We start from the raw sequence: 120230 nt of genomic DNA, 5'->3' as shown, positions 1-120230 counted from the left end.
ACTGAGCGAATGAGGAACCATAAAAAGAACGGCAGTTCTAAACACGATTGCATGCAATTGAGAGCTGAGGCAGAATAGATCTCATGATCAGGTATACTGCATCATCATTATCATCCATCGTCACACCCCCGGCGGCCATTTAGCCATCAGAGAGAGCTCGAGGCTTAGTTAGTTAAAGTTAGTTAGTTAGGGTCTGGAGAAGTTCCGAAAACATTTCCCCAGAATTTACTTACGTACTCGCTCTCACTTGGCAGTTTTCTTTTGGAGTGTCAACCACGAGTTCCGAAGCGCACGATATTCCTCTCCTACACAGTAAGCTAAGCCGGCCAAGCCGGAGCGAACACGAAAAAAACAAGCTTCGATCGCTGCGCACAGGACATAATGCTCTACACGTTATAATATCTATGCATATATAGAGCTCTTTAACAAAAAATACTAAGCCAAAATGTATGTATGAGCTCACCATTCTGGAATCTAATACCGAAGTAGACGCGAAAAAAAAAAAATAGACATGAAAAAAAATTAATTTGAAGAACGTGATCACTTACCTATGAGTATTCAATTGATCAAATGTATCCTCTCAAACTGGTATCGTCAACCCCCGCATTGAAGACCTCCATCAACAGCCCAGTCACCGTCCCCGGCAGACATGCAGGTAAAATCATACCACCAACTCTTACTTCCCGAAGCACCATGTGTAAGCCTCATTGTTCTTTTCGTTTTTCATCGCTCATACTAATATCAATCGATGCGGGGTACTTCGCGACCAAACACCACCCCAAAATCGATATTAAAATCTTCGGCATATGCCCAGATAATATTTATATATATGAGGCCGCCGGGTAACGTAATCGGGTAGTTGCCAGTGTGTATCCCGGCGTAGAACTCGAAAAACAAACTCAAGGTAGAGAAGAAAAAAATCTGTATCATACGATTCCAATTCCGAAATGCAGGTGCAGGTGAAAACGATTAAAAAGCCGTTGTGTACGAACCCGGAAACCTGCCAAAAAAAAAAAAGAGCCCCCCTTCACAGGAAAAATTTTTTAATTAATTAATTTATCTCGGTTCAAATAACGTTCAATCGGTAACTAACCTATCGGCTCGTTCAAACCTAAATTAATTTAATTAATAAAATAAAAATATACAAAATATAAAAAAACATTTAAGCTTAAATTTTTTTTTTTGAAAAAAATTACGTTTAAACGAACGACCACAACAGGGTAGTCCCGAATCGCGAATCGCGAATCCCGACTGCGAAAAAAAACCAAGCGTAACAGCGGGAGGATGCTACCTTGCGATATATTTAGCCCTATCTCCCCGATTCCGATTCCGATATCCGAATAATTATACTCAAATCAAATCAAATCAAATCAACAAGGGCACTTTCGATCGATCTCTGCCCCACCCTACTTGCAACAAGTTACGGGTGATCATCGTCGCCTATGACAGATAACATATCCAGATCCGGTTTTTTCTCCCCCCCCAAAAAAAAAAGTAAGGATCACCGAATCAATAAGTACAGTATCGATATCTTCGATATTGAGCATCACGTGGGCCCATGGGCGAATTAATACACCTACCCGCTGCATTTTTGTTAACGCTTACTATGCTTAAAGCTATAAGAAAGAAAGAACTTCAATTCTTATCTGAAATTTCTCAATTCTTTGTTATTATTCATTTCATTCCATGTAGTTAGTTAAGTTAATATGCCTATATATGACGGGAAGGATATCGAAAAACAAAGCAGAAGTAACAAAAAAATAAAACTGCTTATAAGCAAAGGCTAATAGGTAGATAGGTCAACTTATTTCAATATTGAAAAAAAAATAAAAATAAAAAGAAAGGGTATATATCGATATCAATCGCCAAATATGCCCGGTCAGACAAAGGAAATATTTGAACAGTAGGAAAAGGAAGGAATGTATTCCAGCAAAAAAGGCCCCAAGATTAAATAGAAATGTTAAAAAAGGAAGAAGAAGAAGATTAGAAAAAAGGTATTTCTTGATGCATGTTCCTGAGCATGATTGTTTCTTTCTCTTTGTTTCTGCTCGAATGAAGAAATAAAAAGTTAAGGTAGTTAAAGGAAAGTTTAACACTATAATAAATAAAAAAAGAACAGAAGACGAATCGATGATTCTACCCGATATCAACTCCTAGAATATTTCCTTCCCGTTACATATAACAAGACTTTGGGGGAAGGAAAAAGAGAAAAGAAAAGAAAAGAAAAGAAAAAGGTATTCCCGATTGACCAAAATAAAGAAATAAAAAACGTCCGGAAACAATGGAGCTTTTGAAGAAACCTCGCCCCATACTTGAAGAAACAGAAGAAGAAACAAAGGAAAATCTTTTGAAAAAGGACAAGCCCGTATGTTTTCCCCCTTCCAGTAATCGAAACAGAAAAAGAGAAAGAAATGGCCAGAAGATATGTATGAAATAATTACAATTTGAAAAAATTGTGAAAGAGAAAAGAAGAAGAAGAAAAAGAAGAAAAAGGAAAGGTTTGGTATCAATAGCGGGAAAAGAAAAAGCGAAAATCAAAAAAAAGGCCATACGGTTGCCAGCATATACTTTGTTAAAAGAAGAAAAAAAGGGGTCTGCTAAAGAAATATATCATAAAATCGTTAGAATCTGGGAAAAGTTCCAAACTTTTCTGTACTTGTACCTTCTGACTCCTTTTTGGTTATATCATTTTTTTGGTCTTTTTCTCTGATTTTTTTAATGTTATTTATTCGTACTGGCTATGCCAACCCCATGCCTGCGCCTGCATGGGATTCCCAACAACCTGCCCCTGCGGGTGTGGGTGCGCTGTTTGGAAAAACCCACCACCATACCTGGCGTTCGTGCCTACGACGGTAAAGACCGGCTGGTTTGGATCATGTAGCTCCATATCTTGATGTGAGTACATGAATGGGTCATAGAACGGTTGATCGGGATTGTAGTATATCGAAGAGATAACTTCTTCGGGCGCTTGGGATGCAAAATCGGACATCTGAATGCCTGATGGCTGGGTATCTGGTAAGATAGCATAATGGTCTTGTGGGGATACCATAGCTGCGGGTGTGGCTTCAGTAAGGACGGGTTGGTCAACGTCCATGTTTGCTGTGGGCGGCGTTGGCTCGGCATATTCTTCCACTGTTGGTTGGTGGGAGAGCTTCTTGCGGGGCGGCGAGGAAGGGCTAGACCTTGTCTTAATCTCCTTTTCTTCTTCGGCCGCTGCGGCTTCTGCAGTCGATAAAGCAAGGGCCTCTTCGGCCATTTGTTCGTCCGCCTCCTGGCTTGCCATGAGTACACCACCATACTCAAAGATCGTTAGACCAGTGCCTCCTTCGATCGGAACCCGTGGGTTTGGATCTGGCCCTGCAGGGCGCTCGGCCTCTCTCATCGCGGCGTTAGAATCGCCGTGCGGCCCCTTGCCTTTGGCTTTGCCTCTACCCCTACGCTTCTTTGTGGCGGGTACAATTGGTGGTGGCTTGCTACCTAGAACCTCGTAGACAACTCTTGCCATTTCTCCACGGACTTGTAGGCCTTCCTTTCGAACGATTTCGCGGGTGGCCCTGCGGATTATGATGAAAAATCTGACGGTTCTGTCTGGTGGTGGGTCGGTTTGGATTGGCAGTAATGTAATAAGATCCTTGACTGGAAGGAGTTTGATGAGGAGGAATTCGTTCTTTGAAGGTTCTTGAGGTAATCTTCTTGCCCAGAAGTTGATCATGGTCTATAACAAATTTGTGTTGTTAGTGTTATATTCTTGAAGGTTGTTCATATGTTATTAGCTTACCTGTCGTTCTCTCTTTGGAAAGCCACAGGTGTCCATGAAGAGGTCAAGGAATGCCGAAAGCTTCTCATAAGCTACTGCAAAGGACCTCTTCTCGTTTTGTTCACCCTTAAAGCTCCAGTCCAGCATGATACCTGGGTTTCTCCTCTTCCCGTCTTCACCATGTCCACCAAGTTCTCCAACCTCAGCACTTCCCCAACCACCTTCAAGTTGTGTTTCCATTCTGCTGATGTACCATTTCCCACCCGCACCTTTAGCTTGACTCTTCTTTAGAAGCGTGATCTTTTCCGGGGTTTTCGTGTTCTCGGGCTCACTGATCACTCTTGTAATCTTTCCGTTCCCTTCAATCGACATGGTAAGGTTGACATGGTCACCGATAGCAGTGGCAAACATGCGATCGTGTTCAAGAGGATCGGTCGGAGGGATGACGGTCACAGTTGGTGTCAGACGGATCTTTAAGTCTATAGGCTTCACGCAATGGAAGGTGATGTGAGGACATAAGAGGACACTGCTTGACTGTGGAGTGTCGATGCGATCCCATTGAGCGTCGAGTGGGGATTGAGAGCGGATGGAAGAAGTTCCATCTTCGGCGTCGAGTTTGGGGGATGGGATACCACCGACGATAGCTTGGGCTGATACTTGTTGGATTATGTTCGAGACTGGGAAGCCTGGAGCTAGTTGCATGTTCTCTGTTGAGTAGCTTGGGAGAACAGGGGCGGGGTAGGTCTGATGTTGTAACTCAGAAGTTGGAGGGTCTGGAAGCATAATCATTATGAAAGAATGTTAGAATGGGTCTAAATGAAACTTATAGGAAGGATGTGGTGTTATGAAAGAACATATGCATGTATGAATGTATGTAAGGAAAGGGAAAAAAAGGCTGAACTGACCAATATCTTCAGGCATAGGAGACTCAGGAGAAGGGAATAGTATTCCTAGCCTCTGTTGCTCCTTCTTAGCATCGATAGCTGTCCAAGGATCCCCCGAAGGATACCAGACGTTTGGAGATCGAAGAAAGCTCCAACCAGAGCCCGTTTCTGGATAATATTCCACTTCAGTCGCAGGAGTTAGACTGTGTGACATGTGTCGATAGCTCTCTTCTGGAAGATAGGACATTGTAGAATGTGAGACCGAGGACTGTGAAGAGAGGGAGGCACGCCGACCGGGATGCACACCACTCCCAGACAACGGACTTAAGCCAGTAGACATTGGAGTGGCCATGGAGGACGAGAAGGTCCGCTTTTCGCTCATAGCTCTCGAATCTGTTTAAATCCAATATGGTTTGTTTCTTAGCCCACTGCCTTGGAAAGGGAAAGTAAAAAAATTATATAAAAAAAAAGTAGCGTGGTTTTTTGCTTTGTGCAGCAGGGGAGGAACACCTTAGAGGGTTTTTGAAAGAGAAGAAAAAAAGGGAAAAAAGAGAGGACGGCGAAAGGAAGAAGGGGTAAAAAAGGCGTTTTCTGTCTTTTCCCTTCCCCATGTCGTTTCGAAAAAGACAGGACAAGACCGAGAGGGGAAAGGAAAAAACTTAAGAGTAGGTAAGGTATTTTACATGAACCAATTAGGAGCCGTACCCATTGAATATTGTGTAAACCGCTGAACATCCTCCCGAGCTTTGACATGCGCTGCCAGTCTCTGCTCTTCTAATCTCCGTTCTTGCGCCTCAGCTCTTTCGAGTTCGTTTCTGAATGCCCGGGACGGGCTGTAAGGAGAGAATGTCTGGACAGAGGCTGTTCCGCCAGTTGGATCTTTCTTCATAAAGGCAATGCTGTATGATGAATTCATAGACATCATTCTTGGTGAAAGGTGCTCGCTCATGCGCCTCAAGGAATTCTTAGACGCTTGAAACCCAACGGGGAAACTGAGCAGCAGGTGCGTATTTGGCTTCATGAACTGTAGGTAGTTTTTCGGATTTACAACATCGCCTTCAAATGTAATTATAGCTGGCGGTGACGAGAATGAAAATGTATATAGATGGTGGATAGATGTAACCAGATCCTTTTATTAGAAATATCCATTGGAGTGTCAGTCAGTATGCATGTACGATTTCGAGATCTACACCGCAGCAAGCCAGGTTTCGATCGTAGGCGCCCGGGGAGCTTCCGGTAGGACCAAAATCAGGCTAAAACAGTCGGAGTATTGGGGGTTTGCTTTTGGATGGGGGGGTTAGAGCTTATAGTACATACCTCCCAGCAATTTATTTTCGATAGAGGGATGTAGAACACCTGTGGTTCACCTTTCTTCTGGATCATAAGGGCGGGTACTGCGGCCCTTTCGGTGGACTGCTGTAGAGACATGGAGATAAAAGTGTTAGACCAAGTTTTACACAGAGAATGATAGAGCTAAGCAATGAGACATGATTTTAGGGCTGGGGAAGGGGAAGAAAAAAAAAAAAAAAAGAGTGCACCAGTGAACCGGTATCAAGGTGAGGGGTCAAGCAGTCCTTTTTTTTTTTTTGTATTTTCTCCGTTCTTGGAGTTTTTTCCCTTTTTGTGACAAAATGCAAAAAAAAAATGTCGAAGAAACAAAAAAAGGGGAGGAATCGGGCGTGTATACCATATCCATAGGTGGTGTGTCCGGCATATACGACTCCATGTTATGTAAGTATGTATGTATGTGTGGATGTATGTGAATGTATGTTATGTTATGTATGTGTAGTATGATCAAACCAAACGCTCGTGTGTGTCTTCCTCAGCTGAGTATGGCACAGAGGACGAGAGAATGGAATGAGGAAGGAGGTAGCGGACTTCGGATCGCACTGGAGTGTATGTATCCGTCTAACCGTGATCATTCGAAGGTGTGCTGGGTTAGCACTGGTGATACAGACCAGCAGGAGGTGATTGAGGTGTAATTTTATATTCGTCGAGTTCTCCGGTGTGCGTTGACAAGAAAGGGCAGGCTATATTAGAGGACGCTATAGTCTGAAGTTGGAACTAGCGCTGCAACAATCTTGAAGCAGGAAAAATGTGGTACCAATGTCAGATCCTGGAGTCGACGTGGTCTGAGTGATGCAAGCAAGGTTCGAGGAAGTAAGTACTTAGTTTAGTGGAGGTGTAGAAGATGTGTATGTGGTAAGGGTGCATGCATCCGCGCGATGCAGTCCTGAGTGCCCCACCTATGTCACGATCTTAAGGCCTCGTAACCTCAGCTCGCGGCATGCCCGTCTGAAAATGATGTGAAGGTCCAATGATAAAATTCCAATCGTCCAAAGGGATGCGATATATTTCTTATTCTATCCCTCATAGCGCATCCGGGTGTGGGTAGTTTGGTTTTTTTAGTCTTTTATTCTTTTTTTTTCTTCTCTCGGGGGATGTTAGTTGTTCCTGCAATGCTGCAATGTCAACATGTTGGAGTATCCAAAAACAAAGGCTGGCATGGTCTTGGGACGTACGGGTGTGAAAGGGCTCATCCTAGTCATGCCGGTTCAAACTCGGGTCGACTTGTATGTAGGCAATGCACCCGCGGGGAGGCTTTGCACCTTTTTTTTTGTTTTTTCATTTTTATTTTTTTCCCTCTTGTCTTTCCTCTTCCTTCCTTTTCCTTTTTTTCCGTTTTTTTCCCTGTTCTCGTTACTACTAAGGAACTTCCCAGGGGGGTATAGACCAGGTGATTATTGGACGCCGCCGCTTTCGCTCTAGTCCCAAATGCTCCCGAGGATGTGGTTACGTTCTTGAGCAATTGAGAACCTGCATATCGAGGACCTATTTTTGCTCAAGCCTAATCGTCGCTAAAGGGCCGGCAGCACATATGTAGCCATTATCGAGCGGGGCGTTATGGCTAGGCCTGCAGCATATGCATCGGTCAAGTCAGTAACTAACTCTTTAGGTTTCATTCGTGTCTGTAAGTCTGTAGGTATGTACGTTAACGTTTGAGGAAATAAATATAGATAGGGTAACAAAGTGTAGTATTACCTCGTACTAACCAGTCCCAGCATCTTCGGAACATCACGGGCGAAATGTCTAAAATGGGAGCGTTTAGTCGGGGTGGAATAATATTTTTGGCCAATTGGTCGGGGAGGGTCCTGTCCTCCGCGTTAATTTCCTCCCATTTGTAAGGAAAACCCGTGAAGCTGGTGATATTGATCGTCATAAACCTTGCATTAACTCGCTTCTGCTAAGAGGTTTTGGAGCTTAGGCAGCGGTGCGTGCCCTGACCTTTCTTCCTTTTTTCCTCGTACGCCTCATCTGCATTCGCATTAGCACCACCGGCTCTATTACTAACGAACGATACGATCGAGATCTAATTTACACCCCCAAACTTTGGAGGGTCAGATAAACGAGGCTGTAGTCTGATACCAAATCGGAAAAACTACGTAAGGGGGAAGGGGTACGGGGGTATGGGAGGGTATGTCACGGCTAAGCTAGTCAAACGTTCGTGTGCATCATATCATGCTCGAGAATGCAAAAATGCACGGTCGATTTGCTAACTAACGACCATCGGGGAATGTAATGTACATACATACATACATGATATTGTACATGTCATAGTACCTCATACGCAATCGCCACAGCCCTCAGCCGTAAGGGTAATCTGCAAGAATGGCATGAGTGGCACACCGACCTCTCAAAGCAAAGCCAAGGGTGGCCGGTGATCAGATGTAATTAGTGTGAGTGAGTGGACCCACAGAATTTCCGGGCACAGCCACCACAACCACCACAACCACATACCAGCCTCAAAGTGTACTAGCCTCAATTGACGAGCAGTAGAGGCGCACATAACTGTCTGTGGCTTGCAGGCAGCATTTTTGCTGTTCAAATAACCCCAGCCTATGATGACATTCGGACAGGGATTGTCTTTCCGACGGCAGGGACCGTTTGGTGTGACCCTCTCAACAGATTGCTCTAGACTCCCGCACCCTTCTTCCTTCCACAATCGATCTTGTTTCTTTGTTTGTTCCTTGGAAGGGACCCTTGCTTTTCTTGCTTTTCGGTCTTGCATTGGGGCTATTCCGAGCGAGTTTAGTCGAGTCGCAATCATCAACTTCTAGCATCCCATAGGCTCGGAGAATTTATTCCTCGAGAACCTACACAGCCTTTCCGTTGAACATGCATTCCCCAGAGTTGAGACATCTCGAAAGTCATGTTAATGTTGGTATTCCTGTACATATCGAGTGGAGTACACACAGGAACAACCACGAGGACACGCTCTTCTTACGTACGTACGTATGTACCTAGGTACTTTGCTAACTACGTGTAACTATTTCCAAATACATAGCTTGAAGAGCTTAAATTTCTTTAGCTTACCAGCAGCTTCTATCACAAGGAAATCACGATATAGTTGAAAGCTTGCTTATCTCCGGATCTTCAAGAAACCAAACAGCCGCCGCGGATCCCTACTGGAACTCCTCTTTGTCCCTCGAAGCCAAGGAAGAAGGGAGGAGGCTTGACAAAAAAACGAGTTTATAAGGTTTACAAAGCAAAAGGTTGACAAATCACCTGGCCTTGCAAGTCAATTCCGATTTCAAGCAAGTCGATTCTATCGGACATGGGGGCTACTATGCAGATTTACACCCGCTTCGTTTTGGATTGATAAACCACGTCTGCAAAACGTGGACAAGATATCCGGGAACGCCCCACAATCCACAATTTCATGTAAAGAATGTTGAAGCCAGGTATAGTTAGCAAGAATTAACATTAACGAGTGAAGAGGGAAAAAAAGAAATACTTCATTTTAAAAAAACAACAATGGAATCTTGAATTCAAGCAAGCCCCTTCGGAAAACGAGCCTGCAGACCCGAAGGAGCGTATGAAACACAGATTTGCTGTATAGCTAAAATATCGGAAAACCCAGCTTGGGAAATCTCGATTAACTACCAATGATAATCTTCAGGATCGTGCCACAAATCCACAATCTACCATCCACAAAAATGCGAGACAAAATGCGAGACACGACATCTCCGGCCGGTCCCTGACCAAGTCTCCATTTCGCTAAGAAGCAAGTTTGACTGGCCTGAGAGCCGCAAATGCATTGCATTACTGGGGACCGGGTTAATTAGAGAAGGGAGAGAAAAACGAACGAACGAATCAAAAAAACCTCGTGGCAGTGGGCCGTGACGAAAACAAGGTCCGCAATCTGGGAGGGAAAAAGGGAACAAAAAATTTTTTCCCGGTAACGAAATGTATAATATCCATCTATTAAGACTATAATAAGAACATTCGGCATCGCCGTAAACCGATTCGGTAACCGGGATCCGACGAACATCGTTCCGATCTAACCCCAACCACCCCAAAATGCTTCCCCAAGAATACACTTAGATTTCCTGCTTTGGCAATAGCTCCTTCGAGCTAGTTTGCAGGTAAGTACTACCCGAAATTGATCAACTTTGGTTTTGACTGGAGACGTATAATATTATGAGAAAAATGAGGAGAAAAAAGGTACAGTACAGATGTCCATACAGTAGTCGGGCTCCACTTTAGTGCGTCACGCCGCTATTTTGCAGGACATTATCCCTCGTGTTCTTCGGCTATTCATACATGCCGCAAGGTCTCAGTCGCAATCGCAATCGAAAAGAGACACCTTCCTCTCCTTACCCTTTGCGGCCGTTGTTTTTCCGAAGGGTGCTCGAGCCCTCGTTTTTTTTGTTCTTTCTCGTTTACCCTTGCCCGGTTGTGATGTAATTAGATGCAAGCCTCAAGACACTTATTCGTTCGATAACTTTCACATTTTAAACGGTCACACACACCCCATGTAATATACCAGCCTTTGAATCGATTAGTTTTGCGCCATATGGAAGAAACAAGATGTTCATCTAGATCAGGAACGCGGACCCTGAATACTAGAAGAGGCATGACCCTTGTGGGTCCGCCGGTTAAGGAACCGTTATTAGCCATCTGACGACTAATTATTTCATGCCTAAAATCACTAGCCACGCCCAAGATCTCTTTTTAATTTTTTGGCTTAGTCTGGGGTGGTTTTTGCTACGTCAATTCTTGCTGCATATGGCTTAACGTTCGGAAATGGAAAGATGTAACTTTGTTACGGTACCTGAATTTATCGGAGCGGACAGGCATCCGCATACCCGGATACCCCCTCCCTCCCTTCCTTCCTTTCTACACAGTAACCCCCCCTCTTCGTACGGGGGGTGGTCGCATGTACATACATACATACATTTAGGCAGGGTCCTCAGATCAGGTTTCTATCGTGCATCTTGTCAAAACCCCTGGCTGAAGCTAGTAAGGGCTCCGATTGGACTATCACATTTATTAAAAACCCGAAAAGTAGTGGTTAAGTCTGGTGATATTGAGCTTTAAACGAAAACGAATCGTAAACGAAACCCTTTTTTCCCTAAGCTTAGAATTTTAGGAGCTCTGTGATGAAATTTTCCCTCACTATTTTAATTTTTTTCTCTTTAGTCTTCCCTTTGGAATGAGACTAATTAGCTGCCCAGTACTTACCTCGCTTATAGTTAGAAGATCGCATGATTAATTTGAACGCCGCAAACGGTGAGCTAGTACCGGTCCTTCTAGCTCCTCACCTCATAACCCCCTCCCCCAAGACCGAGACCAAGGAAGAGGAAAAAAAAGGTGGGACCCCAGACGGCGAAACGCCTCTTTCGCTCGTAACTACCCATTGCATACATCATACATGGTACACAGACCATGCACATGCACTCGAGCGTGCATGATTCGCGTTTTTTTAGTCGAGGTACTCGAGCCTAAGCTGTCGAGCGAGATGGCGTTTTCGGGCTTGCATTTGGAACCCAAACTAAAACCTGTCGACCAGTGTGCAGCAAGCTCTCGTGCAGCTGGCCAGTAAGGTAGCTACCTACCGTATACCACCCATCTTTTACCCAGTCTGTCAGCAAATATGTATGTATAGACAAAAGTATAGCAAGTAAGTACATACCTGTAGAGGAAGTCCAAAGATGCACCATGTCCACGCCACGTCCCCTGGTCCTACGACCCACAGGTACCCAGACCATGGGACCTGGCCCTGCAGGCCTGTCGAAGTTGGAGAACCGTTTGTGGCTTGTACTTGCATTTCGAGCTGACCAAGAAATCGACCAAGAAAGTCCGTGTGGTCGCATCGTATTGGCTAATAAGTATTATAAATTGTGGCGAGAGAGCTGTGTCACTGTGGCTGGTGGCTGGTGTTCCTCAAAGAGTGCGGCTGGAGTGCGTCAAACCTTCCTTCCAGACTTTCCAATTGCAACCGCGCGCCGGGTCCCCCCAAAACTCAAATTCAATTCATCAACCACGAAACGACAAAAGTACCACCCCCCATCGAGCTCGCGATCACGACGCCATTTCCTTTCTTTTCTTTCTTCACAGCCAGCTTGCCGCCGCCTGCATTGCCAGCTGCTGCTGAATTATCATAGCACTCTATCGCTATACCTACTCTACTCGGCCGTATACTTACACTACATACACGGGGTTGGGCAGAAAGGTGTCGAAGTCCAGCTGCTCGCTGCTCCATCTGCACACGCAATCCCTAATCCCAATCCATCAACTGCAACCGCATAACCCATCATCATCCCCCATACACGCATCGTTTCAACCCACCTCCGCTATCACCTCCAAAGGAAAATGTCTCTAACTAACGCCTCCCACGATTCGCTGCCCTGTAAGCGATCCCAAATAGTCATAGACTACACCCCCCTTCAGCTGAACAAAGAGCCGTTTACAATCTTTCAAGCCTCCTCCCCCTCCATAAATCCTATAGCCTTCTACTATAGTGGACAAAAAACAAAAACTAACATTGTGAATTTTAACACAATTGATCAATCAAATCAATAGACATCGATAGACCCCTTACCCCCTCTGCAACCTCCAAAGCCACAGCTCTAATCGCCGCCGAGCTCAAACAAAGCGATACGTCTGCTTTACACCCATCATTACCCACTTTCCCGTCCCCGAATTTCACACCATTCGTTGAACAGGAATTGGAAAGGATCTCGAAAAATATACCGTTCACAGATGGTGTAGACGCCAGTCGTTACGAACCCCAATCCCTTCCACCTTCTTCCTCGGAAGAAGAATATAAAAAACTCTTACAAACATCATACGCAACAACAACTCATCTACAGAACCGATTGACAAACTTAACCCTTCTGTCGAATTTCGGGCAAAACGCCTGGTTGATATCAAATTCACAAACGGAAGGTGTACTAGCAAGTTTAGAACATGAATTGGTATCATTGAAAGAAGAAACTGAAATCTTGAATAGAGAACGGAAAAGGAAACAAGTGGAAGTTCAGCCGGAAATGGAGTATTTGGAAAAGAAGTGGAAGGATGGGGTTGGTAGGGTTTTGGAGATTGAAGTGGCAAGTGAAATGGTGTTTCGGGAGACTTTGGAGAAGAGACGGAGCGGTCAGGTTTAGTTTGAAAACAAATCATGTCATCTTTTTCTTCTTCACCCTATTGGATATTCACTTTGACTAGTAAGTGAAGCATAGCAGCTGAGGCTATAAGATGTGATGATATTATAGCTCTTTGTAAGAAGGATATGGGGGGGGGGGGCTATACAAGCTGTTAGATGTTGATTTAGATATGATCCATTTAGCGAACATCATTGGCTTTTGACATTAAAAAGAAAAAGGAACAGCGGAGATAGGTGTGGCGATTCTTCAGCGGAGTGGGGGGTATATAGATCTGATCTTAAGATTTCTTCATTTCGGATTCAAACATTTGTACGATAGACAGAGCATGAACAAACAAAATAACTAAACTAAACTAAGATTGAAACAGCCAATAAGCTTTTCTCCTTTTCTTAAACAAAGACACTCTATATTTCGCTAGCTAGCTAGCCTTGTATCATAATATTGTCCCTATCGAGTTTCAGATGTTGCACACACCTATCGCACATAGGAGATCCGTACCGAGTGGAACCAATACGTACATTCACCATTCCTAATCTTTCTGATCTTCCAACTTCAGCTCTCAATATGCATACCTGATCGGACCTGATCGGACCTGATCTGATCTGATCTGATCTGATATGTCAATCTTAATATATACCCAAGTAAGTAGGTAAGAGGTAGGTAGTTAACTAGACCCTCCGTATATCACCGTACATTATATAACACACCCAATGAAACGCCAATGTCTCTCGCTTCAGACCTCATACATACATATCTTTTCAGCTGAAAAAAACCTCCGATCTCAAGATATCGAAGCGAGATAAAATAAGATAGAAACTAACATCGAAATAAAAGTTAAATTCCAAATATTCCTGTAACTGCATTTCACCTCGCTCGCTTAAATTTCGCATAAAGATAGCGATGTATCGAAAAGTTTAAGTTTAAGTTTAAGTTTAACCATGCGACACATGCACTATACTTACCAGTCTAGTATAACATATGAAGTTTTCAAAGCAAGCCATTCGTTAGACTACAAAATATCTGCATGTAAACCGAGACAATAGACGTTTAGTAACAGAACGCCCTTCTTCCCGGGCCCGCGTATGTATGTACATGTGCACCGCGGGACACGTGGTACCGGTACCGGTACCGGCCGCGGGGACTAGCCAGCTGCGCCAGTAGCTAGTTAAGATATGTCTTGAAGGGGTTACGGAAGGGATGACTTAAACTCGGAAACCTGTATCGTCACTCCTAGTTAGTTTCTCCTACTATAAAAAAAGAAAAGAGGGGATGATACTAGCATGAATTGAAATACTAATATGTATATCATGGAATTCATACTAACTAGTATAGTAAATACTGGACTAAATAAAACAACAGAGAAGGAAAAAGGAAATCCGGAAAATTAAAACAGGATACATGTAGTATGGCATCGACGAAACCAAAAAACATGACATGTTAACATTCCTGAGAATCCCTTTTTGGTCTTAGTTAACCCAAATGGCTATGCTTAATCTGCTACTTTTCATGGACTACATCATGTCATACCGAGTTGTAAATCATGCGGATACCATAACTTAACCCTTTTGACCACATCTACTCCTCTTCAGGAGTTTCGGTTCCAAAACCTATACCTTCTTAGCTATGACCCAAAGCCACAGCCAAAACAACCGCACATATATAACAGCCCATAACTTTAATCCCCTACTAACCAGCAGGAGGTGTCTCTAGCAAATCCCCACTAGCTATAGCATAGTAATATAACTACACCCGCTTCATGCGCAGCTACCTGAGTGAGTATGTAGTTACCTAACTTACCAGCCAGCTGCAGCCACAGTTTAAACTTACTGACTTAGTAAGTACTTTACATAACGCCTCCTCAGCTCCATCTTCAGCCCTCCCCCCAAAAAAGACCGGTGCCTGATCAGCTGAATGACCAGCTAAGCTAAGAAACAATAACCCGCATACTATGCATAAATATGCATCTATCATACCATCTTTACATTTTCAAACCCCGATCTAATCAGTCAACTATCCGATTTTTTTTTTTAAAAAAATAAAAAAATAGGTAATCCACTTTATAAACTTTTGTTCATAACTTTCTCCACACCATGCATGCGCATTCACACGTGTATGTAACATCTACTTTTCCAAGATTTTTTTCATGTAAACTCCCCGGGTAGGATTGTCTCAAGGCTAAGCTTAAGGTTTCCATGCAAGGGACCTAGAAATGTTAACTAGTTAGTTAGCTTCAAGATCGTGATCATATCATGCAGGAACCTGTTTTTTTAATCCATGGATACCATTTACTTAGTAGGCAGGTAAATAAATATCCATCTACAAATGCAAGATTATACATACAATCTTCAAAGATAGTATACATACAAGCCCCCCACACACGCACGCCCCGACACGCCGTCAATAATGCTGTATGCCTAGTTAAACCCCATGCAATACCCCCTCGTGGCTTTCTTTCGAGGCGATTAAGAAAACCCCCCCAAAAGAAAACCAACCCTCGTGAATGCCTAATCCCCCTCCCGCCCCCCAAAAAAAGCTTAAACTATCGCCCAGCACGGACGTGCATAGTTCAAGTACCCAAAATAACACACACCACATTCAGACCTTCTTTCCTCCTCCACCACAAAAAAAAGACCTAAAAAAAAACCTTAAATACTTACATAACACATTTATATATACCTTAATAACCCAGAATATAACGGAATATAAACCCACCACCACTGCACGCTAATTATATAATTGAATTAAATCAAACTTAGTCTAGTCCAAGATCTGCAAAGAACCAAAGGAAGCTTAAAGGCGGGGAACTAACGAGTTAACTAGATCTAAAAAGTAACCTTGGGGCTAAAAGCTATCCCGTATTTCGACATAAGGGATATCTATATCGAGAACTAATTTTTTTATAAATAGATTATATATAACTGTAAATAGGATGGTTGTGCACCTCAATTTAGTTTAACTTTCTAGGGTTTATGCTATTATTACCAACTTTGGAATTATATATATACTAGTCAAAAGTATTTCCTTTTTTGGAAACTAAATTAAAATTCCATGCGATCTGCATTATAATGCCTTTGGCTGTCCATGAAGGCTGCTTTAAGGCGCATTTTCCGTCCCAAAGAACTCACGATTGATATTTCCCGTGCGGCACTTCAGTACTCAAGTAAGTATACTTCCTTAAGTGTCATTGAATGGGGCCATTGCGTGTCGTAGTTTCACTTCGTAATCACCATGGTTAATTAGGTATTTTGCTTACCCCGCTTATCGATGTAAAATAGACGCAATAGAAGTAAAAAAAAGGCAGGCATAGCATAAGTAGTCAATGGATAAGTCAGTAGGCAGTGGTAGAAGAAAAAGTTATATAAACCGTCTTGAGGACTTAAAAGCATTCCCAAAACCCCATTAAAACCCCGTACGGTATATATGGGGAAAGAAAAGAAGGGAAAGAAGGGGGAGGCTAGAGAACAAGAATGAAAAGAGAAAGAGGAGAAGAATGAAAAGGAAGAAAAGGAGGAGGAAAAGGAGGACGAGAAGGATGAAAAGAATGAAAAGAATAAGGAAGATAAAGAAGCATAAGAAACGAAGAAGTGATAATGATGATGATTAAGTCTTTTCAATCTTAAGCTTGAGCATTTCATAGAGCTTATCAGAGACCAGCACTGTGGTCCCTGTGCTCCGCCCCCCGGGTGCATAGATGCATAGAACTTATACTATATCACGTAATCTTAGATTAATTCTATTTCTACTATTGAGGCATGAGTACTTCAATAAAAAGGGCCGACCTACCTCCACCTCTAGAGCCTCACTCGCTCCGCTCAACCACCCCCCTCATCCCCCACCAGTCCCAAACCAACAATAGCAGCCCGATGACTGCAGCCTCTGCACCCAGTACGCGGGGTGACCAAGGTCCACCTGGCCTGGTCCGCACTCACCGCCACTATGCGGTCAAATATATTCTGCGGGGCGATATTCGTGCACCATTCTAAGTGCGAATAGTACATAGTATACTGTTTTTGTTGGTGTTACCGTCTCCGTCTGAAAAACTGTGACAGCTTTCATCGGCACGCTCGTCGTGGCAGTGCTGACGGTGGCCGTAGCGATAGTCGTGGTAATCGCACTCCCGTTCAACCCCCAGAAGGGTGAGGTACGTGCACCACCTCGCCATCGTTGGGAGAAGCGAAAAAGTTGTCCCCAGCATGGTAAGAATCACGCCAACCCTCTGCAAGGCCCGTCCGCGATTTCCCATTTTTCCTCATTGAATTCTATACAACGAAGCTGCATGGCCTATTCTAGGCAGAGCACACTAAAACCAACGGACATCTTCAGCAATACCTCCTACATTCAAGATTAGTAAACCACTTCACCAAATACATTACTTTAAACCGCCCTGGAAAACGGTATCACACAGAAATTCAAAAACCCTTACAGATGAGATGTCCAATTAGTTACCAGTATGATACCACGGGACTATTCGCGAACGAAACCCTTTATATACATATATCGATCTAAATCGACTCCTTCAATCCTCGTTCAGCACGGCACGCGTGTTGATAGGTACGCGTACGGCATCGGGTTTATAAAGCTTAATATATATAGCCGGGATGGCATATACACCGCACGATATCGATATCGATACGGGAGTTTTGTGAGGTGTGTGTGTGGTGGCTTGAATTCTTCGCGTAGCTGTCATGTTGGGAGTGTGTAGGTGAAAACTTTGAAGAATGTTGCCAATTGCCAACTAGTTGACCTTTTAACTTGGAGTGTACATACATAATAGTCAGTTATTTATATGAAACATACATGGCAGCGATCAGACGCTACTCACCACGTAGACCTTAACTCTCTTTGATCGAAAGTAGGCAGATCCTTAAATCCAACGACTATCCACCCACCTATTAATAGTTTAAATTTAACGTGGACACGGAGTATATACCATACATGCATCCCTCGAAGCGAGCGAAAGCTGTATCTAGACTAGTAGTAGATTTAAATCCTTAGGATTCATCGCAAGCTTAATATCAATATCAATGGTACTAGTTAAATTAAACGTCCTCTATAGCTATAGCTATAGCCATCAAGATGACTTCCAATTGTAATAGAATTTGTTTAGAGTTTTTAATTTCTTTGTCTATTATTTATACTTACTTAAGTACTTACTTACCTCTTGAGTAGGTATTATACCGAAATAGAATATATATATGACGGCAGTAGAAGGATGTAAGTTACTATAGGATTCTAGCTTCTTCGGGATCATGGGTATTCCAAACTAGCTTAATTATAAGGTATCACCAACTTCTCTTCTTCTTCCTTGATCTGGTGTACGATACTATCGGATTCTTGAAACCCTTTTTTTTTTTTCGTTTCCATTTCGTTTCGATTCAACAGACTCCATCTTGTTAAAAAAAAAAGAAAGAAAGAAAGAAAGAAAGAAAGAAAGGAGAAAAAATACATAGAAAAAAAAAGAGACGACGACGAACGACGACGACCTTACTTTCAATCAATCAATCAATCAATCAATCCTAGCCAATACACTTCACTCACAAAACGCATTTGTTAAAAAAAAAGAATAGAAAAAACCGCTGAGGCGATATCAAATACCCTCCCCAAAGGGATAAAAAAAAACTTCAAAAAACTGGAAAAAAGAGAGAGAGAGAACAAGAGAAGGTAACGTTAGCCATTCTCCACAGGAAAATTCCCCTCCTTTCTAAACATATCCGCTGGGAGCCTTTCAGAAACAGAAACAGAAAGAGAAAAAAAACTACCTAAGTAACATAACCACCTTCCCTCCTTCACCCCCCCGTCTTTTCCATCCTCCCTAACATTTTATACTTCTCGAAGGATGGAAAAAGAAAGAAAAGGGGGAAAAAAAGAAAAAAGTTCACATCTAACTCATACTATAATTCTCCGAAAGAACCCCAACACCTCCCATATCCGTATCATCCGACGGCCCATCAACCTGCGGTACCGACGAACTCTGCTGCGAAGGATCATTCCTCCTCATAATATCAGCAACAGGTCCCAACAACCTCTGAAACCCTTCTTTCCCAAGCGTAGCAAGCTTAACTTTATCCTTAGCAACCACACTAGCCGCGCGGGGGGCATCATTCAACAATGCCAATTCTCCAAAATAATCGCCTTTGGTATAAGTCTTCAACACCTTGGAACCCTCAGATCGCTTCTTAACTTCCGCGTGACCCGTTTCGATAATGTAGAAATTATCACCTGGGTCGCCTTCTTGGATTATCACCGCCTCCGCGGGGTACGAACGTGTTTCCAGCGCATCTGCAATCTTAGATCGTTCGTAGGGCATAAGTCCCGACAACAATGGGACGGTCTCAAGGAATGCTTCGTACATACGTCGCTTCTTGAATGTGTTCTCCATTAAGATTTTACGGAAGGTAACTCGGTCTAGTGACCATAGGATCGAGTCCGGGGATGTACTCATCACGGTGGCGGCACGGGGGGCGTTATACATCAACGCTAGTTCTCCGAAACTGCCGCCCGCGCCGATGCTAGTAACTTTCTTACCTAGTCCCTCCAGTCCTGAGGTCATTTGTCCGGATGGGTTGACGTAGACGTCGAAGATTCCTCTTTCGACGACGTAGAAGAAGTCGCCGACGTCGCCTTGGGTGATGACTCGGGTGTCCTTGTGACGGATGGCTTTTTCTGTAAGAGCGCCCAGGACCTGTTTGGTTTGGTCCTCGTCTAGGTTTCGGAATAGAAGGTTGTCTGCGATGGCGGAGTTGAGACGGTTGATTTGCTCGGCGGTCTTTTGGGTGAATGGTGGGGTCCAGTCTTCGCTGGCAGAGGACGGAACCATGGACTCGGCTGAGACGGATGTTCGTCGGTTCATGTTGTAATTTGATGGGAAATCATTGGATGGGGACGGAGAGCGGAAGGCGGAGGATGGGGCAGCTGGTGGGGAGAGGGTGCTTTGGGCTTGGCGACCGCGGGGTGCAAATGTTGTACCTGCAGGCGGTGGCGGGGAAGCAGAAATACGGGCGACTTGCTCGGAAAGCGACGCGGCCCCTTCCTTAGGCCCCAGATTGTACTTCTGGAAAGTAGATGCCGTGGGGCTCTGGCCCATATCCGGCTCTTCCTCCTCGATTATCGGTTCATTAGGGCCGACTTCGTTCGCGGGTGGAGAAGCAGCGGAGTTGAAGGTGGATGTGTTAAATCCAGGGAACGAGCTTTCTACGGGGACGAGAGCGGGACTAGCACGACCTCCTGTAGCTGTGATACCGCCGAAAGTAGACGCCGATGATCCGGTGGCGTTAGCGCCGGATAGCAAGAACTCGGCACGTTGAGATTCGAGTCTCTTGTTGAAGTGGTTTGCACAGAATTGGAGGATGTCCGCCGGTTGGTTCTTCTGGATCTCGCGTTCGAGCACCGTTCTCTCGTGTACATAGGCCGGTGGCAGACTCATCCTTGCCGATTTTTTTTTTGATTTTTTAAAAAGGTCTCTTCTTTTGGTGGGGAGAGTAGACGGGGAGGAGGACGGGAGTCGAGGAGGCTCAATTTAATAACGCTAGAAATCGGAGGAACCCTTTTTGGCCCTTCAAACTACCGACGGCCGGTCGAAGTAGTCCGACAAGAATACACCGACCGATATAATTCCTTTATTGGGGGATGGTTTCGTTCGGAGTGGGTATGTGTATGTGATATTGAGGATGTCTAGGGGAAAAGAGAGAGAGATGTTAGCTGTTGTTTCTTCCCCCCTCCAATGTGAACCAAACATAAAAGCAATCAAGCTTAATCATGCCCAAAAAAACAAACGCCACAGTACCAATTGACCAAGTAAAATAAATCTGTTCGAATCGAACCGGTAGGTTCTGTCGACTGTTGCTGGTTCCTGCAGCTTTCAACCTTGGGGTGAGTGTTTGCGAGCTGGTTTCGATGTGGGAGAGGAAGGGAGAAGCTGGAGAGACAGACGATCTATGTGGCAGACACAAAGACGTGTCAATCTAGGCTCGCAGACGGCGGCAGCAGCAGCGGCAGCGACGAAGCTCCGTTTCGAGGAACCGAAAGGGTTTTAATGGCTCGACTTGCTGGAAGCAGCTAACGAGGGTTGTTCGGGGGTCTCGGGTAAGTGGAGTGGAGAGAAAGTGAAGTAGAAGAGAAAGAACTGAGGGGCAGAACAGGACAGGGCAGGACAGGACAGAACAGGGCCAGAAATATCAAAGACGAAATATAGATAATTCCCCCAACCACAATTAACAATTCACAACTGGCGACCCGGCTTGGAATAAATGTATTTAATGTGCAGCAGTATCGGTCACATAAGCTAGAACCTGCGCGATATGATGTCGAATCGTATCACATCCGATCATGAAACAGGATCTGGATGCGGTGGAAATTGGGAAGGGTAGGGCAGAGAAAGCGAGAGTCGCTTCGGGCACAGGCGATTCTTGTCTTCGTGGTCTCTTCCAGGCTCCACGAATAAAATGGGTCGAGGTGGGGCCGACAGACCTGAGCAGGGAAGCAAGCAAGCAGCAGCAGCAGTAGCAAAAGAGAGGGAAAGTAGAGGTGGAGGAGGAGGAGGAGAGGAGGAGAAAGAAGAAAAGAGTTACACGGCAGAAAATCGACCAGATGATAGATAGAGGTTTTTGGGAGAATATGATGCCTGACAATGGACATGCGCGAAATCACCGAAGGATCCACTGAGCCACTTACCCTTTGATGAAGTCTAGATGATAGATGATAGATGATAGATAGATCGATAGATGGGATGATGGTGAAGTAAAGTAAAGCAAAGCAAAGAGGAAAGAGAAAGAGAGAAACGAAATGAACTCAAATGGGGACAGTTCAAGCAGGACTGTTTAGTATAGTACTAGTACTAACTAGTGCGGGCGGCGGGTCTGCAGCTTGTAATAATATGTAGACGGAGTGCTGCAGCTGCTGTGTATCAAAAGCTTCTGGAATGCTGTACGGAAGAAGATGATCCCAAAAAGAAGGCCTAACTTAAGGGTTCGATGAATCAATTCATGGGAGGAATGTGGAAGGGAAAAAAAGGTTCTGACGGACCAGAGCCAGTTTTAACTGTAATTGACGGGAATTTTCTTATTTTCTCTTCACGTCTCGCTGGAGGGAAGACCGGACGATGACGATTTCAGCAGTGCCTGAGCTGTTTGCGGGAGAAATTCACCCAAAAGCAAGCAACAGGCAAGCACACTAACACTTCCTTCCCCAGCCCCTCTGCATTGTCATTCATCTTCGTATTGATATGTAGATTCACGTTCATGATTTCACTCGTAGGAGGCTCCTTTGGGGGGTTCAGGGTGGTTCTTTGGGATGCACCCAGATGGTGTGGAAGTCTGCCGACACACGTACATGCATACATCTACACCGATAAGATATATTGAACGATATAAATATATCTCGTCTTGGATGGTGTATATGTGTGTATGTAGGTTATGTATGCATGGATGTGTATAATGTCTCATGAGTTATTCCGACTCCCACGGGCGTCCCTTCTGGATAAATATCCGTTTCCCTCGCTCGCTTGGATGTTTAATTTTGGCTACACCAGACCATTCCCTTTTCCCTCTTCTCCTCCACCCCCAAAGGTGTGGTCGCTCGGTTGGCCTGTACTCGTCTGTGCATCGAAGACCAGATAGATAGTTAGCAGGCAAGCAAGCATTTAGAGCACACGCACAGACGGTCAAGCAAGCAAGCAAGCAAGCATATCACACCCCGCTTTTTTTTTTTTCCTTCTGATTTTCTCAAAGCAGCCAACCAACAAACAGCACAACCTTGTCTTTCCGGGAAAAAAATTATTAATAAGGGAAGAGATGGTGTGCTGGAAGCTCTGGAATGCGGTATGGAAATCTGGGAATAACTGGTATCATTGGCTCGCTTACCCTCCCTTGGAAGCATGGCTCCAGCCTGTTATTATTGTTTTTATTTTTTTTGGGAGGACCCGAACGAAACCTGCCTTTCGGCTGAGCAGCTTCCATGCTGTCTTCTAGAAGCTTGAGCCGTCGCAGCCGTTCAAAAGCGCAGAAGCCTTCTGTGGGTATCCGTTGATGAACGGTGATGCCAAGGGGGCCACTTTTAAGTGTCTCCACTTTTTTTTCCATTATTCTTTTTGATCATCATCCACAATTGAGTTTCTTTCTCTCGTACATATTGTGGACTTCGTACGGGGTGGGCTTCTTAAAGCATTGAGCTGGGGGCGTGTGATAGAGCATATTTTGGGGATATGCAATGAGAATTGAAATATCTTTCATGCGATAAATATGTTGGTGCCATTTTGCAGTTGATGCCTCTTTTGGCTGGGTATATTCCTGCATCACCGTCAGCCCGTGACCAGGTACATTTCTTCATCTACTACTTCCTTCACATCCCGGCTGGTGTATCGCTTCAAAGAGAAAAAAAAAAGACAAGATGGAAACGAACAAAAAAGAGGATTGGGAAAATGAAAATGAAAAAAAAAGAAGAAGCTCTCGAACGGGGAGTCGAACCCCGGTCTCCCGCGTGACAGGCGGGTATCTTAAACCGTTGGACGATTCGAGATGTTTTGATTGTTGTTTGGATGAAGGTCCAGAGCTGCGGATTGAATATTATATTGTAGATATCAAACCTTTTTTGTGAAGAGCTCCTCGTGATTTAGCCGATTTCCCCTCGTGATTGTCTCTACCTAGTACATACACAATAGTAAGTAAGTGTCTGAGGGAAACCGAGGCATTTCGCAATTGTGAGAAGAGTTCCTCAGGGAAAGTTTTGGTAGGTAGTTTGGTAGTAACCTTGATAGAGCTTAGTCGTGATGAAATTTTCAGCGGTTGAACCTGGTGAACCCGGTGAACCCTTGTTTGTTGAGAGTTTTGGTGTTGACTGTTTGCTCCTACCAAATGTGTTGTCGCACAAACATTGTAAAATTTTTTTCCCTCGTCCGGCGGGAAGTGTCGTCTATAAAAGGCCCTCTGCTCCCAAACCTTTTGGACTTTTCTTCTTCTTTTTTCTTTAGACCACACTTCGTATGTCAACCCCCCCTCAAAAGATACACATCAATACAATACAATACAGTACAATATACTAACAACCTCACAGATAGGATCTTTTCTATAGTGTACAACCTCTTTTGAATTCTTTAAAAGAGCCACTTTTCCAATCCTGGCTGATGACTGGATGGTCTATCCTTATTACCTCGCTGCCACAGAGTGAAGCCGATTTTTGTTACCCGTTCTTTTTATCGAGGATGAGGTGGTGATGATCTCGACCCACTTGCTTGACCCTGTTCTTTTCCTTCGGGGAACCAGATGATCGCATTTTGGGTTGGCAGTGATGGTGGTCTGACAGGTTCTTCCCAAAATCATTCTTTTTTCTTATCCAGATGAGACGAGATGAAGATGGGAGGTTAAATTGGAAGAGTGGTGATTTTGAAAGTTTTCTTCTGAAGGGCGCGTCGTTTCTTTGTTAGTACATAAGTACTTATTTAGAGTAGCTGTATCAATTGAATCCTATTCTATTACATCTCTACATATTATTCATTGTAATCATCATATCGCATATCTCCGTAGTAGCAGTAGCCTTGTGAAGAAGAAATCTTTAAATCGCCGTTATAACATCAGATGAGATAAACTCGCGCAAATTCTTTCTCTGGATCAAAAAAGAATAAAAATTTTTTGTGGATGAATTAAATCGGCTTTTGTCGCGTGCGCACAATTTATTTAAGCCGGACAGGCAACAGGCAACAGACCCTGCATCAACACATGTTCTCTGCTCCCCGTCGCCAATCTCAGACACGGCCTGCACGACGTAACGAATACCCCAACCAGCACCTGTACATGTCCCGATGATCAGGATGTAAGGACAGTAGAATCATCGGCGTTTTATTCGCCGGCGAGCTCTTCTCGAAATCTGCTTCAGAGGGGTGTGTGTGGTAGTTACATAGTTACTTTCCCTTAACGGGATGGAGAGTGTGGGGGTGATGGTTTTGTGGAGAGGAAGAGAGGGGGGATTTGGGAGGAATTCCCCATTTTTACAAAAGAAGAAGAAGACGAAAAAGAAGAAGATGATGATGATGAGGCTTGGACATATTGTTTTGATTAAAGTTAGGAATGGTCTGGGGAATTGGTCACCATATGCATACTTACATACATACAATGGTACCAATCGGAGATACATGTTGAAGCTGGTGATCGTGAGGGTACTTGTGACGATGGAATGCAGCCCGGTATTTTAGACTTTAATATGCAGAACACTACGCATAACATAACATTAACGTGACATTTAACATTTAACATTTAACACTGACCATTAACATGCTATACTATACTATGTATGTAAGTACGTACCGAAGTACCTGTCCTGTTGGCTGACTGGATCCAAAGCTGGGCATTCCGGCCGGTCCCTGACCCAAGATTGTGGTTTTGTTGGCTGCAAGGGTCATCTGATCTTTTCAACCTCTCAGACCAAAAAAAAAGCTCGAGCACCAAAAGACAGCTTCATTGGGGGGCGCTGTTTCAATGTAATGCTGCAATGGCCATCGGACGAGGCGTTCAGATGTAGTAATGTGATATATGTGATGGGTTATTGACCGGCCAAATCTCCGGTTGTTCGCTCAGTGTCCGCTCTCTCTTCTCTCTCTTTAAGCTTCCCCATAATTACGATACCACTCTCCTCCCCGGAGATGAAGCCCGTCTATGGGGTTATCCTCTGAAGTGAATAGGTGATCACATGGGTGACACACCGAACGTTAGAGCTTCGTGTGATCTTTTCTGTGAGACGCTTAAGCTCAAATATAAAATAAATATAAATATCTGTCGATGTTGCATGTTGCATGCTGGAACAGAAGTCTTTCTTTCTTCCCAGCTATTCTAAAACATTTTATACGTCACTGAAGACTAACGGTTTTAACTGACAGCAAAGATCACCAGAACTCCCGAGCTTTTTTTGGTGTCGATAGACAACCACATGCTCTAGCTTCCTCTTCTTCTTTTTTTTCGCTCTTCTAGAGCTGGGATAGAACCATCGAACGTTCTTTTTTTTCTTTTCTTATTTTTATTTTTATTTTATTTTTTATTTTATTTTTTTTCTCGAGGGAAGAGGTGGGAATGCATGAATGTGGTGGTGGTGGTGTGGACGTAGACCGTTTCGCCGTTTCGGAGCACGTCCGAAGCCAGCCAGTACACAGAGCTTGCATTCCCCCTCCCCTTTTTTTTTTTGAAGAGAAGAAGAAGAAGCTTTGGATGACCCCGGTAGCGATGAGCTCTGGAAGCCAATTGTTTGTTGCTATTACTACTACTCTTTTCCCCTCTCTCGGGGAATTAATATAGGAAAAAAGCGTGGGGGAATTAATGTTTAACTGACGAATTGGGTGGAGGGTATGTATGGAATTTGGGTAAATTCTTGTGATAGCTTAAGCTGTTAAGGTTGAGTAAATGTCGATGTTGTTGATGGAATTCTACTATTCTTTCCTCTTATTTTTTTTCTATTCGGATCTATTGTATCATCATGATCGATATCATGAACGACTTATAGAGTCAGAGAGTAAGAGAGTAAAAGAGTGAGGGGAGACAGATGGGGGATTTTAGGTTGATTGGAGACGAACAAGGGCCCCTGTCATGGTTTCTCGAGCTGTGAAGTCATCACGCTTCAAATCGGAATCCCCCTTAGCTTAGCCTCTCCATTATTTTATTATTACTATTGTCAAGTATCAATCAATCAATCAATCAATCAATCAGACATTTTCAATTGAAAGAAAAAAAGGATTTTACTTTTGGATCTAGTGCTTCTTTAAAATCAAGTTCCTTCCAGCCCTTCTCTTTTTCTTCTTTCTTTCTCTCTTTCTTTCTTTCTTCCTTCCTCTCTTCCTCTCCCCTCTTCTTCTTTTTTGGAAAGAAAGAATTCGGAATTCCTGGGATTATACGTACATACGTACATACATACATACATATACCTCGCCATTGCAGACGCATATCTGAGCTCTGCGTGCATCGAACTGCGTGGAAATAATTGTTATATAGGACGGTGACGGTCAGCAGCGGGGAATAGAACCTATACCTGTCGACTGAGCTGTATTGCATCGCATGGCATAGCTAAGCTACTTATTATTTACTAACAATATTACCCTGCATTTTAAAACCGACCGACCGACGATTCCTTTTTTTTTTTTTTTTTTTATAAAAAAAAACTAAAAATTTCTCTATTTATTCCCGGCCTCGGAATTCTAAATATCAAAATTCAGTTCAATTCAATTCAATTCAATTCGATCTGATCAGTTGTGGTCTGTGTCAGGAAACTATCTCGCCCGAGAAAGAAACAGCACAAGCACAAGCTCGCTCTGAAGTCTGTCAGTCAACTCAGACCAAACTCTCTCGCTCACCTTCACTATTACGTACATCCTCCACCAGAGCTATCACAACGCCAATTACCCTCCTCATCAGACCTATCACCAGCTTCAATCCCCCACATCCCCTCACGTCCATTAATATCGCCTAGTCCAGCCGGCGTATAGCTAGTTTACCCAGCTCTACCGAGACAAGGACCGGGTCAAATCTACCCCTCCTACGTAAACGAAAGCTAAACCCAGCTCCCAAAAAGAAAACCCCCTCCAGAACCAAAAAAGAACCATGGAAAGCGGACCTCACGCCCCGGAACCGGGTAGCCTTCGTCCATCAACAACCATTGTCCATCCTCAAAGGATCGAACAGATCGTTCCAGCAGTTGCAAAGGCCTCTCTTGAAGCTGACGGCATCACCGTCCATTCCAATATTGCCGGTACCAACGATGCTCCTCGTACTGTAGGCGTTCTTCGATATAACACATCACACGACTCCTTGCATGAATTTGCTCCTGCCCATATCTACTATGGAGATGATCATGATATTGGGTCTACCAAAAAAGGAGCTGTTCGTAGCAAGGTTAGGACGTATTCAACTTCGGTAAGTTTTTTTTTACCCTTTATCTTTCCCTCAAAGTTTTATTTTTTAAAAAATGAAGTAAAAAGAAAAACAAATTGGAAAAAAAAACGATATTAACGGCGTCTTTTATTATTATATAGGCTGCTATACCCCTAGGATCCGGTCCCGGTATTGATGGCCAGCCAAGGAGTGGCGGACGCAGACGTGCATCTTATGGTAGGGCTGCCACGCACGGTTCTCTCGAAAAAAAAACATATTGCTAATTTAGGTCTCATGCAGATGAACCGTCCTCTCTCCCTCGCAAGTTCTTCATCAATGTCGTCACCACCCTTCAATCTCTTCTCGAATCCGAAGATACCGACGGAAACTACCAGATCACCATCGACGATGGAGGCCCTAAAACAATTACCCTTGGAACTGCAAACTCCGGTGGATACAACCGTGCTGATATTCGAGGCACTTACATGTTGTCGAACCTGTTGCAGGAACTCACTTATGCCAAGCAATTCGGACGACGCTACATTGTCTTAGATGAAGCTCGTTTGAACGAAAACCCCGTTGACCGTTTGTCCAGATTGATCAGGACTAGTTTCTGGGATGGCCTTACCCGTCGTATTGATGCCAGCGTTATCGAAGTCGTTGGGTTTGATCCTAAGGATCGCACGGATGACCCGCGACCGCGCATCTACGTCCCTATCGGGGCACCGGAGCAATTGGAATACTACCAACAGGTAGCTGCTGACCGTCCGGAACTGCGATTGGAGGTTATCCAGCTCCCCAAAGATATAACACCCGATTATGTCAAGTCGCTCAATGATAAACCTGGCTTGCTCGCTCTTGCCATGGATAAAGAAATCGATCCCAAGACCGGTCGAGAGACACTCGTTGGAAAGCCGTTCGTTGTCCCCGGTGGTCGTTTCAACGAACTTTACGGCTGGGATTCATATATGGAATCGCTTGGTCTTATTGTCGACAACAAAGTCGATCTCGCCAAAGCTATGGTTGAGCACTTCGCATTCTGCATCCAGCATTACGGAAAGATCCTAAACGCCAACCGATCCTACTATCTTTCCCGTTCGCAACCCCCCTTTTTAACTGACATGGCTCTCCGTGTCTACGAAAGAATCCGACACGAACCTGAGTCAAAGGAATTCCTCAGACAGGCACTTCTCGCCGCCATGAAGGAGTACCATCAAGTTTGGATGTCCGAGCCGCGATTGGACAAGGTCACCGGTCTCTCGCGTTACCGCCCGGAAGGCAAAGGTATCCCTCCGGAAACTGAAGCTTCACATTTCGAGCATCTCCTGCAACCGTATGCCGAAAAGCACAATATGAGCTTTGACGAGTTTCAGCAGGCCTATAATGACGGCGTCGTTTCGGAGCCGGAATTGGATGAATACTTTTTGCACGACCGAGCAGTTCGTGAGTCCGGCCATGATACTTCCTACCGTCTTGAAAGAATCTGCGGGAACCTCGCGACTATCGATCTTAACTCTCTGCTCTATAAATATGAGGCGGACATTGCCAAGACTATTCGAACCGTCTTTGGGGATAAGTTGGCTGTCCCCGAAGAATGGCTTGTTGGCGACCAGAAGAGCGGTCATGTCGAGTCCTCCGCCATTTGGGATCGTCGTGCCAGAAAGCGTAAGATGGCTATGGACAAATACATGTGGAACCCCGAGAAGGGATTCTTCTTCGACTACGACACCGTCGAGAAGAAGCAAAATTTCTACGAAACGGCCACTACATTCTGGGCGATGTGGGCGGGAGTAGCATCACCAGGCCAAGCACGATCTATGGTCGAACGCGGATTACCCAAGTTTGAGGTATTGGGCGGGTTGGTCGCCGGAACGGAGGAGTCCCGAGGGGTTGTGGGAATAGATCGCCCGAATCGCCAATGGGACTATCCGTACGGATGGGCACCGCAGCAGATACTCGCATGGGGCGGCCTTCAACGCTATGGCTTCGATCAGGAAGCGGAGCGTCTTGCGTATAGATGGCTGTTTATGATGACGAAAGCGTTTTTTGACTATAACGGTGTTGTGGTTGAGAAGTATGATGTTACGCGACCGGTTGATCCTCATCGAGTTGATGCGGAGTATGGAAATCAAGGGTTGGATTTTAAGGGTGTTGCGAGGGAAGGGTTTGGATGGGTGAATGCGAGCTATCAGTATGGATTGCAGATTATCAATAGTCATATGCGACGGGCGTTGGGGGCGCTTACGCCGCCTGATAGTTTCAGTAATGCGTTTGATAGGGAGGAGATGGTCTTTTAAGTTTTCTCTTTTTCCCTTTTTTTTGGGGGGAAGGAGGAGCTAAGGCTGTTTCTCATACGCATTTTTCTTTTTATGGAACACTGTCGGGTTGGGTTTTAATGACTATTGATTCTGGATGGAATGGGATGGACGCTGTGGATTGATGGGACTTTTTACTGGTAATGGCTGTTGTTTTTCTTCTTCTTCCTTCTGGTTTTTTTTTATAGACGGGTTTCTTTGTCTACAGTTTAACCTTTCCCTCGGGGGGTATGAGGATTAGGATGGAGAGGGAAGAGGATGTAGATAGATACTCGGTCTCATACGGCTTGTGTCTGTTCTTTTTTTTTTTTTTTTTCTTCCTGCGTTCTTTTATTTAATCGTCTGTCCTTCTTTTTATTCTCTCTCTTTTTTTTTCTTGTTTGAAAAACAAAACTGGCGTATTAAGATGGGGTTAAAATGCGAATGGAAATCACTTGTTTTTATTAACTATTATTATTATTACTATTAAGACTTTTTTTCTTCCTTTGGATTTACTTTTCGTTTTCCTTTGAGGGGGGGTTATAGAGATAGAATTAGAATTAGAATTATAGAGGGTGAATGTTAATGTTGTAGTGATGGTGCATGCATGGCTGGCTAGTTTGACTTGAGGGGTGGGGTGGAGATATATGGTGTATATATACTGTGTCGGAAGGAGGGGGGTTTATTGATACTGTGTTAATACAGTTTTTTTTTGTTATAAATACGGTATTATAATTACGGTGTTCAATACGGATTAGAACAGTATTTAGAGATGTTTTTACTTTCTAGTATATTGTGGAGCTAGGTAGGTAGGTAGGTAGGTAGGAATACGCGGGAGGGGGGGAAATTAAACAGAAGGGTGAGGAAGAGGGGAATGGAAGGGATACTATTAAGTTACAGAAACTCGAATCTGTATGTGTAGCTGCCTAGGTACTTAGTTATCTGAGAACTTTTGCTCTATATATATGCATAGCTGGATTGCTTATGTATAAAATCTACTTACTACTATACTTATATATGCAACGTATTGAGTTAAACCTACTCTCAGTCATCATCATCCTCATCATCATCATCATCCTCGTCCTCATCCCCATCATCACCATCCTCGTCCTCATCCTCATGCGCATTCAACAACGACCTCAACTCCAACTTCAACGCTTTTTCAATCCTCAATTTATCCTCCCTCTCAGCCTTCTTCAAATCCTCTCCAAGTCCCGGATTATTCGCATAAAGTAGATCAAAAAACCCTCTAGGAACGGGACCTTCATCACAACCCATCGAGAAACTTTTCAAATTTTTTAATTCCAGGGTGGTCATATCAAAGCGATAAAAAATTTCTCGAGGAAAACGTTTACGCGGCGCCGGCGCGTGTCGGGTGAATATCCTTAAGGTTTCGAGATTTTTAGAAGTATATTTCGATAGTTTCTCCCACCAGGTTTGTGAAGCGTGTTGCATTATTGTTAAAGATTTTGTGGTTTCTGGGGGTGTGAGGAAGAATGAAGGGCTGAAAAGTGCGTAGGTGACTTGAAGGACTTCGAGGCGTGAGAGTGATGAGATTGTATTTTGAAAGTTAGTTTCTAGTTCCTGATCAGTACCTTCTTCTAGAGGGTATGCTAAGAACAATTTTAGAAATTTTAAGTATGGCGTTTGCGAGAGGATGGAGATTAGGGTTGTGGTATTTCTGATTACTGAGTCCCTTGGGTGGGAATTATGACCCCATGTGTCGCTGTGGATGATGTCGAGAGATGTGATGTTGTTTGGGTTGAAGAGTTCGAAGGGGAAGTCGATGTCTGTTTCTCTGTTGTTGACGTATTTGAGGATGATTGTGGCTGCGGAGTGGTGTTTTATAGCGTTTAGGAAGGTGCACATGTGGGGGAGGTTTTCCACTGTATTATATATATATTATAAGTATTATACCAGCAATCTTAGAACCAATCGCCGCATTCTCACCCCTGGCAGTAATCCTAAACGCCCTCGCATTCATGACGCTATCAATCTCCAATCTTACAAGGTTTATCCCCCCAGTTTCGATCAACCCCGTAATAAACTCCAAAAGTCCACTGGTAACCCACACGGCAGTATCCACAAAATCCTGGGGACCGTTAAAATGTATCTCTTTGACATGTTTAAACCCTTCTATTGTTTCGAATCCAAATTCCTTGGAGTTGGAGATTAGCTTTCGAAGGCCGATGCCCTTCATTGGTTCTCCTGATCGGGTGACGAGTCTTTCTATGGGGGTGGTGGAGAGGGTATGCCATATCTTTGGGAGGGAGATGGAGTGGAAGTGTTTGGAGACGAAGAGGAGGGGGTAGGTTTCTTGACGGGTTAGGTGGGTTAGGATTGAGGTGAGGAGTTCGGGGGGGAGGGAGTGGATTGGGGAGTGGTTTTTTGTGGGGTTCATTGTTTTGCTTAAGTAGAGTAGAGTAAAGTAAAGTAAAGTAAAGTAAAGTAAAGTAAAGTAAAAGTGTATTTGAGGTTTATATCTAGATGTGAAGTTAGTTAATATTTCATGATAGAGAAAAATGCAACATATGCAACACTTTTGGTGAGGGTGGAGGTTGATTGGGTGGTGTCTGGGAAGGGTAGTGGCTAGCGTCACAGGATGAAGCTAAGGAGGTTTCTTTAGCTAAGATAAGTCTTGAATGTAAAATTTTAAAAACTCTAGAATTGTGGGTTTTGGTCATAATAAGTGTTCATATACCGCCCTTTCTGGGGTTTAAATTTTTATTAATTGTTAATTTTTCAAATTGACCTTCCCTGTTAGCTATAGTATATTCTACACCTAAATCGGAATAATAGCGCTTCCCCATCCTTCCTTTAATTGCGATAGGCTTTACTTATTCCTTCATAATCTCGCAATTCTTCCGACTTTCCTCATCGAGTCCCGGATTATTCGCAACCACTATATCAAAAAACCCCTCTGGAATAAAATCCAAACGAACCCATCTATCTGTTTTAAATTTCTTCAAACTCTTCAGTTCAAGATGTTCCATCCTATACACAAAATTTTGTCCTTGAATCCTCATATCAATATCATCCGGAGAACCCCATTCGGAAATAATCCAATCCGTATCAACATAGAGTTCTAACTCCTCGACCTCTGAAAAAGGACATTGTGAAAATTGTCGCCACCATTCCCATGAGAAACATCGCGTGAAAGTCAACTTCTTGACGTTTTCCGGTGGAGTGACGAAGAAGGAAGGATGAAAGAGCGGACCGTAAATATGAAGACTTTGAACTCTTTTCAACCCCAAAATTGTATCTTGTAGTTGAGATAACTCAGATAACAGCGGTTGAACCAGCGTCGGAACCCTTTCGCATCTATTTTCCGATCCTGAAATATATAGAATCTTTAAAGATGGGAGTCTTTGGAGAAGATTTGTTAGTCGTTTAATATTGTCGATTGTTTTCTCAACAACATCTTCGCCGACACCGTCGGATGGGATATCTACGTCGGAGCGAAGACGTAGGTTTGTAATATCTTCTAATCGGAAGTTATTGGCTATGAATTCGGAGAATTGGTCGCTCCAGGGGATGTTTATCCTGATTTTGAGCTTCTGAGGCCAGGTTTTAGAGTATTCTTTCAGAACACTTAAGAATTCACGCGCTTCGTGGCATACTTGCTCTAAACAAAAATTAACAAAAATTACTGTAAATAATATCTTGAAGGTTTCTAAGGAAATACCTGGCCTCTCCAATATAACCTCCAACAACCGTAACCTCATCCTCCCCGCCTTGATTTGACCACAAACAACCCCAAACAATCCAGAATCAATCCAAACACTCCCCGCATCTAAATCAGCAGCCCAGAATACTATATGCTTAAGATATTTAAAGCCCAGAATATCATCTTTGTTCAGATTATATACTTGATCAGTAATATCATCGCCTAATCTTCGAAGTCCAGTTTTTCGATATCTATGACTTAAGGAGGAGGTGGATCGTTCGTGGATGTTGGATTCGAGTCTTTTCCAGATGTGAGGGTATGTGATGTGGTAGAGGCGTTTGGAGGTTAGGAGGAGGGGGAAGATGTCGCGTTTGGAGGGGAGGTGGGATAGGATGTTTGAGAGGAGTTCGGGGGGGATGGTGTCGAGGGAGGTACCGGAAGTGGAGGCCGGGGATTTGGAGTCATTTTTGGGGCGGGTTGTGGATTTGGATTTTGGGGCTAGGTTTTGGAATTTTTGGATAAAGTTTTTCATGATTATCTAGTAACTATGTGTAGTTTTGGACTGGTTTCGTATTTTAGACCGCAGATATGAAGTTTACAGACGGAAGTAGTACTAGTGATTGCGGGGTACCAGGGATGGTGCCACTTTGCGTATATGGCCGCGGTAGGAACAAAATGGCATATGGAGCAAAATCTTGGCTTTGAGTTGAGTGTGTTATGATATTCGCCGTGAATCGATTGATATTATGACGTCCTAAATGTATCAGATGTTTATATATATATATACATTAAATGGAAAAGTGGGCCACCTAACTAGTCTCGTATTGCAGACGCGGTCCACACTTTGTACCCCCTAACCACGTTTGGGAATCACTCTATCTACTTTCGGTTACACCAAACACCCACATACTCTACTATCTAGCCTACGGTCTGGCCTACTGTCTGGCCTACTGTCTGGCCTGCTGTCTGACCTACTGACTAGATTATAGGCCGGTTCGCAGGCAGGTAGACTGCCCACAAACCTGTCTACCAACCCATATACCAGCTTAAAGACAAGCGGACTGACCTATAAACCAACCTATAAACCAGCCTATAAAACAACCTATGAACCACCAGCCTATAAATTATTAGCCTATACACCAACCTATAAACCACTAACCTATAAACCAGCTTAAAAATATGTAGGCTAACCTAAAAATATTAGCCTACAAATCAGTCCCTAAAATATGTAAATAACTAATCTAACCTAAAATAAATTGAGTAGTTACCAAACGTAGTTAACAGGCCCACTTTTTCTGCCCGACATATATAAAAACATCTGACACATTTGGGACGCCATACTAGGAAATTTTGGATTTTGCAACGAAAACAGTATAACGATTAATATTCCAGTCCGGGTCGCGGTTAGTATCCTATTGATCTTATTTAGGTACTTTTTTATAACTTTATATGCCAGTTACCATCTAGAACCAATTATCATTGGAATTAATTATAAGTTTCGTAGTTAGGTACTTATCTAGAGATGTTAATAGACACAAGAAATAATTTCGGTCTGTAGATCTAGTACGTAATCCAGCCCCCTACCCGCGATAGCACTATAGTATTGTGTTCTATAGTTTATAATTTAAAGCCCCGGGAATATTCAATTAAAACATAACTATAGTTATATACCTGGATACGAGACTAGTTATATACATAGTGCAGCCGAGTTGACTTTTTAATTCTTATGAGATATATAGAGAGATAGCTTAACTAGTAGTTAGCTTATAACCTCTGTACCTAGCTCGTCGACGTCGCGTCTGGCTCAGGAACTGATGACCATTCGATCCGAAATGATGAATCCCCAGCCGAGCCGAGCCTGAAATCCCTGATCGAAGTTGAGACAGTATCTAGTAGCTCAACTATTCCTTTACGCCTGTGTTCTAATGCTACTGATCTAGGAGTGTTGCATTCTTTATCCTCTACCTCTGGATTAGCACCCCGACCAAGTAACAACTTTATCATCCAATGGTCCTGTGGCCCGGGTCGGGAAGTTGCGTTTAGTACCGCCAATAACAGCGAAGTCCTCCCTTGATTGTCCCTCGCCTCAATATTAGCCCCCCTCATGAGTAATAGTCCCACTATGTCTAGCTGCCCGCCCTGTACTGCACTCAACAAGGGTGTCATCTCCTGCTTTCCCCTTGCTTCAATATTGGCTCCCTTTTCGAGTAACAGATTCACAACGACTAAGCTACTTCCAAGAATTGCCGTTAATAACGGAGTAACCCCCCGTCATTAGCCTCGATATCAGCACCGTAATTGAGTAACAGCTTAACCACAGCCGCATGCCTCCATATGGCTGCTACCGATAGCAGACCGTGTCCAAGGTTGTTCTTCGCTGCACTATTGGCACCATTGTGAAGTAAAAGCTCCACTATTTCGGCTCTTCCGTTCATTGCCGCAAAAAGCAGCAGTGTACATCCGTCATCGCCCTTCGCTTCTATATCTGCGCCCTTTTCTATTAAGAGGCTCGCTATCGATTTATTCCCATGAATAGCTGCCAATGCTAGTGGCGTGTGATCAAAAATATCTCTTGCTTCTATATCGGCGCCGCTGTTTAATAATAGGCCCACGATCGCCTCATGTTTGTGTATAACCGCTAAATGTAGCGGAGTATGATTGGAATAGCCTTTTGCCTCGATATTCGCTCCATTTTCTAACAACAATTTCACCACCGTCCCATGTCCACAGATTACTGCCCCCGATAAAGGAGTAGCTCCACTTCTATGCTCCCAAGTCTCCGTGTCAGCCCCCGCCGAGAGGAAAGCTGCCACAGGCCCTTCGAGACCGAAACAGGCTGCAAAGCACAACCCTGTCATCACCTTATCTTTATCGTATCTCTTTTTATCTTTATTCCACCTGTCATCATTGAGTGTATGGATTTGGTTACAAGCCTCTAATTTTTTTTGATTCTGGAGGAGGCCCATGACGAGGGGCGTTGCTCGAACGGAGGATTTATAGGCATGGTGAACCCAATCGTGTGAAGCGTATTCGTATAAAGCGTTTAATTTTAGCATAGCGAAGAAGAGTATCACAGACTCACAGGGCCCTGTCTCAAATATGTCGTAGGAGAGGTAAGTTGCACAAACTTCTAAGATATCGTTATGACAGTTTAAAGATAAAGCCTGCGGGTGATCTTCAAAGTATTCTTGCGCCGTATAGTGAACTAGTCTCATAATTTTGCTGTTCTCTTCCATAATGACAAGTCCGGCGCAGACAGATATCATACGGTTGATGTCCGGAATATTCTCTTCGTCGAAGGCATGCGTACCTATCTCCACAGCAAGGGCGCACTGGAGCTCGGATACCGTGAGCGGTCTCGTAGCATATACTACCCACATAAGGACCTGCTTCGCTAGTTCTTCGGAGTCTTTGTTATGGGATTTAATACGCTCCATAGCTCCCTCGTACGCTCGCTTGTAGGCGTCGGTGCTAAACCCAGATTGTTTACCGAAAGTATCCAGGGCAATTCTTATTTTTTTCTTCGAGGTTTTCGTACGGACTGACTCGAAATACAGTTCTGCTAGCAGAAACCTATGAGGGAATCAGACTTAGTATAGCCCTGTACTGGCTTAAACAACGATGAGCGAAGGGGAACGGAGGGCCTGGTGGTGGAAGGTAGTAATTGATCCAATACACAGTTGAGGTGTTTGGTAAAGATGATTTATGAGAAAATTTAAATAGCCACCTTTCCATGGCGATATCATACAACTTACATTCCGTCCACCGCTTCTAAAATCCCGTTAACCACTAGCTCCTCACATTCCTTTACCTTTGTGTTTTTCGAACGTGACACTTTTTCAATAAGATACTTCCGTACATCTTCGTCATAGGCACGGATTGATCTTGTCGGATTGCCCCAAAATTCTTTTTCAATTTCTGGAATCGGCCTGGAAGTTATAAAAAGGTTGACACCATTAATTCTGTCATGAAGCTTTAAAAGTTCGGAGATGAAGTTAGTTCGACAATCATCGTCTTCTCGACATTCGTCAAGAGCATCAATGATGATGAATACCCTTGAGTACGTAGCCGCTACGGAATGGAGGGCTTTGACTATTTCGTCATTCAATGGCCTCGTTTTTTTATCTAGGTGCTGTTTATATAGTTTTCTCACAACTTCAGGCAAAGAAGGCCTTGTTTGTGTGAGCTGTTTCAGCAGACTAGATAGTAAGTGATCAAAGTTCTGCTCAAGGGCTTCTTTGAAGTTGCAATAAATATACGCAGTACCAATAGTTTCATCGTCTGAAAACCAATTGGTCAGGTGGTTAACCACAATAGATGTTATAAACGTTTTGCCCGCCCCGGGAATACCGGGGCAGAATAAGATTTGCTTCTCTTGACTTGATAACCACGATTGGTACTCTGGAGAATTTAAGAACCATATTCCTGTATTTGGTTGTCGGTTTTGGAAAATGTCACTTTGACGGGGGCCATAATCCACCTTCGTAAGCCAAGCAAGGACCTTGAGATCTTCGTCTCGGTCTAGTCTAGACTTTATGGCCGTAGTATAATCAAGAACTAGATTTCATTTTAGAAGACTGAAAAGCACACTCAAATCTAAACATCGGCAAATGCCAACAATCTAACTAACCTTGATCCATGATGTCCCTAGCCGGCTTTTCTCTTTGAACTTCAACAGATTGTACATAGCTTAAAGGCTCCTTTGCGTATGCCGCAGCCATCGCAGCCGCATACTCCTGCCAATCCTTCGCCTTTTTTGTGTCTGCGTAGTCGCAGATGCCCCTGATGACAATACATGGGAAGTCCGCCATCAGCCCTGCTGCTTCCATCTCGAAACACAAAACATTACCACCAAGGCTCCCGCTGATGCTATCGCGAAATTTTGCGTTTTTGATTACCTGATTACCGGAAGCAATCAACCCATAATGAATGCAAGGCTCCTCCTGTTTTATTTCAGGCTCCGTGCATGTCGATGCTCTGTCTTTGGATTGTGGTTTCGGGCCATTCGTTGGAGCGACCAAGGAGCGACCAAATATAAAACTAATGAGAAAAAGAATTATTTCCCATAACTGTGCGAACAATGTCGCTTCCTGGGTTTCATCCAGATAGGGATCCTTTAGCGACCCGTTCCACGCATATTTGGGGGCAAGCCGTGGGTGGTTGTTTCTTAGTTCCTCCATATAAGTAGGTATTTGCGTCCCTTTTGCTTCTACGATCGTCCTTAATTTTGATATCGCTGTTAATAGAAGAGTCGGCGGGGGATTTAGTGCGCCCGTTCGTCGAAACCCCTTTTCCATCTTGCCGAAATCCCATTGTACGACTCCGGGGTGCCGACCGAATGGTGTGCTAACAACAACATCCCCAAGCCGTACTTTGGATGGCGCCCCGCCACCGATACCGACCATGAGCCCAAATCGGATCGACTGGAATGTACTGATCATTCGAGTCGCAACAGCCACGGCAGGATTATTACCGATTTGGCCGGAGGGTAAACATGCTATAACAACATTATGGCCACGTATCTCGCCGAGAATGTATGAATTTTTATCCGTCAGCGGTATGGGAAGATCTGGGTGTTGTTTATCGAGCATTGCGAACGCTGCTGTTTGTTCCTTCGGCAGTGCGCAAACCCACCCTACCGTGTAGTCATGGTGAGACTTCGGTTTGGGTGAAGGCTCGGGTACTTGTGTCGTAGTGGGTTTAGTTGTTGCATCCATTTCTACAATATAGTTTTTCGATGAACGGTATAAGCTTTAAAAAAATTATGAGACTGGAAAACTGCTTTCGAGGGCGCGGAGATGGGAGTTTAGGAATGGTGTACAACTTGAGAACATTGGGCATGGTCTGGTTTGCAAGGCTTTATAAATCTCCATCGATATAAGGCCGCCCGGATTTTGTTTTTCTCAGCTACTGCGCCTTCATGCAGATAAGGTGGCTCGACATATCTTAGAAAAGATAGCAGCCTCGCGTCCGCGTCCACCAGCTGGAACTGAATCATTGGCCACAACATCACGATCACCACAAAGATAGTGTTTCAGCCTTTTTCTATGTAACTTATGAGGATTGATACTGATGAACTTGACTAATCCCTCTCTAGGTATTGTGAAATGGAAAATAACGGCGCTGAATAGGGGTTCATAGCTACTTGTTAAGTCGAGATCAGCCGAACTTGTTGCGCTGAGGATAACGTTGCATTTTATGCGTTGTTCGTCCGCCGTTGGAGGTTAACGTGGAAGCTTTGTTCTGGTGTAACAATCGCGCGTTCAGCTTTGGGTGTACCCGTAGGCCGGTAAGTCGATAAACTAGTATCATTAGAGTTAGTATTAGGGATCTGGGATAATAGGCAAGAAGAATCCAAATCAACCCTTGCTCCTAACCTTTCTTCCAGTATTGCAAAACTTGGCCACATTATTGCGTGTTACCACGAGATCTGAGGGTTTTGTTGTATTTCTTGCGTTGGATTGAGGTGAGCAGATCATTGGTTACGAGACTGAGCAGATCATACCGAATTGAGACCAGACAACCTGCAACTACATAGCCTCCAGAGCCCAGAGCTAGAGCAACTATCGAGACTTAAAATATATACTTTCTTATCCCAGCATCTTAACTTTGAGGCACATGACGGTATAATGTTAAGTATATAGTAATTAGCTAATACTAGGAGGATGAAGGATTCCGGTGCGCACTACCCGTAAACCGACTGCGAGCACCACCGCATAAAGCAATGGCAGAATATATTTAGATCTATATGCAACGTATATACGTAACGTATGGCAAAACCTCCTTCAAACAAACCCGAAAAATCCCAGGAACTATGCGCCAATATGGACAAAGGGTGCCCATGCAATAAAATCATCCTTCCATTCCGGATCATTCATCAACTCTTTTACCGCTCGATGTAATGCAAGCGCAACATCGAAGCTTTGTGGTCCAGAGTCACCCTTCCATAATTTCTCGTAAAAGCTCTTCGCGATCATCGTCGCAGACTCATCCTCTGCTTCCCAAATCGTTCCAACGACATGTGGATATCCGGCTAATTGAAACGCGTTTGCAATATTTATGGTTTCATCGGACAATTTGTCCGGAGAAATCTTCGCGGTCGAGCAGGCGGAGAGGTATGCTAGTCTTGCTTTGGGGTTTTTTATTCCGACGAGGTCTGCTACGGTGATTTTTTCGTTGGACTTCCCGTCTATGTCGTCTTTAGATCCTTTCAAAAGCAGATAGCTATCCGATGGGCTTGTTCGTGGAACTCCGGGGTCTCCTTGAAACCCAACAGAAACTCCATGACAAGCAAAATGTGCTATTTTAGAACTCTTGAGTTGATGTAGGACATCTGTTCGTGATGCATCTTGTAGCGTAATGGGATTGCAATGATTTTGAATAATGTCTCGAATGTCTTGGATTTCTGCTTCGAAGCCCAAGTATTCATCGGACGCACTAACTAACAAAGCCTCTTTTTGAGCATCCTTCGACTGTTCAAGTTGTGCCCGTGATTTTGTTCTCGCAAAATCCAGTGCTTGAGCGGTGGAAATGTAAGACGAAACGACGAAATCCATGGCGCATTCAGCTCCAGGTTTGCCGTAGATTCCCGCAGCGTGAAGTGGGGCAAGACCCAATGCTCCACAGGTAATCCACCATATACGCGGCAACTTGTAATCTTTTCGAGAGCCTGGAGCCGGGTGAAGGTAACCGAGATGATCTAGTACTGGCCTTACAGCCGAAACCCAGAGCCATTTCAAGAGATCTTCCATTTCGTCGTTATTATCCCCCAATTTGGTTGGATGTCGACCTGAAATTTGGGATATGCGGGTAATTCGGCGTACGGCGTGCCGAGAGTCAAGATCTTCTAAAAGAAGAGCCTCAACCCCTGCAGTAGTAATGATAAGGGCATCACAACGATCTGACGTATTATTGAAAGTCACGATTGGACCATCTGTGGCCAACGACTTGAGCTCCTCTTCGCCAAGAGAAAGTTGAAACGTAGAGAATCCAGGTATTTTTCGAATTTCGTCTTCGGTTTCCTGGAGTTCCCGTTCGATAAAAAATGGTTGGCGTATCTCTAAGATTCGCGGGTCTCGATTCGACTCGAGCATGGGCTGATCGTCACCGTTTGTTCCGGTGCAAAGTTGATTCCGTAGTGTTTGGTAGCGCTTATGAAGCTGGGGATTGATATCCTCGAGAAGAGAGACGCTGGTTTGGGATCTAATCGCGAGGCTAGCCATCACCCCCCGCCCAGCTTCAAGTACCCTGAATGCCTCGGTAGCAGATCTACCTACCTCCAGAAATAATGAACAGGCGGCACAAGAAAGGTGAGTAGTCTGGGAAAGTAGGTATTCGTGATCACGGCGATCGAGGGATCCCTGAGTGATCTGAGACAAAAGAGCAATTATCTCGGCCATAACTTCGGCTGCTTCGCAATTGGCTCCACATTGAAGATATAAGTTGCAAAGTCTGACCCCGCTCAGTATCCTTGATTCAAGCGGTGTGTATCTGCTTGAATTCGTAAAGAGCTCCCTATTGCAAGCCATCACCTTCCAGAGATCTTCTTGATTTTCTAATCCACCAAATTGAAACCATCTCTCATATTGACAAGATAAGGTACTTAAAACGGGAGCTGGTACCCCTTCTCCTGTTGGAATAAGAGAAGCGGCCTTCTCTAACGTCTGTATAGCCCTTTGCAAATCCGCCCTATCCTTTAGTGACGAAAACCTATTATCATAGGCAAAAGCGAGTAAGAGCAGTTTCTGAACATGAGATGGACAGTTTTCCGGTGTCGCGGCCACGGCCTGCTCTGCGACTTGGACTTGAAAGGTATCTCCACTATTACTTGGGTCCCCGAATTGGCCAAATATGCTATGATCAAAGCTATCGAAAACTTCTTTAATGCAAATTAGCATATTTAAAATCAGTGGGTCGTTATTCCATGTCATTAGGGACGCTTCCTGCACCAATTCTAGGGCCCTTTGGAAATCTTTTCTATCCCCCGACCTCATAAATCTGTTAAGATAGTAAATCTGAAGACGAGAGAGACAATAATCTCTGAGTGAGGTATCAATCGAAAGACACGCTAAAGTTTCCTTCATGGATTGAATACTTTTTTGAAGATCCTTTTGGCGCCCTAAAATATGAAATCTAGCGTAGTATAATTCCGCAAGATTTAGGTTACACACAGTTTTGCCCTTGGCAGTAATCAGTGGAAGAACAGTGGCCCCTTCAGCTATTTGGATAGCTATTTCGATATCTTCTCGATTTCCAAGTTTGTAAAATCGATAACAATGGAGTGATGCGAGGTCCGAAAAAAGGATGGGAATATATCGAGCTATGCATCTATCTCCTGATAGACACTTGACGGCGATAGAAGCCGCCACTTCGAGAGCTGAAATCGCCAAATCGATGGCAACTTTACCACCTCCTTTCTCGGACCAATTGCGGTAGTTGGAAGACATATCGATGAAGCAATTGCACAATATCTTTGCCGGTAAATTCTTGGATATGCTAGGGCGTGAGCACTCGATGTCCAACCGACCCAACATTATCTCGATGGTCATTTCCTTGAGATAGCCGTTATTTCTTATCGTCCAGTACATCGTCAAAAGCTTGTCAAAATGCTCGGACATCTCGACAGTTCTATGCATCTGTGCGTCCTCTCGATCTGAAACTTGTTCACCATCCATTTTAAATTTTAAGCCCCAGTTGGAAGGTACCTGATGAAGTGTTGGAAAATTTATAATTCGCGAATTCGTAGCTTCTTTTGATATATATAGACGGGTCCCTCTCAAATTATATAGTCCGCTCTAAGAGAATTTGCAGAGTAAAAGGAACAATTAGCAGGTGATCAACGGCACACCAACAGTTGGACATATTGCTTAGAATTTAACGGAATTCATGAACTCTTTGCCGGGGGGCGCGTAGGTCGTGATCTGATTGGGCATGAAACTTGAAAGCCTCGCCAGCGCTGCAGAGCGAGCTGTACACAGTAGTTAAGGATATGTGCATGCCGGGGTGGCTGTGTGCGTACAATGCATCGGATGAAACTTCCAAGGCTGCTTCATAGGCGTATAAGCTGCGAGAATTTAGCACTTTCAAGCAAAAGTGAACAATTCTTGAAGGAACATTAGTCAGGTTCAAATTGTGCCCGCAGAGCCACTTAATACTTGTCGACCGTTGTATACTTAACTACATGCATAGGAGCCCTCAACATCAGAAGTTGAGATAATCCAAGTTCAAATATGTAGGGCTATTCTGGAAAAAAAATATCTTTTGCAATACCTTCAAGCTAACTAACTATCAGCTTTCTCAACTTCTAGATTTTCCACCGCCTAACTCATGTTTCGTGTTGCATTGAAGCTGCATATTTTCCACACTTTGGTTGCGAGGCTGCATATTTTCCAACAAACGCTATGAAGGCAACGATTCCAGAAGCCCTTCCAACGAACGCTGTGAAATTAGGTCGTCTCGTCACAAACCGGAAATCACCAGCAGAAGAATTCTACGATAGTAGCTTTCTTCCAGATATCATCTCTGAGGACAATATAATCACTACATCCCGAAACAACTTCCAAGAAGTCCTTCGCAGCACTCTTGGCACATCCACCTACTCAAACCTAACAGCGATAATCGGTTCCAATTACAATCTCAAAACTCAAGAATACGTCCTTCTCGAAAGTTTTTCAAATAAATCATACCAACTCGAAAATTCCACAAATATTTTTGATCATATCTGCGCAGATCCTGGTCTTCGAAAATGGTTGTTAAGGATGATAGGAAAACGACGGAATAATATCTACATGATCGTGGGACTCCGAACTATCACAAATGCCAATATCTCCTGTGGAAGTTTTAAGTTAAAAGATACCGGCGGAGAAATCTCAGCTCCAATATCAATCGCACTACCAGCTGCCATCGGCGTTCCAATTCCAATAATTAGCGATGTATTAGATGTAGGAGTAGGGAAGAGCAGGATAGAAGAACATGAAGTACAAACACGATTTCAAGCCCCTGGAGAAATGGTATATGCGGTTGAATACCGTAAATTAGAGTTTTCGTGGTTCTCTAGTAGGAAGGTTGATAAAGCGACGTTGGGGAATAGTAGATGGATGTTTAATACTGGTCTTCGGCGCCTTGAAGAGGAGAGTGATGTGGTCGATGTATACCTTGCGGGTGAGGAAGCGGTAGAAAAAGGTGAAGGGGACTATGTTGAGGAGTTTGAAATTTGAAATTTCAACTTAGGACGGCGGGTTTATGTATTATGATCGGATCTGGGCGAGCATAACTAGTCTCCAATGTAATATAATCGACGGCTTTAGTATCATCAACTGCGAGGTGGAACCTAAAGGGATCTCGAACCTTCAGACGGCACCTGCCATATTTGCATAGGCAGAGAAGTTTTTTAAGCCGCAATCCCCCTGATAGACTGAAATCTTCTTCATGAATTCAGCGATTGGAATTATACTCGACTTAAAAATGGATCTAGTACCCGACTACAGAAGAGAGGTCTTAATGAAATCTGGTAATCTGAAATACATATATGTGTATGTATATAATCGAAAAATATATTACTTTGTTAAAATTATAAAAGGTTTAGAGAATGTTGTCTATAGCTACTAAGGTAAACTTTCAGGTTCGCTTGCCTCATACCTAGACCTAGAAGAACACTAGTTATGGTATTGCCTATTAAGTTCTTGAGTTCCTGAACTATTTATCAATTTGTTAGCGTGCTAGTGAATTGCTTGCTAGTGAATTATTTACCTAGTTGCCAGCATGCGCATGTTAGCTAGCGAATTACCCATTTAATCTGGTTTACGAGACCAATATAAACCACCTATCTAGCTATTGAACTACCGATTTAACTCGTTGCATACCAGCTAGTTTGTCGATAGGATGTCTGATAGTCTAGTCGGGAAGCAGTTCACTAAGTACCTTCAGCCCTAGTTTGTAACTTCCTGGTGGTTTTTGTTATAAAGCATGGTACTTCCCCAGCCCCAAAGCACACCACCAACTCTGGACTCGAAGCTCCCACTTGTGTTGACACCGCCAACCATATTTTGCGTTGACCCCACAAGATCCAACACAACCTTTTCCCAAAAGAGTTACCGCCTCATCCTTGGCAATCACCCGCCCCATGCCAAGCCAGTCCGCTTCCCAAATCCTATTCCTAACAAACTCCAGCCCCCGAATATTTCAACACTTTCCCTCCAAAGGAATTAGTCTTAGTCTTCCCTAGGCAGTAGCTAGTATTCAACACCAACCTCGTTGTTTAAAGACCATCTACAAGCACCAGTGATTGGCGGGTATACCAAAAAAATGATAGTTTAAGAGTCATAGACGTCAGCATCATTTCCCGATGTTAATAACGCGTAAGAGCGTGATATCGTGACTCCTTTGGACAACGAAGTGATTTGTTGGCGACGCGGACGGTTTTTGCGGGAAGGGGGGCTAGTGTATATATAGTCTGTGATATCTCAACGTAAATCAAATGAAATTAATCGTCTATATTACTTATCGTAACTAAAGAGAAAAACTTAAAGATACAATAAAAAGAAAATGGCGGCAGTGGAATTAAAACCGGAGGATTCGATTGATCCTTTTAATGAGGTACCTCGGGAAGTACAGACGGGTATAGCTATAGCTATAGCTGAAGGAAAGGAAGCTACACCGCAGGTTTCTTCACACACAGAACAAGGGTCTGAGATTACAACCAAAGATTCAATCCCTTCGACGGAAGTATACGAGGAAGAATCTATGACTGTTGAAAAAACGGAAACATCAGAGAGTCCGTTGGAGCTTGAACCGGAGCTTCAGACTACAACGGAGGATTCAGAATCTCCCAAGGAAACACATGAAAATATCACTACCAAAGAAGAAACACTCAAAGACGAACAAGATTCATCAGAACCTCAGATTGCAATAGAATCTCTAACTCTCGAAGACCCTGCCACAAACAACGAAGAATCAGAAGAAACAGAAACAGAAGATCAGACGGACGGGGAGAATTTAATCAATCTCCTGCCTACCGAACTATGTCATGGCATCCTATCGTTTTTAGACGATGATGAGAAAGAAAGATTCTCGAGATGCTCGAGACACTGTTATTTCCTTTCCTTCCCGTTACGGTTTAATGGCCGGGTTATTCTTTCGAAACATGAAGACGGAGTTGGGATCGGTGATTTCGCTGATGGGAAGTGGTTGGAGCCGTTGAGATATCATATTCGGTATATTATTTCCCTTCTAATATAGATGCAAGATATACAGAAACAGTATTTCTGATTTAATATAATCGGATATATAGTTCGGCAAAGATACACTTCTGGCAGAATGAACTGCATAGATCACTTCAGTCCATCGCCATATTCCCCAGACTGATCAATTTAACCATCTGCTTAACCATGGATAAAGGATTCGAAAGGAACTTATCTGTCGCGGTCATATCCTCATTATCAAAACTGCCGTTTTATGATAACATAGAAAGTCTTACGCTGGATTGGAGTGAGCAAAGAACACCCGGTGGCCTCTCACGTCGGCACATCGAATTGACTTCCGATAGCGAGGATGAGGAGTTCAGGGTTACGTATCGTCGAGGTCCTGGGGAGATGAGATTACATAAGGCGTATAAACAGGGCTTTCCACGGTTGAGTTCCGAGACGAAGGAGTTTTTGGGAGGGTTTATTAAAGGCGGGGAGCTATCTACGGTTGTTAAGAAACTGAAGTTTCCTAAATACCTGAGATCGTTGGATTTTAATATCTCCTGCGAGGATTCTGCATATGCTTTACCCTTTTTCCAAAATTGCAATGCGAATGGGTCGAATGTGAAGGTAGATTGTGGACTTCTAGTCAGAGGGAATAGTTTCCCCATCCTCGATCTCAATACCCGCCCAAAAAACGAACCCGCGGAAATAAAAACCATCAAACGCCTTTCTCTAGGTTTTCCAAAGGGACATCTAGACTACGACTCCATCAAGGTAAAATACCTACTCTCCCAATTCCCAAACCTCGAGGTTCTAAAATTCGTCGAATACTCCCCCTACGACGCCGAAGAATTATGGGAAACCCTACCGAATCTATCAAAATTACAACGGGTGGAATATGCATGGCCCAGAAGACCGGGTTCGTACGGTACGTCTGGTAGATCGGTGTATACGGGAGATTTGGAGGAAGTTATTGAGAAGAGATTGAAGAATGGGGATTTTGGGTGTTTGAAATGGGTTAATATTAGAGAACTTTGGCCGGGTTCGACTAGGAGGGTTAGGGAAGGGGAGATTTTGAGGGTTGTGGAGGGGGGTGAGGTTGTGAGGAGACGGTATGTTTGGTGGGATGGTTTGAAGAAGAGGCCTACTAGGGTGGAAGGTGGGGATGAAGGGTCTGAAGCTGGAGAGGGGGAGGAGGAGTGATAATTTAGAAGTGGTGGTGGGGTCGGCACATGATCGCGGACCTTGGTCATAGCTCCTTCTTGTTAAATTATTTGCTTGCAGCTTTGTATATATCCATTTTCAATGAAAATTAAACATTTTATTAACCTCGACCGTAAGACCAATAAAATAATTTAAAATTCAAACGAGTACTCGAAACGCTTGAGTATCGGTACATTGTATAGCGGTAAATAGTATTTATACCAATTCTTCAAGCTATTAGAGCTCGCGCGCAGGTATATCCGGATATATATCCCCATTTGATTGTTCGGATTCGATTCGATTCTACAAGTAAATATCAAAACATTAGATTTTAATTTAGATTAAATACGAATTTAACATCGAGTAAGAACAAAGTATGGATTTCGCTTTGTGTTTAATTTTTATATCAGCGCAGTCGGGGTTCGGGAATGGGAGGTGGGGGAGCTGTGATATTAATGGATGGAAGCTGTCATGTCGTGATGTGTGGGAGCTGGAAGCGCCACACAACCCGTCAAAGGGGAACAACCATCCCAACTCGAGGTTTCAGGTTTCCCCCCAGCAGGAAAAGCTTCCTGGTAGATTTCTTGGACAGCGTTTAGATGGTCAGTAGATATATATAAAAGCGGTGTTCTTTATATAGTAAAATTAAATTAAACTTGTTAGTTAGTTACACTTGAGATGAATTAGTATAGTAGTTGGTTAGTATTCTAGACTAAAAGTTTCAGGCCGGTTCGAATATTATTCATTCTGGATCGTAAGGAACTTCTAAAAGCATTATTAGCAAAATATTTTAGTACCGTTTTTGATCTGCAGAGATTATTATGTACTACTCCGTCTGGAGATTTGATCGGACCAGGGGTATAAGCTTCAAGCTGTCTTTTCTCGGCTAGATGAAACCGCGAGCGAACGAAGTACGGAGCATTGGTATTTTTTTCCCCTTGTCCTGACGTTACCGGCCACCTGAGTTTTTTTTTTTTTTTTTTAAATCATTCAGGGTGGGAGATTTTCTAAGCTCGAGCTCGGTCGTCTGAAATATGCAGGGTGAACGAATGGGGTAAAGACCGAGAACGTTAACGGGGGGTGGGGAGGCATTGGAATTGTCATATGATGCATGATATCAACGGTATGGCGTTGCATTGGTTTGGTTTGGGTTATACTTTTTCTCTCCTCCTCCTCCTCCTCCTATTCTTGAGATCTGGACAGGTTGTAAAGTTTGTGTCTGATTGTCTTTCAACGGATAAAAAAAATTTTCTGTTGAATTTTCTGTAGGTGATAACAAAATAGTGTATCAAGATGGTGATATCAAATGGATATCGTGATTTGACTGATTACGGTGAAGACGGCTTGCATGATGCATGCGGCGGCGAGGGTGGTGATTCGGGTGTGATAAGGGGAACCTCGAGACATAGAATTTTCTGATGGCCGAATTCAAGGAATCCCAAGCGAGAAACCCCTCCCTTCTTTGGGGCTACAAACGGGAGTGCATTGCAGCTTATCCAGACATACTTACGACCTATGACAAGACAAGACAAGACAAGACAGGACAAGGCATACCTACTTCTGGTGATGTATTGTACTGTATGTAAGTACATATATGTATTATATTGGCATGGGCATGGGCATCGGGGGCTTGCTTGCATGCAGGTGGTTGCATCTTGCTTCGGCTTGGCTGAAGTATGTATGTAATCTCGCTGCCCCTCAGACAGGACAAGGACAGCATCCCTGCCGCCTTGATTTTCTCAATTCAAGCTCTATTGCAATTGCAATTGCAATCGTGGTGGTGGTGGTGGTGGTGGTAGTGATGATGATGATACATGGTACATGATACATGATACATGATACATAATACATAAGACAGATGATGTTGGAGATACGCCTCTTTACTTGTACTCGTATCTAAACCTGTTATGATAAATTGATAAAAGATATAAAAGGGACCAACAGCTCTAAGTATCAATAACAATAAGATATATTAATATTGTGGAGGTGGCTTTGATTGAATTCAAATCCAATTCCGTCTTTTTTGCGACAGATACAAGACAGGACCAGGACAAGATAACTTGTGACCGCCGTCTGCAACCGACTAAACCTCGACGGGAATTCATCGGGACAGCTTTATAATAAGCTTACTACTCGGGTTCTTTTATTTATTTATTTTAATCCTTGCTTGTTTTTTTTCTTTCTCCCTCTTCCTCCTCCTCTTCTTCTCCTTCTCTACCTTCATCATCGCTTTCATCAGCATCATTATCATCATCTCATTCTTGGCGGTACCGACATCATCGCTGTTATCTTCATCATCACAACTTTCGAACTTCGACGAGGGTTTGCGACGGCGCAGCATATCGCAGGTAAGAGCTCAAACACCACATACCATTACGTACCTCCCAGTCTAGTCTACCACACGTACACCTCCGCCAGATGGAGAGATCTGGGAGAAAGATGGAAGCCAACAGCTCGAGAACTACCGACCTGTCTGTCTGTCTGTCATATCCGCTGCTCAGCTGGCTAGCTACTAGCTAGCTTCTGTTCTCCTATACAGCCTATACGATGACTACTACTAGTCCTGGGGAAAAGAACAGGGCGCGCACAGGCAGATAGCTGGTACGCAAGCGAGCAGGCAGCTGGCAGAAAGACAGGCAGGCTGGCCGGTATCGTATCGGGGTCTGTGTCAGGTTTTAATTCCTGCGCCATCTTGTTTATACCCACAGTCGCTGTTATTACGTTACCTTACCCGTTTTTGCTCTGCTCTTTGGCTGCTTCAGCGTCGTCGAGGGAAGCGAACGAGAAAAACCCTTTTCAGCCTCCTGGCTCATCTCTTCCCTCATCTCTCTTCCATCCCTCATCTCTCTCCCCCCCATCGCTGCTTTCTCACCCCCCCAAAACACCCGTTTTAGCCTTACCCCCTCATATACTTACTATATATATACTATACCTCCCCCGTGCATACCTTCCTCGAGCTAGCTGACTCTAACTGACATCCTCTTTCTTCGTTCCTCTTCTTTTTTATTCTCTGTCGCAGACACCTAGGAATCTTTTGCTGCCCTTTTTCTGTTCGAATCACTACGTTACTACTCATCTCTAGAACCTGCGAGTTGCGAAACCACGAAAATGTCGACTGGCAAGGGAACTTTCTCTTTTAAATGGTGAGTTCCAACCCCCCCTAAAACCTTTAGTTGAAGAATCCTGCGATTTTGTTGCTCCCCTTGATCGCTGGGAGCTGTTGCTCGACTTTATTCCCCGGTGAAGCCTGTTATCTGCTGTGGGTTTTCTCGGCTGGCGAATGGCTATTCGCGACGGAAATCTCTGTCGCATGCGATGACGAATGTTCCCGTCACTCGACTGTCATTCACAGAAGCGATGGCCGTCGGCGGATGGAAACTATGAACCGTCGCATGTCTTCCACCCACGCGTTCTAGAAATCATAAAAACTGCGATTCTCTCCATGCACATCGGATTCTTCATGCTTACCTTTCATAATAACGGAGTTTTCCTTTGATTGTTCTCCCTTTTTTTCTTTTCTTTCCTTATCATAGGAAGGCTGAAGCTGACGGGATTACGTATTTTTCACTTCAAACAGGTCTGAACCCGCCGAGGAGGTTTATGTCACCGGTAGTTTCGACAACTGGACCAAATCCGAGAAACTCACCAAGACTGCTGACGGTTCACATGTCGGAGTTGTCACCGTTCCTATTGAGAAAAACACTTACAAGGTAAATCCCAGAGTTTTCTTCGCTTTTTCCTCAGACTTGATGCGATCGATTTCATATGTATGGGTTATGGATGTGTGATACGCGAGATACGACCTGTCAGCGCCACTGGGTGGGCCCCTGCTGCTGCACGCGCGCGAACATTTTGTGCTTTCCACTGCATGAGCCTTTTTTTTTTTTTTTTAGTTTTTTCCCTCAGTTTTTTTTTTGGTGGGAGGATTTTTTAAAAAATGTGGATAAGATGCTAACGAATCAACGTGCTTTTCGTGCAGTACGTCGTTGACGGCACTTGGACAACAGATCCTAAACAACGTGTCGAGCAGGATGCGTCTGGAAACGACAACAACTACCTTCTTGTTGAGGACATCATCCCAACAGAGGAACCCACTCTAGCTATTCCAGCTCCAATTCCTGATACTTCCGATGCTACCGTTACTCCTTTCCTCCATTCCGCTGGCGGTGGGTCCACCACTGCTGCCCTCGCCGCTGAGGTACCTCTAGAGCCGAAAAAGGAGAAGGCAAAGGAACCGGAACCGGTTCCAGAGGCCACCAAGGAACCCGATACTATTGCCACTTTGCCAGTTATCGAGTCTCAGCCACCTCTTGAAGTCTTCTCCTCGATTGGGCCCGAATCTACTACTGCCGCTTTGGCTGCCGAGGTCCCACTTGAGGTCGCTGCAAAGCAGGACCCAATTGTTCCAGAGGCTACCAAGGCTGTCGTTGCGCCTGAGGATCTCCCTACTCCAGATCCAAAGTCTGTCCCCGGATATCTCCCAGATACTATTGAGGAGAAGGACGAGGTCGACCAGGTTGTCAGCATCAACCCATTCCCAGCTTCTGAAACTGCCGACAACCCAATTCAATTGGCTCCAAATGATCCAATTCCACCACATACCGCCAGTATCACCGACAATGTCAAGTTGGACAGGGAATCATACGAACACGCTGATGCTTCGAACCTCGGTGTTGGCGCTACTGCCGCCGCCGCCCTCGCTGCTGTTACGGGAGCTGTTGCTGCCGCTGTCGACACCTCTGGTGTTAAGAATTTGATTCCTGAATCCAGCTTGCCAGCTGTTGGCATTGCTGATGCCGTCAAGAGTTTGCTTCCTGAAGCAGTTGTCGGAAAGGTCGAAAAGGAGGAAGACCACAGCACCGCTACTACTGAGGTTGTCCCACCAGTTGTTGTTGAGTCTCAGGAGAAGGCCGGAGTTGACCCAGAAGCTTCCGGAAATCCCGCCGCCGTTGAGGCCAAGAAGGAGGTTAGTAATACTAACTAAAACATACCAGCGCATGATAATTGTTTGCTAACTAATAATATTTTTAGGTCGAGGACGAACTTGTGGAAAAAGTTGAAAAGGCTGCTCCAGAGGCTACTACTGATTTCCCACGCGCCGATGTTCCAGAAGTTGTCCGCGAGAGCCAGGCCGAAGCTGGTGTTCCTCTCGAGGCCTCTGCTTCCCCCATTGCCGTCGAGGCTAAGAAGGAGATTGAGGCTGAGTTGAAGAGCGAAGTTAAGCCCGTTGAACCAATCGCCGAAGAACCAGTTGCCAGCCCATCTGAGACTCCACTTGTCCCAGCTGTCGTCGCTGCTTCTATCGAGAAGGCCGGTGTTCCAGCTGAAGCCACCGCCAACCCGGTCGCTGTTGAAGCCAAGGCTATCGTTGAAGAGGCCATCACCAAGTCAGAGACTAAGCCAGAGACCTTGGAGCCACCAAAGGCCGAGGAAGCTAAGGTTGAGGAACCTTCCACTACCGAGAAGGTCACTGAGGCTGCCGAGAAGGTTGTCGAAAAGGTCACCCCTGAGGCTCCTAAGACCGAGGCTCCACCAGCCCCCACTACTGAGGCCCCACCAGTTCCTACCACTGAAGCCCCAGCTGCCCCCACCACCGAAGCTCCAGCTGCCCCCACAACCGAAGCTCCAGCTGCCCCCACAACCGAAGCTCCGGCTGCTCCTACAACTGAAGCTCCCGAGGCTCCAAAGACCGAAGCTGAAGCCCCTAAGACTGAGGTCAATAACGGCGAGGCTTCAGCTGATGCCGCAAAGGACAAGGAAGTTAAGAAGAAGCGACGAGTTTCTGCTTTCTTCCACAAGTTTGTGCAGAAGCTGAAATAAGTGACTCTCCTCGGAAGTCCCCTTTTTGGCGTTCTTGACTTTCTCATCTTAACTTTACATGCATCAAACGTCCCGATATTTGATGGGCATCGCAGGCATTCGCACGCTTTGATTCTCTTGCTTTTTTTTCACTGTTTCATTTTTTTCACTTTTTGATAAATGACCTTTTTTTTATTCGCTGCTGATGATACCAGACATGAAAAAATTGTCACCATCGAATGTCCTACCTGCATACTCGTTTTTCATCAATATCGTCATCAATTCACGTCACTACCAATACCATCCTCATCATCATCATTGTTAACGTTAATGGAAAAACCATCCCCCTAACTTCATCTTCCCTCACTCCATGTCATGCACGCACTTTGTCCCCGAACGCCTCGTAGAATGTCGCATTGATGTCACCTTTTTTTCTTTTCATTCTAATTTTAATTGAGCGGCTTTTATTTTTGATTTTGATTTTCAAACCGTGTAGGATTTCCGATGCGTTTTTCAAATTTTCATCTTTCTTTTCTGTTAATTAGTTTTCTTATTTCAAAGTATTGGGCCTTTTTTTACTTTGCAAGCTTCCTCCTGGTGCTTTGTTCTTGGGTTGATCTTGTAGTTTTAGGCTCGTATTATTTATATGATCTTTTTTCTTTTCGTATGTAATATTTTATTTTATTTTTTATTTTTATATTTTGTGAAATTTTTGAAAGATTATTATCATTTCTGAGTACTGATATATTATCTGGTGATGTGAAATACTGTGTGGAATTCTATATAATACATTGATAGGTATATGTGGGGTGAGGTTGATACAAGCATGGCCGTTGATTTACTTCTAGGATAAGCATGCATAGGATATGGAAGGAAGGAAGGAAGGAAGGAAGGATCTTGTGTTACGTTACATGTACATACACGGGGGATAATATTATCTTATCGATTAAGAAGGGGGGGGTCCTTCCCCGCCTCCCTCCTTCCTCAAAATTCTTCGATCTTCTAAATATTGAAGATCTGTGTTTGGAGGTGTGTATGCATCTGACGTATGAGGATCACATGATGGGGAAGTACTATGGGGAAAAAAAAGGGGACGGGTTTTTTGTATGTAGGTAGATGTGATGTCGCAGGGTTATTCCTTGAGTGAGTAAGTATTGCTAGTAATACTTGATTTTTACTATAGAGATATAGGTAGATATAGATTCCGAAGAGCGGTGGGGTTGATTTTGGATGAGGGTGGGATTTGGCAAGGGAGGGGGAGGGGATGTATGGGGGGTTTTGGTTAGAGCGATGTGGCCTGAACTTTACTTGTACTGTGAAGGTATAGGTAGTTTACTTGGTGATGGGGGTGGGTATGGTGTTTGACGATGGGGATGTATACGATGCATCGAATAGCTAGCTTCCCTAGCTTGCTCAAAAGGCATTGCATCGAACAATTAAATGCTTAAAAGCACCCCGCACGGCTTCGGTGTCTTTCGTTTTTATCTAGCTTCCCTTTGATTGAGAATGGGAAAAGGATGGGTGTGGGTTAGAGAGGGGGGGGGAATGAGGGGAACTCCTACCCGATGTCTACGTAGTTTACCGAATGGAATTGGAATGAGGGTGTGGACGGACCAGTTAGAGTGGATGGACGGGACTTGTGGTGTGGTTATGCGGGAAGATAGGGCCGAATGTCGGCCGGAGTTTCCTTGTGAGATGGGTTTATGGGGGGCGGGGGGGACGGTGGTATGAGGGGTTAATTTTGGATGGTTTGTGTTAAAGAGCAGTAGGTATTTAGGGGAGTTTGTTTGTTAGATAGAATGGGATAGATATCGTCATTGTTGGATGTATGTATGTATGTATGTATGTATGTATGTATGTATGTATGTATGTATGTATGTATGTATGTATGTATGTATGTATGTATGTATGTATGTATGTATGTAAGTACGATGCGGGATTGTGTTCGATGATAGGATGTTTCTTGTTTTTTGATAAGGGATTTTGATATGATATGATCTGATGGAGGGGCGGGTAAGCCCTAAACCTGACATTTGACAGTTGACATTCTGACACGATAAAAATAATCTTGTTCGTGGTGGTGGTGGTGGTGGTGTTCCGATAATTAAATATAAGTTGGATACTACTTATTTGGGGGGGTGGGGAATGGATGAATGGATGGATGGGTGGATGGATGAATGAGATGTGTTGCTGTGTTGCCGTCGATGATGTGTTTGTTAGTAGTTTATTGATTGGTAGTGTGTCTTGTGTTGTGTTGTGCGCAACACAAAACACCCGGTCAACGGTCTCCCCCAGTCCCGACCTCCTCTGGTATGGGTACTGTGTATGGTCCGGTGTGCCTTCATCAGCAACCCCCCTTCGGTTTCCACCTTCCTCCAACCATCGTCCCTTCATCGGTTCAACCTCTCATCGATCCTGACCGATTCGAAGGCATCGCTGCTTATCTATACTACGACTCCCCCGTATATACCATTCCGACTCTATCCGACCAGTCGTCGACATCTCTCTCCCCTCCTACAACCATCTCCGACGACAAGCGGGTTTCATTTACCCTCTTGACCACCCATTAAACATCCTATCCATCCATCCATCTACATACATGCACACATACCTACCTACCTACATACGTACATACATACATAACTTTGCATTTCGCACTCTTAGTTTTTCTAAAACCTTTAGTTAGGTCTTCTTAATTTAAACCGAGAAGCGTTGATTCTATTCGCGGAATCTCCCTTCACGGATCGCTTGGGTTTGAGCCTTTGAAAGTCTCAAAACCCTCAACCCGGTCCTCCAGACTTATACTTGGACCACCTGATCAAAAAAGGGAATTAACACATCCGGGCGATAGAAGGTGCATTCGGACGGTATCCGCCGACCGAGATCACACCAACTCTACCCAAAGCCGACAAAGCAACCATTCTCTAAGAATCTGCGAATTCCCCGTTTTCCCCCCATACGATACAATGGCTGACGTCGAACAACATTACGGACAAAAAGAAGGGCGCGTTAATGGTGCTGTTGCTGCTGTTGCGGTTGCGAAGCAGCAGCAGATCATGACGCCGTGCCCATCGCCGGATGAAGCCATGTTCGTTGGGGAAGACAGAGCTGAAGATCTCCAAAAGGCGCGGCTTTCTACTGTTAATGGAGACGCCGAGCCTACTGATATAGTAGTAGTAGCTCCTTCGACGAATATAGATACGGATCATGGGACGGCGACTGATGTTGCCGCTTCTCGGCGGGAGAGTGCTGTTTCTGCTGTTGCTCCTTCTCCTGCTGCTGCTAATGGTAACGGTATAAATACCATGGCCACTTCACCCGCCGAAAGCGCTCACAGCAGCACCTTCGTTGACGACGATGCTATGGTTGTGACTGCTGATGACACATCGGCGCCTACTATCCTAAGCGATCAAAAAGATGAGCAACTACGGAAAACATCTCCAGACTCCATAATGAAGGGCCACGAGGACGAGAACGATCAGGTAAGACTTGTGTTTGGCGAATTCGAGATTTCCTAATTTGCACATATCTGTCGCATCCCGATTTGATTTACATCGCCTACGTACCAGAAATAACGGGATTAGCTTTGGATTTTTTCTGGCTCGCTCGCTCTTTTTTTTTTTTTGCTTGTCTCTCTTTTGGCTAACCTTGTCGACCTTGCTTTTATTCCCTGTCCTGTCTGTCCCTCCTAACTCTTTTGCAACGAGAAAAAAAATGTGACATTTTTTGTCAAACCTTCTTTTTTTTCCTCTTTCTCTCTCGCTCGCTCCCTTCCTCCCCGACACTATTTTGCCTACAATTTTTTTTGTCTATTTCTTTTCTTGTTAAAGATATATCCCTCGATATATCTACTGCCTTTCCGACAGATTTCTTCCATTCCATTCACTTATTCCCCAGTCTTAATTCTCCCCACGCTGCCGTACTTAACTGGCAAAGAGTCCTTTAAATCGCAGCCATGGCTGCAATGGACGCAATGAGTAGTCATGATACTCAGGCGGGGGACCCTGGCGATGAAGGGAATCGGCTGAGTTTTTCGGATATGGATATGGATATGGACTGGCTCAGGTCGATGATACGAATGGATGATCTCGAGTCCTTTATCGCTTCGGGAGGCCTTGATTTTGCTGACACTGTTCCTTCTACTTCAACGCAGGCTCCTGTGGATGATGCTGGATTTTTGGACCCTCTAGACCACCACCTCGACCTCTCACAGATTGGATTCCCCCCATCGACGATCTCAGCGGAGGATCTTCTGATGCAGGTTGATGGCGGAGCTTGGTTTCCGACAAACCCAGGGAATGGGATTACGCCGCGGATAGAAGCCTATGCAAAACTGGAGTTTCATTATGGACAAGATTTTTATCTGAGCGGGTTGAATATTGTTTTGGGCAGGCAGGACAAGGAGTCGATTTCATCCTTTTCTAAGAAGAAACGGAAATCAGAGAATCATTTTGGAGATAGTCTCCTTACGCTGGATGAAGTTAAGGTTCCGTTGTTCCCGCCGCCGGAGATAGATATCAGTTCGATTTCAAGACGACATTTACGGATTCAATACGATTATGAGACTTCATCGTGGACGCTCACATCACTTTGCGACACTGGGTTTAGGTTGGTGCGAGATAAACATAAAACCAGAGGGTACCCGAATGGGAAAAGGGCTACACTGGAGAATTCGGATCTCATCCAATTTGGAAATCTGGCTTTTACATGGTTCTTACCCGACCAAGATGAATCGAAGTCTAATGAGGTGGAAGATGTTAAGATGGAGGATGTGGATATCCTTGGGGAAGGAGTGGTGCAGGATATCAGTGATCTGGATTCGGATCATGATTCTGATGATGGAGATGATGAAGATGAAGGAAGCGATATTGATAGCCGGGAACAGAGTCATGATGTTGGAACGCCGACACCTAGACCTAAGGTTGAGGGCATGGATGATTCGTCGCTCATGCCTCCGCCGCCGACAATCAAGAGAGGTCGCGGAAGACCACCGAAGAATGGAATTTCTGTCAGAGAGCAGAAACTACTTAAACGACAGGCGCAGGAAGAGTTCTTGGCTAACGGCGGTAATGTTGCTGGTCTGGATATGACGAAGTATGGAAGTTTACCGGTTGATCAATTATTTGCGAGAGAAGGAGAGAAGATGCAGATGCAGATGGTTAAGGAAGCTAAGCGGAAACAGAAGATTGAAGAAAAAGAAGCGAAGATTAGAGAGAAACAGGCGCAGAAGGATCTCAAACCGGCGAAGATACCGAAGGAGAGGAAACGGAAGAGGACGAAGTCTCCGCCGGCCCGTGAAGAAGACTATACACCCGAGCAGCTGGCGAAACCACAGTTGCCGTATACGGTTATGATTTATGATGCTATCAATAACTCTGAGAAGAAGGCTTTGACGTTACCGGAGATTTATAGGAGTTTGGAGAATTCGTATCCTTACTTTAAGGTTCGGGCGGAGACTACTGGGTGGCAATCTTCTGTACGACATAATTTGAGGGGATCTGGAGAAGGTGGTGGATCGAGTTTGTTTAAGAGGGGGCCTAGGTCGGGTAAAGGGTATATATGGGAACTGGTGGAAGGTGCCAATATCGATAAGGAACGGAAGAAGAGGAAGCCGGTTACGGGAAGTCCGCATCCGGCGCAGACAGCTATTCAGTCTGCAGCTGGACAGATGGTACCATCGGGAAGCTGGGGGCAAGGAAGTACTGCTGCTACTGCTGCTGGGCATTATGGCCATCCGAATCAGTTTGCGCAGCAATACCAGCCGGTTCAAGGTGGAATTCAGGGATATGCGCAGACAACCTATCAAGCTGCGCCTACGCCGTCTACGCCGGTTGTTAATAGGGCGCCTTCTTCGAATGGTGGATCTGTTACACCGAGGGCGGCGGTTCATATTGTGGATGGTGTGGTTTCTCAACACCGTCCTGCGCCGACGCCAGCGCTTACTCCGCCGACTTGGAATCCATCGCAACAACAGCAGCAGCAGCAACAACAACAGCAACAGCAACCGAAACCTGTTCATACAGCTACCCATACGACCCAAATTCCTCAGCAGATGCGATCCGCCGTTTCTGTTCAAACTCAGGCACCTGTCCGACAAATTGTTGCTCCGACAGCTCCTCAACCTCCAAAAGTTTCTATACATACCGTACCGATGGCTCCTCAACCTGCTCATGGAGTTCCTGCTAACCGTCCAGTTTCTGGCATTACAACGGCTTCTACCGTTCCAAAACCTTCGACATCGATGGCTGTCGATAGCAAGGCTAAAGACCTTCTGGACAACCCGATTTTCCTCAACATAATGAAAGAGCATATTCGGAAGAACCCTACGAATAACATCAATTCGCCAGAAGTACGTAGAGCGCTTTGGGCCGAGTTCAAGAAGACAAGCGGTTCTAAGGCTCCCTTGATGAAGAGTGCGATACCGAAGGCGCCGATTCCGAAGCCTACTGTTACTGCTGGAGCTCCGGTTGTTGGACAAGTTACTGCCGCAGATGCAGCGCAGTTGAGGACTGGAGTGGCGACGCAGCCTGTACGTAGTGTTATCAGTGCTCAGTCTGCTGCTTCAGCTCCAATTCCTGTCGCCAAACCCGTTCAACAAGTTCCGATTGTACAGAGGGTTTCTACTCTTACTCAACAACAGCATCAATTGCAGCATCAACAACAGCAACAGCATCAACAGCAGCAGCAGCAGCAACCACAGCAAGCTACAACCGCTGCTACACCTGCAGCTGCTAAACCCGCGACTGCCAGCTCATTACCTCAACGGACGAATGCCCTCTTGACGGGTCTTAAGCTTGACGCGAAGAAGAGGCTGGAATTCTTGCAAGTTCTGAAGAATGCGAAGGAGAAGAAGGCTGCTGAAGCTATGGGGCAAGCGAAGAGTGGGGCTGTTAAGAGGGTCGCGGAGGGAGTACCGGAAGGGAGCCCGGTTGTTAAAAGGATGGTTGTTGAAGGGCAGCAATAGTGTTCCCCTCATTCCACACGCCTTTCCTGAATTGAAGCATTTTTTTTTGCTATCTACCCCTCTCCAAGCGGAGGGGATATGATACCTGCTGCTTTTCCTGCCGAAATTATGCTTTTAATGCGCGGGGTTTCTTAGTATATAAATGTTTCGCGAAAGGGGAAAGGATATCATTTTCTTTTTTGTTTTTTCTGTTCGTCTTTTTTTTCAATTTACCGAATCATGGAAAGCACGCGGGCACGACGCACATACTGGGTTTTCGTTTCTCGCTACTACTATCACCACCGCCGCCACCATCACAACCTACTACTACTATAACTATACCCCCCTTTTTATATGTTTTTTTTAATGGGCATGAAATTTTCCTTTTTTTTTTTAGCGCCGGTGTTCCGTGCTATGGTTCGAGAATTGTTTCTCTCTCTCCTTTTTTTCCCTCATCATGTTTATTTTTTGTTTTCTGTATCGGCGTTTTAGGCGGGTGGTGTATTATTGTGGTGTGGAACTTTTTCTCTTTTTTTTTTATAACTCATCATACCTCTTTCTTTCTTTCTTTCTTCTCCACTGTAGTGGAATTAGGGAACTTTTTTTTCTTTATACTATTAGCTTAGCTTAGCTTTTTTTTTGATCCTTTTCACGGCGATTAGGTATTGCTGTTGGGATCGATGGGGGTGGTGTATGAAGAAGTGAAGAGGTGAGGAAGTGGAAAGGGGAAGAGGTGAAGAGGTAGTTGATGTCGGTAGTTAGGGAGAAATGAATATAGAGATGATGATGATGAATATATACATTATATTACATTATATTATACCAAGCATACCGGTGCGGTCTGGATATGACACTAATTATGATATTATGCCACACTGTAGAAAAGGGTTCTTTGATTTGAATGTGAAGATGTTTATGTGAGATTTTGGTGGAGGTGGACTTGCCAGATTATGTATAGGGTATACACTGGACAGTTCACTTTTTCTTGGAGACTTTAAATTTTGTTAATTGATTGGATAGTCGATCGTTTTTACGTTATTTCGTATACTGATACTATTAACTAGCCCCTGGACTTGGTAATATATCTTGCCTGCGGAAGTTCGAACACTTTTGGTTTTTGGGAATTTATGAAGGACCGCGAGCTGTACATTTCGCTCGCTTTTTTTTGGGACTTCGGGGTATATATATTGTCAATTGATACTTAGCTAGGATCATGGATTATAGAGGTGCATGATCTCCATCCTGTACATTTTTGTGCTCGAGCGACGGGCCGGGTTCGGGGGTAGTTGTTATTAGATTGAACTTAACTATTGAAAGAAGTTAACGAATTCCAGATTTTTCTTATATAAATGTACTTTCGTAGACTTTATAGATTTTTTTTTTTTAATTTAAATTACACTTTTTTCTCTTCTTCTGTTGATATTGATATTGTCTCGTATATTGATATATATACTAAGATGAAAAACAAAAGGCTAAAACAGTAAATAGTCAATGAACAGTATATAGCTATATCTAAGTAGCTAAGGTATTTGGTATATGTAATAGTAGTATCCATTCTAATTATATTAGTAGTAAAAGAAATAGCGGAGGGGAAAAGCAAAAACTGTTGGAGGGGGTATCTTGAGGTTTTTGGGTTATTTTGTCGTTATGGATTCGATTATAATATATAGCTCTTTTTCTTCTTCTTTTTCTTTCTTTCGTTTGAAGTCTTTGGAGGGTCGTATATGGTTCGTGATTCTTTTACTTACCTATTACTTCTTTCTTTCTTTCCTCTTTCCTTTCCTCTTTCCTTTCCTCTTTCCTTTCCTCTTTGTTTTTTCTCTTTGTTTTTTTCTTCTCTTTATAATTTATTATATTCCTCATCTTCTCTTCATATCTCGTCAAATATATTATCATTATTATTGATATCAATACCCATCCTGTTCCTTCGCCAAAGCCATCAACAACGGCGACCGATGTCGAATTTGTTTGCCCCATTTATAAAAGATCCAGGGAATGGGGATTAATACTGTTGCTAATGCCGCCAGAATCGTACCTGCTATTGGTGGCGATAGTGCTGTGTACATCTTCGGAGCGACGAGGGGGAGGACGCCGCCGAGGATACTATATTTTCAAAAAGTATTAGAATTAAGATTGATTTATTAGGGGGAAAGGGGGAGTAAAGTACCTTCTGGCAACGGTGTTTCCGGCTGCGGCGCTGGCGGCGTAGATTGAGTAGGAGTTTAACTATTATATATCGTATTAGAAGTTGTTTTTATATGTGGTTTGTGTTAGTTGAGTGGGGGGAAGTTACCAGGTAATTTGAACCATGGATGAAGATCAGACAGTTACCGGTACCGAATGGGATACCGGCCAGGATACTCCAAATCCATGGCTTCACGATTCTGGGATCTGATGTCCATGCGAAGATGTATAATCCCACTGGCGATAGGACTGCGGCGATACAGACGCTCCAGATTAAAGCTTCTGGTGGGATTCTAGAATTTTTTAGTTAGCCTTTTCCACCTCCTTGACAAATCTAGGGGTAAGAAGGTATTTATATCTAGAACGTACTTCCCAGTCTCCGGATCAATTTTATGTCTATTATACCCCCACCTAACAACCGGATCCAACCCAATCCCCAAAAAAGTCCCCGCGCATATCCCCAAAAACGCAAGTCCCGAATACTTCGCCTCCCAACCCCTCAACTCCGTGAACACGATCGGATAAGCCACAAAACTCATATACAAAATCGCATATATGACCGCCACGTATACAGCCCAACAGGCACAGATGGCTTCGGTGAATAACATGTGAATGGGCCGGGTTAGGTTTGTGAATAGTAATGACCAGAATGTGGCTGTGAAATCGTAGCGGGAGTGGTAACGGGGGTCGTTTGTGGAAAGACGCTTTTGGAGGGCTTTTAGGCGGAGGAGGTGAGGGGCGTAGGTTTCTGGGACGAGGAAATTGAGGAGCCAGGTTAGGGTGGCGAGGATTAGAGCTGTGTAGTTTAGGGAGCGCCAGCCGAGGTATTCTATTTTTTTATATATTTTATTTAGTTATTTTCTTTATAGTATAGGGAGTGATATGATTATGATAACGTACGGTATAAAATTCCACCAAACAATGGGCCGAAACTTGGACCGTTCATCGGAGCTATGGCGAAGACTGCAAAGGCGGTAGAACGGTCTTCGGGTTTGAAAATGTCGGCGAGAGTACCTGGACCATTTGCTAGAGTGACAGCGCCGGCACAAGCGGTGAGGAAACGGACGGCGATGATTGTTGTTATGTTTTTTGCCAGACAGAGGGGGATGCTGAGGAGGATGAACATGGCCATACAGATCATGTAGAGCTGTATTTATATATATTTGTTAGGAAAATTTTGGTTTGATGTTATATTGGTTTTGGCTTTTGAAGACTTACTCTGCGGCGGCCGTACATTCTGTAGATATCGTTAGTATAGGTCTCTTCTCGAAATAGGTACTTGGGAACTTACTCTGACAACGGTGCTAATATCAGAGGTGCAAATGCCAGTCCGAGCAGGTAAGTTGTAATACCCAGGACCACAATTGTCTTATTCTCTATCCCAAACTCTCTCATCATGCCCACGGCTCCAGACACATATGATGATGAATAAAAGACACTATATCCAAAAATTAGTAACTATAAACTTTATAGATAAAATGATAATGATACCGGAGATATACTCACACCACAAGCGTCTGCAATGCCATCGTAATCAGACAAAAGTATCTATACCCCGCCGACCAATTCAAAGGATTCTTAGGATCATCCGGTCCCTCCCAATCCACCAAATACTCATCATCCCCTTCATCGCTACAACTCCCCTCACTCCCCGTTTTCGACCCAATCTTCTCCTTCAAATCCCCTCCCTTCTCAATATCCTTCTCATTCTCATCCTCATCATCCTTTGTAGTCTTAATTTTACTTATCCCATGATGTTCACGACACGATCTATGCGTTCTAGTCGTATCCCTCGAACATATCCTATCAAGATCGATGGGTTCACCGACAACATACTGTCTATCTGCTGCTTCGTCTGTCGGGACGGTGAGAGTATGTGCTTTGCTCAGGTTATGCCCAAAACTGTTGTGGTTATGGTTGTTGTTACTGTTGCTGTTGGTGGCGGTGATGGTTTGGCTGCTTAGGGTACTGGCTGCGTATGTGACTTCTGCACTTGTGGTGCCAGTGGTGGTGGGGAGGGTAATTTTGGAATCATCGTCTGGGGGGTATGAGGATTGCATGATATTATACTATGTATATATATAATATATATCCTGGCAATCGGGGTACCCGTTTTTAATTTAGATGCAGATGGTGATAATTTTCTTTTTGAATTACCTTCCCTTATTTTTTTATTTTTTTTTCTTCCGATAGTATTCCAAGACTTCTTTGGATTTGGCTTTGTCTATGTTTTTTGTCTGAGGAATAGTATGGGGGCGTGTGCTTTCTTTAACCTCGGGATAACCCAAACAAAAATGTAACCCAAAAACAAAAAAGGGAGTTTTTTTAGTTATAAAGTTTTCCCCAAAGAGAATTAAACCTTCTTCTTCTCCACAAAACAGAGGGAAAGGGAAAATCAAAAAGTGACGTCTTCCCCACAGTTTAAATCAGGAAAGGTATATATACTAAAAAACCAATTGACAAATGATCTTTCACCATCGATTTGTAATTAAAAAGATTGTATAACCGTCTTCCTCGTTGCGATGTTAAAAAGCTAAAGCTCTTAAAACTAGCAACACCACTTTCAACGGGATGAGGTCTGTTGCTTTTCGAAATCCGGGTTAAACTACCCGCTCAAAAAAGCCAAGGCGGCTAAAAAAAGATAAAAAAAATAAACCACAGAAATCCCAAGCCAATGGTATATGGTAGTTGGGTATTTTCCCAGGTAGAAGGCCGCTGTAAGAAAAGCTTGTATTTTGGGTGTGTGTAGATTTTTTAAAAAAACCGTTGGAATTAAACGTTAATGAGGATGAGGGTATGTAAGTAAGTTAGTTGATATAAGAGATGTAAATAAGCGCCAATGGGTATAAATTTTACAAATAATTGTGAGATATTTTGAGAAGAAGGGAAAACAATAGAAGAGAGATTATAGTATCCGAAAACCAGAGGGCATAGTAGAGTGAGAAGAAAGAGAGCTCGATATTCCGAAAGCTCAAGGGAAGAGAAACTGAAATCACTTTAAACAAAAGCCACTGCTACTACTACTACTTAGTTAGCTAGGCCCTCCCCCCGATGGAACAATTTGCGACGGGAGGAAATCAACAAGGTTGGCTAGGAAAAAATCAATTGGTTACATTTTGTCACGGGTAGGTAAACGGTGTGATTCACATTGATAAAACAAAATGTTTTATCTCTCTCTCTTTTTCTTAGTTCTTTTTTTTATGTTCTGTCACAGAAGGGACAGTTACAGAGATCTAAGCTGGTTTTGAACTTAATAACGGTCGGCCGAAGGGGCGATTACATACTACTATGGACAAATTCCAAGCACCTTACGGCGTAAGGGGGAAAAACGCATCCACCATGTGAGGGATCTTGAACATTTGCTATCTGAATGCATTAGCTTACTATCACTTTTTTTCCGTCTCTTCCAAAGGAAATCGGTATACTCTGACTAATGTAATGGAACTCTCCTATCAAAAAAACCATGTCGCCACCCAGAGCTCTTCCAACTGGTTTTCATGCCGGGGATCCGATTAACCGAATTCTGCTTAGAGCAGCGCATTTCAATTCCGCTCCATCGAATCCCAATTGCAGGTCGGGGGGCGGTGGTCTTCCCGTAGGAAAAACTAACGATTCCGATCGAGACTGCAGCAAATACCAGCATAACTGGGATACTGGGGTTTTAAGAGAAAGCAAGGTGCGCTGCGCTGCACTGCACAAACCCCCCGGCAGGCAGCGCGCATACATTCGGATGAGAATATCGGCAGAAAATATTTCGGCATTGGCACCGGACCTTTGCTAACCTTTTTCTGAGACCGCTAAGCTGAGCTAAGCGAAGCTCACTCTCTTTTGAGCTCGATTCTTGTGGCGTTTTTTTTTTCGGGACAAAAAGCTTTTTTTTAAAAAAGGTGATTAAAATTACAACAGTGTGATTCTGCGTTGTTGGATGTTCGTGAAGTGATAACTAACCTAGTGAACGCTTCGAGCTGCCTTGTTGGGGTTGAGATCCCGTGTGCATGTGAGGTCGAACCCGACGATGTGGGTTAACGAGGAATGTGGCCATGGCTGCGGATTTTCCGGGATAGCTTCTTTTTTTTTTTACAATTTACCGTATATGGTATCTCCTTGGGGATCGGTAGTACGAGAATGATCACAGGGTATGCATGACTAATAAGTTAGGTATTAAATGTCTAGATTGCGGTTTTTTAGACTATCTTTCTATAGTCTTTCAAAGAATAATGAAAAAAGATGAAAGTAAAATAAAGTTTAAATTGTATTAGATACATCGGGAAAGGTTTTAACAGATAAGCATTAAGAAATTGGCTAGTGGGATTAGAAAGCGTTTGAGCACGAGCACACGACTCGAAAGGAATAGGAAGTAGCGGAGACAGATATGCATGTCATCTATGCAGCGGGGCGCGGGAAGGTAACCATTTTAGCACAAAAACAGGATTTATATATCTAAGGCAGATACGAAAAAAAGGAAGGCTGTGATGTAAATCTAGCGTCAGAATTCTTTAAGACTAAACCCGAAGATATCGATGTGGTATGTCTAGTTTATATATATATGCCATTTATTTTAACCTGCAAATTGTGGAAAAGCGAGGATGTGAAAAAAAAATTAGATTAAGGAAGGTCGATAAATCCGGTTTCTGGAAACCCTGTGGCGGCTCGCTTCTGCACTACGATTGTAGATGGTGTTCCAGTACCTGTCGTCGACGTAGTGGAGGTCGTCGAGGTTGTGGAAGTAGTAGAAGTCGTAGAGGTAGTAGAAGTTGTAGACGTGGTAGTGGAAGTAGTTGAAGTAGTTGTAGATGTGGACGTCGAAGTCGTTGTCGAAATTTGGGAAGTGGTGCTAGTTGTAGTTGAAACAGAAGAAGTTGTGGATGTAGATACTGTAGTAGCCGTGGTGGTAGAAGTGCTTCCAATCGAATTCACAATCCTAGAAGTATAAAAGCTGACCACCGTACCTGCCTGCGCAGGGTCGAGATCGTACGGGTTATTCGAATTATCTGCGGCGGCGATATTGATCAACTCCGCTCCTAGGTCGAGAGAACTAATCTCGCCGACAACTTGCTTAACCTCTTCGGCAAGAACCTTCTTGTTGATGTCTGTCATATTGCGTTCAAGAGTGTCTCTCATCCGGTCGGCCACCATGTTAAGCAAGTAGCTTTCGTACACAAACTGTGCATCCGCACTCATACCAGGCCAGTTTGGATTCCCCAGTTTGACTTTTTCGTCAACCACGACAGCCAGCTGCTCAAGATCGAGAAACAATTGTCGCGTCGCTTCGAGAACGTTACCTGGAGCTGCGTTTCCGAAAGGATCGGTTCCCGCAGCTCTTTTAGTATGTCTCTTCTTCTTCTTCGTGCCCTGGTTAGGATTAAGGACAGCGGGCTGGTCAAGATTGACTTGCACAACGGTATCTTGTCCGGCGGAATTCCTAGACGGGACATTGATTGCATTCGATGCATTCTTTGCGGTAGCATTGACCCACCGTGCGAACTCCGTTTTGGCACAGTCTGGAACTCGTTCAGCCATATACTTTGCGTAGAAGTAGGACGCCAACACGATCTCAGAGACATGGCTCATGATGGTTTGTGTTTGAAAGAGGATTGTGAGTTTTTGCTCTGTGATCTCGTCGAGGCCCATCTGGTCGACTATGGCGAGGAAGCCGTTGTAGTCCTCACGTTTCTTCAGCCTTTCCGAACCTCCTCCGTCTCGCTTCCATAGTTTTTCTGGGCCGGTATTTCCCCTTTCCTTTCCCGATTCCCCCTTTCCCGCTTGCACATCCTCCTCCTCTTCAACTACTTCCTCTTCCTCCTCTTCTACCTCCAGTTCGTCTAAAGGGGAGAGATCTCTCTTCTTCTTTTTCTGGTCAACCGGGTTGCCATTTCCAATCACAAACTTCGACGCCTCTACAACGCTCTGCACTTCATTCTTGTTATCAAGAGCAGAATTAGACGCCTGTGTAAGTTTATTGACAAACTGCTGCAAAAACGGTTCTACTTGAGGCCAAGCCCAATTAGCAGCCATTTTAGCATTATCCCAACTCAACAAGTCCATAAATTGTCTCTTCTTGAGCTTGGGGGCCTCCTCTTGCTGTCCCGTGGCAGCTTGATCTTGAGGGTGTGGCTGGGTCTCGGCTTTGGTTTCAGGATCAGGTTGACTATTCTTAAGAACTCGATCTATGGCATCTCCCATCTTCTGGTTCTGTTCTTTTTTCCTCTTCTCCTCTGGTGTTTCTTTCTTCTTGTTGGTTTCTTTGCGTTTGGTATCAGGAGTGGGATCACGAGGTATGCCCTTTTCGATCGCTGGATTCGACCAGTCCGAACTTTCGAGCCAGGTGAGTAGATCCACAGATCGTGCTTCATGCGAGACTGGATTCGCCTGCACGGCCAGCCAGTGCAGGCCTATCAAGATCGTTGGGAGAGCTCTCATCTTCACCTCTCTCTATAACTTTTTATCTTGAAAAAAGAGGAGAGACTTTTGAAGGAGTTAATATGAAAACGAGAGGGAGCAAACTTGAAAAACACGTTTGGATCGACAAGCAGCAAATGCGTGAGTGTAGTGTGGTTGAGATAAAGAGGGAAGGAGATCAACCATCTCGTATCGGGTTAAGAGATCAACGGCAGGCTTTTTGCTATATATAGAGAACACATATTATGCGAACACATGGACTTTGAATGGGAAGAATGGTGTGTTCTCTCATATCTGCGTAAACGACATATGCGAAGTTTCAGTACTACTATGGTCTTAGTAAACTTGCGATAATTTGATGTTGTAGACGGTGTCGCGTGGTTCTGAAAATGACCGCGGAGAGATGCGTTATATATAGGTAGAATGGCGGATACCAACTTGCTTGACTGGCTGTTTTGTGGTGTATAAAAATCCTCATTTGTCGCTCCTCGTGTCCGAGCTTTTATCTCGCGTGTCTTCGTCTTTATAGGCATTTACACCTTTGCCCCACCGCCCTGCTTTTTTACCCCAGTTGTCAATCACCCCCCAAATGTGCACTGGGGTAAACTGGGGGGCGTGTGGTCTTAGAGGAGCTGTAGGTGTATCGTTTTCAACTGCAGGACGAGAAATATTTGTGTCACTGCCTTCGAGAATACCCCCCTCCCAACGACGCAAAGACCTTGACATCGGCGAATGAGTTACTCGCCTCGCCGAAGGAAGCTCTTTTTCAGAATATGACAGCGCGTCCCACCACTTGTCGCCACAAACCTCCCATACTCTTGAAACAGCTCTTTTGAAGCTGAACTTCTCATCTTCGCCAGTATACTTTTTTACACTCGTAAAATCAACTTTTCCTCGAAAATCGGAATCTTGGTCTGCCACTGTATATCTCTTTCGTTTCCATGTTAAAGGGTCGTTTGGATCTTCGGGAAGCTGTTCATAGAGCGATATGTTGGGTCTGAATGGCACGGTGAGGTCTTGGTGTGCTTCTGCGAAAGCCTCCGAGTGGATCGAGTCTTCTTCCTGGGAGTTCGCACTCTTTTCGGCGGCATCTGGGAAGAAGAGGTTCTCGATAGGAACTTCCGCTCGAATCAACAATTTGCAACGACACTCATAAATTGCGTCTAAAAGGGTAATGAATCTTCTTGCTTCATGTCGGTGGGATTTTGAAGTCAATACTGGGACCTGGTCGATAATTATTGTCGAAAAGTTAGATGCAATGGTGATATAGTCTGCGGGGCCAAGAAGCTGTTTCCGAACATGTCAGCGGATTCTCAAAAGTTTCTGCCAATTGCACATACCTCTACACAAAGCTCGTCGAAAGTGAAAAATGCGGCTCCATTGCGAGCCCGTTTAAGGAGGACTTCTCTTCCATAAACTACTAGACCCCTCTCTGTCCACTCCTTCTCGTCGCCGGTGGCGGCCATCTCTAACGATTCCTCCCACGCTTCTTGCATATCCCCTTCCTTCAAAAAGTAAAACTTTGGAACTTCAACTACCCTCCCTTCTTCCAACCCTATGGTGTTAGCAGGAACCTGCACAATCCTTCCTTCCCCGCTTCGCCTCCTCCAATCAATCCCGCCCTTCATATCCCAAATCTCACATCTCCTCTTCAAAACTTCTTCAAAAACCCCAAATTCTTCCTTCCTCCATTCCGCACTAACCAAAGTTTCCGGCAACCGATTTGACGTAGCGATCAAAACTCCACCCATCATAAAAAACGCATTAAGCAAACTCTTTAAGATCTTCCCGGAGGCCTTGTCCGGCATTTGGAATTCATCCAATATCAGCACCGTTGAGTTTTCCACCATCTCTTTCGCGACATGCAGAACCGAATACCCCTCTCCAACATCCCTATCATGACTAGCATAAGCATTCTTAATCCTGAAATCCTCAAGCATGCCATAAACTCCTAGCATAAACGTATCGAAATGCACTCGTCTCTTACTCTCAACTGGTAAACTCTCAGCCAGTATATCCGTCAACATGCTCTTCCCACATCCGACATTCCCACTAAGTAACAACCCCCGCGGGGAGGATATATTTAAAAGCTCCTCATCACGTGAGAAAGTGCGAATTAAAGCTTTACTCTGAGCTTGTGGTGATTGTAAAGATGTAGGAAGATACGGAGAATCCCTCCACGTCGTTCTTGGTTTTTGTAAACCCCCACCTCCAGTACCTCCACCATGTAAAGCCTTTTTACGTGCATCTTCAAGCGCACGTAGAGAGTTAGTTACCGCATCCAGACGCTTTTTAAGGTCAGTATAGCGGTCTGGTTTGTAATCGAGTAATCGCTCGTAGACACCCTGGATTACAATTGCTGCGCGGTGTTGGTTTGGATCTGCCGAGATTACGTTGGTGGCTACTAGGTTGCGGTAGATGTGGAGTGGTGAGGTTATGGTTAGTCCTAGCGTATCTTTGGGGATATGCTGGTAGGTCGGGATCGGGAAGGAAAGACGGGAGAGGTGTTTCATTGCTAAGTAGGATCCGATCAGGGGTGCCGGCTGCGGTGTAGACGGCGGTGGATGGTGGAGGGTCGGAAAGATAGGACAATATACTCGGCCATACTCGGATGTAAGACTTCAATGCATGTTTGGGTATACTATTTGGGTGGGTAATATCAGTATATCAGTATCTAGGCCACTTAGTCTCGAGTGGTTTCGGGACTATCTCGAGACTAGAAACTGAACTAGGCTCGAGACTGGACCGAGGTTAATTAATAGTGTGAGTTTAAAATGCAACACGAAAGTGCGTTGCAAAATGTCGAAAGCCAAGATTATCCACGACTTGGTTATAAAGCTTCTTTGGGAAGTTTCCCATGCGATAACATGTCGGCTCACTTAACCACTGCTAAGCTTATACCGTCGTACAACTAGGACGGGAAAAGTATGGACTTTGCCTACCAATTAGAATTGATAACAAAATGCAATCACATACATGTACTACAATAAAATATTTTTGGCTTCTAATGGTCAGTTGTGCAGAGTTACCTCCATAGATAATCCCTGTTTTATCTCGGTGGCTGGCTGCAAGGATTGGCACGTAGTCTATTCCTATTGGCCTACATTTACCTCTAGTCTCACACGGGCGTTTTGCAGACATTTCAAGATACTGGACATATCCTGCAACGGATATCTTTATGCATATGCTGAAGCAAATATGTACTTATGTATGCAAAAAAGCTCACGATCTATCAGCCCAAGCTTGGCGGAAGCCAAAAAAGCCCCAGGTTCCGCCCCGCACCGTACGGTAGGTCTTCAAATGGTTTAAATATATCCTGGCTCGCATCATTTCAGATTCTGGAGCTAGCTAACTCTCAATTTCCAAATCATCAATATTCTCACAATATTTTAAACTCATCTAATTCATAATGCTTTAATAAAAAAGAATGTCGTATTATATTATACCGATTTTGGCTCTCAGCCTTATCCACGGGGCTAGCGCGAGCGACGACAGTAGCGCTAGCGGTTGGGACGACTTCGCAAATAATTTCGCAACTGACATCGCTCCAATAGTCGTCCTATTCGGTGAACAGGTTACCAAACAATTTCTCAGCGAATCGACCAGTATCCTAGACCACATAATATTCGCCGTCGCACCATTGGGGGTTCTAACCGCTGTCGTCTCAGTCATTCGCGTGTGCGGGAGTTCGTCATTAAAGGCATTCATAGGAAGAGCACAAGAAGCTCATGGGATCTCGGAAGCAGAGTTGTGCTCTTCAACTAGCAGAAATGTATGCGAACTATGGTCTAATGGTGGCATCAGTCGGATTTTTGGCCGTCCGAAGATTTTGGAGTTTGTTTTTTCTGGTAGGGAAGATTTCTATGTTAAATTTCCCGTGAAGAAGGGACAAACCGATGAGCAGGGGAAGGAGCAAAAAAATGAGGAGACGAAGGATGAGCAGGCTATCGGTGAGATTAAGTACCCTTCGTGTGGGATTCACAAATCAAAGGCTTTTTTTTGTCCCGGTAAATTCCGTGACGACGGTGAGCCTGTGGAGCTAGCGAATTGGAAAGAGGTCGATGAACTCGCGTCGACTCAGGGATCAGACCAAGAGTCGGCCACGCCCCGATTTGCTCCTCATCCTAACTTATCATTGAACGTTGGAATAATGCCGCCGCCCCGGTGGGTCCAGTGGGCCGTTGTTGTATTTGGGGTTTTGCTTCAGTTAAGCTTCTTCGGCTACGCTACATGGGCTTCTTTCTATGCGCCGGATATATGGGAAGACGGTAAACCGCCTCAGAAATGGGCTTTTCCACTTGCGGCTATGGGAACAGGGCTTCTCGTTACCGGTATGGGATTGTGCGCGATGTTAATCGACCGTCGCACTCATGAACGAACCTTCGTGAAAATTAAGCAAGTAGGGTCAACTGAAAAGGTAGCTACATTTTCAGTCTTTCACTGTTTGAGTTACGTCATTAAATACTAGATCTTGAAACCTCCAGTAAATTGGCATGTTACAAGTTTATGGGCTAACTTTCAAACATATTTTCTGTAGGGCTCATACGAGCCGGTACCCTCCCAGGCCATAATGTTCTGGCTCCAGCCCGGCGACCAATCCATCGGCGATCAAGTTTTTAACGCTTTCGCTCATTGGGAATGCAAAGATAAATATATAACTTCCTGGCGTGCGGACAGTTCGAATCAAACAGCCTCAATCTTCACCGTTTGGACGGCAATCATATTTTCCACTTTGGGGTTTATATTACAATTCATCGGATTGAGAGGCCTTCATGGATCCGTAGCACTTTACCAGATCGCCGCAACTTTAATTATGTCAATTATTCGGGCGGCGTTGAGAAGTAAGCGGATCGACGAAGGAAAGAATAGATTAAAGGATCACAGAAGTGTAGAGGGACATGAGCTTGACTGGATTGCGCTACAAATCGATCTGGCAGCAGCGCATGAGCTGAAGAAAAATCCGCCAACAGCGCGGGACCAATATTCGACAGAGCCATCGGACACCCAAGGGAGTACTATACATACCCCCACAGAGAATGTAAGTCTAGACGAATACACCAATTCCATAGGACCGCGATGCAGATGCTCATAATAGCCAAACTCAAAATATACAGGGAAATGATAAAAATGGGTTATCATTGCAAGAGAACGGGACGGAAGCAGAAGGAATGCGAGAAAGCGATGTGGATACAACGAGAGAAGGGACCAGAAGTCCCTCATCTCGACTCAAAAGTAAGTACACGCAGAGAAATACCATGCCTTTATCTCATAAGTACTGGCTTCGGGCGGTGTGGCCACAGTATTACATAGAAACTGAACCTTTTTGAATCGCTCGCCGGCGCAACAGATATGAACCCAACTTGGTATATAGTCGACCACTTCCCAACCGGCTCACTTCCAGCTAAACCAAAAAACCTGGCATCGGACTCCCCCGAAGTCGATATTGTTGCATTATGCTCGTCAGCCTGGCGAGGTATAACCGGCTTCTCCCCAAAGTCCAGTAAAACCCCGATGAACATTCCTGCGCCCGAGCAGCAATAGAGTGGATCAAACTCCACGAGGAAGACGAAACAGACAGCCGAAGACCCAACAAAGCAGCAAGAATTTTACACTATAGGCATCGTCTAGCTCGCTTGACAGATTCTACCACGTCTGAACAGGAACGGCCGTGGGATACACAGATTCGGGCCATTTCCGGAAAACTCAAACAGGCGATCGAATCGATTGCAATGCACATATTCTCCGGTGAGATGAAGGTCTCAGATGAATGGAAAGATGTGAAAGCATTAGCATGGTCATCGCCTTGTCTAATCAATACGATGGGGGACCCAGATGCTGGTTATTTTCCAGTATATTTCCTTCTTTATCGTAAACCCGAGGACGGGCGATGGACGATTAGCAAACACCAGCTCGAAGCAGTTCTAGGATTATGGCAATGGTCCATGAAAACACTAGGTGAATCAAAGATTTTTCGAGAGGAGAGGCATAGCGGCTACGGAACCTGCCAAAAAGGATAATGTAATCTCAATTCTTCGCCTTTGGATTAGCCAAACACTCCAGATCAAAGACGATGAATATTCATACCCCTTAGATCCAACATCCGAGCTTCAACCGATCCTCTCCGTGGCCGCTTTAACTTCTCCCCGAGACGTGCATAGGGATCAAGTCATACTATCAACTCCTTCAACAGCTTCACCTCTAGAACTGATCGCGCAAGATATATTCACAATGTTCATAAACCGAGTTTCAGGCATCATAGAGCCATTAAAGAATGTCGAACCCCGCACCCGACAAGGTTTGATCAGCCTAGGCGCATCGAGGATAAGCCGTTCCTCGGGTTATCAGAGCCGAATATCGAAATTTTGGTTGAGAACTACATCGCCTCTGGCCTCGGAGTCCGTGAAGATGCACTAATAAGCATAATTCCATCCCTTCTCCACCAACGAAAATTGCCCATACCGGAAGAAGTTGGCCGACAAGTAGTCCGGACCGCGCACTCACAAAGAAGAAGCGGTGATTACCAAAAATGTGAGGATATCCTAAAAGGCTTGCTTCAACTCCAAAATCCAACCATTGAGGTACTAGCCATAAAGGGTCTCGGCGAACTTTACCGCTTCAGTATGAAATCTCAGAAGGATGAAAATCAGGAATTAGGACGCAGAGTTGGAGAAGAATTGGGAAATATAAAATGTTTATCACCTGAGTCAAAGGAAATCCAAAAGCACTACAGTGCCGTTATGCAATATCACAATGATATTCACAACTTTCCTGAAACCCCACACAACCTCAATGTCAAGGAAATCGAATCGTGGAAAAAGCTGGAGAACGATCTCCAGGCTACAGAGACAAGACCATTAGCCTTACTACTAACGACGAAGTACGACCTACAATACGCTTCTTACCAACGAATTTCGAAAGTCATAAAATGGGCCATCCAAAGAAATGCCCCAGAGTTAATCGAGGATTTGTGGACAATCACCAAACTCCAATCGGAATTTCTATGGAAGGAATATTCAGAGGATAAAAATCCGCTGTTTTGGGCAGTTGAATTTGACTGTGAGCCGGCGACGTTGCAATCAATCATGGAATGGCCTAACGCAAGAGTCGGGTCACGGACGCAGGAAGGGAGAACGGCTCTAATGGAAGCAGCGGAGAAAAGCCGCTTGATGCACGTACAGGTACTGCTCGATTTTGGGATAGATCCTAATGATCTGCAGTTCGACGGGTCCAATGCGCTTCATTTCGCAGCGGCTAAAGACAATTCTGAAATTGTCGAGCTGCTGTTGAACAAAGGTATTGATTTCAATGCTGAGAAAACTTCTCGAGCTATAGAATCCGAGGGAACCGCATTAGGTATCGCAGTATCAAAGGGCCATTTCAAAATCGTAGAACTCCTTCTAAGCCGAGATATAAATTCAAATACACGCAACAAGGCGCTTAAAACGGCAGCAGCCGCAGGTTACCACAAAATAGTTGACCTGCTCCTCAGCAAAGGCGTTTCCACAGCTGCCGTTTACAATTCCTTTAAGGAGGCAGTAAATCGAGACCATCATGAAGTAACTAGGTTACTGTTGAAGAATGGCGCTGATGTCAATAAAGGGGTTGTGCTTGCTGCGAGTCGGGGCCATAGTGACACCCTTGAACTACTATTAGACAATGGAGCAGATATTGACACCGATGGCCCCGGTACCGCACTCTTGGCAACAATTTCTGAAGGTAAGCCGGGTACAGTAGAAGTTCTACTCAAGCGTGGTGCCGATCCAAATACCCGCGGCGGGGAATACGGAAATGCAATTAACGCAGCCGCCCACTGTCTTGACTGGAATTCGAGCCTCAATATTATGAAACTGCTACTAGATTACAAGGCTAATGTTAACCCCCATAATCAGGAGTATGGCAATCCACTCTGCATCACTACAGCAAATCGCTGGGGCAAAGCACTTGAAATGGTAACTTTTCTTCTGAGTTATGGGGCCGACATTAATGCTCAAGGCGGGAAATATGGTTACGCACTTACTGCTGCTGCATATAGTGGCAACAAGGAGGTTGTGAAACTGTTCTTGACGTCTGGTGCCATTGTTAATGCCTTAGGTGGAAAACATGGTTACGCACTTATTGCTGCTGTGGACGCCTGCGGTCGCAGCCCTTGCATGGAAATCATTCAATTATTATTAGAGTCTGGTGCTGATGTTAATGCCCAAAGTGGAGAATACGGTTGTGCACTTACCCTTGCTGCATCCAAAGGCAACAAAGAAGTGGTGAAACTGTTGTTAACATCCGGTGCTGAGGTTAATGCCCAAGGCGGACACTACGGTAGCGCACTTACTGCGGCCGCCTACCGAGGCGAAAAGGAAATCATTGAGCTGCTATTAATATCTGGTGCTGAGGTTAATGCCCAAGGCGGACACTATGGTAGTGCACTTACTGCGGCCGCCTGTCAACGCGACAAGGAAATCATTGAGCTGCTATTAACATCTGGTGCTGATGTTAATTCTAGAAATAATGCTGATACTACAGGAGCATTTCATGATGCACTTAATACAGCTATATATTACAAGGCCGAAAAAGAAATTGTTGAACTGCTACTAGCATCTGGCGCCGATGTTAATGTTCAAGGTGGATATTATGGTTATGCACTTGTTGGCGCCGCAGACAAGGGCAAGGAAGATATTGTGGAGCTACTATTAGCATCTGGTGCTAACGTTGACGCTCAAAGCGAGAGGTTTGGGACCGCATTAACCGCAGCCATAACCAGGAAATATTCGGGGATAATAGAACTTCTATTAGAGCATGGTGCTGATATCGCTATCCAAGGCGGATGGTATGGAAATGCACTGAATTCTTCGTTAGAAAGAGGTGATTTTGCGATCGCACGGCGGTTCGTCGAACTTGGCGCCGATGTCAATGTCCAAGGTGGATATTATGGAAATGCGCTTAACACGGCTCTGCAGGTCTACGGGTGGAACGGCGGAAGAGAAATGGTCGAACAATTGCTAGCGCTTGGTGCTAATGTTAACGCTCAAGGGGGAAAATATGGAAACGCTCTCAACACCACATTGTATACTGGTAACATTGAAATGGCACGACGACTATTAGACCTTGGTGTTGATGTTAATGCACAAGGTGGAGTGTATGGAAATGCTCTCAACACCGCATTGTATGAACATAACATTGAAATGGCACGACTACTATTAAACCTTGGTGTTGATGTTAACGCACAAGGTGGAGAATATGGAAGTGCGCTCATCACAGCTATAATTCATTGTGGGGAGAATACAACTGAAATGGTCGAATTATTGCTAGCATCTGGTGCTCAGGTGAATGCTCAAGGTGGAGAGTATGGAAATGCGCTCAATACAGCTCTAGCCGTACACTTAAAACAGGAGAACGGGGGAAAGCTCGTAAGGCTGCTGCTGGACCATGGTGCGGACGTTCACGTCCAGGGCGGAAAATACGGCAGCGCACTCAACGCAGCAGTCGCGTATGGAAACACGGAGGCACTCCAGGTTCTACTCAAAAAGGGAGCCAAAATCGTGGCCGAGTCCTTTCCCTATGACCACGAAAAAGTCAAGGTCCATGAACGCAAGGGATACGTACACAGAAAGATCATCGAATGTCTAGGCAAAACGCCGTGCGAAAAGTGTGAAGTAGACGGCTTTGAAATCTGCGAAGCCACTCGCAAATCATGTAAGTTAAATTGGATACGCAAAGCCGGTCTCGAAGATCCGGGCCCGCCTCCACCGAGCGAATCTGCCGCAGAATCATGAATTTAGTTTTTCTTTTCTTTCTTTCTTCTATCGACTTTGTATAATCTTCATGTACTTAAGCAAGTTTTCCATATAGTAGTTTTCCATAAGTTCTATATAGTTCAATGTATCAAAGTAATTTAGGTTGTCATTGCTCGCGGAATCATTATGCATATGTCCGAGTAGTTTCTATACCTATCTTAAATAGCAGAGAGAAGGGCAATTGTAGGAACGTAAAGGCGGGTCTGGGTGATTGGATTGAGGTCGACAATAACCCCCCGGAGAAGTGATAAAAGACAAGAAAAAGTGATAGTAAAAGCAATAAGAAAAAACGAAAAACAATTCGAAAGCATCACGCATCCTATAAAGCAACAGAAAAAGCCATTCTCCTCAACTCCAGCGCCAACCCCCTCGCAATGCATATAACCAACCCGCAGACCCCATAAACCAAGTATATCATCTACATTTATAGTAATAACAAAAGGGGAAGAAAAAAAACAATATATATATCAATGAACCCCACTTCACTCCTCAGTCTCAACCCCCTCAGTAGTATCATAAACATCCTTCGCAAATTCAATAAGCAAAACCCCCGCCGGCACCAAAACAGCCACATCCTCAACTCCACCCATAGCACAAGCCTCCATATAAGTCTTCCGAGTATTAAACTCCCTATCAAGAGTCCTAATCCACGCTTTCCTATCATCACTCGCAAACTTGAGGATTTCAAGAAAACTTCCTTCGGAAAAGGCTTTGATTTGCCATTTATCCAGTTTCTTGGCTGATATTGCCGGTGACAGGTTTGGGAAGTAGAAGGCCGGAGTTTCTTGCCATGATCCGCCGAAGTATTCCGGTAATGGTGAGGAATTCGTGTCATTGCCATTATGGTAGTTGACGGTGTATTGCATCGATTGTAGGAAATAGTTGATACTGACGTTACGAAGATCCCCTTCACGGGTAGTAAGAGTAAAGTCATTCTGAAGAGTTTCCGGATCATATATTGGTGAAAGCGTAAACCTTCCGATATGGGTTTGATTCGAAACAGTAATAAAATTATATCTTTCCGTATGATTCCCACGAACAGTAGCATGATCCAAAACGTCGAATTGGATCGTAGTCGGATAATTCAAGTTCTCGCAAGTCGGCATCGGTTTCTGAGAAATCCCCTCGGGAACAACATTCTTTCGAATCGATGCCACAATAACCAACATGATAACCGGTAGCGATCCAAATATTGTTGCACGGGCGACCCATTTCTTATCACCCCTTGAAGCTGACGAGAATGATGGACCAGTATAGCTCGGACTGTGAAAGACGAGTCTACAGATGATGGCCATGTTCGTCAGGAACAGGAATACACCGGCAAATATCTCCATTCCACGGTTCAAGCTATCTCCCGACGCGAAGTATAATTTGAAACGATAGTATGGACCGTATGTATAGCAGAGGTCGGCAATGAGCCATGAGAGGTAGGTGAGATTCAAAACTATCAACGGTAGAAAACACAAAAACGGAGGACGACCTAATTCGAACTTCAATTCCGGATCCGGGTAAACCCTAGCCGTACCTTCATTTCTCGGATCATCAAAACGGTATCGACGGGTTGGTGGGAGCGATTCCAATGCCGGAAGTCGAGATTCTTCATCTCGGAATCTATAGGCATGGGTAGCTGGAAGCTGTTCCAACGGTGGAAGACGACAGAGATCCGCCTCTACACGACGACAGTGAGGACACATCGAGAGCTGCTCTTCGTGTTTGAATGCTGGGGGTTTTGGTGATGCTTTCCGGAGAGGGTCCCAGGTAGATGGGTCGTTGGAGAGTGGGATTTTTGGTGTTGCCTTCTTTTCGTCATGTATTGGAATTCTTGGTGGAGACAACGACAACGATGATATCGACGATGACGCAGATGCCGTAGGAGACGGAGGAAGAGGCGGCATATCCTCCTGTTTCTCCGGCTCCACCGTATCCATTTCCTTATACTCAGACATATTATAACTCTATACTTCAGTCGGACTCGTTACGGTGGGAAATGTAATATATATCGATATACCAGAATCGTCGATTGAGGAGTGAAGCCACTACGGCGATGACATGGAAGACGGGGATATCGATAAGTCGACCCCTCCCGCAAACGAGTCATTACTAAGTAATAGTTTATTATTCGAGCTATTATATAATGCCGGGATTTCCGGCATTCGATATTCATTTCATCTTCATGTAGAACCCCCTTGTCGTGATTTATAGCTTATTTCTGCGGGTATATCTCGCGTGTGAAAATTCCACGTGAAGAGCACATGGATTGACTTTTAGGGACTATCGGGGTATACGCTCTGCTAGGGATGTTTGTAGACGGTTCTATATCCCCGTGATATGATTTGGGAAAAGTCATCGAGGAGAATTGGAGATAAATTGTGAGGTCAGGCTTGAAGGTAGACCTAGGCATTTATAAACCGAGATATGGGCTCTCGAGACTAAATTGGGACTGTAAATGTCGGATAGTCTCGAGACCCCAGACGCCAGGGCGCTGAGACAACACATTTCAACTCAAAAATACAACAATCCTCATATCACGGGCCAGGTTCCGACCCCAACCTCTATCGGTATCGATTCGATATTTCAATGCATGAATTGAAACCGTGGAGACGAAAATGCATTCGGAAAACTCAATCGATAAGAGTACTTTCTTGCGAAAACGAAAACAATCAATGGTTAACTCGATGATTCATTCTGAAAAAACTACAGTACCTGCATAATTATAACCTCGAACCACGCACGGGCTTTCATATCAATCGAATTATGTACTCCATACCACATCACAATTGTGCAACATTGGCATTCAGCCCACGCCTCATGTATGCCTTGGGAACGCCTTAACCCTCTCCATCTCTCAATTCTTTTCCCCCTCTCACTAATTATGGCTATGGGTTCGCGAATTTCTCATGGCAGGGCTCAAGCTTTCACCCGAGAGAAAAATGGTGAGTCAAAAGTGCATAGCCCGTTTATGTTTAGAGTGTGAATCAGCTGCTTTAGGAATAGTCGACAGGGGTATGTTGACGACCACATTGGTTTGCAACACAGGTACACAGGTTACGGGGGTGGTATAAATCTGGGGTATTTTCGTCTGATTCTTTTGGATTTTAGATATTTGGATTTTAATCTTCATCGTATACGCGTAGGCACTGGTTTTATTAAAGTGCTATATTATTTTCTCACTTCTCGAATTCATTTTAATTGGTCTCATTTCTAGACTTTAATCGACTTTCACGTATATATACTTCTTCGCCATTGGCTCTTCGACAGACTATAGACTCAAGTCATACGTTTAACTGCCTAGTTACCGTTTTATTATTCAAATTTACAAAACTGCGGACCCGCGAATTATATTTTATCCTATATCAATTGAGTTTCTACAAGAAAAGAGCTTATTGATGCCTTTTTACATTTTTTCTTTTGGTAACTTATAAATCTTGTCAACCATGGCTACCGCCATATCCTCAAATTTCCGAACCGTCACCTTAAATGGGGACGAAGACGAGTCTTATAACCCCCACTCTTCAGACTATGAAGAAAACGAATACTCTTATTCTTATTCTTCAGAAGAAGACCACGGAGACAATGAATACGAAAAATCAGAATCAGAAGAAGAAGGAGGAGAAGGATCTTCATCCTCTTCCTCCTCCTCCCCTCCAAAAATCTTCACAAACGAACTTCCCCTCCCCCCCACCCCCACAGCTCTAACCTTCACCGAAGACGACTTAATCCAACTCTCCCTCCTCCGCGACGAAGAAATCGACCAAATAATCTCCTCCTCCCTCCTCCCCGAATCCCAGCGATTCGACCCATCCCTCCACGAATCCCTAACCTTCACCCACCCAGAACTAATCCTAACCTTAACAACCGGCCCCCACTACCCCGTCCTCCCTTTATCCTACACCCTCCAAAACCTCACCCTCCCCAGACTAATAATCGACAACCTCCGCGTAGAACTCCGCAAAATCATGGTTACATTCTCAGAAAACGAAAGTATAACCCGCTGGCTCACCCGCGAAGATAACGAACAAAACTACGGAATCTACGAACCAGATAACATAGCTTTATCCCTCCTCAAAACCACATCTTCCCATCTAACCTCCTACCGCAATTCCCTACAATCCCTCCCCATTTCCCCCTCAGCACCACTAAACATAACCTCACAATCCCTAAAATCCCGTTCCCAAATCCTTTCCTCAGAATCAGGCATAGACCTAACAACCTACGCCACCCCCCCAACAATCCAAGACCTCCTCGGAAAAACAATCCCCCAAATCTGCGAAACAATCCCCACAAACTACCGTATCCTCCACGTCGAAAACGTCTTAAAACCACGTCTATACTCCGACTTCCACACAATCCAATCCAACATCCGTTCCCGCCTCCTAACCCTCCCAACTTCCTCCTTAAAAAAAGTAACCCCAATATCCCACCACCACCGTTCAAAATCCTCAGGTATATTAGCAGACCGTCGCGAAAAGGAATCCTACGCAACATACCTAACAACCCCCAAAATAACCTACCACGGCACCCCTCGCTCCAACATCCCCTCAATTATAAAACACGGCTTTTTACGTCCAGGTGACATAAACCCCTCCACAAACACCCCCCTCGAAATCCGTTGCGGAAACACCTACGGTCGAGGAATCTATACCTCCCCTTCCCCTCAATTCTCACTAATGTACTCCGGCTTCGACGCAACTCCAACCCCCGCCACACAATTTAGTGGTTTAAAACTCATAGTCTGCGCAACAATAATGGGTCGTCCCGCAAAAGTCACAAGAGAAGATAACTGGCGTGAACAATCGAAACCATACCCAAACGCCGATAGTCATGTTGCAAACAATGAATACGAATATATAGTATTCCAACCCAGACAGACGATTCCGGTGTTAGTCATTCATTTGGATTGGGGAAAAGAACATTATGAGGAATTTGTGAATATTCCTACTAATCCATTAGATTGGATTTCACAGATGGCAGCGAAGAGGAAGGAAAGAAAAAATAAACAACGTTATGAGGATGATGAAGAGAATAAAACACTATTTCCGGCGGATATAGTTAGAAGGAAACAGGCGTTGATGGCTAGAGCTCTTAAGTGGTTTCCGTATGGATACGGTCCTGCGACTGGAACGAGATTTGTGGTGGAGGCTGTGGCGGAGGTTAGTGATGATGAAGAAGAGTATGGAGAGTATCAGAAGGATAAAGTCGAGGGTGTTGAGACTACAGGAAGTAATTACTTTTGGGAAATGCCTGAGGTTGATGGCGTGGATGAACGGTTTGATGAGTTTTTTGAAGAGAGGAGGGCAAAGGCGGGGGATGTTATTGAGGGGGTTAAGGAGGGGAGTGGAGCTGATGATGATGATGATTAGCCTTTTTTTTTGTTCTAAATTACTATATATACCAGGAGATTAAATGTAAGATAGATTTAATATAGATGTAATGGTAATCGACGCTATACATTATATGTAAATAAATACAACAGTAGTAGTAGATATCAGGTTACTTGTGGATGTGTATAGACATATATATACTCCGAATATCATATCCCCTCCTTCTCGTCTCCATCAAACCCATCTCTCCTCTTAAACCAAAACAAAAAAAAAGCAGGTTATGATAATGTCTCTCTCACTTTCATCATCACTCGTCACAAAAAAAGGATATATATACCCTGCAAAGAAACAAAAAACCAATAATGCAGTTTTTGGGAGGAGGAAATCGTGGAGAATATGCAATGCGTCTGAAAGGACCGTTATGAGGAAGAGGAGAATCAAGGAAGAGAAGAAGGAGGGGTAAAAAAGAAAGGGAATAAGTAGTAAAGAGTCATCAACAGTAAAGAAAGAGAAAAAAAGAACTCCATATAATTTTTCCCAATGCAATGTGGTTGGTTAGTAGTATCCTCTTCCAAGAAGAGTGGGGAGGGGGTCAAAGGAATGAATGGAAAAAAAGGCTAAACTCCTCAGAGACTTATTCGGTCTCTTTTTTTCGATCCCTTCAAACAAAATATGCAGACGAATCAAAGCAAAGGACAATTAAAAATCGATAAGCATCAAATATTAATATATGAAAAAAGGAGATCGAATCCCACCCGATGCAGAACATGCAAACCCAACAAGACAAAAAAAGGCACAACTTGACATTCCCACTTGACGGAATGGCTCATGTAACCATATAATAAACCATATAACCCGTCATAGATAGTACTGTCAAAGTCGCAAATGCCGCTCCAGCCTTCTGTCCCGCCGTTGGCTCCGATAGATCCACAATAGCGTTTAACTGTGGATTATCACCTCCACCACCGGCAGATGGATCACCAGTACTGTTACCGCCAACGACTTCAGTAAAGGGTGCCGGCATACCCTCAATCAGAAGACTCTGCGTAACTTCCATAACCGCCATCTGTTCTCCAACACCGTAGTTACCATCCCAAGCACCCCAGTCCCCTTTGTACCACTTCAGACCACACGTGACGCCGTCGCTACCACCGACACAAGTCTTCATCGCGGCAACGGCTGAGGTACGGAGTTTGGGCATGATGATTTCGGCGGTGTATGGGGCCATTTGGGTGGTTACTGCTAGCCAGCGGGAGAAGTATGCTTTGAATGACTTTTGATCGGTGTTGCAGCCGCGGGGGTAGGGTTCGCAAATGGCTTCGTACATGATGTCGGTTTGTTGAGGGTGGAAGAAGACGCCGGCCATCCAGAGGATGCCGTCGAGGCGCTTTTTCCATGTAACTTGCTCGGCGCCAGTGGTCTGAGAAATCAGTTAGCCTAGAGAATCTCAAGAAGGGGGGGGGGGGGGGAGTTAGGAGTGAGGTAACATACAATATTGTACATAAATGCCGAGCCGGCGAGGTACAGGCCGGCGTTGTACGACCACTGGTTGTGGTTAATTTTGCAGTTCGATCGGATATCCAAACCGTCGTAGAATCGGTAATCGTCGGTAATCAAGCCAGATTCAACACTCCAGTCCCAAATTTTGTTGGCCCAGTCGGTATACGTTTGGTTGCCGGTGTACCGTGCCAAACGGGTGGCAAGCTGGAAGAGACAACCGTTCGAGACGGTATTCTTATAATCATAGCCATTATTCCATGTGAAAATCTGCCATCTGAGACCACCGCCGCAATGTTCGTTATCCCATCTTGTCGTTTGTAGGTTGAAAACCGTTTGGGTGACGGCGAGCCATTGCGGCTGACCTGCCGGAGGGTTGGGGAAGCCACGCTCGGCGGCCATCATCGTCGCGATAGCCCAAAATGCTTGGTCATCGTTACCCTGCTCACAGTTAGCCAAGATCCGACAGAGCGAATAATGTGTAATAGTACCTCTGTTGTTGTCTGATTCTTCGGCATCACCATACCGTCTGCTCCAATTTGGTGCAGCATACCCTGCATGACAATGTCATTCCATGTATCATTCCCCGTATACCACCAGTGATCGATTAATCCTCCAAACATAGCGCCCACTTCCCACCAGTAGTACGGCGGAGGTAGAATACCGGGTGTGTTTCCGGGCAAATGACCGGCGTAGTAGTGCATCATGCCGTCGGCAGCCAGCACGGCGCCCTGTTTCATCGATTCTGTTCGCAATTAAACAAAATATTTAGCATTTAAATCTTTTTTACGCATTTCCAAGTTCGAATAGAGGGGAGGAATTTACCTCTATCATTGACGTCGAGGTCGAATGCACTCGACCGAACGGCGCAGGCGGCCGTGTAAGCCGCAGCCAATTTGAACCACCGCATGTTGTCGGAACCAACAGTGGGAGTAGATAACTACCCGCACACGACCAACCAACCGGAAAAACCCTTGTTGTACGGAATAAAACAACTACTATATATATACTAGTCGAATGGAAAGTTTGGATATTATAGAAATTACAATTCGGAAGCCGTCATTCGGAGGAGTGATAGTGGTGGCAGTATTGAAATAGGAGTAAAGTCGTGAAAGAAGTCGAAAGGATCTATGCTGTTGAATTGGCAACAGCTGGCGGACGGTAGCGAAAAAAAATATGCACGGAAATGGAAATTGTTCCCTTTTGTTTTTCTCGAACTTCCGTTTAACTGTTTGCGAAGGGGGTTTTTTTTTTCCCAAGTTCGAAGGATAGGTACCCGAATTAAGAATTTATTCGAAAGAGGCAGCCGACCTTCCAAGGAGGAAAAAAATAAAAAATAATAAACTCTAAGCGGGAGAGTTTTTGAAGGATGCGACGGGATTGGTATTCAAAAATAGCCTTTTGCGGAGAGCGAAGTGAGAGAAAAGATGTTTTTGGTAACACAACTTGGATTCAGATTCGGATTATTAAGACAGACAGGTAGACGGACGAACAGCCGGACAAACTGACTGAGGAGAAGGCTGAGTTTGAGTCGGGAGAGTCGTGAATGAGGGTCGTAAGAATGCAAAATGAGTCGCTAACTTGACTGAACGATCGCAAAAGACGACGATGGAAGACGAAGACAACGAAGGCTTTGATCCAAACGGCGAACAGACAGATAGACCAGACGTGGTGAGGTGTTTGTGCGCGTGCGTGCGTGCGTGTGGCTTTTCCTTTGGCTGAGTGAAGACTTTCGGAGAACCGATTTTGAAGAGCGAAGGTGGGGGGGAAAGGAACAGGATGAATGGTCGAAGGGATGAGAGCGAATAGGGATTACTTTTATTAGAAGTATAGCCCGAAGTGGAGAATTATAATCCTCGCGGCCGTGAAGATGTCATGAACAATAAATAACGAGAGCCCTTTTCCTTCAGATTCTTCAAACAGAGTCTGGATAAATTATATTATTCAGGGAAGCAATTGGTATATTATGTAGGGAGCACTCTGGCCGGTAATAATGACGCAAATTCCGGGCTGGCTTTTGAATTCCCTGCTGTTTGTTAGTGTACAAAGTACCGACAAAGCAGCCAACAGGAACGATCGACTGGTTAGTTAGAACGAGTGTATTGTACTAGATCCGATCCCGCACACTCCAAAAACGAGGGAAGAAGTAAGAGGAGGATGAGGAGGAGGATGGGGGGGAGAGGGAAGAGGAGTATTAGTATATTATAACCGCTACTAGATGATTAAGTAACTAGCGCTGGATGAGGAAGAGGAGGAGAAGGAGAAGGGAGAGTGAATAGTGAGAGAGAGGAAGTGAGAGAGTGTGTGATTGGGATAATTATTAGGGGGCGTGGACGAGTCTTGTCGGTTCCTGGGATTTCCGCCTGTCGATGGGGACTTGGATTCAGACAGGAGAGGATTCGGCTGGGCTGATGAGGTTTTCTTTTTTTGTCGAGATGTTGAATCCAGTTGGGCGGGCGAGCTGAGGCTGGAAACAGAAGCCGGGAACTTGCCTGTCAACCACCACCACCACGATCCAATATTATATCAGACCCTTCAACAAATGTTTAAAAAATATATTAATTCTTTCGATATATTATATTTTGTAGTAGATATATATAAAAATAGTTAATGAGACCGAAGACGGTATATTTATTATTGTTGAGAGTGACGAGAAAGAAAAAGACGGCGAAGCTAGAAGAACACCGAGAATTTACTGTTTCTTGAATCCAGTGCCAATTCTCTGCGATCCGACTGGGCCTGGCTGCAATGTTACCCTCCTTTCGCTTTAGCCCGGAATATCTTGTCTTTCCAGTCAGGTCAGGTCAAGACAGGTCAACGTAATTCTGGAGTACTCCGCTTTCATCATTCAAACAATCAAATAAAATATCTTTAAAGAAGAAGAAAAGGACGGAGTAGGGATGATCGAAGTATGTATATGATGATGATGCATGTCCCGCCTGTTGATTCCATTCCAGCCCTTTCTTTGATCACGATACCCCCTCGAAGCCCCAAAAAGAAATTTAAATATAGCTCAGCTCTTTCCGATCGAAGGTCTCCCTGTCAGAACATGTTAACATCCAGACAGTACATAGTATTTATACAGAGGGCGACCGAACAATAGGTATGTATTATTATATGGGGGAACTAACTAGGTGGCATGCATGGACGAAAAGCATGGCAAAATGAAAAAAAAGTGGGTTCACAACCTCATGTTCAAAATGTTCTCGATGCGACCCTCCCTTCTCTTCCTTCCTCTCCTCTCTCTCGCTTGTTAACAGTATTATATTATATGATATGGAGCTCGATTCTGACAAAGGAGGCGAAGCATTAACCCCGACCACTATTTTCCCTTGGCTGAGCTCAATTATTCGCGCTTGTCGGATGCTGGGCGTGGACGATGGTGCGACCAAGACTCTTTGGTATTTCTCTGGTATTCTTGCGACTCTGCTTGGAAGTTGGGCCTCTGTTTTCTTCGTGCGACCAGAACATTACCAAGATGGAGGGTTTTTCTCCCCTTCTGGTATGCTTCTTTGATCGAAAGAAAAATGTATGGGGCTGCAGGTACAGTACCGCTTAACTTTAGATTGCAGGTTTCCGCCCGTCGACGGGTTTGAGCAGTTTGACAAAATGCAGCGATTAGGAGGATATACCAGTACTAGTACTAACTCGTCTAAGATTAATATTAATTCAATCTGTTATGGTCTGGGAAATCCGTTAATGCTTTCTGCTTTCTATTATTCTATTTTGTCTAAATATTTACATATCGTTCGTTCTCCTTTGATTCAAAAGATCAAAATGCTAGCTAAAGAAAAAAAATATTGATATAGTCTGACAATGACGATGATGATAATCCAAGGTTACATAACCCGAACTAGTCTCGATATCGATTCTCTATCCCGCTCCAAACGATCTGTAGCTGGTATCGTATCGTATTGCGTGGTCGACTAATCCAAAAAGCCAAATGCAACCTCACAATTAGCCCCCATTAAGAGACCTTGAAAAATGATGACGAAGGCTCCTGCCTGGGAACAAACAAAAACCCCTTCCATCCCCGGGGAAAACGTGCCGGGATACCCAATGTCGCTATCACGCGAATTCCATTTTTGAATTCTTCTTCCCACGTCTAGTTTTTTGTTTCAATTCAATCGTCATCTCTAGCTCCTCTTTTCAAGGGCCCCCTCGATACCAGATTTGTTTGTTTGTAGATGGATTTGGATGTTCAATCCAAGCAATCGCCTATCGTACGCCCAGAGAATTAGCCACGATCGTGATTCGATTCGATCAACGCACTTCCCAGCCATCCACTTCACTCGCATAAACCATAAACTCCGACACCCAAAAACAAGTCAATGCAAAAAAAAGACCCACAATCCAAGATTCTTGACATCTTGACATCCATCTTAACATACGACTTATCACGTATGTATCTTCCTCAAACAAAAATCCCATAATTCCAGGAAAAAGAATAGCAATAGCAAAGGGCAAAAAAAAAGGAAAAGGAATAAAATACTAACCCCCAACCCTCTCCATCGCCTTCCCATCAACCCACTTCCCCAATCCACCTCCTCCACAAACAACCCCCCTCACAAAGGCTTTAGCCATCATATCAGCCCCCAAAGCATTAGTATGCGACCTATCACTCTTCACAGGAAACAACTCCTGCGTCCCTTCCTTCCCCAGTTTCCTCATCATCTCAATTCCATACTTAAAATGATCAACATACTCCACCTCTTCAAACCTCGCCACTCCCTCCGAATACCCAACCCATTCATTCGGTTTATCAAAAAACCTATCACTACTAAACGAATACGCATTATTCGTCGTCGGAGACGCAATAATCACGTTTACACCTTTTTCCTTAAATATCCTCGTCACATTTGATATATAACCTCCAAAGGTAAGTACCGTCGTCGGTTTACCCTGAAAATTGCCATCACAGGTTTCAGTGATATTGGGTCCCGGACAGACGGTTTTTCCGTTGTCCTTGGGGTGTAAGGTACCCTTTTCGTTACGACCGAATTGGATTATTACGTAGTCGTTGGGGTTTGTGAGGGACAGGACTTTATCGAAGCGTCCTTCGCGGGAATACATTCTGCAACTACGGCCGGAGATTGCATGGGAGACTACGGGGATGGTGAAGTAGTCTTTCATGAATTCTCCCCATCCTATTTTATATAAATATATACATATCAGTATTTATATGCTTCAACAAGCGTATATGCGATATTACTGAAGAAGGGAGGAAAGAGAAGGTACCTTCGTATTTTACACCTTTAACACCATCATTCGTTCCACCTTTACACATCGACGAGTCGCCGATTAAATGGAGCGATGGGGTTGATGCCTCATGTGTTAATGGTGGCGGCGACTGTCCTGAACCTGGAAGGAGGATTGGGGTTTTTGAGTATTGTTCTAGAGTTGTGAAGATGCCGTGGTGCGAGTATATTATAAAGAGGAGGAAGAAGGTAACCGGGATTGTGAGGAGACGAGGTGTAAAGCGGGCTGGTGGGGATATCATTTTGAAGATTTTATATTGCGGTTTTGTTGGAGATATCGATTGAGCCTCCAGTGATACCGTGGGGTGCTATGGTAGAATAGCATTCAAATGCGGCTTCTATTATACTCCTTCTCGCGCTTGTTCGAAATAATCGGAAGGGTTATAAATCTTGATACCCAGTCCCTCAATGCGGAATTGAGTAGCCCGCGCAGGGTGGTGCCAAGCAAGTCTGGTATCCTGTGAAGTCGTAGAAATTGAAACCGTAGATACTTCCGTGAAGACTAGTATACGCAAAATAACTCCAATTTAGAGCTCAAACCGGATAAGCCTCAGGTCCAATCGATATTATGGTCTAGAAAGAGCTCGAGCTTCAAAAAAATATCAAAAAGAGAAAATCAATTCGTAGGTTATATTAACAACCGTAGACGGGCTCAGCCGAGGTATATACCAATGAAGGACCGTATTGAATATTCAAATCAGAAAGCCTCCAAGACCAAATAGATCAGAAAGAAAGAAAAAAATCCTCTACAGTAAATACTTCAACATCCAGAAAAAGAATATCCAAGAAAGTCTTATCCTTCTTTTCTTCCTTCCTCCCTCCAGAATATATAACCCTCCCAACCACCCCAGTCCGCAATCTGAATGTAAGCAAGTCCACCGACGATCAACTATATTTATGAAACTCCGCTCTACCTATTTAAACATCAAACTCCAAGGGGTATGATTCTCAGTATATTTCACTAACAAAAAAAACCCCCGTTCCGTACTGTTCCTGGTTTATCACTTAAGCAAGGAAAAGAATACATAATAACAGGAGGTGTGGTGGTGGTGGTTATGTCAATCATTCTTGGATCTGTACGTTGTTCCTTGATTTTTTTTCATGCTTAATTGCTTACCATGTAGAAGTGACATATGTTATTGTACAGCCCTGTTGTTGTTGGCGATCTTGCGGTTAATGGGGAAGTAGACTAGCCGGGAAGCAGGGGGGCTTGGGGCTTGGTATGGACGAGGGCAGGAATCGATAGACATTTGGTAGGAATCAGTATATGAAATTCGGATCAAGCAAAAAAAAAAAAAAAAGAAGAAAAAGAAGAAAATTAAAGAAAAAAAAGAGTACAGGTTCGATATCACGAAGCCATACAAGGTGCGTCGTGGTCAGAGAGGGCCCCGGGAAATATATGACAGCCCCCCCCCTCCCACGAACACCTCCAACTTTAATATCGCGATTACGCTTATATTTTGTTTAAAAAAAATTTAAAACAGCTTCGATATCACAAAGCCATGGAAGGTATACCGTGACAAAGTCGAGACGAGATTGGTTCCCACCCCCTGACTTGAACGGGAACCGATAACGTCTCTTCATCACGCATACCTCCTCTTCTAAGCTTTTTCAAATCAAAAAAAAAAATTAAAAAATTTACAGCTTCGATATCACGAAGCCATAGAAAGTAATTTCGAGGCCCCGAAACTAGCATTTGAGTTCGACGAGCGTAGGATGAAAGGGGGGTAAAACCATCTACAGGTCAGTGATTACTAGTTTCTGAGCCACGAATACTTCTCCAGGCAGGTTACATATATACGTACATATAAACTAAAATATATCGTCGATATCGATTCTATCTAAATCCAACGGCTTCGGTATCACGAAGCCGTGGAAAATATCTGTGGTGATTCGGAAAACGTACGTCACTGCAAAAAGACCCCCCTTTTGAAACAGAGACGCCGAATCACCACTGATATTTCCGCTTCGGTCGATTGAATTGATAAAGTTTATAAAATATGTATGTGAAGATAAGATCGCATGAGTTAATGAATGTGTGATGGTAGTGGTGTTTTAGAGGAAGAAGTTGAAGATGAGCTGAGGGCGCTGGAGCCAGTATTTTATAGACGAAATGGCAGCCCCGTAACACGAAATGGCTCTCAAAAGTTGCCTGAACATTTCAAAGCATCATTTGGCGAAATACTCTGTATACATGCTGCAGCGCTGAGTTTTGCGGCACGGTTGATACACGGGATGTAGGTGCATATCAGGCAACATATCTCGGGTGAGGGGTGAGGGGTGAGGGGTGAGGGGTCCGAACGGATGGCTACCTACCCTGTAGAAGATATAGATGCGGGGCATGAGATGAGATAGAAGCTTTAGGGTACGAATCATATAATGTAGAAATATACTAATACCAGCTTCAAGCTTCAGTATGAACCTCGAATTCGTAAGTTAGTAGTTCCTTACATGTTATTAGCGCCAAGTGTCAGGTGATTTAGGTCCGTGATATATCAGGAATTGAGCACGCAAAATTGCCAAGCCTCCGCTAATTGGTTTGTGTCAAACAGATGTCATTGCCCGAGTGCTGCTGTTGGGTTCATCGACATTGTTAATAATCTCATCCTAGCGCGCACGTGCCGGTCGTAAACAAAAGGTGCAGTAATGGATTTGATAACCACCAACTCAATTGCTCAACCCAAGCCCACTTATCGGAAGCTAACTATAACTCCGCACGCTTGTATACCACGAGCCCGAGACCACCTAGTGCCTCCGCAACCATATGCATAGGTTCTCGTCAGTCTCGACACTAAAAGTTAATTTGGCCAGTTTAGCTCGGGGTTACCATATTCTGATTATCTTATCATCTCACGGCCCGTCCATGTTTATACGATGACCAAATCGAGTGCTTCATCATAATATCTTCTATTTTAGTATCCGGCAATGAAATATTTCAGGGACATTCGAGAGACACATAATAATACTACACCCCAAATGCCATCCAGCAGGGCGTTCTCAAGCTAGTCCGGGTTCTGGACCTTCCACATATTATAAACAAAATTAATTGTCCACGGAGCTACTTTTTCTCCTGGTCAAATAATGAATAACCAAAGGTTCTCATAGGGTACAGACCTTAAAAATAGTTGAAGGGTGAATAAAGTTAGTAACATTATCTTACGGATTTCCCGTAGATTGGCGTCGTCACAAAACAGCAGCCAGTGTTTTTCATCCCCTACAATCCGCCTCCCCTTGGTTAAATGTGCTTCTGTAGCCTGCGCAAGATCCTGGCGGCTTTTCTCCAATATTCGACTCTAGTCTGGAGTGTAAAGATAAAATTTCATTGAATTTTTCATAATTATAGATTTTTTTCCCTCAAAAGCATAGCTACTTATGCATACCATCTTGTGTCAAAAGTCTGCAACTTTTTTCTAATAGCCTATGACTGCACACGTTCTAGATCAAGGTTGTCGCTATCTAGGTAGTAACTAATCAAAAAAATTAGTATATATATAAGCCCCGGAATTTTTTGGGTAATAGATTAAAATAAAGTGACCGATGCAACAGCGATTACATTACCCTTCTGACGTAAAGTAATAGATGAAAGGCATTACCGTGAAGTTCGAATTCTAGCCAAAAAATCAATGGCATTTATTATGGCAGGGTCGCCAGAAAACCAGGAGGAGGATGTATAGGAAGAGGAAAAAGAAGAGAATGGTGATGTCGATGATCGTAGTGGTGGGAAGACCATGGGCCAATTATGACCAACTGCGATGCAAGCTGTGCACAATTTATAAAAATTAGCAGACGAGGTAAACTAAGGGGAGAGTATCTAATACATTCGGGTGTTAACATTTAAGTACTTACATAGGCTACTCTTGAAATTCTGGGGGACTGGGGCTAGCCTGGGTATGTTATCGAAGTGGTGGCGAAAGCGATAAGTGCAGGGCTGGCAAGGTATTTATATGCTACTATCTAAGCCTTTTCGATTTCGATCAATTAAATACAAAAACATTCTTGACAGCACTTCGGGTGATCAATTATTCTTTATAGATAATTAAGCAGCAGTCAACTTCTGTTTTGGGTTTATTTCAATGCTGACTACCCAATTGCAATCGTTGGCACACTGAAAGTGAATTAGAAGAACTAGGATCGATCCTGACATAATCATAACAGCAGGTCTCGAGGGTCGATGTGATAAGCTATGGGAATCCAGATAGCCCTGCTCCATAAATTTCCTTGGCCTAGGAAGGAAGGATCCTAGGAGTTCACTAGTTGGGTCCCATGTACGCCCACTAGCACCTGGCAATTACTGCCACCACCACCACTTATCTAACTTTCTCTCTACCCTTTCCAAAGATTTTATAACACCTGTCCTTTCTTGTTTGAGTTCCCCCAAATCCTTATCAAATTTCGTCACCTCCTTTTCGAGGGCTCCTACTCGAACATCCACATTATCCCGAAACGCTTCCAACTTTTTTTCAACGCTCTTGTGGCTGTATACATCCCATAGAAAGGCTGTCACCATCTAAGTAATACGTAATAGCGATAATCAGCATAAGCCTCGGAATTTCTGAATAAAAGATTAAAACAAACTGACTAACGTAATAGACGGTACAACCCTAGTGCTATCGATCCCTTGACTCGAACCCGGACTTCGCGCGTTGATGTCTTTCGTCTTTTGCTTTTTAGCCGCCAGAGGACGCCCAAACCCAAACCCAGAGGGGTATCGGATGGTATTGTTGTTTTTTGTGGTTGTGGTTGTGGGTGGTTGTTGCTGGTGCTGATGGTGTCGACGATGACGCCGACTTCGAAATCCGCCGCGGTAGGGATGGAAAAACTATAGGGTCAATTGTGGCTAATCGTGATGCAATTTTTATATGTTTTATAAATGTTAGCTGATGTAGTACATTAAAAAAAGGGTATTTAATATATTTATACATTCATACATACTCTTAACATTTTGTAGTTTAATATTATCAAAGCGGTGGTGAAAAGGATTAATACGGGGTTGGTAGGATATACCATATTTATATCTTTTCTTTGATCAATAAACCCAAATATATTGATATAATATTTCTAAAACCTAGTCGGTGATCAATCATCCGTCATTAATAAACACCGGTCAAACTCTATTAGTTATGGGTTTATTTCTATGTTAACATTTGACTGAAACACTACTCTCGGACATGTGGGTGTGTACAGATTCCAGTCATTCCATCGGCAACTGAAGACCAAGTTATTATGTCGTTAGTAAAGAAATAGTATTTAAATACTTCATCCCAGTAACCTTAACGTGCGATAAGAAAATGCCTTCCTAGAGTCAAAGATGCTGAACAATGCGCTCATATATACTTATATTCTCTTTTTGGTCATATTAAGTTGGAAGATAAATATTTATGGCATTTGAACGGAAGGTTAGGTCCAGATTAACATAACAGAGTCCGGCGACCAGTAATAAGCCCGTACTTTCATTCCTGACGGAGCATCCTATAGTGAAGAATCACTGCTATACTTCTTATCACTCTGTCATATTATATCGTCGTTAATTTAAGTCCGGGCCTCTCGAATTCCAACAAGAAACTGTGTTGTTGGGCCAGCGCGTGGTGGTGGTAGAGATATCGTTTCACCATAGCCTCGAATCCAGTTTCACCAACTGTTAAGAGCTGTTGAGAATCCCTACTGCATATACTGTCCCCTCGCCTGATATCATATGGCCACTGTTTCGAAATTTTCTACAATGTACACGTTCAGACGTGCCGCTAGCCACCCGTTACTCTATGCTTACCGGCTAGGTGCACGAGCGCAGAAGCCCCGTCTAAACCTTTACCGTCATTGCTCACAACTGGCTCAAAACAGCAACCTTAATCTTATCTCTGAATCAGTACCATCGCTAATTGTAAATGAGCTTTCGAAAGCTAATATCCGTTGCACAAAAGAAGGTATCGAAATCTTCAAAGAAGCATATGGCTCATTGTCCCACTCGATTTTGGGTTGCTCTTGGGCTTTTTCGCGGCACTTTCAGGATGCCTGGATGGCCAGCGACATCGACTTCAACTGTTTTTACCATTTACAACATTCTCCAAAATCGCCCTGGAGACCAAACGATGAAGCTTTCGTTATATGCATGAACAGTAGGGTCTACAAAATGTGGGAAGCCATGTACTTAACCTCTACGATATTTCGAGAGTTGATTGATCAAGAAGAGCGGTATATTCAGTCATTACCAAATAAACTACTTCGAGTTGATGAGTCGGCGTTATGGGGGTGGATGTCCGCGTTAATTAAAGAAGGGGTCGTAAATCGAGAGGATATTGAAAACCTACCGAATCCTATAGACCTTTCGAAACTAGAGATCCCCAAAACTCCCCAGAGGAAGGCTAGCGAACACGGGTAGGATGCTCTAGAAAACCCTCTTGGCGCTAGTATTTCTCAGCCGCCTGGGCAAGTTAGATATAGGGTCGGCAGCTACTGTCGCTGAAGGAATTCGGATACTTGAATTCAAGGACCTATTTACTTAAAAAGTATTTAGTTCGATTGAAATAAGACAATTAATGCGGGCCACAAGTCGATAGTGAGCAATGCTTACTCTATACCCAAGTATTTTAAATTTACAAATTGAAACCAAGTCTGTGTTTTTTTTGGTGTTGTTAAAAGTCCGAAATGTGGATAACCATAGTAAGCTGTCATATGCATGAGCTTAGCGTCATATTGAACATACTGGTCGCACCCTAGGAGTATCTACTAATAGTCACATATCGATATGCATGAATATAATAATCACTTCCCAGCCTGGGTACGAGACAAGAAAGATCATGCATGGACGACTTTGCCGCCCCCTGGTCGGCGTAGTTAGCGCCCAAAGAGCTTGCTATTGGCTCTTGTGAGCGGCTGGCAAGCGCTTTCTATTTTGGCGGGGTTTGAACAAACCCCTAAAATCCTGAGGCCTCGGGCTCGTAGGTTCTTAAATTTGGGGCTTTGGGCCTCGAAATACTACTCAGAATGGAACCAGTCGTTATTTCGAAGAATAGAATCTTTACGCCTTCATCACTTTCCTTTATCACCGGCCCGGTGACCTCTATATAATATTATACATACACCTTGGTTAACTTACGATTTTTTAATATATTTATACCTCTGTGGACCCTCAAAATCGAGCGCTATAGCCAGAAACATTATATATACTAAAATGGCGACAGCTAATTATAAGAAAAAACTTACACACAATGACTACACCGTGGGGCTGATATACGTCAAGCCTTTGGAGATGGATGCAATTCTAACCATGCTTGACGAGGAACACGAATCACTTCGGTTAAATGAGGACGATGACAATGAATACACACTTGGAAGGATTGGGCCCCATAATGTCCTGGTGGTTGGACCTCCTAGGGGGGAAGAGGGCAAAGTTGCCGTTTCTACAGTTGTCAACCAAATATGTCTTAGTTTTAAGAACATTAAGATGGGTTTATTGGTTGGTATAGGGGATGGGGTTCCGAGGAACGGTCATGATGTGCGGCTTGGAGATGTTATTGTCAGTGCGCCGGAAAATGGCCCAGCGGTCGTACAATATGACCTTGGGAAATGGAATACCGATGGTAAATACAAACTTGAGCGCATAAACACTCTGTTTGAGCTTGGCTTACAGTTTCTGGTGGAAACGAGACTAACCCAATATACCACGAATAATCAGACGTCATTGAAGTTACAAGAACATTGGGGAAACCTCCACGGCAGCTTCTAAACGTAGCCAATAAAGTCCGGAGTCAATATCTAATGCTAATGGAGGGGGAAGAATCCTTTTTTCACCAGCATCTCAAACGATTTGAACTTTTTCCACGCCTAAAGTGCACTTATTCCCACCCTGAAATTCCCGATCTCCTATTTCCACCTAACTACTTCCATGAAGATAGTACAGACTGTGAATCGAACCACGGCCACCTCCAAGTATCACGGGAAGAACGTTCACAGGATATCGAAATACATTACAGTACTATCCTCTCAGGAGACTCGACCCTGAGCTGTGGTATGAGAAGAGATAAGCTTAGCGCACAACACCATAATGCACTTTGCTTTGAAACGGCGGCTGCCGGCCTGATGGACGATTTCCCCTGTTTGGTGATACGCGGAATTAGCAGCTATGCCGACTCCCACAGAAACGAAGCATGGGAGGGGTATGCTGCAGCTACTGCTGCAGCGTATGCTCGGGAAATTTTATGCACTATGGCGGAAAGGGTAGCCGCAGAACTTAAGCCATCGGCTGCTGAAAGTAAGCTTAGATGAAGTTTCTTCGAAAGATGTATCGCTGTTTTAGCTAACTTTTACAGTAACTATAGGCCAAAATTCTATCGAAGAGAGGTTAAGAGAAGCGGAAGAACGGATTGGTATGTGAATCGAATGATATCATTCTATAAAATCATTAGCTATACTCGAACCTATATTGACTTTTCTTCCTAGAGTTCCTTCGGATGTTATCTTTCCCTGGAGGTAACAATCAAAGGATCTCGATAGAATCTGCACACACCAATACATACGAATGGATTGAGGATTGGAAATCATCTGACGGCAGGAAGTTGTTGATCGTAGGAAAGGCGGGCTCAGAGAGTCAGCACTAATGAAGGGGTTTTCTTCACAAGGAAGCCTTCAGAATTTGATTTGACCGGATCTTCTGCGGTTTCTTCTTTTCAAATCGATACTAGTAAGATATAGAAAAAAATTTGGCGTTAAGGTTGCGCTTGTCGGACTACCCTTAAACCCGCACCCTGTTAGTATAGCTAATATATATATCATACCTAAGAGATTAGCACTGGTTACATCTTGGAGCTAGATCATAGCTTTATCGACTCTGTGGCAATTATGCAGTACTATCAGAAGATAATTGAGTATTAGTGACATTTATAAGCGACATGTAAAGTTAAAATATATATTGGTATCCTTTTGATATCCACGGTGCGAGTGCTACGCGGCCTATACATTGGATATTGAATCAGGGCTCTCATTAACATCCACCACTGTTCCACAAGTTAGTCGGTATAGCGACTTCAGCTAGCGTTAACTTCTAATAGCAAATATTTACAATCCCCATCCTTGCAATCAGAGAAGGGCTGAAAAGGAATCAACAATCGCCGTAAAAATAAGAATAAGATATAGTGCAAGAGGAAGCAGTTCCAAAGAAAAAAAAGAAAAAAAGCCATATGTGTCGCTTGAATAAGATGAAAGGAAATTGCGAGGGTAATGGCACTATGCACTCTGGCGTGCGGGTTATGATACATTCTACGCAATAGAATGATTAAATGCCATAGAACACCTGGAGGCCTGTTAGTACTGCTGTCACGGGGGAATGGACCCAAACGGCCTGAAAAGCGTCAAGACTTGGGAACTAGACTTACCCAATCCTGAACGTCCCCAACATCGAGGAACGGCTGTTGGCACTTCCCGAGCCACCCACATCTAAGATTATCCAGCATACGGCTCCATCCGGACTAATTAAACCAGTGTCAGTGCTCAAACTCTTCCAAGTGTAGTGGTGTGAAAAAAATACATACACCTCTTGTACCAATCATCATGTCGCATTCAATCGCCATCATCAGCTGTAAAAACCAATTGATTGTCATATCCGTTCGGTTTCCAAATGTTTCTAATTGCTGCTCGGGTCCGATGTTGGCTCCTATATAGCCATATTAGTGACTAAGCTCTACCCTAAACCCCAGGTTCAAATATTTTCGTTATCAGATTCATATACGTACGGGGAATTTCACTCCAATACCATGTCCAGGACCAATCGCTCGTTGTTCGTGCTTTCGCATCCACAACTTTATACATCTCATGCTCCTTCTGCAAATGTTCTTTCGCCTGCTCAAATACATCCGGATTCTCAGTCGACACAAATGCAATCTTCTTGAATCCCACAGGATTCTGTGATATAAACTCCTCCGCCGCATCGACGTATTCTTGAAAATTCTTGAGCTCCATTTCTATCCCCTTATCTCCATGGCGGACGTGCATGCTTACCGATCCCGCAGGCATGGGGAAAGGCACAGTCGAACTGTCGACAATGTCGTCACCGTCGAAAAAGAGAGCTTTATGTAGTGCCGGATCACGACGTTTTCGGAGTAATTCGGCCATTGTACGAGCGTTGAAGCGCATGATGTATGATATCGATTGACCTCTCCACCAGTACTTCAATGTGTCGGGTGTGATCATCGGGTACATTCTTTTTAAGGCGATTCCAAAGATTTGGGGCAGAGCTCCTGCGGGTGTGTTCATGATATCTTGGTCTATTTCAGACCTTGCGGGGAGGAGAATGTGGTTTTCCGGTGTTAGATCGTCCATACTGCAGCTGCTAAGTTTTTCAAAGAAGCATTCCATGGAGTTTCCGCAGAGTTCGTGAGATGAAGGGTCGATGAAGTGTCTTCCCGGTCCGTTTTTGGGGTTGAAGATGAGGATTCTGTTGAAGCGGAGTGCTAGATTGAGGTTCATGCTGATAGAGAAAACAATGGCGCCTAAAGAAATATATCAGTATAAACTGGTTGAATTCGGGGTTGGATAGCTTGTCGAACCTAATCCAAAGCTTTCGTCATTCGGGAAGGATTCCATCACAATGAATTTCTTGTCTTTGCAGCTTTCCGGGTGCTGGTGTTCATAGATATATCTTTGTGTAAACTTCGTTAACGGTGGGAGACCCTTCATAGAACACCGTTAGCTTGCATCTCTTTCTACACTATCCATCAATATAGTACCTCGTCGTCTAAGTCTTCGATATGTCTATTCCAAGCATCCTCGCTGTCCAAAGTATACAGCCTCTCAATCGTCTGTGTTCTCTTATCCCTAGCTGTGCTACCCTTCGCCAACTTCGCCAACAAATCCCGATCCCTCTCACTCAATTCATTCTCATAAAATGTCTCTTCGGGCGCCGCATACTGATATCCATGTAAATTTTGTTGTCGCACCCGCTCTAACGCCTCGTTTGTCGTAAGATCCTCCCATTTCTTGAACGTATTCGTGCGAGCCTCGACGGTTAACAGACCTGTACGGATTGAAACGAAAACTATGAGGATCGCTCCTATCGAGATAGTGAAAAGAAAGGATCTGGATCTTTGAAGTATCATTGTTATTATCGTTGGTAGAAAATTTAGTTGGTTCTGGTTTAGCTTTGGTGAAGGGGGGTACTTTGGGGGATATTAAGTGGGAAGGCAATATCCCTGGCGGTTATCGTATATATTGGTCGAACCAAGGGAGAGGGGGTGCGGGAAAGGTGACAATCATACCTCATTTTGCATGTAAAATCGCAGACCCCTTCAAAAAGGTCGACGGGCCTGTAGATCTTTTTAAATAAAGAGAGAAATCGCATTTCTTAGACATTTTCATGTTCACTTCGCTTTTTCCCGAAATCCGGGTAAGTGGGTCGCCAGTGCCTCGTACGTGGAGTTGACGGCTGTTGAAGCCATGTCGATTAAGCTTGCAGCTTGACGAGATCCACACTTCGTTTGGCCACAGGGGCTCTGGTAAGGGTTTGTCTTACCTTTCAAAACTAGACACTTAACTATTTGACAGGTTTAGCTAACCGGTTTCTTTTTTTGACGAGTTGGACGGGAAGAACGGCATGGGCCTGGTGCGAAATGGGTTAAGAAATTGGGGAAAAAATATGAGTTACCCACTTTCGATGCACCTGCAATTCGAATTCAGGCGTCAGATGGAGATACAGATGTGCATGTACTATTAAGTGGCACTAGACTTCCGCGCCGAGAGCCAGGGGGCCCGACGAACCGGGGCTAATCAACTGGTGGTTTCTTAATCGTGGGGCCGGGGGGCAAGGCCAAACGACGGGGATATTGGCACTTCGATACCTACCAACAGTTGCGGCGTCGACGGCTAATATTGGTCTTGGTATTATTTTTTCACAACGAAATGTGGTCTGCTTACTTTCAATAGTAGGAAGAATATAATCCGTATCTTGCAGATACGCAAGCTTTGAATAACCCGCCCAGTTATCGAAAGGCAAAATATGCAAGAAGATGTCTAGGTCCGGTAGTTAGTAGCACTCTATAATCCTTGAAGCCGGCTTTTCAACGTGAGAGATCCCTAAAACCCCGTCTTATCAACACTAAAGGAACAACCAAGCCCGGAGCGAGAACGTGCGTAGAGGCAAAAACGTGTTCCGCGAGGTATTTACCAAACTTTGGATATTTTGGATACCGAGGAATTAAGTCTGTTTCATTGAAACTTTCATATACGTACCGATAGAGCCGATTTGCTCTTGTCAATTTCTATTGTTCCGTCGGTTCTATGGTCAAGGTGTGCGGTCCAGAAAGAGGGTCCCGTCAATAGGGACAGGTTCGAATGGAAAGGCCAAGAGAAGTGGCGTTAGAAAAGTGCGGCTCCCCGGTCAATGGGTAATCGATTCAGCCAGCCCAGATCGATTCTGCGGAAGATACTCCAGTGGCTTCGGAGAACCGTAAGCTTCTTCCCGAAATGACGATTTCGAATAGTTGATTATGTTGATACTTAACTGAGGTCGGAACTCGGCCACGAAATTAAGGAGTTCGAGTTCGCGAAGCTGGGCTGCATAGAAATAAAATGCAACAAGGTCAACAAAACCAATGCTCACTAGTTGACTCCACCATGATCATGATCACCCTTTGAAGTCCTTTTTTTATTATCCGTAAGAAATAATCATTATATTTAATCATACATGACCTATAGTATACTATACATTACTCAACAATATCATGGCAGTTATGTTGCAGCGCATCCCTATGCCTGAGCCCGCACCTCCAAAATAGCCAAAACAAAATCTCGCAGATGATCTGCCCAGGGTATTTATTTTAATATATACCGCATTCCCTCATAAACTTGGTGCATCGCTGTCAGCACCCTAGCCGTCTACCAGCTGATTCGAGCACCGCATTGCGGTCAAAAAACTCATGATTACCCGCAAATCGAAGATAGCCGGATTTGTAGCACCTGCGATTCTTTACATACTTATTAAGCTTCAAAGCAAGACTTGGCTCTAACTAGCCTTTAAGAGTGTCATAGCCTGACTTCTCCCTAAAGTACCTTCCGAACTGATAAAACACAAACGGCACTGCCGTCAACACTACGGCGATAATGCCCAGCGCTGTTGTCGCCATACCGATTCCTAAGTTCGTATACATCTGTATAGCAAACAATGGGAACACGGCACCGAATCCGTAGCGCAGGAGGCCGTTCGCAGCCAAAGCACTAGCAGCGGCCATAAATTGGTATGTGTCGACTAGGTATGTAGCCGATGCGACTATGACAGGGTAAATAAGAGGTGTGGTTAGCAGATAGCCCCGCTTGTCCGGATATTTGCATTTTATTCCCTTTTCTTGATTTTAGAACAGAAATGTGGGTCTAGACTTGCAGCTTATCCGGGGTAAACGAAAAATGTATACAGAATACGTACGGAAAATAAGCATCATCGAGAATCCGAAGGGGATGATGGATAAAGTCGGGACTATCCAATGAATTGATGTTCGACATGTCCATGCAAACCTATGGTGGGCCACGTGGTTAGCAAACATGGGGTTGTTGATCTGCTATGTACCTTGCACATAGACGAGCTCGCCAGTGATCTTGGAAGTTTTTATTCTTACCAAAATAGTGATACGGGGAGAGCTAAGCTCCCCACCATGGCACTAATTAACCGTAGCTCGACAGGAGCCTTTTGACCGTTAGCGATAGCGTGCTCATATCTTCGCTTATAAATTGTACGGTCGATGACGCCAAAGGTCATGGAACCAAGGATGATCCCAATAACACTGCTGATGAAGATTAACCCGCTTTGTCGTCTGTCGAAATGGTATTGTGTACCGAATGAGTATGGGATCGCCGCGAAGAAGAGGAAGAGTACACCGAAGATGAAGGCGGTGTACAGCGATAGAGCGATGACGATGGGTTCAGTGAACAACATATGTACCGGGCGGAATAGAGTTATTAAAAGGACCTTCTTCATCGCCTCAGCACCACTAGGTTTTGGTGGGAGTTTCTGGCCGCGCTCGATGGCTCGCTTTTTGAGAATCGCGGGTTTGTACGTTTCCTTCATAAATGGGATGAACCAGAGGAACATGGGTCCGCCGACGAGGAGGACGAGCCACATGGTCCAGCGCCAAGTACGATGGTAGCTAATGAGGCCGCCGAAGACAGGTCCCAGGGAAGAACCTAGGAATGGAGACTAAGGGATATTAGTTTATGCTGGTCTCGTTCCTAGGTTTATGCCAGTAGTTAAGATCTCGGCCTTGGAATTTTGTCTTACCATAATGAAGAACATTGCCGCTAGCCCACCATCCTGCATTGAATAATTCAAGTTATTATTACTGCTTTCCACAGTACCAAGGATTGAATTTAAGGAAACAATGGTATCGTACCTTATGTGTATCCCAAATATCACCTATTGTTCCAGCGCCTACTGCAAGGGCAGGCGCACCCACGCATCCAGCAATCAATCTAAATATTTTTTAGAGCCTGTTGATTTTTTAAGCCAGAAAACCAAAAAAGCCTACCTGAAGATGCAAAGGGCCGTCACATTTGGTGCCAACCCCGATGCCATTGTGAACAGCAAAAAGAGTGCGAAACTGATAAGGTAGACATATTTTCTACCAAACATTTCACTCAATGGCGCTAGGGAACACCAAAATATGAAATCAGTACTGGTATCTAGGGACAATTCGTTAGTTCGTCACTTACCAGCAAGCATAGGCCCCAATGCGAATCCCAAAGTATGTGTAGTCAGTGGCACAAGTGCCACCTCGAACGAAACGTTAAATTCATCTTGAATCTGCTGTGTCGCCGTTGTATAAATCGGCGATGCTAAAGTACTACTCGAGTAAGTATCACAATTCACTATCGCCATATGTGAAAACATGAACGTTTTAACTTACACTACAAAACTAAAAAGTGCGGGCGGGATAGTTTGGAATACTCGATCACCAAATGCCCAATTCCTTGGATTCTTTTCGTCGTCCGGATGATCCCAATCAAGAGGTGCCGATGGGACATCTGCATCCAATGGCGGCATGCCAGACTCTTTTCTCTGTAACTCGATTTCTGCATCGACATCGACATCGTTTACTGGACGCTGTATCCCCAATTCGATACTGCTGGGATTGGCCGAGGAACCATATGGTTCCTTGGACTTCTGGGCGTCCTTGTCAAACATCGTGGCAAATCTACCAAATGGCAGAAATAGGACCAGTCAATAAAAAATTATTAAAAGGATCTGTACCACAAAAAGAAGTATGACCTAGTCCGAATGTTATCCACCGTTGCGGAAACAATTATGGAGGTTTTTTTTGGGAGGGCGGCTATCCAGCTACTTAAGTAAGCTCGAATCCAAACCTCTGGAAAAAGCTGCACGGGTGCGTCTACCAGCCTAAATCCTTGCTGCTAAAAAACCTAATTCACATATATAACAGCGATAACTCTCCATATAGCTAGTTAGATCGATACGACCGTAAGTTATCTATTAACGTAATTAATGTAATTAACAGATTACGAAAGGATCCTCATTGCGTGATGTGATTCAACAGACCACTTGATCAGATATTCATATTCTAAAAGATACCTAGGTGCATGCCTTTCCCTGCCGTTTAGCCGTGCATAATTCTCAGACACTCCTCCTGCAAGCCGGAGACCGATCATCTCCGTTTGCTATATGAGGCCGTGGTCATAGAATCCCTTCCATTGGTCCTAAAACGAACTGATCACATATAACGCTCAAAGATCTGGGGAAACGGGCGTTTCTGTCTCGGTTCAACCGACCAGTAACGTGACCAGCGGACCCCCCATCCAAGAACGCAAATTGCAACCCACACGGTTTGAACACCCCCCAAAACTTGTTCGCTGTGAACTATGAAAACCAGCACTCTCGGCTCAGCCGAATGGGTTGCTGCTTGAGGTTGGCGGCAGATCAGAAAGCCTCTTCGCTAAAATTCAAAGCTAGTGGTTCGGCCGGGGTAACTTTTGTCCCACAGGCCTATGTCGTTCGCACTTCGCAATTTTTGGGCGGCTTTCCCTTTCCATGTTATAACGTTTGATTAACGTTTTACCTCGGCATCGTCTAAATATCGTCTACATCTAGCATATGTAATTGTAAACATATCAGGAATTATTAATAATCAAAGATGGTGAGCTCGAGCTTGCAGCGCTTGGGGAGACTTTTGCGGAGAGTTTGAACCAACCTAAACCAACTTACAACATGAAACTGCGTTGAATTGCCAAGCCTTCAACTATTCCCCTATGTTGCTCGCCAAAAGCCAACAATGCAACAATGCACGCACGAATGCATGAATATTATTATCAATTGTAATTACCACCTTGCTTCGGAGTCGCGTCGACGGTCCGAGAAATCCAATCAATTGCTCCCGGTTCGGCATGCCATTGCAGTCGGTATCGGAAAACCGGCACCGGTAAAATCGGCATCGGTATCGGAGTGTACTCTCCCGACCGGACTGACCAAATCCTCCCCGTTCTCCCTTTTTCCAATTGAATAAATTTACGGCATACCGACAGGATCGACGGGTTCTTAGACCGAATGGCTCTCTTAACACCGCTTGACAGCCCCGCGGGCGCCGTCAGGTCGCTGTGCATTATCTATGTGATTCGGACTTTATCATTATTGCTTTTAGCCTGGTCTACGACTTTTTTGTTCCCGTCGTTTTCACCACTAGGGTATGATACCAGCTCGACGCACGTCACTGGGGATGGTAATCTTATTGGTGAAGATGGTTATATTACGACAAGTTTCGTTGAGAGGTTGGTTACTACGTTGACAAGGTGGGATGCAATCTATTTCACGAGTATAGTAAAGAACGGACATCGTTGGGAACAAGAGTGGGCGTTTGGGGTCGGACAGTCGTATTTGGTACATGGTATGCATTTCCCCCTCCTTCCCAACGGGAATTCGTTCTTTCTTGTCCACCTAGCCTTAAGTTTATTAATTTTATTTTATTTTTTTAAATAGGATTCCAATGGATCCTGAACCTTTTCGGAGACTTTGAGATGAGTCCTTCATCTCAGATTCTATTCCTCTCCGTCTGCTCATGTGGATCTCATCTTGTCTCTGCGGTCGTGCTTTACCACCTGACAACAGTTTTGTTCGAGACGGCTCGACCAAAGGGGGCTTCTACCCTTGGCAGTGGGGAAACCCCGAAGATAGTTGCATTTGTCGCTGCGACATTACATATTCTTTCACCCGCGGGCATATTTCTCATCGCACCGTACAATGAACCGGTATTTTCGGTTCTATCGTTTTTGGGATATTATCTCTACAGCTATGCGATCAAGAATACGGCTATTGACGGCCAGCACGGGTTGATTAACGAAGTCTTTTTGTTACTTTCGGGACTATTGTTTGGGGTTTCGGGGCTCTTTCGTTCGAATGGGATTATTAATGGGGTACTCTTTGTTTTTGAGGTTCTGCAGTCATTTTGGAGGTTGACGTCGGGGACAAATCCCGCGGCGAATATTCGGTTGTTCTTCGTCAGTGGGATTTCTGGGGCTTTAGTAGGAATACCGATGGTCTGGAGGCAGTATCAAGGATGGTCAGAGTACTGTACTACGGAATCTTCGATCCAGAGGGTATGGTGCTCGAAGACGTTACCATCCATCTACAGCTTTGTCCAGAGTCATTACTGGTAAGTCGATCTAAACTCCCAATTAGGCCTTAATCAATATCATGCTGATGCATTCTAATAGGGGCGTCGGCCTTTTAAAATACTGGACACCAGGGAACATCCCACTCTTCCTACTTGCGGCACCGACACTATACGTCCTATTCAGAACCTCACTGAACGTCATAAATGTCCAAACACCCATTTCAACCCGTCTTTATTCCCTAGACCTCAAATATACAAATAAGGACCTTCTATTCCGCTTGACGCTGCCACAACTTCTACTAGCAGTTTTGGCTGTTACGAATTACCACGTACAAATTATTGCTAGGTTGAGTAGCGGATTACCTATTTGGTACATCGTGGCAGCTGCGGCTCTCGTTCAAACGGCGACAACAGGAACCAAAGCATCTGAATCTAAAGAATCATCTAAATTAAACGAAGGTGGCAAAGCCACAGACGAAGCTTTGAGCGCTGAGGCGAGTTGGGTTCGACCTGCGGTACGGTTCTTTTTGGGATATCAGGTGGTACAGGCAGTGCTTTATGGTGGCTTCCTACCACCCGCATGAAAGAAGAATCTGGGGATTCGGATTCCGGGCATTTCATATCCTAAAACCCCTCACTTTCCAGACGAAGAACTAGTTTACGAGACCCATTTTTCGATTCACAGTCTATAATTACTACGCCACATGTGGCTTAAACGGTGGCTGTCCGCCGATCGACCCCCTCCGAAAAGGGAATACCCCTGCAACTCGTCACATCCTGTCAACACCAGACCAATGAACATCTTCGCTTCGTCTTCCTTTGACGTCAAGCGTGGTTCTAGACGCTGTTTTCGATAGTTTACGACATTTTGACACCATCTTCAATCCGGTCATCCATTTCCAGGTTTTTTGTTTTTTCGTTTAGCAATGTTGTCGATTTTAGGCGAAATGCCATACCTTCTTTCATACGCGGGATTCCGGAAAATTACCCTAAAAGCAGCCTTTTCCTAGCTTTATTGATTTCGATCGATTTCTTGCGATGAAAAATGCCCATTACATTCTTATTGCTTGGCTTTGCACATGGGAGGCAAAAGAATGACCTAGATACGATAGAGTGATGGCGACCCTTTCCTCACCCCTTCGAAAAGAAACTTTTTTCTTTTACTTAAACATGACATGTCAGACTTATAATGCGGTTTAATATGACTATCAACGCTCTAGGCCAAGTGCTAGAGCAATGCCTCTCTTTTTGGACAGTGACTTTTTGCCCAAAAGGAAGGAATTTATATAGTGAACCCTTTCCGCAAATGCAGTAGTCTAGAAGTAAAGAAAACGCATGACTTTTGGTTTCTTTAAGAGGATTTTATTCGGACCTCCCCGTTCTTCTTCTTTTTCATAATCTTGACGGTATATCGAGATATCTTATCGATTCGAAGAAAAATATATTATAGCAGAATAATTATAACATTTTGGGAATTAAAAGAGGATTAACTGGGAATATACACTACATACATGACAAAACAACGGTAAAAGCTCCAAGTTCGCAATGCGATTATTACTTTCCTCCCTGCTAGTACAAGTGGGATATGTCGCTTGTCATTCCATACAAAGAAGGCAAGAAGTCTCGTCGACAGATGTATGTTTAAGATGGGCGCACCAAGGTACGTATATAACCTTCCTTTTTTATACATTATCAACATTGGTATTTCAATACTTAGCTTCGAATGCTAATTAATACATGGCTATACAGCTACAATAGTAGACAGCACACTCTACATCTACGGCGGTAGATCTCGAAAGTCGTCACAACAGACAGAAAATACCTGGAGTATGTCCAGCCACTCCCTCCCATACGCAGTGTAATCATAACTAACAAAAAAATACAACAAAGACAACGACTTCCTCTCCCTCTCCCTCTCCAAAGACTTCAACATCGCCTCAACCCCCCTCACCGGCCTTCCAAAACCAAATGGTCCACCAGCAGTAGCCCTCGGATACCTCTGGCACGACTATTCATCACTATACCTCTACGGTGGCCAATACTCCGACACCCCACCCGTCGAACCCGATCCCTTCGAACTATGGAAATACTCAATCAAGGAATCAAAATGGTCCACCGACGCTTCCACAACAAACACACAACCGAAAATCGAAAGAGCAGCAGAAGGTGCGGGAGTAACAATTCCAAATAGGGATAACCCCAGAGGATACTACTTTGGCGGTCATCTAGATGGCTACACGACAAATGGGTGGAGTCAATCTACCCCCAGATTATATCTAACAAGTATGATCGAATACGATATGGGTTCATCTACTTGGACGAATCATACGGAAGAGGGGGCGAGTTTTCCGGAAAGAGCGGATGGGGTGGTGGTTTATATACCTTGGGGTGGGGATGGGATATTATTGGCGTTGGGTGGAGGGGATAATGTGACTTTTTCGCAGTTGAATGTTATTGATGTTTTTGATATAAAGAAGAGTAAATGGTATTTCTCCCAATCTCACCCCTCTTCTTTCTATACACACCGGATGGCAATAATGATACTAACATTCTGTACAAAAAAAGGACAAAACAAGCAACCACAGGTCCCACGCCGCAAATCCGCGTCAACGCCTGCGCGGTAGTCTTCTCCGCTCCAGATAACTCTTCCCATAACATCTACATGTACGGCGGTCAAAACCTACAACCAGCTGGCGAGCAAACACAATACGACGATATATGGATCTTAACAATACCATTATTCAAATGGATAAAAGTCGAGACGGACGGACAATCTAACCCGCCAGCTAGAGCGGGGCATACCTGTCATGCTTATAGAGGACAAATGTTAGTTGTGGGAGGGTTTGTGGGGAGTCAGTTGGTATAAAACATATCCATATTACTTTTATATAAGTCTTTTGGTTAGGGAAACTGACAGACGGAATATTATACAGAGCTGCGACACTGGAATCTACGTCTTCGACGCTTCAACCCTCCAATGGCAAACCACTTTCCACGGGGGTCCATTTACCTTCGGCGACTCCACAAATACCTACGACCCCTCCTCATCCGAACAACTCTACGCCGTCCCCGACATAATAATCTCCCAAATCGGCGGCTCAAACACTGGCGGCGCAACAGTCACCGCACCAGAAAAGACAGCAGTCCCAGATTCCCCACTCACAGGATCAAACCCAGAATACACCTATAAACCAGATAACACACCAATAATAACCGCAATTCCTGTAACCTCGACGATTACGGCTGATAATGGAGAGGTCATAACTACAGTAATAACGAGTGTTAGGACTACGACACCAACGGGTAATCCAAATCCTACAAATTCACCCGGCAATAATAATAGCGGTAATAAATCCACACCAGTTGGTATAATAGTCGGCTCAACGGTCGGTAGCGTGGCACTTGTCGTTTCTGTCTTACTCCTCTCGCTATTCTTATGGTATAAACGCCGAGTCAGGGATTTACAAAAATCTTACGAGGAAGATAGGGTTTCTCAGGGACTTGTGGGGAATAGACCCGTATCGATGGTTAGTTCTAATATTGGAGGAGGAGGTGGTGGTGGTGCGGGAGGAAGACATTATAATTATTCGGCAGTGATGGATGGGAGGAGTAAAGAAGATTTGATGGAAGGCGTTGAACCGACGTTTTGGGGGATGTTGTTACAGCCCAGGAGGAGTTTAAGGGTTGTTAATCATTGATGTTCTCCTTTATATTATACTTTTAGTATTTGGTATCTGTTGTTTAGCGGGTTAGTTGGTGTGTTCGTGGTTGTATTTTTATATATGTCTGTTGGTTTTGTTCTGAATTGGAACAGTATAGAGATGCTATGCAAGGAAATTCTCCCGGTTTGTATTTATTTCAAGCTATCGATATCGTTAATAACCCAGGCAGTTTGTATAGCTGCCTTTCATAGTATCGTATAATCCTTCAAATCGATATATAGATTCAGCACCCACAGCTAATATCCAAAATAAATAAAAGCATCAAATCACCCCAAACGCCCGTTAAGATCATAACCCCCCAAGAAAGCATTCAGATATACGCCAAAACCCCCTCGCAATGCCACAATAAAAACAATAAAAGCGCCCCTATCAATCCCACACGCCACCCTGTAGACCCCTCCCTCGTGCAATCCCCTCTTTAACCTCCCACTCAACCGTCTCCCTAACCCTCCCCATCCCCACAATAGCTCTCTCATAAGCTTCGAGATTAAGTACCCCCTTAACTTTAAATATCGAGATAGCGTCTAAAACCCCATCTTTTCGTTTATATCCAATAACATTGACCCACGTACCCTCTATTATCGGTGGTAGTGGGTTTAACGGTTCCGAGGAGGTGGTTCTGAGTGTTAAGTCGATCGATACTTGTAACGTATAATTCGGAGGGGTTGTAGGTATCTGTGGCTGCGGCGGTTGTGGCGGTAGAACTGTAAAAGCTGCCGATGTTGTCGTCGCTATAGGAGAAGGAGACGGAGGAGGTGGAGGAGTCGTAGGGATTGCGATTGCTGGTGGTTTAGGACGAGATAATGGGCGTCTGGTGTTCAGTCCGATGGAGTCTAAAGCTGATATCGCGGCTTTGGAGGCGGCGGGGAGGGGTTTTATAGGTGAGAGAGGTGGTGGGGAGGGTTGGACCAGGTGAACGATGTAGTTTCTGGTGGGGGTTATGGGAGGATTGGATGGTCGTTGTGGGGAGCCTTTTCCCTGGGGTGATGCCGGTGATACTGGAGTTTTGAGAATATTGCGGGTGATGCCATTTGTTGGAGGATTTGGTATTTTAGTATTACCCCCATTGGCCATCCTCTTCGAAGGACCCGTCCCTCGAGCCACGCCGGAACCGTTTATATGTCTCCTCTCTGGTAGGTTATTTCCACCCCTAACGGCCACTCGACTAGAGGAACCAATAGATTGCCGTGGAAAAATCCCCCTCCTCTCGGTTCCCGCCGTCTCCCCATAATTCACAAAATTCTCATTCCCTGAAATACCTGCAGCCGGCCGTTTCCGCGATCCTTGACCATTGCGAACATGTACCTGAGGTAACGGTACATCGATCGACGGACGATGATGAAGTGACATTATTCCCGTTTCCGGATCGTAGGATTGTATCCTAAACATATAGTGTATTAGTCTTTTTTTCTTTTATCTTGTGAAGAAGAGGGAAGGACGTACAATCCCAACACCTTAACTTTACAACCAACCGGTAAATAATGTACATTTTGAATAAAGTGTACCGGCGACGGGAACGGGGTGGTTGGCATCTAGAATATCTTCTCTCTCTCCTTCTACTCAATTTAACCTTCTTTTCGTAACGTTATAATCGAAGAATGAGATTGACGAGGAACCTGTAAAGCTAACAGAGAGTATATCGTATATCGTGAAATTAAGAAAGAAAAAGAAGTAGTAGTTGAATAACAGGAAGTGTGCATTTTTGACGTATTCGGGGACATCCAGACCGATCGTGAATGTTCGGTGGGCTATTCATTGAGCTAAGAAGGGAGGAGGTGGTGGAGGTTGTGGAGGTTGTGGAGGTTGTGTGTGACTCGGACGCGGGAGGCTTTTTTTTGGCAGTCAGCTGTTTGAGATTCGCGTGTGTGGGCGAAAACATAGCGCCTGGTCTTGTGACTTCGCTTTTCGGCTGCATTCAGCACTAAACCCGGTGTATGATAGAAGACAGGCACCAATCCCCATACTATGCATGTATTCCAGGCTTCATTCGACAGCAGTTTCAGGCACAATACATTATTATTTTTGTAGGAGATGCAATATCAAAAAGACAATTAACCGCCGTCCACCACACTGACCAGTTACCAACCTCATGAATATGATGCGGAAAGAAACCCTTTTAAGAGAAATACTAGAAAGCTTCGAAAGTAAAATGAAATCTAAGGAGATATAGAAATAATTATGTATAAATTTTGAAAATAAAAATAGAGAGGCCTCTAATACAACCGGAGAAAAGAAAAAGAGAAGCAATCCAAAGCGAGAAAACAAATAAGACCATGGCCAGCAAAACGGGGGGGAAGCAAAGAAGAACTCAAAGGAAACCAATTTTTTATACTACAGATTAACATTATCGTGTACCAAGTTTTTTTCCGCCACAAGATCAAGACAAGATCTTCCCCAAAGAAAAAAGAGTTTGAAAAAAAAAGACCAGAAAGTACAACGCTTGCTAAAAAGAGGTATGAAAGTCGACGGCGAGAGGATACAAAAAACAATTGTACAAGAAAGCGTGCGATATTTAAACAAAGGGGGCAAGAGAGAAAGGAGAAATCAAAAGGACTTTTTGTGTATCAGTCAGTCATTAATAAAGCGTCAAAAAAGGACGAAAAGTGAAGGAAGCAGAAGTATCAAAGGCGGTAGGAGTGGAGGGGCATTTCATATAGAGAAGTATTAGCATCACAGAGGGCTTGGATGTTACTCCAAACAATGATGGTTACAGCGACAATAAACTAGAAGATGTGAGAATTCTCATGGTATAGGGTTTCTCTAAACCAACGGTAGTCTCACTTCTTCAGAACGGGCCGGGCGTGTGTACGGATTTCCCACCCTAAAATCCCTTATTACAGAGACCTAGGAGGATCGTCGCTTCCAACGCCAGACCTTGGGCCCTCCGCAGCACCGCTGGGCGGGATGGGAACACCGCTTGTAGCAATAACGGGACCAGGATGATGATCATCTAGCTCGGTATCCGATATAGTAATAAGCGGAGTTCTAGTACCTGGTGAGTTTTCACCACCAGAATATGGATCCTCATCCTGAACAGCCTGAAGTTTCTTCATCTTCTCCTCTGCGCGGATTTGGCGGTACCACATTGTGGAGTACTTTCCTCTGAGGGCGAGGAGTTGGTCATGTGTGCCCACTTCTGCGACGCGGCCATTGGCTACGACGACGATTTGGTTGGCGTTCGTGATCGTGGAAAGGCGGTGGCTATATACATCCCGTTAGTGGATTATAGTGACATGTGTGAGGATTAATATGGACTTACGCAATGACAAGGGTAGTTCGGCCGGCAGTGAGTTCTCTCAAGGCGGATTGGATATGCTGTTCGGTCTCTGTGTCCAGTGACGCGGTAGCCTCATCCAAGAGAATGATCTTGGGGTTCTTGATGATAGTACGAGCGATTGCAACCTGTACTTTGTTAGCGAATTGTGTAAAATAAGTACGTAAAGAATGACGAATTTAGGTACGAACCCTCTGCTTCTCTCCACCCGACAAACGCAATCCTCTCTCTCCCACCTTGGTATTATACCCATCTGGGAAAGTAAGGATCTTCTCGTGAATACTGGCAGCCTGGCAAGCCCGATAAACATCTTGATCGGTAGCACTAGGATTGGCGTATTTCAGATTATACATCAAAGTCTCGTTGAACAAGACGGTATCCTGGGGCACGACACCAATCTGCTCTCTAAGACTCTCAATCGTAAAATCTCTCACATCTCGTCCGTCAATTTTAACAGATCCCATTGACGCATTATAAAACCTGAAAATAAGTCGCAAAATGGTGGTCTTTCCCCCACCGCTTTCACCGACAAATGCTGTTGTGGTGCCCGGGGCGGCTTCGAAGCTCAACCCGCGAAGAGCAGGTTTTCGCTCGTCGTAGGCAAAATGGACGTTTTCGAAAGTCAAGTGGCCATCTGTACGGCCCAGTCGCTTAGACTGTGGCTCATCGATAACCGTTGGCTTTTCTCGGAATAGCTCAAGCATTCTCTCGGAATTGATCATGGAGCTTTGAATGCTTCTGTAGAATGTGCCAAAGAAGTTAAGGGGTCCCTGAAGCTGTGCTAAGTAGGTCAAGAGTGTGACGAATTTACCAACGTCGGCTTGACCGGTCGTGACTTGGTATGCACTCAAGTAGCAGGCAGCGACAAGGCCCAAGGTAAACATGAGGTTCTGAGTCACATTCATGATGTTCAAAGATGTCAAGACACGGTATTCGGCGTGCTGGAAGCCTCTTACGGCCTCCCTGTACCGGTTGAACTCGTATGCTTCGGCGTTAAAGTATTTCACTGTCTCATACGCAATCATCGAGTCGTTCCTATATTTCAATTAGTCTCTCATTCCATTGTTTGAATGTCGTTCGGAGCGTGCTTACTTGACGGCATCTTCTTCTCGCGACTTGTTCACCATGGTTCGACGAATATCAGATCTCCAGCGGGCCATTCTCACAGTTACGTAAAGATAAGCCCCGGTGACAATGATAATAATCAAAGCATAGTACGCATCATAGTTTGTCAAGAAATAAACCACAGCGATACCCAGATCTAACAACATCGGAAGCACTTGGAATGTCACCATTTCCAAAAAGTTATTGATCGCCGCGCCTTTCGACAGGGCTGACAATACCTCGCCAGTCTTCTTTCCCAAATGGAAATCAAGCGAAAGAGAGTGGACGTGCTCGAAAGCAGCCTGGGAGATCGATCTGTAGGAGTATTGGCTGATTGGAACCCATAGGATGGATCTTATTCCACCCAAGAGACCCATGTTGCCTTGTAGGAAGCGGAAAATGAGGTAAAGGAAGATATCGAACCATGGAATTCGTCCTATTCAACTAGGTGTTAGCGCGGGGGCCCTCATACCAAAGAATCACACAGAATCCCCACAACTTACGTTCGTCGGCTTTGTCATTTCCAAGAATCGTAGTGATACGACCCAGTTGATCCGGAACCTTCACGTTAATCCATCTCTGGATCAGAACGATCAAGATACAAATCGCCATAACAAGCTGGAGCTTTCGATCCTTGCTTGGCCACAAATACGGAAACAGCATCTTATACCCTTTGAGATACTCCCACCACGAGCCTTCAGGATTCTTATCCCTACGAGCCCAACCTGGTTTCTTATTAACAGGAGCAGAGTTGCTATTACTAGCACCAGGCTGTGGTGTCGTAGCTCCATACTCAACATGGCTATCATCCGATCCCAATAGCGAAGAGGTCTCAGAGCTAGATCCACTATCGCTCTCTAGCTGGATTCGCTTTCGCTTCTCTCGAGCATAGAGTAGGAACCAAATCGTTACCATGCCAGCGAGCCACACGATTCTGAACCCGGCTACAGCAGCCAAAGCTACCTGCCATTTGTCCCATTCCGAAAATCGGGTGTGTAACGAGGAGTCTTCGATCAGGATTGTGATTTCGGCGCAGAGTATCATAAACCATGAGGTCGCATGTGGCATTACAGGGTAGTACCTGCTCTCCAATTGACTAGCGAGAAGAGTTATCGAGAGGAATATCAGTGAAGTCGTATATATCTTTTGTTGCCTACAAGTTAGCATGTGGCTAAAAAAACTTGTCTCTCATCGAGAGAAGCGCCATCGTGGAGTGATCAACTTACAACTGTGTCCTGACCAGCCCACCAGCCCTTTTTCGCCAGTGCGTGAAGAATTAAATTCGCAGCATCAAAGATCTACACATTTTTCATTAATCGGCCGATTTTCCTTTACTAGATTTTTTTGTAACAAAAAAAATTTGAAAAAAATTGAACAAACAAATATACTCACATATGAAAGAGTAAGGCCAACAAGCGCCCAATGGAACATAGACCTCGCAAAGGAGCTCAGAAGCGGCTTATTCGGCACTCTTTGAAGCTCGTGACCAGACGGTATGTTTGGTTTACTAATCGAGCTCTTGCGTCGTGCGAACAATATGGACTCCTTTGTAGGATCCACCGTTTCCGAGGTGTAAATCGACCATGTCGCCAGGAATATTATGAAGAAGAACAGGAGGAACACGGGAAACAAGTAATGCAGCGACGTCAACAACGTCGAAGACGTCGGTTTCTCGAGCAGGACCGGCATAATGGGCAATGTCGTTATTGGATTTGAAGCGGCCATGGCTTCGTATGGCCTCTTCGTTATTATTTTTTTATTTTATATTTTTGTATATTTTTAGATTGAGAAGTTTTTATCGGCCGGTTGGTATTGAAGCGGCGAAGGGAGGCAAGGACAGTTTCCGAAAGCCAAAATCAATGGTTCCGAAAGTAATCCTTTGTTGTTTTATACAAAGCAGCAGAAACTCGAAGGTTGTCTGCTCATCACGAAGATATGGCGAGGAACTGACATCGACCAGGCGCCGTGAAATCCACGCTTTTTAGCAAAGGGCTGCTGGAGGATGAAGTTTAGAGGATTAAGTTGGCAGAGAGCTGTACTGAAACACTTGCTTGCGTTGGAAAAATATATAAAGAGTCCAAGTCTATTAGTCGGCGAGATGGTTTCCTTTTTTGTCTTTCCTTTTTCTGCTCTTAAAATCCGAGAACACCCAGTCGGATATAAACCCGGTCGAAGATTAAGAACAGAATAGAAAACAAAAAAACAAAGTTTTGTTTTTTTTTTCTTTGAAAGGGGTGTGAGAATTAAATTCCGTTCTCTTTTTTTTTTTTTTAGTAATCGAGGAATTCGTATTGTACTTATAGTAGTCTACCGATACAATGCGTGCTGCCTGGACCCGGACGGTGGAGACAAGAAGAAAAAAGAGTCTACGTGTGTATCCGTAAGTACTTAAAGTTAGCGTTTTGGGTTATCGTCTGCGAACGAATGTATCGGTTCCAAACGACGTGAATTTCGAATGATCCAGGCAAAGGCAGGCGCGGTATTAAAGTATGCCAAGGGACCTGAACCTGGGCTTTTCGACAAAAGTTGCAGGGAATATTTAGAGCTAGGAGCGCTCCTTGTGACTAAGAAGTTATTAGTCCTGTGGCAAAGGAACGAATACGTAATAACTGGTTTGGCAGTTCAGGCGCAAATGCCCGGTGGATTTGATTCAAAGCGTAGGCTGTGTCTTTCGTTATGTAAGTACTTCAAGTAAGTATAATGTCAAAGTGTAATTGTAATGGACTAGAAAGGATTGGATTGGAATCAAAAAGATCTTAAGAAGAGAGAAAGAGAAAAGGTGTAAAAAAAAGTGAAGTCCGGGGAAGGAAGAAAGAGAAATGGAAAGAAAAAAAAGTAAAAGGCTAAAAAAAAAAGAAGCTCCGAATTTAGGAGAAGTCGGGTCGAGTTAATGTTTTATGGAGCGAGCCAAGAAGGAGATATGTAAACCACAAAGGGGATGAAAATTTTCGACAGGAGGCTCGTTTCATGGCAGAATTCAAAAAAATAAAAATACCACCAGAAACTTGGGCCATGAATTGTTATTAAACGGCGCTGCTCCGAAACGTGATTGTGACGAAATACACATT

General features: G+C 44.3%; 30 protein-coding genes across 30 annotated transcripts; 13 read left to right on the top strand and 17 right to left on the bottom strand.

The window, feature by feature from the left end:
* Nucleotides 1-2725: 2725 nt before the first annotated feature.
* AOL_s00075g87 (uncharacterized protein) lies at nucleotides 2726-5023 on the bottom strand (the record flags this gene model as incomplete). The annotated part of the gene is made up of 3 exons (XM_011122398.1): nucleotides 2726-3715; nucleotides 3779-4530; nucleotides 4663-5023. The coding sequence occupies 3 exons, from the start codon at nucleotides 5021-5023 to the stop codon at nucleotides 2726-2728; spliced, it is 2103 nt and encodes a 700-aa protein (XP_011120700.1).
* Nucleotides 5024-5320: 297 nt separating this feature from the next.
* On the bottom strand, nucleotides 5321-5662 carry AOL_s00075g86 (uncharacterized protein; the record flags this gene model as incomplete). Its single annotated transcript, XM_011122397.1, has 1 exon — nucleotides 5321-5662. One exon carries the CDS (start codon nucleotides 5660-5662, stop codon nucleotides 5321-5323), a length of 342 nt encoding a protein of 113 aa, XP_011120699.1.
* A 6635-nt stretch (nucleotides 5663-12297) lies between these two features.
* Nucleotides 12298-13091, top strand: AOL_s00075g85 (uncharacterized protein; the record flags this gene model as incomplete). The annotated part of the gene is made up of 2 exons (XM_011122396.1): nucleotides 12298-12334; nucleotides 12508-13091. The coding sequence occupies 2 exons, from the start codon at nucleotides 12298-12300 to the stop codon at nucleotides 13089-13091; spliced, it is 621 nt and encodes a 206-aa protein (XP_011120698.1).
* A 5881-nt stretch (nucleotides 13092-18972) lies between these two features.
* Nucleotides 18973-20514, bottom strand: AOL_s00075g84 (uncharacterized protein; the record flags this gene model as incomplete). Its single annotated transcript, XM_011122395.1, has 1 exon — nucleotides 18973-20514. One exon carries the CDS (start codon nucleotides 20512-20514, stop codon nucleotides 18973-18975), a length of 1542 nt encoding a protein of 513 aa, XP_011120697.1.
* A 7147-nt stretch (nucleotides 20515-27661) lies between these two features.
* Nucleotides 27662-30228, top strand: AOL_s00075g83 (uncharacterized protein; the record flags this gene model as incomplete). The annotated part of the gene is made up of 3 exons (XM_011122394.1): nucleotides 27662-27973; nucleotides 28093-28168; nucleotides 28232-30228. 3 exons carry the CDS (start codon nucleotides 27662-27664, stop codon nucleotides 30226-30228), a joined length of 2385 nt encoding a protein of 794 aa, XP_011120696.1.
* A 1041-nt stretch (nucleotides 30229-31269) lies between these two features.
* On the bottom strand, nucleotides 31270-32626 carry AOL_s00075g82 (uncharacterized protein; the record flags this gene model as incomplete). Its single annotated transcript, XM_011122393.1, has 2 exons — nucleotides 31270-32111; nucleotides 32176-32626. 2 exons carry the CDS (start codon nucleotides 32624-32626, stop codon nucleotides 31270-31272), a joined length of 1293 nt encoding a protein of 430 aa, XP_011120695.1.
* A 436-nt stretch (nucleotides 32627-33062) lies between these two features.
* On the bottom strand, nucleotides 33063-34424 carry AOL_s00075g81 (uncharacterized protein; the record flags this gene model as incomplete). Its single annotated transcript, XM_011122392.1, has 2 exons — nucleotides 33063-33850; nucleotides 33911-34424. The coding sequence occupies 2 exons, from the start codon at nucleotides 34422-34424 to the stop codon at nucleotides 33063-33065; spliced, it is 1302 nt and encodes a 433-aa protein (XP_011120694.1).
* Nucleotides 34425-36141: 1717 nt separating this feature from the next.
* AOL_s00075g80 (uncharacterized protein) lies at nucleotides 36142-39609 on the bottom strand (the record flags this gene model as incomplete). The annotated part of the gene is made up of 3 exons (XM_011122391.1): nucleotides 36142-37465; nucleotides 37648-38449; nucleotides 38523-39609. 3 exons carry the CDS (start codon nucleotides 39607-39609, stop codon nucleotides 36142-36144), a joined length of 3213 nt encoding a protein of 1070 aa, XP_011120693.1.
* A 1095-nt stretch (nucleotides 39610-40704) lies between these two features.
* Nucleotides 40705-43566, bottom strand: AOL_s00075g79 (uncharacterized protein; the record flags this gene model as incomplete). Its single annotated transcript, XM_011122390.1, has 1 exon — nucleotides 40705-43566. One exon carries the CDS (start codon nucleotides 43564-43566, stop codon nucleotides 40705-40707), a length of 2862 nt encoding a protein of 953 aa, XP_011120692.1.
* A 726-nt stretch (nucleotides 43567-44292) lies between these two features.
* On the top strand, nucleotides 44293-45108 carry AOL_s00075g78 (uncharacterized protein; the record flags this gene model as incomplete). The annotated part of the gene is made up of 1 exon (XM_011122389.1): nucleotides 44293-45108. The coding sequence occupies one exon, from the start codon at nucleotides 44293-44295 to the stop codon at nucleotides 45106-45108; it is 816 nt and encodes a 271-aa protein (XP_011120691.1).
* A 1327-nt stretch (nucleotides 45109-46435) lies between these two features.
* Nucleotides 46436-48279, top strand: AOL_s00075g77 (uncharacterized protein; the record flags this gene model as incomplete). Its single annotated transcript, XM_011122388.1, has 2 exons — nucleotides 46436-47103; nucleotides 47181-48279. The coding sequence occupies 2 exons, from the start codon at nucleotides 46436-46438 to the stop codon at nucleotides 48277-48279; spliced, it is 1767 nt and encodes a 588-aa protein (XP_011120690.1).
* Nucleotides 48280-51387: 3108 nt separating this feature from the next.
* On the top strand, nucleotides 51388-54099 carry AOL_s00075g76 (uncharacterized protein; the record flags this gene model as incomplete). The annotated part of the gene is made up of 4 exons (XM_011122387.1): nucleotides 51388-51422; nucleotides 51857-51989; nucleotides 52259-53245; nucleotides 53311-54099. 4 exons carry the CDS (start codon nucleotides 51388-51390, stop codon nucleotides 54097-54099), a joined length of 1944 nt encoding a protein of 647 aa, XP_011120689.1.
* Nucleotides 54100-57044: 2945 nt separating this feature from the next.
* AOL_s00075g75 (uncharacterized protein) lies at nucleotides 57045-57596 on the top strand (the record flags this gene model as incomplete). Its single annotated transcript, XM_011122386.1, has 1 exon — nucleotides 57045-57596. One exon carries the CDS (start codon nucleotides 57045-57047, stop codon nucleotides 57594-57596), a length of 552 nt encoding a protein of 183 aa, XP_011120688.1.
* A 437-nt stretch (nucleotides 57597-58033) lies between these two features.
* On the top strand, nucleotides 58034-61042 carry AOL_s00075g74 (uncharacterized protein; the record flags this gene model as incomplete). Its single annotated transcript, XM_011122385.1, has 1 exon — nucleotides 58034-61042. The coding sequence occupies one exon, from the start codon at nucleotides 58034-58036 to the stop codon at nucleotides 61040-61042; it is 3009 nt and encodes a 1002-aa protein (XP_011120687.1).
* Nucleotides 61043-62928: 1886 nt separating this feature from the next.
* On the bottom strand, nucleotides 62929-65265 carry AOL_s00075g73 (uncharacterized protein; the record flags this gene model as incomplete). The annotated part of the gene is made up of 8 exons (XM_011122384.1): nucleotides 62929-63124; nucleotides 63189-63247; nucleotides 63315-63498; nucleotides 63575-64034; nucleotides 64106-64352; nucleotides 64424-64442; nucleotides 64497-64643; nucleotides 64712-65265. 8 exons carry the CDS (start codon nucleotides 65263-65265, stop codon nucleotides 62929-62931), a joined length of 1866 nt encoding a protein of 621 aa, XP_011120686.1.
* A 2545-nt stretch (nucleotides 65266-67810) lies between these two features.
* AOL_s00075g72 (uncharacterized protein) lies at nucleotides 67811-69625 on the bottom strand (the record flags this gene model as incomplete). The annotated part of the gene is made up of 1 exon (XM_011122383.1): nucleotides 67811-69625. The coding sequence occupies one exon, from the start codon at nucleotides 69623-69625 to the stop codon at nucleotides 67811-67813; it is 1815 nt and encodes a 604-aa protein (XP_011120685.1).
* Nucleotides 69626-70078: 453 nt separating this feature from the next.
* On the bottom strand, nucleotides 70079-72117 carry AOL_s00075g71 (uncharacterized protein; the record flags this gene model as incomplete). Its single annotated transcript, XM_011122382.1, has 2 exons — nucleotides 70079-70891; nucleotides 70945-72117. 2 exons carry the CDS (start codon nucleotides 72115-72117, stop codon nucleotides 70079-70081), a joined length of 1986 nt encoding a protein of 661 aa, XP_011120684.1.
* A 914-nt stretch (nucleotides 72118-73031) lies between these two features.
* Nucleotides 73032-79371, top strand: AOL_s00075g70 (uncharacterized protein; the record flags this gene model as incomplete). Its single annotated transcript, XM_011122381.1, has 7 exons — nucleotides 73032-74021; nucleotides 74142-74642; nucleotides 74719-74836; nucleotides 74976-75077; nucleotides 75146-75453; nucleotides 75560-75834; nucleotides 75915-79371. The coding sequence occupies 7 exons, from the start codon at nucleotides 73032-73034 to the stop codon at nucleotides 79369-79371; spliced, it is 5751 nt and encodes a 1916-aa protein (XP_011120683.1).
* Nucleotides 79372-79874: 503 nt separating this feature from the next.
* AOL_s00075g69 (uncharacterized protein) lies at nucleotides 79875-81338 on the bottom strand (the record flags this gene model as incomplete). The annotated part of the gene is made up of 1 exon (XM_011122380.1): nucleotides 79875-81338. One exon carries the CDS (start codon nucleotides 81336-81338, stop codon nucleotides 79875-79877), a length of 1464 nt encoding a protein of 487 aa, XP_011120682.1.
* Nucleotides 81339-82826: 1488 nt separating this feature from the next.
* Nucleotides 82827-84752, top strand: AOL_s00075g68 (uncharacterized protein; the record flags this gene model as incomplete). The annotated part of the gene is made up of 1 exon (XM_011122379.1): nucleotides 82827-84752. The coding sequence occupies one exon, from the start codon at nucleotides 82827-82829 to the stop codon at nucleotides 84750-84752; it is 1926 nt and encodes a 641-aa protein (XP_011120681.1).
* A 787-nt stretch (nucleotides 84753-85539) lies between these two features.
* On the bottom strand, nucleotides 85540-87120 carry AOL_s00075g67 (uncharacterized protein; the record flags this gene model as incomplete). Its single annotated transcript, XM_011122378.1, has 4 exons — nucleotides 85540-86133; nucleotides 86205-86651; nucleotides 86702-86955; nucleotides 87036-87120. 4 exons carry the CDS (start codon nucleotides 87118-87120, stop codon nucleotides 85540-85542), a joined length of 1380 nt encoding a protein of 459 aa, XP_011120680.1.
* A 3581-nt stretch (nucleotides 87121-90701) lies between these two features.
* On the bottom strand, nucleotides 90702-91710 carry AOL_s00075g66 (uncharacterized protein; the record flags this gene model as incomplete). The annotated part of the gene is made up of 2 exons (XM_011122377.1): nucleotides 90702-91357; nucleotides 91449-91710. 2 exons carry the CDS (start codon nucleotides 91708-91710, stop codon nucleotides 90702-90704), a joined length of 918 nt encoding a protein of 305 aa, XP_011120679.1.
* Nucleotides 91711-97187: 5477 nt separating this feature from the next.
* AOL_s00075g65 (uncharacterized protein) lies at nucleotides 97188-97844 on the top strand (the record flags this gene model as incomplete). Its single annotated transcript, XM_011122376.1, has 1 exon — nucleotides 97188-97844. One exon carries the CDS (start codon nucleotides 97188-97190, stop codon nucleotides 97842-97844), a length of 657 nt encoding a protein of 218 aa, XP_011120678.1.
* Nucleotides 97845-98636: 792 nt separating this feature from the next.
* Nucleotides 98637-100062, top strand: AOL_s00075g64 (uncharacterized protein; the record flags this gene model as incomplete). Its single annotated transcript, XM_011122375.1, has 4 exons — nucleotides 98637-99045; nucleotides 99141-99716; nucleotides 99784-99831; nucleotides 99905-100062. 4 exons carry the CDS (start codon nucleotides 98637-98639, stop codon nucleotides 100060-100062), a joined length of 1191 nt encoding a protein of 396 aa, XP_011120677.1.
* Nucleotides 100063-100736: 674 nt separating this feature from the next.
* On the bottom strand, nucleotides 100737-102555 carry AOL_s00075g63 (uncharacterized protein; the record flags this gene model as incomplete). Its single annotated transcript, XM_011122374.1, has 6 exons — nucleotides 100737-100754; nucleotides 100837-100929; nucleotides 100993-101114; nucleotides 101194-101949; nucleotides 102007-102130; nucleotides 102187-102555. The coding sequence occupies 6 exons, from the start codon at nucleotides 102553-102555 to the stop codon at nucleotides 100737-100739; spliced, it is 1482 nt and encodes a 493-aa protein (XP_011120676.1).
* A 1905-nt stretch (nucleotides 102556-104460) lies between these two features.
* On the bottom strand, nucleotides 104461-106625 carry AOL_s00075g62 (uncharacterized protein; the record flags this gene model as incomplete). Its single annotated transcript, XM_011122373.1, has 8 exons — nucleotides 104461-104720; nucleotides 104874-104962; nucleotides 105064-105641; nucleotides 105723-105755; nucleotides 105835-105913; nucleotides 105970-106087; nucleotides 106154-106284; nucleotides 106348-106625. The coding sequence occupies 8 exons, from the start codon at nucleotides 106623-106625 to the stop codon at nucleotides 104461-104463; spliced, it is 1566 nt and encodes a 521-aa protein (XP_011120675.1).
* Nucleotides 106626-107999: 1374 nt separating this feature from the next.
* On the top strand, nucleotides 108000-109646 carry AOL_s00075g61 (uncharacterized protein; the record flags this gene model as incomplete). The annotated part of the gene is made up of 3 exons (XM_011122372.1): nucleotides 108000-108336; nucleotides 108429-109101; nucleotides 109163-109646. The coding sequence occupies 3 exons, from the start codon at nucleotides 108000-108002 to the stop codon at nucleotides 109644-109646; spliced, it is 1494 nt and encodes a 497-aa protein (XP_011120674.1).
* Nucleotides 109647-110607: 961 nt separating this feature from the next.
* AOL_s00075g60 (uncharacterized protein) lies at nucleotides 110608-112760 on the top strand (the record flags this gene model as incomplete). The annotated part of the gene is made up of 5 exons (XM_011122371.1): nucleotides 110608-110722; nucleotides 110812-110889; nucleotides 110953-111547; nucleotides 111628-111922; nucleotides 111996-112760. The coding sequence occupies 5 exons, from the start codon at nucleotides 110608-110610 to the stop codon at nucleotides 112758-112760; spliced, it is 1848 nt and encodes a 615-aa protein (XP_011120673.1).
* Nucleotides 112761-113153: 393 nt separating this feature from the next.
* On the bottom strand, nucleotides 113154-114134 carry AOL_s00075g59 (uncharacterized protein; the record flags this gene model as incomplete). Its single annotated transcript, XM_011122370.1, has 1 exon — nucleotides 113154-114134. One exon carries the CDS (start codon nucleotides 114132-114134, stop codon nucleotides 113154-113156), a length of 981 nt encoding a protein of 326 aa, XP_011120672.1.
* A 1484-nt stretch (nucleotides 114135-115618) lies between these two features.
* On the bottom strand, nucleotides 115619-118887 carry AOL_s00075g58 (uncharacterized protein; the record flags this gene model as incomplete). Its single annotated transcript, XM_011122369.1, has 7 exons — nucleotides 115619-115985; nucleotides 116044-116186; nucleotides 116250-117093; nucleotides 117151-117598; nucleotides 117666-118305; nucleotides 118389-118460; nucleotides 118555-118887. 7 exons carry the CDS (start codon nucleotides 118885-118887, stop codon nucleotides 115619-115621), a joined length of 2847 nt encoding a protein of 948 aa, XP_011120671.1.
* Nucleotides 118888-120230: the final 1343 nt, after the last annotated feature.

This window comes from Orbilia oligospora (assembly GCF_000225545.1).
Source record: "Orbilia oligospora ATCC 24927 unplaced genomic scaffold scaffold00075, whole genome shotgun sequence".
NCBI lineage: Eukaryota > Fungi > Ascomycota > Orbiliomycetes > Orbiliales > Orbiliaceae > Orbilia > Orbilia oligospora.
The sequence above is the reverse complement of the archived record's forward strand: the minus strand, read 5'-3'. Positions and strand labels throughout refer to the sequence as shown.